Source organism: Ovis aries, chromosome 18, assembly GCF_016772045.2.
Source record: "Ovis aries strain OAR_USU_Benz2616 breed Rambouillet chromosome 18, ARS-UI_Ramb_v3.0, whole genome shotgun sequence".
NCBI classification, from domain to species: domain Eukaryota; kingdom Metazoa; phylum Chordata; class Mammalia; order Artiodactyla; family Bovidae; genus Ovis; species Ovis aries.
The window spans coordinates 23,317,974-23,444,759 of NC_056071.1; the positions used below are offsets into that span (position 1 = coordinate 23,317,974).

The window sequence follows — 126,786 nt, forward strand, 5'->3', positions numbered from 1 at the left end:
GCTGGTCCTCCTTCTCTGAGCCCAACCTCTTCCTTTTCCAGCTGTGATTTTCTGGGCATCATTGGCTGTCCACTTTCATAGCTTTTTTTTTTTTTTTTTTAATGGATTAACTGATGAAATGTTCAAGAAAATGCAGTTTACTTATAAATTTTTAAGTGAGAGTATTTCATTTGAAATGTTTTGGCCCAAGCGAACATCCTTGTTTGAAATTAAATGTCAGAGACATCAGTAAAAGAACAGTCTTCTCATCCAGTGTTTTGTCATTATTGGGTAATCCAGCCCTATTGGAACACTCTGCTGATCAGTGTGCTAACCCGCCAGCATGTGTCTGGTAGGCAAGTACACGGGAAGAGACCACCTCTGGACCCAGAGTCAGTGTGGGTCTGTGTCATGCTTTCCTGCAGGGATGCAGCAATTCAACCGAGGAGAGGAAAAACAGTTTCCTTCAAAGACTTCACAGTGTTCTCCAGCTCCACAAACTCCCCAGCTGAAACAAGACCTGCATTTGTTGAATATAGGGTGGGATTTTTGTCCACTTTCTGTTTTTAAATTTAATTAACTTATTTAAAGTTATTTATTTATCTTGGTTGCACCGGGTCTTTGTTCCTTTTCGCGGGCTTTCTCTAGTTGCAGCGAGTGGGGGCTACTCTCTGGCTGTGATGCTCAGGCGTCTCATTGCCGTGGCGTCCCATGCTGTGGAGCACAGGCTCTAGGACGCAAAGACTTCAGTAGTTGGGGCACATGGGCTTTATAGTTGTGCTTCCCAGGCTCTAGGGAGCGGGTTCAGTAGTTGTGCTACATGGGCTTAGTTGCCCCATGGCATGTGGCATCTTCCCAGACCAGGGAAGGCACAGGGACTGAGTCTGTGTCCCCTGCATTGACAGGCAGATTCTTAACCACTAGGCCACCAGGGAAGTCCGTGTCCATTTTCATTAGTGATGTATTCCCAGTGCTTAGAATAGTGTTGGCATGTAATAGGTGCTCAATATACATTTATGAAGGAATGAAGGGACAAATGAATAAAAGATTATCTAACACCTATTATGTGCTAGACACTCTCTAGGATCTGAGAGCACCACTGAACAGCTGCAGCTGTGGACAGAAAGGCAAAGCCCCTCTGGTCATGAGTTTCCAAAAGGGAAGATGAAAGATAAGCAAATATACACCATCTCAGACAGTGACGAGTGCTGTGGAGGACAAAAAAGCAAAGTGAAGGTGTTCTAGCCAAACGCTCTGGGAAACAAACTCATTCAGAAGGACAGCGCGGATAGTGGAGTGCAGTTCATTACACCGGTGTGTCCGAAGCAGAGTATCCTCTTTAGCCTGGAACCCCGACTGACTTTTGTGAAAGCCTTATAAGCCTTAACTGTACATGCTCAAGCCCACACCCCCAAATTCCTTAAACCTAGCCTGGAAAATGTTAAAGGGAGATACAATCAGGTTACAGCCATGATTCATAATCAGAAGGGTCAGCTGGCTATGCACTGTAACCTATACCAATGAGCGCCATAAAGATTACAAAGGTGATTGACTACATAGAGGATTATTACATTCTTTCTGGTGAAGGGAAATCTTGGTATGGAATCTGGTGTGATCAGTCGGGGAGGCCTGTTTGGCGCTAGGTATGTGATCTCCTTGGCTACCAGGCACATCGTTCAAAATTCACTGGGAATGTAACATGGAGTTTCCTTCTTTTTCGAGATGGAGTCAGCTCGGCCTGGCCCTTTCCTCCTTCAAAGGGATGGAGAAGGCCAACAGATGGTGACAGGGTGGAAAGGAAATCAGGAGAGGCTACTCTAAAAAACACAGCCTACGTGCTCATCCCCCATCTCCTGCACTTCTGCTTTTAGGAATTTATCTCACAGCTTCTCAGCGGTGCACAAAGATCTGTAAGGAGATTCTGACTGCAGCAATTATTTATAACATCCTTAAACTAGGAACAATGCGAAAATCCATCAGTAAGTTAAATAAGTTACAATATAGCCACACTATGAGTTACTACTAGGCAAACATTCAAAAAGAGGGGCATTTGTATGTCTTGACATAGACAAAATGTACTGAATATATTATGTGAAATGGAACCGAAAATCTTAGAACAGAATGCATAATATGAGCTTTCTTTTATGAAAAAAAATATGTATTGTTGACTTAAAAGTAAAACATAACAGTTGCGAGTTAAGTTTTATTTGGGGAAAAATGAGGACTATCGCCCAGGAGACAGCACCTTAGAGAGATTTGAGAAACTGCTTCAAAGAGATGTGGGGAGGGGGAAAGTCAGTTTAGATGTGATTTTGGTGAAGGGGGAATACATGCTCAGTTCAGTTCAGTTCAGTTCAGTCGCTCAGTCGTGTCTGACTCTTTGCAACCCCATGAAGTACAGCACGCCAGGCCTCCCCGTCCACCACCAACTCCCGGAGTTCACTCAGACTCACGTCCATCGAGTCCATGATGCCATCCAGCCATCTCATCCTCGGTCGTCCCGTTCTCCTCCTGCCACCAATCCCTCCCAGCATCACAGTCTTTTCCAATGAGTCAACTCTTCACATAAGGTGGCCAAAGTACTGGAGTTTCAGCTTTAGCATCATTCCTTCCAAAGAAATCCCAGGGCTGATCTCCTTCAGAATGGACTGGTTGGATCTCCTTGCAGTCCAAGGGACTCTCAAGAGTCTTCTCCAACACCACAGTTCAAAAGCATCAATTCTTCAGCACTCAGCCTTCTTCACAGTCCAACTCTGACATCCATACATGACCACAGGAAAAACCATAGCCTTGACTAGATGGACCTTAGTCGGCAAAGTAATGTCTCTGCTTTTGAATATGCTATCTAGGTTGCTCATAACTTTTCTTCCAAGGAGTAAGCGTCTTTTAATTTCATGTCTGCAATCACCATCTGCAGTGATTTTGGAGCCCAAAAAAATAAAGTCTGCCACTGTTTCCACTGTTTCCCCATCTATTTCCCATGAAGTGATGGGACCAGATGCCATGATCTTCGTTTTCTGAATGTTGAGCTTTAAGCCAACCTTTTCACTCTCCTCTTTCACTTTCATCAAGAGGCTTTTTAGCTCCTCTCCACTTTCTGCCATAAGGGTGGTGTCATCTGCATATCTGAGGTTATTGATATTTCTCCCAGCAATCTTGATTCCAGCTTGTGTTTCTTCCAGCCCAGCATTTCTCATGATGTACTCTGCATAGAAGTTAAATAAGCAGGGTGACAATATACAGCCCTGATGCACTGCTTTTCCTATTTGGAACCAGTCTGTGGTTCCATGTCCAGTTCTAAGTGTTGCTTCCTGACCTCCATACAGATTTCTCAAGAGGCAGGTCAGGTGGTCTGGTATTCCCATCTCTTTCAGAATTTTCCACAGTTTCTTGTGATCCACACAGTCAAAGGCTTTGGCATAGTCAATAAAGCAGAAATAGATGTTTTGCTGGAACTCTCTTGCTTTTTCCATGATCCAGTGGATGTTGGCAATTTGATCTCTGGTTCCTCTGCCTTTTCTAAAACCAGCTTGAACGTCAGGAAGTTCACGGTTCACGTATTGCTGAAGCCTGGCTTGGATAATTTTGAGCATTACTTTACTAGCATGTGAGATGAGTGCAATTGTGTGGTAGTTTGAGCATTCTTTGGCATTGCCTTTCTTTGGGATTGGAATGAAAACTGACCTTTTCCAGTCCTGTGGCCACTGCTGAGTTTTCCAAATGTGCTGGCATATTGAGTGCAGCACTTTCACAGCATCATCTTTCAGGATTTGAAATAGCTCAACTGGAATTCCATCACCTCCACTAGCTTTGTTTGTAGTGATGCTTTCTAAGGCCCACTTGACTTCACTTTCCAAGATGTCTGGCTCTAGATTAGTGATCACATCATCATGATTATCTGGGTCCTGAAGATCTTTTTTGTACAGTTCTTCTGTGTATTCTTGCCACCTCTTCTTAATATCTTCTACTTCTGTTAGGTCCAGACCATTTCTGTCCTTTATCGAGCCCATCTTTGCATGAAATGTTCCCTTGGTATCTCTAATTTTCTTGAAGAGATCTCTAGTCTTTCCCATTCTGTTGTTTTAACCCAAGTAAGATTGTAGGTGTTGCAAGAGGGCATCAGAGGGCAGACACACTGAAACCATACCCACAGAAAACTAGTCAATCTAATCACACTAGGACCACAGCCTTTTCTAACTCAATGAAACTAAGCCATGCCTGCGGGGCAACCCAAGACGGGAGGGTCATGGTGGAGAGGTCTGACAGAGTGTGGTCCACTGGAGAAGGGAATGGCAAGCCACTTCAGTGTTCTTGCCTTGAGAACCCCATGAACAGTATGAAAAGGCAAAATGATAGGATACCAAAGAGGAACTCCTCAGGTCGGTAGGTGCCCAATATGCTACTGGAGATCAGTGGAGAAATAACTCCAGAAAGAATGAAGGGATGGAGCCAAAGCAAAAACAATACCCAGCTGTGGATGAGACTGGTGATAGAAGCAAGATCTGATGCTGTAAAGAGCAACATTGCATAGGAACCTGGAATGTCAAGTCCATGAATCAAGGCAAATTGGAAGTGGTCAAACAAGAGATAGCAAGAGTGAACGTCGACATTCTAGGAATCAGCGAACTAAATGGACTGGAATGGGTGAATTTAACTCAGATGACTATTATATCTACTACTGTGGGCAGGAATCCCTCAGAAGAAATGGAGTAGCCATCATGGTCAACAAAGAGTCCGAAATGCAGTACTTGGATGAAATCTCAAAAATGACCGAATGATCTCTGTTCGTCTCCAAGGCAAACCATTCAATATCATGGTAATCCAAGTCTATGCCCCAACCAGTAACACTGAAGAAGCTGAAGTTTAACGGTTCTCTGAAGACCTACAAGACCTTTTAGAACTAACACCCAAAAAAGATGTCGTTTTCATTATAGGGGACTGGAATGCAAAAGTAGGAAGTCAAGAAACACCTGGAGTAACAGGCAATTTGGCCTTGGAATGCAGAATGAAGCAGGGCAAAGACTAATAGAGTTTTGCCAATAAAATGCACTGGTCATAGCAAACACCCTCTTCCAACAACACAAGAGAAGATTGTACACATGGACATCACCAGATGGTCAACACCGAAATCAGACTGATTATATTCTATGCAGCCAAAGATGGAGAAGCTCTATAGAGTCAACAAAAACAAGATCAAGAGCTGACTGTGGCTCAGATCATGAACTCCTTATTGCCAAATTCAGACTCAAATTGAAGAAAGTAGGGAAAACCGCTAGACCATTCAGGTATGACCTAAATCAAATCCCTTATGACTACACAGTGGAAGTGAGAAATAGATTTAAGGGCCTAGATCTGATAGATAGAGTGCCTGATAAACTGTGGAATGAGGTTCATGACGTTGTACAGGAGACAGGGATCAAGACCATCCCCATGGCAAAGAAATGCAAAAAGGCAAAATGGCTGTCTGGGGAGGCCTTACAAATAGCTGTGAAAAGAAGAGAGGCGAAAAGCAAAGGAGAAGAGGAAAGATATAAGCATCTGAATGCAGAGTTCCAAAGAATAGCAAGAAGTGATAAGAAAGCCTTCTTCAGCGATCAATGCAAAGAAATAGAGGAATACATGCTATCAAGCGCATATTCTTCCAGAGGGTTTCTGCTAGTCCCAAGAAACAGTCGTCATGAAGGGTTTTAGTGCTTTTCTAGATATGAGGAGATACAAGAAGTGGGCTCAAAAAATCAGCTCCTGAAAATATCCAAAAAAAAAAAGCATTCATTAATTTTAGAATTTAAAGTTTTTTTTTAAAAAACAAACCAAAAAAAAAATCTTCTTGAACTGATGTTTTACCTACTTCTGCTTAGGCTCTGGCTGTCTGTGGGTGTATTTTCAGTTCTCATCCCCCAGCTCCGGGGCATTCAGAACCCCCTCTGATTTCAGTTGATGTCTGAGGCAGGAAGGGGAGACCAGGTAGATGAGGAGGCTTATGCAGCCAGAAGGGGAAGAAAAAGCAATTGAAAACAAAGGTAGACACTATTTGCATCTGCGTTCTTAGAAGTGGCATAATTTATGTAAAGGAGATGGATCCTTCCCCAGAAAAATCACCTAATGGACCTCTGAGTTGAAAGAGGAGGTTTCCCCCTGGGCGCAAGGGCATAAAAAGGAATAAACAGCCCCCCTAACAAACGATACAGAGTTTGGAGATGTTTCCTGGCAGCTGGAGAGATTGACAGACTTCCCTGGAGGAGGGAATGGGAACCCGCTCCAGTATGCTTGCCTGGGAAATCCTATGGACCTGTCCATAGGACAAAGGAGCCTAGTGGGCTACAGTCCATGGGGTTGCAAATAGTTGGACATCACTGAGCAACTAAACAGCAACAATAAAGCTCACAAAAGGGAGAGGATGGGAGAGGAGAGGAGATGTGAATCAAAAAGGTGACAATCAGATGATCATACCCAGCAAGAGAAATACCTGAGTACATATGTGTAAAAACCTTATTATAATACACAGATTGCCAGGATCCCTCAGGAGTGGCTGTTACACCCTTTAGGTCCACAAAGAGCAGGTCTCTTCCTTATGATTCAGGCACGACCATCAGAGGAATATTTCATACATTTTTAGGACGTTAAAGTCTAGCATTAAATTTAACCTGATGTCTGAACTTTACTGTGCTGTAATCTCCTTCCACTACTCCAAATCTTTAGCAAAATCTGGTCAAGGCAACCAGTGATGGTTGGTGAGAATGGAGTTAAGAGCCAGGATCAATGTAGGGGGCAGCAATGGAGGAGAGAGGAAGGCAGACCCTAAGAACAACTGGAACATTGCAAATGTGTGGAACTGTTGGGTTTTAAATGCATGGACGTTAGGAAGCATCACTATGAACAAAGCTAGGTGATGGAATTCAGGTTGAGCTATTTCAAAACCTAAAAGATGATGCTGTTAAAGTGCTGCACTCAATATACCAGCAAATTTGGAAAGCTCAGCAGTGGCCACAGGACTGGAAAAGGTCAGTTTTCATTCCAATCCCAAAGAAAGGCAATGCTAAAGAATGTTCAAACTACTGCACAATTGCACTCATCTCACATGCTAGCAAAGTAATGCTCAAAATTCTTCAAGCCAGGCTTCAACAGTATGTGAACCATGAACTTCTAGATGTTCAAGCTGTATTTAGAAAAGGCAGAGGAACAAGAGGAAATCAAATTGCCAACATCTGTTGGATTATTGTAAAGCAAGAAAGTTCTAGAAAAACATCTATTTCTGCTTTATTGACTATGCCAAAACCTTTGACTGTGTGGATCACAACAAACTGTGAAAAATTCTTCAAGAGATGAGAATACCAGACCACCTTATCTGTCTCCTGAGAAATCTGTGTGCAAGTCAAGAAGCAGACATGGAACCAGACATGGAACAACAGACTGGTTCCAAATTGGGAAAAGAGTACGTCAAGGCTGTATATTGTCACCCTGCTTATTTAGCTTATATGCAGAGTACATCATGTGAAATGCCAGGCTGGATGAAGCACAAGCTAGAATCAAGATTGCCAGGAGACAGAATATTGGAAATAAAAGCAAAAATAAACAAATGGGACCTGATTAAAATTAAAAGATTTTGCACAACAAAGGAAACTATAAGCAAGGTGAAAAGATAGCCTTCAGAATGGGAGAAAATAATAGCAAACAAAGCAACTGACAAAGAATTAATCTCAAAAATATACAAGCAACTCCTACAGCTCAATTCCATAAAAATAAATGACCCAATCAAAAAATGGGCCAAAGAACTAAACAGACATTTCTCCAAAGAAGACATACAGATGGCTAACAAATACAAGAAAAGATGCTCAACATCACTCATTATCAGAGAAATGCAAATCAAAACCATAATGAGGTACCATTTCACGCCAGTCAGAATGGCTGCTATCCAAAAGTCTACAAGCAATAAATGCTGGAGAGGGTGTGGAGAAAAGGGAACCCTCTTACACTGTTCGTGGGAATGCAAACTAGTACAGCCACTATGGAGAACAGTATGGAGATTCCTTAAAAAACTGGAAATAGAACTGCCATATAACCCAGCAATCCCACTGCTGGGTATACACACCAAGGTTGAAAGAGATACGTGTACCCCAATGTTCATTGCAGCACTATTTATAATAGCCAGGACTTGGAAGCAACCTAGATGTCCATCAGCAGATGAATGGATAAGAAAGCTGTGGTACATATACACAATGGAATATTACTCCACCATTAAAAAGAATACATTTGAATCAGTTCTAATGAGGTGGATGAAACTGGAGCCTATTATACAGAGTGAAGTAAGTCAGAATGAAAAACACTAATACAGTATACTAACGCATATATATGGAATTTAGAAAGATGGTAATGATAACCCTGTATGCGAGACAGCAAAAGAGACACAGATGTATAGAACAGTCTTTTGGACTCTGTGGGAGAGGAAGAGGGTGGGATGGTTTGGGAGAATGGCATTGAAACATGTATACTATCATATGTGAAACAGATCGCCAGTCCAGGTTCGATGCATGATACAGGGTACTTGAGGCTGGTGCACTGGAATGACCCAGAGGGATGGGATGGGGAGGGAGGTGGAAGGGGGTTCAGGATGGGGAACACATGTACACCCGTGGCAGATTCATGTCAATGTATGACAAAACCAATACAATATTGTATAGTAATTAGCCTCCAAAAAATAAATAAAGTGAAAAAAAAGATTGCTGGGAGAAGTATCAATAACCTTAGATACACAGATGACACCACCTTTACGGCAGAAAGCAAAGAAGAACTAAAGAACCTCTTGATGAAAGTGAAAAAGTAGAGTGAAAAATTTGGCTTAAAACTCAATATTCAGAAAACTAAGATCATGGCATCCAACCCCATCACTTCATGGCAAATAGATGGGAAACAAAGGAAACAGTGAGAGACTTTATTTTGGAGGGCTCCAAAATCACTGCAGATGATGACTGCAGCCATAAAATTAAAAGATGCTTGCTTCTTGGAAGAAAAGCTATGACCAAACTAGACAGCACATTAAAAAGCAGAGACTTTACTTTGCCAACAAAGGTCTGTCTAGTCAAAGCTATGGCTTTCCCAGTAGTCACGTATGGATGTGAGGGTTGGACTATAAACAAAGTTGAGCGTCGAAGAATTGATGCTTTTGAACTGTGATGTTGGAGAAGACTCTTGAGAGTCCCTTGGACTACAAGGAGATCAAACCAATCAGTCCTAAATGAAATCAGTTCTGAGAAGAGTATTCATTGGAAGGACTGATGCTGAAGCTGAAGCTCCAACGCTTTGGCCACTGACTCGAAGAACTGACTCATTAGAAAAGACCCTGATGCTCAAAAGATTGAAGGCAAGAGGAGAAGGGGATGACAGAGGATGAAATGGCTGGATGCCATCACCCACTCAGTGGACCTGAGTTTAAGCAAGCTCCAGAAGTTGGTGATGGACAAGGAAGCCTGGCATGCTGCAGTCCATGGGGTTGCAAAGAGTCGGACACGACGGAGCAACTGAACTGAACTGAACTGAACCGTTGGGGTGGGATCCACACATAACATGTGATGGAATTTGAGGCATCTTATACAGATACTGAATTTGAGGGTCCAATATTTAAAGTACTGTTTTTATTATTGTTCTTGAATTGCTCAGTTGAGTCTGACTCTTTGCAATCCTATGGACCATAGCCCACCAGGCTCCTCTGTCCATGGGATTCTCCAGGCAAGAATTTTGGAGTGAGTTGCCATTTTCTCCTCCAGGGCATCTTTTTTAAAGTATAACTGTTTTTATCCTTAGTGATTTTACTTTTAAAATTTTATGCCATCTTTTTTGTTGGAATATAATTGCTTTACAATGTTGTGCTGGTTTCTACTGTGTAACAGTGTGAATCAGCCATGTGTTTACATGTATCCCTTCCCTCTTGATTCTTCCTCCCACCCACCCCATCCCACCACTCTAGGTCACCACAGGGCACTGAGATGAGCTCTCAGTGCTATACTGCTTCCTAATTGTTATCTGTTTTACATGTGGCAATGTATATATGTTAATCTTACTCTCTCAACATGTCCTCACTCTTCACAACCCTAAGGACTGTAGCACATACATTTTCTACCTGTAAGTTAGGAAGAGATTCTTTTGTATTTCCACTAAAAGCTTTGTAAATTTGCATTTTATAGTTGTCTATAACCTAACTTTGCTGCTTTTTATGTATTTTATAAGGGCCCAATATTATTTGATTTCTCCCTACTTGTCCTGGTTCCATTCATTGAAAAGACCACCCTTATCCTGGGTTCTGCTGTACCATCTTTGTAATCAATCAAACCTCCACACGTGTGTGGATCTGTTTCCCCTGGCTCTGGTTGTGTCTCTGGCTAGGAAGGCCCAGGGCTGGATTCACCTTATATTGGCAACTGGAGATTTCCTAGAAAAATACTCAGGGGGAGGGAAATTTGCAAACAGATTTTGCTTCATGAAGCCTGGCTGTGATGGCGCAGCAGCTCTTAGATGCACAGGCTGGCACTCAAGCCTGGCTTCTGCTTCTCATTGTGAGATGCCTGTGGAAGAGGTTCTCCACCATTCACAGTACGTTTGGGGGCCAGCCTCCCTTGGACACGAAGGTGGGGCTACTCATGGAGAAGGGCTTCTTGTACTGCTTGTCCCACTAGATTTATTTGGTGACTCAGTGGTAAAGAATCCACCTGCCAAGCAGGAGACGTGGGTTCCATCCTTGGGCCAGGAAGATCCCCTGGTGGAGGAAATGGCAACCCACTTCAATATTCTTGCCTGGGAAAGCCTATAGACAGAGGAGCTTGGTGGACTACAGTCCATGGGGTTGCGAAGAGTCAGACATGACTGAGCGACTAAACAACAACAATATTTCAAGCACACAGCAAAGCACAGAGAATGATAAGACGTGTGTACTTATTACCACAGTTCCATCCAATTTTAACACAGTGCCCATTTCACTGAACTTTTTTAAATTTTATTTTTATTTTTTCTTCTTTATTACATCAAAGCAGATATTTTAAGTCAAACTCTTCTATGTCTACAAAGAAATAAATGACACATATGATTTCAGATAACTTTCCATATGTAATAAATCTATGATCAATGTTCCAGAATTGGCTGGTATAAGATCTTAATGCAAACCAGCCAAGAATGATATTTTCCTTCTTAGTGGTTCTGGAGTATGCACCACCTGTGTCACCTATCACATAATGCTTGCAGTCATTCTTTATATGGTTATCTATTTTTAAATTAATTTTTACTGGGGTATAGTTGCTTTACAATCTTGTGTTACTTTCTGCTTACAGCAAAGTGAATCAGTTATACGTGTATATATATATCCCTTCTTCTTTGGATTTCCTTCCCACTCAGGTCACCACAATTCATTAAGTAGTCACTGAGCTTTGTTGAAAGAAATAAAGTTGTCCAGAGAAATCGAGGGGCCCTGCTTACAAGCACCAAAGGCCAGTACCCTCTTCTTCCCCAGAAGTAAACACTGGGATGAATCTGAGTATCATTCTCGTGCATGGGCTTGTACACTTTCACTACGCATTTGTGCTCTCATGAATATTATAAAGCACTTATTAGAGGCTTGCTGGGTATATAAATGGAATAATGTTACTGATACAATTGCATTTATTAATTTTTAAAAATTTTTATCGGAGTATGCTGCTGCTGCTGCTAAGTTGCTTCAGTCGTGTCTGACTCTGTGAGACCCCATAGACGGCAGCCCATCAGGCTCCCCCATCCCTGGGATTCTCCAGGCAAGAACACTGGAGCGGGTTGCCATTTCCTTCTCCAATGCATGAAAGTGAAAATTGAAAGTGAAGTCGCTGAGTCGTGTCCAACTCCTAGCGACCCCACAGACTGCAGCCTACCAGGCTTCTCCATCCGTGGGATTTTCCAGGCAAGAGGACTGGAGTGGGGTGCCATTACTGGAGTATAGTTGCTTTACAATGCTGTGTTAGTTTCTACTGTATAGCAAAGTGAATCCGGAGAAGGCAATGGCACCCCACTCCAGCACTCTTGCCTGGAAAATCCCACGGATGGAGGAGCCTGGTAGGCTGCAGTCCATGGGGTCTCGAAGAGTCAGACACAACCGAGCGACTTCACTTTCACTTTTCACTTTCATGCATTGGAGAAGGAAATGGCAACCCACTCCAGTATTCTTGCCTGGAGAATCCCAGGGATGGGGGACCCTGGTGGGCTGCCGTCTGTGGGGTCACACAGAGTCGGACACGACTGAAGTGACTTAGCAGCAGTAGCAGTAGCCGCAGCAAAGTGAATCAGCTATACGTATACATTTATCCCCTCTCTTTTGGATTTCCTTCCCATTTAGGTCACTACAGTAGAGATCCCTGTGCTATATAGTAGGTTCTCATTAGTTATCTGTGTTATGCGCAGTGCTGTGCTTAGTTGCTCAGGAGTGTCCAACTCTTTGCGACCCTTTGGACTGTAGCCCACTAGACTCCTTTGTCCATGGCATTTCCCAGGCCAAAATACTGAAGTGGGTTTCCATTCCTTCTTCAGGGGACCTTCCTGATCCAGGGATCACACTGATGCCTTCTGTGTCTCTTGCATTGCAGGTAGATTCTTTACCACTGAGCCATCGGGGAAGCCCATTGCATGAGTCCAAAAAGGCAAGGAAGAGGAGGAGGGAATAGCAGAGAAGTGGAGATGTGGAGCCTACATAACATATTCAGGAGACCCAGGCATTCAAGATTTGGGAGAGCAGTGGTGTGGCAGATTTGGGAGTGGTGGCAGGTAGGAGCAGGGCCGCATCTCAAAGGGTCTTGAATTTCATGCCAGGCAATGTGTCCTTTACTCAGTATGTAATGAAGGGTTTTAAGCCAGGCAGAGATACAACCTGATTTGCATTTTAGAAAGGTCTCCGACCTGCCTCCCTATGTTGGGCAGAGCACTCCTGGTATTCATTACTCAAATGCCAACCTAAATGGGCTCTGGAAAGGCTAAATAAAAATTGCATCTGTGGGAATTGTCAGACATAATCCCTCTCTTATCTGCAGTGACAGCTGAGATCGGGGAGTGTGGATTCACGCCAGCTGAGCTGGTACATACTTCAGGATGCTTCTGGATGCTTCAGTCCCTGTGGGACAGGGCCTCCTCCACCCCTTGAGCTCTTGTTACAGCCAGTGACCCCCTCTGCCTAGGGCCTCAGGTGATTTATGAGGTACACCAGATTAGGAACCTGCTTTCCCTCCCCTGCCCCACACCAATGCCTTTCCATTTTCCACTGCAGCCAGGATCAAATCGGAATACCTAACCCCATGTCAAAGCCTGGCATGGCTCCTGCCTTTCTCTCTAGCCCGTCTCACTGAACTCCAGTCACAGGAGCCTCAGTTCTCCATCAGACATGCCGTCCTCCAGCCTCAGGACCTCTGCACCTGCTCTTTCTGCTGCGGGAGCATTTTGCTCTGACTCCTCACAGCACTAGTCCCTTCTAATTCTTCAGGTCTCAGCCTGGACATCACTCCCACAAAGAGACCGTTCTTTACCACCTCATCCAAGTAAGTCACTCTGTGATTCTTTTTTTAAAATTCACTCTTTTTAACAAATTATTTTTATTTATTTATTTATTTTTGGCCATGCTGCATGGCATTCAAGATCTTAGTTCCCTGACCAGGGATCGAACCCATGTCCCCTGTAGTGGAAGCATGGAGTACCAACCACTGGACCTCCAGGGAAGCACAGTCACTCTGCCATTCTTTTTCATAGCATCTGCGTTTTCTCCCCCAGCTTCTTTGACAATCTATGGTCATCTCTCCTATTACCATATTTTGTTATTTCTTGTCCATCTCTCCTACTAAATTAAAGGTACCACCAAGGCAGGGATATGAAGTATCTTGTTCACCACCAAGTTTCCAACACTTAGAACATTTCCTGGCACATAAAGGCATTTGGTAAATATATGGTGATTAAATAAGGTATGCACAAATCATGTCCAGGGTCTAGAACTGATGCAAACTACATAATTATCATTACTGCTAGAATGTCCATCACTAGGCGTAATCAAGGCTGGCCAATTACCCCTGTGTGAAAAAGCACCCAGACCATCCCAAAGAGCCCCCAAAGATTCCTTACAGATGCCTTTCAGACCCTATTGTGCAGCAGCAACCCTAGTTCCTAGTGTTAATCAGAGACTATGATCCTTCCCATGTGGTAGCTCTTTTCCTTGTCTGTGGGCTTACTGGCCAAAGAAGCCCCACGAGACCTGCTGGTAGTCACAGCTTCCAGGACATAGAACTTTATTGTTTTCCTGGTGGAAGTCCTCCCTTGCTGGGAATCACAACCCACGATCCAGCAGAATTTAGTGTTATGGGGACAGAAGCATAGGTTTTGTAAGAACGTCACTGGGAAGGATGTTAAGAGAGGCCCCTAGTATTTCTGCCTCTTCGTTGCTTCCTGAACATACTCATTCCATCTACTGGGGACACAGCACCAGAATGGCCCTTGCTTCATTGCATGTATTCCCCTCTGGGGGGAAGAGCACTAATTCTGCAGATGTTGCCCCCAGTTTGGCATTTACTCTAAGCCTTTAATAGGAATTTCATTGTTCTCTTCATCAGGCATTTTCCAGGTGACGCAGTATGTGTTATACATGTGTCCATGCACTTCCTCTGTTATGAAATGTGCCTCTTGGTTTAAAGCAATATGGTTCAACCATTTGCAAAGCAAAAATAGAGACACAGACATAAAGAACAAATGTATGGACACCAAGGGGTGGAAAGGGTGAGGGTGGGATAAACTGAGAGATTGGGATTGACATATATACACTGCTATGTATAAAAGAGATAACTAATGAGGACCTGCTGTAGAGCACCGGGGTAGGGGGCACAGAAGGTACAATCTGTTTGCAGGATATATGTTAAGTTAACCTTAAAAATGCACTTCAATGCACATTGAAAGTGAAAGTGAAGTCGCTCAGTTGTGTCCAACTCTTTGCGACCCCGTGGACTGTAGCCCACCAGGCTCCTCTGGCATGGGAGTCTCCAGGCAAGAATACTAGAGTGGGTTGCCATTTCCTTCTCCAGGAGAATCTTTCCAACCCAGGGATCAAACCCAGGTCTCCTGCATTGCAGGCAGACGCTTTAACCTCTGAGCCACCAGGGAAGCCCCTGGTGCTTCCCTGCACATTAGGTGCAGACAAATAGTGTTGGATTCTACCCATATGGAGTACCTAGAATAGTCAAATTCATAGAGTCAGAAAGTACATTGATGGATAACAGGGGCTGAGGGGAAGGGGAAAGGGGAGTTCATGTTTAATGGGGACAGAGTTTCAGTTCAGGAAGGTGGAAAATTCGGGAGATGGATGCTGATGAGAGTTGTAGAGTAAATGTATTTAGTGCCACCGAGTTCTACAGTTAAATATGGTTACAATAGTGTGTTTTATATTATGTGACTTTTACCATAACGAAACAAAAATAAAGCAATATGGTTCAAGATTCTATGCCAGTCAGAGTGGCATTCTGGCATTCTGGCAGTCCTTGTACGGAGGAGGTAGGAGAGGCACATTGGCGGGTAAGTCAGAGTCCCAGACAGATGAGATGGTGATTCTAGTCAGGTGAGTCAGCTCACCCTGCAAGGGCTCCGTGGCGGGCAGATCTCTGTGGGCTCTACTGCGACAGGCAGGAAGGTCATCACAGCCTTTGAGCGAGGTGTTGAGTGTGTCTTCTCATCCTTTCTATGTAAAGGTGAGCTAGTTTTTATCCCCTTTACTGATAGGGTTTGAACAGAACATATCTGCCGGATCAATAACCACATTCCCAGTGCCCAAGGCCATTCCGGTAAAAATAGCACAGTCAGCACTGAGGCTGCAATTGGGGTGATCATTTGACTTGGTTTATAGTCGTCCACCAGCACCTCCTAAATTCTTCTAGTTTTTGCAGAAGACACGCTAATGAATTGAATAACAGAGACAAGACGACAGCCACCACCCTTGCATCCTTGAAATCGGTGAAGATGGCTCTAGCATTTGCTGATTCGTCCATGAGGTGGTATGGCTTCCAGTTCACTATCTTGGTTGGAGTGATGGCCTGTTGCAGGGCCTTCTGCTTGCTCTTCCTCTTTTCTCTTTTCCTCCACAGGTCAGAGGTGAATGAGAATTCTGCCAACCAGGCAGCATAATTACACACTTTCAACCAGGAAAGTAAACAAGGCTGAGCCCTGAAGAATTGATTTTACATTTTGATGCTGGAGAAGACTCTTGAGAGTCCCTTGGACAGCAAGAAGATCAAATCAATCAATCCTAAAGGATATCAACCCTGAATATTCATTGGAAGGACTGATGCTGAAGCTGAAGCTCCAATACTTTGGTCACCTGATGGGAAGAGCTGACTCATTGGATAAGACTGTGATGCTGGGAAAGATTGAAGACAGGAGGAGAAGGGGATGACAGAATGAGATGGTTGGATGGCATCACTGGCTCTATGGATATGAGTTTGAGCAAGCTCCAGGCGTTGATGATGGACAGGGGAGCCTGGTGTGCTGCAGTTCATAGGATCACAAAGATCCGGACATGAATTAATGACTGAACAACAACAATAATCAGGAAAGTAATTGGAGGGTAGACCTCTGGATACAAGGGATCCCCCTTGAGAGGACTTGGGCTCCAACAAATCTATGTCCCTCACTGGGAAGGTAGGGACCCTTGATGCATTTTTAGTTCCTTGGCATCTTTGTTAGCCCAGACGTCATTGAAGAGTGAGTACACCGAATTGCTCTGGTAAACAAGCACAGGTTCCTTAGAGAAGGACAAGGGGAGACGCTCATCTCACCCCTGACCACATGATCCTTGCTATGTCGCAGTTTTGTCACCTCCATTTACTGTGACCATCACTGGGCTTCCCAGGCAGCTCAGTGGTAAAGAATCCACCTGCTAATGCAGGAGACACAGGTTTGATCCCTAGACTGGGAAGATCCCCTGGAGGAGGGCATGGTAACCCACTCCAGTATTCTTGCCTGGAGAACTCCATGGATAGAGTTACCTGGTGGGCTATCATCCAGGGGGTTGCAAAGAGATGGACACGACTGAGTGACTAAACAGCAGCAATGATGCCCATAGCCTTCGTTGTCTAGTTCTAAGGCAGAATATTTTAAAAAAATTTCTTGGCCACACCTAGTGGCATGTGGGATCTTAGTTCCCTGACCAGGGATCAAACCCTCACCCTCTGCACTGGAAGCAGAAAGTCTTATGGACCACCAGGGAAGTCGCTAGGGCAGAAATTTACACCATCAGTCCCGGCCAACAGATCACAGTGACCGCTGATCGTCGCAAAGATGCTTCTGCCATCAGTGGATTTTTGCTGCCTTCTGCACCTTTTGGGGCTTCCCTGGTGGCTCAAGTGGGAAAGAATCTGCCTGCCAATGCATAAGATGCAGGTTCGATCCCTGGGTTTTGTTGCCCGAGGAGAGGTGTGTCCAGGTGCAAGTATTGTAGCAAAGGGTCCTGGCTGCAGCCTGTGTCAAAGTGTTGATCTCAGCACCATCACCCCCTTTTCCGCTCCCCTGCCACCTTGTTCAGGTTTGGAAAGTGAAAGTGAAGGTCAGAGGCCTTAATCGCAGGGCTGGAGACTTAGGCCTTCCTCCATACTGAGTCTCACCTTCTGCAGGCTCTCACCTGAATGTGAACCCCAGAATTTTCACATAAACCCACAGAATCTATGATAGGGGTGCAGAGGAGGGGTTTGAGCTTCAGATACTGACCTGGGGTGGTGGTAGTGATACGGCCTTTGCAAAGAGGTGCTGTTGGAAATTGTAAGAGGAAAACTGGAAATTGTAAACAAAAACATAGCGAGGAGAGGAAAGAGAAGTGTGCCTAGGAGAAAAACTTCAAGGATGCTTAAATTTCAGTGAGCATAAGGAAGAAAAGATTGAACCAAGGAGCTAGAGAAGGAGTGAAAAGGGGAATTGAAGGAAGGAGTGAAATTGGGGAATTGAAGGTGGAGGTGGTGTTCAGAAAGAATGGCACCTGAAAGCCAGAAACCCTGCGCTTCATCCTGGGATTGTCATTTCTTTGCTGTGTTACTTTGGCTAAGTCACTCGACCTCTCTGGGCTTTGGTTTTTCCCAGCTTTAAAACTGGAGGTTGTGCCAATTCCTGCCTCTCAGGTTTGTTGTGAGATTCAAAGGAAAAAGGATTGTAGAGGACCTTTTTTTTTTTTTTTAAAAAAAAAAAAAAGCACCTAGGAGCATTTTTAAACACTTAGTGTCTTCCCCAAGGCAGGGGAGGAGGGTCTGGCTTCACTGTATTTATGTTTTCATCTTGCTCTCAATCTCTCTTCAGATCTCTATAATTACACTGTCTTAATACAATCTAAATTAAAAAGATAAGAGAAAACTTCTCTCTCCCAAGCTTGATTCTGTGATTGTTTTTTTTTTTTTTCCCCCTCTGAAGCCTATAACTTACATTACCAAGAAGGCAACAAGCTGTCATGAATGCTTAGCAATCCATTTGTGACCACATGGTGCATCTTATAATAAGACTGGGTCAAGGAGTTCCAGTCTGCGGGTGCAGAAAAGGTTTTTCTGAAGGAGCAAAGGTTTATTTGTTCACAATTGGGAGGCAGGGAGTTGGAACTGTTCAAGGTTTTCAGCTATTCAATGCCAAGTCTTCTGGCCAAAAGATGTCCTCACAAGTTTCTATAGATAAAACCATTATAGGAAATCAATGTGCTCCTGGATTTTCCAATAGAACTCAGACATAATGCCACTGAAACAGCCAGGGGAACCCAGAGCTAATGATTTGGGGCTGGGATGAAGGGAACTCAGGCTGCATTTGCAAAATCGAGAGCACTACTCAAAGTTGATGAAAATAGGCCCACTCAACATTTATTTGATGGACAATCATTTCCCTTTCTGAGCCTCAGTTTCTTCCTCTGGCAACTGAAGCCACTAGAATAGAGACATAGGTGTAGAGAACACACATGAGAACATGGGGCAGGTGGGGAAGGGGCAGGTGGGATGAACTGGGAGAATGGAATTGACATATATACGCTACATGTGTAAAACAGATGGCTAGTGGGAAGCTGCTGTATAGCCCAGGGAACTCAGCTTGGAGCTCCGTGGTGACCTAGAGAGGTGGGATGAGAGGTGGGAGGGAAGTCCAAGAGGGAGGGGAGATATATATATCCGCATGTCCATATGGCTGACACTGCTGTACAGCAGAACCTAACACATCATTGTAAAGTGACTATGAAAAGTGAAAGTGTCGGTCGCTCAGTTGTGTCCGACTCTTTGAGACCCCATGAACTGCAGCCTGCCAGGTTCCTCTGTCCATGGGATTGTCCATGTAAGAATACTGGAGTGGGTATGCATTCCCTTCTCCAGGGGATCTTCCCAACCCAGGGATTGAATCCAAGTCTCCTGCATTGCAGGCGGATTCTTTAACATCTGAGCCACCAGGGACACCCCGTAAAGCAACTATATTCCAATTAAAAAAAAAGAATAGACTTCCTACACTTCTCTTTCAGAATGAATATCTTGAGCCTTTATTGAACGTTCAGCCAAATAAAAGCACTTTGAATGATATTAGAAGGTTCTGGTTTGCTTGTTAAGAAAAGAATGGGCACTTCCCTGGTGTACCAGTGATTAAGGATCCACCTTCCCATTCAAGGAACACAGGTTCAACCTCTGATCTGGGAAGATCCCACGTGCCACGGAACAACCAAACCTGTGCACCACAACTACGGAAGCCGAAGCCCTAGAGCCCATGCTCTGCAACAAGAGAAGCCCCTGCAATGAGAAACCTGCTCACCACAGCTAGAGGGCAGCCCCAGGCCCCACTCACTGCAACCGAGACCCAGCAGAACCAAAACTACACAAGTAAATACATGACATTTTTAAAAAAGAAAGGGATGTCTTTGGTTTGCGACGGGCTTGCTGACAGCTACATATGCTGTCACATGTGCTCTAGAGGAGAAAGGCCAGTTCAGGCTGCAGCAAGTAACACCCTGCGTGACTTTAGATAGAGCATTTTCGCTGTTCTGAGCCCTGCTTTCCTCCACTGTAAAATAAGCCATAGAATACGTGGGAAATTGGAAACCTTAGTTGCCTCTAGAGAAGTTAACTGATGAGCTGGGGATTAGTTTTAGGAAACTGTGGGCTGAATTTGGAGAAGAGCCATATCCAAGGCAGTTGGATAGGAACTTATTACCGTACCCTGTGTACCTTTGGTCCCTACTAAACAGCACAGGGAACTCTTGCTCAATGTCATGCGGCAGCCTGTAATGGGAGGGGAGTTGTGGGGGGAGTGGATACACGTGTATGTATGGCTGAGTCCCTTGTTGTTCGCCTGAAACTATTGCAACATTGTTAATCAGCTCTCAGTTCAGTTCAGTTCAGTCGCTCAGTCGTGTCCGACTCTTTGCGACTCCATGAATCGCAGCACACCAGGCCTCCCTGTCCGTCACCAACTCCCGGAGTTCACTCAGACTCACGTCCGAGTCGGTGATGCTATCCAGCCATCTCATCCTCGGTCTTCCCCTTCTCCTCCTGCCCCCAATCCCTCCCAGCATCACAGTCTTTTCCAATGAGTCAACTCTTCGCATGAGGTGGCCAAAGTACTGGAGTTTCAGCTTTAGCATCATTCCTTCCAAAGAAATCCCAGAGCTGATCTCCTTCAGAATGCACTGGTTGCATCTCCTTGCATCTAAGGGACTCTCAAGAGTCTTCTCCAACACCACAGTTCAAAAGCATCAATGCTTCGGCCCTCAGCCTTCTTCACAGTCCAACTCTCACATCCATCTACCCTAATATAAAATAAAAAGTTTTAAAATAAATAGGTCCATAGACCTAGGGAGTTGGTGTATTTCCTCCTGGAAACAGAACATCCTATTGTATTTCTTGCCCTTGATGCTGTCTGCTGAGAATGGTATACAATGTTCTCTTCATTTATCACCTCATGATTTTATAAGCAAGACATTAAACATGATAGCTCTATAGCAAACCAAGTCAAATGACAAAGAACGCATCCTGTTCTAATTCAGGTTATTAATAAGTGTGAAAAAGTCTAGTTCTGTCTGTGAAAATAAGGTCTCTGTTCCCTTTGCTAACAGCAGAGACGAGGACAAAGCTGTCATTACATTGCATCTTTTGTTATTGTTTTGGCTGTTCCACATAGCATGCAGGATCTTAGTTTCCCCACCAGGGATCAAACCCCTGCCCCCTGCAATGGAACTGCTGAATCTTTACCACTGGACCACCAGGGAAGTCCTGAATTGCTTCTTCTTAATTGGCAGGAACCCTTGCAGGGGTGACGGTGATGTGGTCAGACAAGTCCTGCCACCACCCCCAAGACAGAATTTTCACTGTGATTGCAAGAAAACTGGTTTAGTTAACATAATAAATTTCATCACCACTTAATTTAACAGGAAATGCCTGCTGTTTGGGACCCACAGAATAATGCCTGATCCCTCAGGTGTTGAAGCTTCAAATTAGGGGGAAAAATATAAGATAGATGTGTGACATATATATTCTTACAAATGTATATGTATGAATGAGTGAACCTGGGATAAAGAAGAAATACAATTATGAAAGTTGGCAGCAACATCTCGGAAGCAATGATTTGCAAGAGATTCAATCTAAATTATAATTTCCCAAGTCGATCACAATAAATTTCCAGAAACAAGTCTTGCCTTTCGAACGCAGAATGTGTTGACAGGAAGATCATGTCTTTACCATGATGTATTTCATGTAGGTCTTGTTGACCTGTGACCTTGAAGAATCCTCTGTGTATTTGTCTTTCGGATTTGAAACTTGAGTCCTGGAAACACGCTGGTTGTTCACACTTGGTAATAGCAAAGGGATTTGCATGACTTCAGGCCGGAAAACTGTTTAATCGCCTAATGTATGCAGAAAGAAACAGTCTCAGAGAGGTTGCGTAACTCACCTAAAGGTCACATAGCCAGCAAGGACAAAGCAGCCTGCAGCCTGTTCAGATACGCTTGATGGTTCCCAAGAGCGACCGTGAGGGTATGACCTTCCTGGAAAAGATGACTTGCGCCACCAAGAAAGTAAAGCATTCCCCAAAGAGACGGGGTAACCAATACAGCCCACAGTGACGTGCGTGCTCTGTCTTGTCTGATTTTGTGACCCCATGGATTGTAGCCTGACAGACTCCTCTGTCCATGGGACTCAAGGCAAGACTACTGAAGAGGGTCGCCATTTCTTCCTCCAGGGGACCTTCCCGACCCAGGGATCTAACCTGCATCTTGGCAGGCGGGTTCTTTACCACTGTACCACCTGGGAAGCCACAATATGCAAGTAGAAGGTTTTATCCTGGGCATTCATGGCTCTGAATTTGGTCATCTGAATCCTTTTATCCTTTTTAACAATCGTCAGATTCAGAGAAGGGCTGGTGTTGTAGACACAGCTTCCCCAGTGCACTAGAATTTCAATCACTTTGCAGCTGCACTTAGAGCTCCATGATTCATCCCACTGTTGACCCATCAAGGAGCATGACACATGCCAGCTGCTTTGTGGAACCCAGCGGAGGAAACCACTCCTTCATGGAAACAACCAGGAAGCTTTGATTCATTCTTTCAATGAACTTCTTGTTGGGAGTAGTCTTCTCAAAATAGACAGAGGATGAGTTTGGAAGATGGGAAACTGCCATCCTGGTAAGCAACATTCATTTTGTCCCAGTTCAGTTGTGCCAAAGGCATGTTAATTGAGCACAGATTGTGTGCAGGATGCTGGAAGGACTTGGGAATGAACTTTATGCAGTTCCAGTTCTAGAGAAAGAGGGAGATGCCAGCTTTGGGCAGTGCCTGCCCCAGCCCCATGCAGGGGTAAGGATGCCTTGGCATCTGACATTTTCTTTTCTTTCTTTAGTTTGGAAGCATATTCCTTTAAGCAACCTGACAAAAATTAGCATGGTTATATTAGCAGGGTTGTATTCCAGAGTAAGAGTTTGTTTTCTGTGCATCCCTCTCCTTCTATCCTCTCTGATGATTCCCCAGGGCTGGGGGAGAGACAGAAAGCGACTCAGAACCACGGATCTATGGGAGATGGTTAAGACGGATGCGTGCTAGAAAAGTCTGTATTTTTTGCCTATTTGGTGTTTTTTTTTTTTTTTTTTGGTCTCACCATGGGGCTTCCTTGGTGGTTCAGTTGGTAAAGAATCCACCTGCAGTGCTGGAGACTTGGGTTCGATACCTTGGTTAGGAAGATCCCCTGGATGAGGGCATGGCAACCCACACTCCAGTATTCTTACCTGGAGAATCTCCATGGACAGAGGAGTCTGGTGGGCTACAGCCTATAGGGTCACAAAGAGTTGGACACGACTGAGCGACTAAGCACAGCACAAGGCATGTAGGATCTTAGCTCCCTGACCAGGAGAACTGATACCTTCTGTAGTGAAGGCAGAATCTTAACCACTGGATCGCCAGGGAATTCCCAACATTAGCCTCAACATGACTGTCATAAATGGCCAAATTGTTCAGTACCCATGCCATCTTCTGTTGAAAACTCCAGCCAGCTTTTTACTTCTGTGCCACTGGATACAGTCCTGGAGGGTTATTTGCTTAGTGCTTGCCCTGCCCTTGTTGAGAAAGAATTCTTGCAAAGCTATTTATACACTCCCTCCTTGAAGGTGAATTATAAGGGGAGAAACAAAGAACCGAAAAAGTGGGGGTTCCTTCATTGGTGATGCTGGACACTTTTATGGTCCTTGGTGATTGTCCAGTCTGTCTTTCTCTTCTTTAGGCACCCTCACAGACATCTCCCCAAATTCTCTTTTCATTTAATCCAACTAGATTCAGATCCGTGACTGGATGCAAAGAACCCTCACAAATATATTGATTCCATTGTGTTGAGTCTGTGTCTAACAAACAGCTTCTGCTTATACACATGCCTTTGATCTTTCTACCTCCACTCATCTGGCACATGATAGATACTCTGTAATTTTTGTTGGATAAACAATAAGTGTAGAGAAGTGATGGCACATCAAGATATGGGATGCGGTCAGGACCTAAACTGCAAGAGTGGAGTGAAGAGGAGAGAAGGCTGTGAGGGGTGAGAGGTAGACCAGGGGGTGCTAAAGAGAAAGCATTTGAGCTGAGTTTTGATGGGTAGATCCGGGTTGGAAAAGGGTGAACGTGAGACTGGGCTTCCCAAGTGGCACTAGTTGTGAAGAACTTGACTGCCATTGCAAGAGATGTAACAGAGGCAAGTTTGATTCCTGGGTTGGGAAGATCCCCTGCAGAGGGCATGGTAACCCACTCTAGTATTCTTATCTGAAGAATCCAATGGACAGAGGAGCCTGGTGGGCTACAGTCAATCCATGAGGTCTCACTGAAGCAACTTAGCACTCATGCACTTATTCTTCCTGGATAGCTCAGTTGTTAAAGAATCTGCCTGCAATGCAGGGGACCCTGGTTTGATTCCTGGGTTGGGAAGATCTTCTGGAGAAGGGATAGGCTACTCACTCCAGTGTTCTTGGGCTTTTCTTGTGGCTTAGCTGGTAAAGAACCCACCTGCAATGCGGGAGACTTCAGTTTGATCCCTGGGTTGGGAAGATCCCCTGGAGAAGGTAAAGGATACCCACTCCAGGGGTTGCAAAGAGTCAGACCTGACTGAAAGACTTTTACTTCACTTCACCTCGTTATTAGCAATTTCCTGATCACATGTGTCATTATGATTTGGGGGTGGATTTATTGCTGACTGTTTTTCTACCCACGGTGGCTGAATTCTTCTAAAATCACAAATCGAAATCAATGGCCATTGTGGAAACCCAGTGCAGGCATGGTCACACCAGGTCACTTGGGATGGGCCGATCTTTCCTCTGTGTTATTCTAGGGTCTGATGTCTGAGAACCTCAAAGCCATATAAAAAGTAGTGCTCCCAGCAAGGTCAAGAAACACAAAACAAGTTTTAATTACAGGCCTTATGCTGAGAACATAGAGACCAGGAAACAACTCAAGGAATTTAATAAACAAAGGCATCATGGTGTGGTGGGAAAACTTTTCTTTTTCGGTAGTAAGGTAACACTTTTAATGAAAATTTTATAGAAAAATACCAGCAACTCTTATTTTCCTTCCTACTCCATACCTCCCAAACCTTTTCCTTGTACAGAAGTATTTCCTTTGTTGTGACAGTAATATGTATAATTCCTACTGTAGTTTTAATTTTTTTTATTTTTTGGCTGTGCGACATGACATACGGGATCTTAGTTCCCCAACCAGGGATCAAACCTGTGCCCCCTGGATTGGAAGCACAGAGTCTTAAACATTGGACCACCAGGGAAGTCTCCTTTAGCATATCATAAACTTGTTTCTTTTTCAGATACCACATTACTTTGATTTTAGTGATTGAAAGTGAGTGTTAGTCGCTCAGTTGTGTCTGACTCTTTTCAACTCCATGGACTGTACCCACCAAGCTCCTCTGTCCCTGGAATTCTCTGGGCAGGAATATTGGAGTGGGCTGCCATTTCCTTTTCCAGGGGATCTTCCTGGCCCAGGGATCGAACCCACATCTTCTGTATTGCAACCAGATTCTTTACTGTCTGAGGCACTAGGGAAACCCAGTGACTTAAGAACATGCCATCTAAGACAGTGTATCACACTTTTCAGAACCCTTCTCTTAACACTGGGAATGTTTTTGTACCATAGATAGAGCAGCCGCTGACATCATGGTGGACAGCTTTGTCACTCTTGGCTCCCTGCTCTGCCCTTTTATAAATCAGACCAAAAATTTCAGTTTGGCCCATCATTGGGCAGCTGGTACTGAAATTTCAAGCATCTGGCAAGTTTCTGGCCTAGAACATCTGGGAAGGAGGGTCTGATTTGTGATAGAACAGACTTATTGGCCCCAAATCCTGGCCAGTTAAGATCAGCTACCCATGATCAGAAATTCCCAGGTTTTCAGCTCTATGATCTCTTTCCAAGGACTTTAATCTCACGTCACCAGGAAAAACTCACTTCCCTGATGATAGTGGTGTTCTGTGATGAGGTCGTCTCTTTCAGATTCATGGGACAGTAAAGGGATCGCCAGGCAGCTGGCAAAATTTGATCTTTAAGGCAAGTCTGAAGCAGGAAGTGGGGGGGCGGTTGGGGAGGTTAGAGGATGGGGAAGGGAGAGCCACCATGGAAATAACCTGAGGCACTGAAGGAAGATACAATAAAAAATGGGGAAAGTGAGAATAAACCTAACAATATACTCCTGGCTGTTTCAGCAGCGGGACTGACTGGGGACATGGTGGCTGGCTAATTCGGACACTACGGGTCTACCGTCTCAGCTCACAAGTCTGCTCCGTCTCTAAGGATGTTGTCACTGTTGTTCAGTTGCTCAGTCGTGTCCAACTCTTTGTGCCTCCACAGACTGTAGCATGCCAGGCTTCCCCATCCTTCACCATCTCCTGGAGGTTGCTCAAATTCATGTCCATTGAGTGAGTGATGCCATCCAACCATCTCATCCTCTGCTGCCCACTTCTCCTTTTGCCTTCAGTCTTTCCCAGCATCAGGGTCTTTTTCAATGAGTCGCCTCTTCACATCAGGTGGCCAAAGTACTGGAGCTTCAACTTCACCATTAGTCCTTCCAATGAATATTCAGGGTTGATTTTCTTTAGGATTGAGTGGTTTGATTTCCTTACTGTCCAAGGGACTCTCGAGAGTCTTCTCTACCACTACAGTTCAAAAGTATCAGTTCTTTGACGCTCAGTCTTCTTTATGGTCCAACTGTCACATCCGTACATGACTACTGGAAAAACCATAGCTTTGACTATACTTTGGACTTTGTTGGCAAAGTGATTTCTTCGCTTTTTAATATAAGGTCTAGTTTTGTCATGGCTTTTTTTCCACGGAGCAAGAGTTTTTTAAATTTCACAGCAGCAGTTACTGTCCGCAGTGATTTTGGAGCCCAAGAAAATCTAAGGATGTCCTCCCCACAAACTCATACAGGAAGAGATGCCAAATGTCCAATGTGATCTCCCTCTACTTGGCATCCTTATCACCACTATCCCCCATCCCCCGGTTCAGGATGACTTGTGATGCTAACTCACATGAGTTCTTCCTCAAAAGGAATGTGGAAAATTTCCATCTTCCCAGGAAATTGTGCAAAGTTTCCTTTTAGGTGAACAGCTTGCCGGGCACCACATATACAGCACAGGTAAACTGGAATCAGCTCACCTGGCTTTGTCCTCCTGCCAAGAGGGCTGGCATGCTCCAAAAAAAGGCGGAGTCTCCGTCCAAGTTCAGCTCTTGGCAGGAGGCTGCTTTATCTTCCCTGTCCACCCCAGACATAAGGATCTGGGTTGCAAATACTGTTTGAGTCCATACAGCTCAGCTATATCTCATTAACAATAGTCAGAATGTAAATGACACAGTTTAGGGAACTATTAACTTAAGCCTCTGTGTATTAAACTCCAGATAAGTTCCAGGCATCACAGCAGGGTGAGTCTTATTAACCAGCAGTTAATAATACCTTCTTATCAGGGTCATTTTATTTCTCAACTAGAGGTGGGCTTAGACATCACCTCTGGTGCTTTGTAAATTATACAGATCCTGAAGATAAGACTCCCCATCAAAACTTCTGTGGCAGTGACTGGCCAGTGTCTGACGGTGATGGTGAATGCCACCCAGACGGGCTTCTCCCTCATTAATCAGAGATTCCCTCTTTGTCGACTGTACATACACATTCCATTAGACTGCAGCAGCTACAGTTAGAAATTCTCTATCTGCTCCTGCAGAACCAAAGAGTCTCCGTTTGACTATTTCATTCCACTGAGATATGGGTGACTCCCTCTTTTTACGAGGCAAGGAATTTTTTCTATTTTCAAAACTATGAGCACAGCATACAGCCAATGGGAAAGAAGCCAGGCTTAGAGAAGACAAGAACCCTGACCATCAGGCAATTTGGTTTGATGCTCTGGCTTATAAACTGGTGCTGGATAAATAGAAATGCATATGTTGAAAATGCTTGCAGGGGCTTGAAAAATAGCTGTTTCTTAAGGATTTTGAATACCGATTTGGCAGTGCTACTGATACCATGTATCTGCACTTGCCACGAAGTCACGTTTTCCTAAACAGAGATGCAGTTTGGTCCAGTCATAGAATTATCGTAGATTCTAAATTAGCGTCATCCAAGTTAATAAATATCACTGTAATATGCCAAGTGCAAAAGCAGGGACTGAGGAGGGTAGAATGAATCATGTGATTCTCCTTGGAGATAAAGAATGGGAAAGCTATGAATTGTTTATAGGAATCTGGAGGTGGGAAGCCTGAGTTGCATTGGTCACACGCAGCTGCCTTTAAAATATGAATACAGAAATTCTGATAGAGAGAAGCTTAAGGTCATTTTGTCCACACCCTTTATTTTACAGGTGAAAAAATGCAATTAAGTAGGTAAAATGATTTATCCTAAGTCACACAGAAAATCTATTAAGGGGCCTAAACAGATGTTATTTAAATAAGACATTTAGGTTTAAACTGGCTTTCAAAAACACCTCTGTGAAGACTGATTTTAGCACCTTCAACACAGCTTTCCTTTGCCCCAACCCTGTTTCCATCTTGCCCATCGAGAGACTCCATAGAAATTATAGAAAAGATTAAAAAATGAAAGTAGTCACCCTTGTAAACAACATTGGATGTTCTCAGCCTCAAATCTTTGCAGGGCCCCTAAACAGTCAAACATGGTCTGGATATGTACACACTGCTGCTGCTGCTGCTAAGTCACTTCTGTCGTGTTCGACTCTGTGTGACCCCAAGGACTGCAGCCTATCAGGCTCCTCCATCCATGGGATTTTCCAGGCAAGAGTACTGGAGTGGGGTGCCATTGCCTTCTCCGGTATACACACTACTATGTATAAAATAGGAAACCTTTTGTATAGCACAGGGAACTACTCAGTGTTCTGTGATGACCTAAATGGGAAGGAAATCCAAAAGAAGAGAGAATGCATGTGTACCTATGGCTGATTCACTTGTCTGTATAGCAGAAACTAATGTAACATTGTAAAGCAACTATACTCCAATACAAATTAGAAAGCAAAGGCAAAAGCAAAGCCGGTCAGGAAGCCAGCAAGGCAAGCCCGTGATAGCAGAAGAGATGGCTCAGAACACCAGGGGTGAGAGAGTGCCAACCCAGAAAGGTGGGGAGAGTGCTGAGGCTGCTTTTTGTCCAGAGGAGAGAGAAGATGGGGGCGGGGAGGAGGGTAGCTCACAGCCCTGATTGGCTGGGTTGATTCAGGGAGAGCAACCAGAGGGTTGACCCCATACAAACGCTCTCTCCTTTCCCCAAGCAGCAAAAATCGTCTTTCCCTCCAGTGGGAAGAATGATTGCAGGCAGGTTGACTGGAAAGGACAGCAGAGCCCTGGGAGAATTAGGGACACGCACACCTAGATGGCCAAACTGCCCTGGGAGCTGGGCCAGCATGCCCAACTCCACCGAGCACAGTGCAGACTGCAGGAAGGCTTCCCTGTCCCCCACCCCATCTTGGGCCAGCAGCAGATCAACTAACTGGGAGTCTCAGCAAATAAGATGAGAGTCAGCAAACATTTGGGAAGAGTCCTGCAATTCCAGCAAAAGATAAAAAAATTTTTTTTTTTAAAAAGGTAGAATTAATTTCAAAGTGACAAATGCTGCCACGCTGTGACTCTGGTTGTAAAGTGACTGGCATGCATACACTATTGATAGTATATATGAAATAGCTAACTAATGAGAACATACTCTTCAGCACAGGAAACTACCCAGTGCTCTGTGGTGACCTGAATGGGAAGGAAGTCCAAAAGAGAGGGATACATGTATATGCTGGGGTAGGAAATGGCAACCCACTTCAGTATTCTTGTCTGGGAAATCCCGTGGACTGAGGATCTTGGCGGACTACAGTCCATGGGGTCACAAAAGAGTGACCGACTCACAACCGAGTGACTGAGCAGATACGTATATGTATGGCTGATTCATTTTGCTATATGGCAGAAACTACAATGGATAAAGGAGAAAGGGATAGGATAAAGAAAATATTCAAAGACATGAAGGATAAATCCAGAGATTCAAAAATCCTTCTAATAGTTTTAGAAGGAGAGAATAGAGAGAGTAGAGGCGGGGGGAATACAAGATTTGAAAAAGAAAAAAAAGCTAAGAATTTTCTACAACTGTAGAAAGACATTCATCTTCAGACGGACAGGGTCTACTGTTTATTGAGTAGGATGAATTTATAAAACCACAGATAGCACCTGGACAAATAATAGTGAAATTTGAAAACTTCATGGATAAGTAAGGAAAATTCTAGTAACCTCCAGGAAATAGAGATAGAATAGTTATGCAAGAATGAGGATCAAATTTACCTCAACAACACTGGATGAAAAGAAAATGAAGGGAAATCTTTAAGGTGCCAAAGGAGAGGAAGAAAGCCTTTTCATTCTAGAATGGTCTATCCAGTAGATTATTATTCTACAGGGAGAATAAAATATAGGCATTTTTCTAAGGGCTCAGATAAACCTATAACCCACAGACACTCCTGAAAGAATAGCTTTAGGATCTATTCCAGCAGGAATAAAGAAAAGACTAGTAGAAAAAAATCAGTTATGAATGGAGACGACATTCATGCCTTACTTGTGCAACTCAAAATAATTTTTAAAAGATACCTTAAAAATAGAGCTTTAATTAAACTGAAAATGCTAAGTACATTATCATGGAAAAGGAAACAACCATATATTCAATGTTTAAAGTCTAGGCAATATATTTACAACACACAATCATTTCAGAAAATATGTAAACCAATTTTAAGATTTTCAGTTCCCAAGGAACTCAGACAAAGATGGTACATTGACCATAGGAAGCTATCACCAATTTCTTATGAAATCCCCAAAAATGACACTAAGGGAATTAAAAAAGACACAACTCCAAAGAACAGGGTGAGTATGAGAGGGGAAATCAGCTTAAAAACCACTTTTCTTATCGGAAAAAAGGAAATGTAAGTGATCTAACCCAGAGAAGACACTGCTGCTGCTGCTGCTAAGTCGCTTCAGTCGTGTCCGACTCTGCGTGACCCCATGGACGGCAGCCCACCAGACTCCCCCGTCCCTGGGATTCTCCAGGCAAGAACACTGGAGTGGGTTGCCATTTCCTTCTCCAATGCATGAGAGTGAAAAGTGAAAGTGAATTTGACACTACTCTCTTTGAAATATTTATTTTTATTTGTTTAATTTGGCTGCACCAGGTCTTGGTCGTAGCATGTGGGATCTTTTAGATCTTTGATCTTTGTTGTAGCATGTGGGATCTTTCATTTTGGTATGTGGGATCTAGTTCCCCCTGCACTGGGAGTCCGGAGTCTTAGCCACTGGACCACCAGGGAAGTACCTGTTCTGCTCTGTTAAGGTGGGTGCTAAGGTGAGAGCCAGTTTACCCAACAAAACCTGGAAAGTCTGACACGCAGAGACATAAGAGAGGATGAGGGGGGCTGAAAAGATTGAAATGGGGGAAGACTCAGACTGCAGACCAGACGTTCATCCCCACCCTCTTTCCTGTTACTGAGTCCAAATTTGCTCTGCTCTCCACAAGATAATTCAATGAAACTGAGAGAGTCAATTCCTAGGCAGACTGATAAGTCCAGGGTCCCTAAGGAGAAGAAAGGGGTCTGGGGCTCTTGAAGTGGAGATAGGGGTCTGGAATTCTCAAGGAGGAGGAATTTTGTGTACACTCCTTAGTCAATTACACAACTCAGTTTAAAGTCTGTACTAGGAATTATACAACAACAATTATACAACAATGTTGCATACAACAACTGCTTGAGGACAGTTGCTCCTTCCTGAAAACCTTCTGACTAATCCTGATATCTTAGAATGTATATTATGGGAGTGGGTCTGGGAGGATCTTTCTATTGTTAAATTCTAATCTTGTTATCCTAAAATGTAAATTGTGGGAGTGGGTCTGGTAAAATTTTCACAAACTTGAGACATTCTTTTGATTCATTGTAATAACTAATTGGAGAGTATAGAACTCCATTGCTAACACTAGCAAGGGGGGTACCCTTTCTGCCCCCTTCTGATGTCTATCTATGTCAGAAGCTTTCTCTATCCCTTTTATACTTTAATAAAACTCTATTATACAAAAGCTCTGAGCGATCAAGTCTCGTCTCTGGCCCCGGATTGAATTCTTCTCTGGAGGCCAAGAATCCCAGTGTCTTTTGTGGTTCAGCTACAACCTTTCAAATCCAAGATAAGTCAACGAATCTGAGATGAGGTGTTGGGATCAGGAAGGTGTAAGGTGAGTGCGGAGAAAAAGAGAGCCAGGTGGTCAGGCAAGAAAAGGAAATTTATTAGAGGGAAATGAGAGGGTGACTGGCCCTTAAGGAGAACCAGCATCCTCCCTTTCTGATGGGGTCTTTCTTATATCCTACCGGGAGAAATATCAATAATCTCAGATATGCAGATGATACCACCCTTATGGCAGAAAGTGAGGAAGAACTAAAGAGCCTCTTGATGAAAGTGAAAGAGAGTGAAAAAGTTGGCTTAAAGCTCAACATTCAGAAAACTAAGATCATGGTATCCAGTCCCATCACTTCATGGCAAATAGATGTGGAAACAATGGAAACGGTGAGAGACTTTATTTTGGAGGGCTCCAAAATCACTGCAGATGGTGATTGCAGCCATGAAATTAAAAGACACTTACTCTTTGGAAGGAAATTTATGACCAATCTAGACAGCATATTAAAAAGCAGAGACATTACTTTGCCAACAAAGTCCATCTAGTCAAGGCTATGGTTTTTCCAGTGGTCATGTATGGATGTGAGAGTTGGACTATAAAGAAAGCTGAGCACCAAAGAATTGATGCTTTTGAACTGTGATGTTGGAGAAGACTCTTGAGAGTCCCTTGGACTGCAAGGAGATCCAATCAGTCCATCCTAAAGGAGGTCAGTCCTGTGTGTTCATTGGAAGGACTGATGCTGAAGCTGAAATTCCAATACTTTGGGCACCTGATGCGAAGAGCTGACTCATTAGAAAAGACCCTGATGCTGAGAAAGATTGAGGGCAGGAAGAGAAGGGGATGACAGAGGATGAGATAGTTGGATGGCATCACTGACTCAATGGACATGGGTTTGGGTAGACTCCGGGAGTTGGTGATCAACAGGAAGGCCTGGTGTGCTGCGGTTCATGGGGTCGCAAAGAGTCAGACATGACTGAGCAACTGAACTGAACTGAATGAAAAATTATCTGAAGGTGTTAGGGAAAGCACACTGATTGAAACTGTCCACCCTGGCCCGACACCATAGTAACCATTTACATGAGCTGTTTTATGACAGGAGGTACTGCTAAAGAACACGGAACTAATGAGCCTCCACCAGCTGAAAGAGTTCGGGAAAGGTCAAAATGAGACATCACATGTCCGACCACTTCCCACTCTGTCATTCATCTTGGCTGAACAAGGCGTGCACCACCAGGAAGGACTCTTGAGTCAGAATGATTGGCTTAAGACAACCCAGAAACTAATCCCATCACCATAAAACCCGACTGCAAGCCATGTGACAGAGCTGTTCTCCTGGGTTCCCTTACCCTGTTGCTCTACGCCCAGGTGTCCTTTCCCAATAAAATCTCTTGCTTTGTCAGCACATGTGTCTCCTTGGACAATTCATTTCCGAGTGTTAGACAAGAGCCCAGTTTCGGGCCCTGGAAGGGGTCCTCCTTCCTGCAACAAACGGGTGTTTAAATTTTAGCCTGTAGCTGAGTCCTGCAGTCATGTAGGTCATATAGCCAGAGGTCAGGAATCTGGTGGTCTTGTAGCCTTGAGAAGGTAGGCGCCAGTAAGAAAAGAGAATGTTATTTGGGCAATTTGGTCAGTCTCAAGGGTACTTGATTTTAATGTTTGCAAGGTCAACATAATGAGCCATTTTAACAATGAGCCCCCTTGTAGGCTCTAACAGAAGGGACTTTATTTGGGAGCCTGCTGCCCGAGAAGACGGCAGGCTAGGACCTCAAAACAACTATCTTGTCAGGGTCTGGTTGCCAGGTTCTTTTATGCATTAGAGATGGGGTGGGGGGAGGCAAGGAAACAAAGTAAAAACACTATTCAGTCCTTGCAAATGTCCCCTAGAATGGGAATCCTCAGGCAGGGGGATGTGTTAGTCTCAGTTCCTTACAGTCCTTCACGGGTGGGCAGCTCAGATTATCTCCCTGAGACAGGCCGTTATGTATGTTAGAACAAAAAAGGGTTAACACAGGCAGTCAGGTCATCCCCTAGGACAACTCAGGGAACAGTCACTGGAGAAACTCGAGACTTGAGACTCCCAGAAGGCTGCTCACGGAACATCCTTCCACTCATTATCCGTTGAGTCTGATGTGAATTTCCACACCCATCCTGGTGTGGACGTTCATCCCCATTGGCACTCCAGGACAGGCTTAGATTCCCAGACTCTCAAAGATGAGTCTCCTTCACTGCACGACCCAGGGTAAGGCCAGCTATTACACATACTTCTGACCTGTGGGCAGTGTGTCTACCTCTGTTCACAGGTGGAACATCCTCTCTGGGTTCCTGGTTCTCCGCCGGAAGCTCACATACAGACTCCAGCTGGGCTGGGGCCCTCAACAGAGACCATGCCCTTGAGGGTACCGGTATATTGTAAGGCTGGGTCCTGGGATGTTTTTCTGTAAGGGGTTAAATGATAAACATTTTAAGCTTTTTGGACCAGGAAACAAAATTAAGGATAGCCTGCTGCTGCTGCTGCTAAGTCACTTCAGTCGTGTCCAACTCTGTGTGACCCCATAGATGGCAGCCCACCAGGCTCCTCTGTCCCTGGGATTCTCCAGGCAAGAACACTGAAGTGGGTTGCCATTTCCTTCTCCAATGCATGAAAGTGAAAAGTGAAAGTGAAGTCAGTCTGTCGTGTCCAACTCTTCGAGACCTCAAGGACTGCAGCCTACCAGGCTCCTCCGTCCATGGGATTTTCCAGGCAAGAACATTGGAGTGGGGTGTCATCGCCTTCTCCAAAGGATAGCCTGGAGGTACTTATATAGCCATTTAAGTTGTATATTGCTCATTATTAGAGAAATGCAAACTAAACCTACAATGAGATACCTCACACTGGTCAGAATGGCCATTATCAAAAAATCTACAAACACTAAGTGCTGAAGAAGGTGTGAGGAATGGAAACCCTCTTGCACAGATGGTGGGAATGTAAATGGATACAACCACTATGGAGAACAGTACGGAGATTCCTTAAAGAGCTAGGAGTAAAACTACATCACCCAGCAATCCCACTGCTGAGCATATACTCTGAGAAAATCATAATTGAAAAAGACATATGCACCTCAATGTTCACTGCAGAACTATTTACAATAGGTAGGACATGGAAGCAGCCTAAATGGCCATCCACAGATGAATGGATAAAGAAGTTGTTGTTCATATACACAATGGAATATTTGTTGCTGTTGTTCAGTCACTCAGTCATGTCTGACTCTGCAAGCCCATGGACTGCAGCATGCCAGCCTTCCCTGTCCTTCACAATCTCCTGGAGTTTGCTCCAACTCAGGTCCCATTGAGTCTGTGATGCCATGCAAATATCTCATCCTCTGCTGTCCCCTTCTTCTCCTGCCCTCAATCTTTCCCAACATCAGGGCCTCTTCCAATGAGTCATCATAAAAAGAAATGCATTTGACACTGTTCTAATGAGGTGGATGAACCTGGAGTCTGTTATACAGAATGAAGTAAATCAGAAAGAGTAAGACAAGTATCATCTATTAATGCACACATATGGAATCTAGAATGATGGTACTGATGAACCTATTTGCAGGGCAGCAATGGAAATGCAGACATGTGGAGAAAAGAATTGTGCACACAGTGGGGGAAGGAGAGGGTGGGACAAATTGAGAGAGTAGCATGGAAATATATACATTACCATATGTAAAATAGATAGCAAATGGGCACTTCCTGTATGACACAGGGAGCGCAAACCTGTGCTCTGTGACAACCTAGAGGGGTGGGATGGGGTGGAAGATAGGAGGGAGATTCAAGAGGGAGGGGACATATGTATACTTATGGCTGACTCATGTTGATATATTGCAGAATCCAGCACAGTATTGTAAAACAATTATCCTCCAATTAAAAATAAATAAATTTTTAAAATGTAAAATTTCTTACCTCCCAAACTGTACAGGAGCAAGTAGTGGGTTGAATTTGCCCCCCACCCTGGACCATGATTTGCCATCCTATGCTCTAAGGCATATATATTTAACCCAGACTCCTTGGCAGACAATTTGCCTTACTCCAGCACATCATTTCAACTCCCAGGTTCTTTTTCATTTCCGGTTGCTGGTGTTGCTTTTCCTTTTTGATCTTGAACTTGGCTTTATATTTCAAGAAAATTTTATTGTTATATTTTATGCAATATTTGTATGTCTTTGGAGCAAGAGGTGGGTCTTTCCACGTAAGCTTATTTTGCCATTCAGGCAGAAGTCCAGGAACCGTTTCCATAAGGATAGCAAGATGATGAAAGTTTTTAAAGAATGTGTTTGAACACGTAAGCATGAAATGGAACTAAACAATGTTCGAGCTGCTCTCCCATGGACTAGATACTCCCTTACCCCACTCATCTATCCTGTGGGTAAGTCATTGCTTCTTAGCATCCAGAGTAACTGAACAAAGAGAGAAGAGGTGAAGTTCAGGTCAAACTGGTCTCCAAACAACCTGGCTTACTCTGTGGGTTTGCTATGTAGATCAAAGCAGAGAGTAGACAGAAAAGTGCTTTCAAAACAGAAAGTCCTTGATGCAGGGAGGTCATTTCACTATCAAAGGTCAGTTCTGATACTTGAAAGGAGTTTTGGTAAAAATACTCAGTTGAATTTTTTTGCTCTACAAGTTTAAGTAAAGAAAGAATCTGTATCCCAACTAAAATGTGTTTTATTAATTTTCCATGACAGATATTGTCAAATCTGGTTGTATTAGCAGGAAAACTCTGCATTTGTCAAAACTCATAACTTGGGGCTTGCCTGGTGGTTCAGTGGTTGGGAGTCTGCCTTCCAGTGTAGGGGATGTGGGTTAGATTACTGGTTTGGAACTAGATCCCACAGAACAACTAGAGAAGTCTGTGCAGAGCAACAAGAGAAAGCCCACATGCCTCAGAAGACCCACCATGGCCAAGATAAGCAAACAACAAAACTCAAAACTTTACGTCACAGAGAGTGAACCTCAATGTATTAAAATCTAGAAAATCATTTAGCACTTTGGGGAATGCTAGGATGGAATGCTGAATAGGACCAAAGAATCTAACTTGGTAACAAATGCATAAAATAATCTCATTGAAAGGAGGTAGGAGAAAAAAGCATTAACCTAAATAACTTTGGAAATGAGTGAGAAGGTAAGACTGAGGGCCCAGGGAAATGAATATAAACACTGTTCTCTACTTGATGAGGTGTTTCCTAGGGGTATGGGTTAACGGTTCTGAAACCACTGCATAGACATGCTGGAATAGAACAACTAAGGCCATGGATGGTGGGTAGTGGGGTACTCAGTTCTCAATGTTGAAATGAGGAGGGTACAGGCAAACAAAGGGAATGCTGGAATGATCTATGGCTAATGGATGAGAGTTGGAAGTACCAGTATGAACTTATGTTTATCTTACTATAGATACAAATGCTTATATAGAGAAATATTTATAGATACATGCATCTATACTCATTAGTATGCATGGAATATTTCTTTGCTCTGTTATCTTCCCCTACCAATATTCTGTGTGTTTGGCTCTTCAGAGCTGAGGACAATTGTGTGAGCAGCCTGCAACTAACCTTCTGCGGGTCAATTGCCTTACAGGGTCAGGGATGAACAGCCTTAGAAAAGGGAACTTGTGGGGACTTCCCTGGTGTCCAGTGGTTAGAACTCTGCCTTTCAATATGGGGGATGCAGGATCAATCCCTGATCTTGGAACTAAGATCCCGTATGCTGGCAGGGGAGGGAGGTGCCGCCAATTTTTTTTTTTAAAGGAATTTGCTTTTGAGGTTTGGGAATCCCATCACTGAATTGGCAGTCACTGAAGCTCCTCGATTCACTAGGCACTTCTGACATTAAATAATAGATTCATGAGCCCAACAAAATAGTGAAGACAATAATATTAAAACAACACCCTACCTTGTATTGTGTTTTATGGTTTCAATGATATAATTTTCACATTTGACCTTCCTAATCACCCTCTGATGCAGGATGGGTTAGAAGTCACTTTGTTTTAGTAGTTTTCAGGTGTCTCCTGGGAGAGTCGATGGTCGAATTTGGCATGGTACTTGTGTGCGTGCTAAGTCACTCTAGTTGTGTCTAACTCTGTGTGACCCCATGGACCATAGCCCACCAGGCTCCTCCGTCCATGGGATTCTCCAGGCAAGAATACTGGAGTGGGTTGCCATGCCCTCCTCCAGGGAATCTTCCTGATCGAGATAACCCAACCTTTAATAAGTGAGTTTAAGATACTCACAAAGATGAAGATGACATACGTTTTAGTTTTGATTTAGTTGTCATATTTTATGTCATGCTTTCTGTTATTAGAGTTTCTTTCACTGTATGACGTATTTTCTTCTTTGGGGAGAAGCGACACTTGAAAACTCCTAAAACAAGGTGACTCCAAAAGTTGAAAATTAAAGGCTGCACTAACACATGCTGAGAAAATAGACGCAAACCAACAAAAAGAGCAAAGGTTGCCATCTTAATTTCGAACAAGGTGGAATATCTCCACACCAAATAACGTGGAAGAGACGCTTATAGAGCAAAAACTATGGAAACTGAACAGGAAAATAGACAAAAACATATTATTACTAAAAAAGCCTTCTTCAGTCAACAACAGAGCAAGGGAGCAAAAAATGAACAATTACAGAAAATCTCAATACACATCTGAAGGTATAAATCAATATAGGTTGAAGTCTATGTTCAACAAACAGAAAGTCAGAAAATTTGACCATTAATCTGGCCATGAAGAAAATGTCAAATTGCCCCCCAAATTGAAATCATGCAGATAAGTTTTTCTATTCTGTTGGGAGTGTGTATTGCTATAACCTCAATGGAGGGTAAATTTTTAATATCATAAGTTAAATTACATCTACGCTTTGACTTACCAGTTCTACTTTTAAGGATTTATGCCCCAGATGTTTACTCTTAAAGGTGTGAAACGATATGACCGAGCATATTAATTGCATCAATCTTTTAATAATAGAAATATGGAAATTACCTACCTATTCATTCATAGAGGTTCATTAAATAAGTTATGGTAATCTGTGACTGTGTGGATCACAATAAACTGTGGAAAATTCTGAAAGAGATGGGAATACCAGACCACTTGACCTGCCTCTTGAGAAACCTGTACACAGGTCAGGAAGTAACAGAATTGGACATGGAACAACAGACTGGTTCCAAATAGGAAAAGGAGTGTGTCAAGGCTGTATATTGTCACCCTGCTTATTTAACTTATATGCAGAGTACATCAGGAGAAACGCTGGGCTGGATGAAGCACAAGCTGGAATCAAGATTGTCAGGAGAAATATCAATAACCTCAGATATGTAGATGACACCACCCTTATAGCAGAAAATGAAGAACTTAACAGCCTCTTGGTGAAAGTGAAAGAGGAGAGTGAAAAAGTTGGCTTAAAATTCAACGTTCAGAAAACTAAGATCATGGCATCCAGTCCCATCACTTCGTGGCAAATAGATGCAGAAACAATGGAAACAGTGAAAGACTTTATTTTTTGGAGGGCTCCAAAATCACTGCAGATGGTGATTGCAGCCATGAAATTAAAAGATGCTTACTCCTTGTAAGGAAAGGTATGACCAACCTAGATAGCATATTGAAAAGCAGAGACATTACTTTGCCAACAAACGTCTGTCTAGTCAAGGCTATGGTTTTTCCAATAGCCATGTATGAATGTGAGAACAGGACTATAAAGAAAGCTGAGCACTGAAGAATTGATGCTTTTGAACTGTGATGTTGGAGAAGACTCTTGAGAGTCCCTTGGACTGCACGGAGATCCAACCAGTCCATCCTAAAGGAGATCAGACCTGAGTGTTCTTTGGAAGGATTGATGTTGAAGCTGAAACTCCAATATTTTGGCCACCTGATGCAAAGAGCTGACTCATTTGAAAAGACCTTGATGCTTGGAACGATTGAGAGCAGGAGGAGAAGGGGACAACAGAGGATGAGATGGTTGGATGGCATCACCGACTCAATGGACATGAGTTTGAGCAAGCTCCAGGAGTTGGTAATGGACAGGGAGGCTTGGCATGCTGCAGTTCATGGGATCGCAAAGAGTCAGACATGACTGAGCAACTAAACTGAACTGTACTGAAATCTGCACAATGGAATATTATGCAACCATAAAATAGAATAAGATGACTATATGCAAATCAACATGTATCTCAAAATAAAAAGTTTGCTTTTAAGAAAGAAGGCAGGTTTATAGATGGTGATATAGACTGATCCCCCAAATATCTTTTTGATGATGAAAAAAATTAATGTATAAAGTAACTTGTATAGAATATTCAGTTCAGTTCATTTCAGTTACTTGGTCATGTCCGACTCTTTGCCACCCCATGGGCTGCAGCATGCCAGGCTTCCCTGTCCATCACCAACTCCCAGAGCTTGCTCAAATTCATGTCCATCGAGTTGGTGATGCCATCTATGCCTTCATTCTTTCCCAGCATCAGGGTCTTTTCCAATGAGTCAGTTATTCATATCAGGTGGCCAAAGTATTGGAGTTTCAGCTTCAGCATCAGTCCTTCCAATGAATATTCAGGACTGATTTCCTTTAGGATTGGCTGGTTTGATCTCCTTGCAGTCCAAGTGACTCTCCAGAGTGTTCTCAAACACCGCAGTTCAAAAGCATCAATTCTTCGGTGTTCAGCTTTCTTTATAGTCCAACTCTCACATTCATACCTGACTACTGGAAAAACCATAGCTTTGATTAGACAGATCTTTGTTGGCAAAGCAATGTCTCTACTTTTTAATATGCTGTCTAGGTTGGTCATAGTTTTTCTTCCAAGGAGCAAGCATCTTTTAATTTCATGGCTTCAGTCACCATCTGTAGTGATTTTGGAGCCCAAGAAAATAGTCTGTCACTGTTTCCATTGTTTCCCATCTATTTGCCATGAAGTCATGGGACTGGTTGCCATGATTTTCGTTTTTTGAATGTTGAGCTTTGAGCCAGCATTTTCACTCTCCTCTTTCCCTTTCATCAAGAGACTTTTCAGTTCTTCTTCACTTTCTGCTATAAGGGTGGTGCCATCTGCATATCTAAGGTTATTGATATTCCTCCTGACAATCTTGATTCCAGCTTGTGCTTCATCCAGCCTGGCATTTCACGTGATGTCCTCTGCATATAAGTTAAACAAGCAAGGTGACAATATACAGCCTTGACGAACTCTTTTCCTGATTTGGAACCAGTAGGTTGTTCCATGTCCAGTTCTAACTGTTGCTTCTTGACCTGCATACAGATTTCTCTGGAGGTAGGTCAGGTGGTCTGGTATTCCCATCTATTGAAGAATTTTCCAGTTTGTTGTGATCTATACAGTCAAAGGCTTTGGCATAGTCAATAAAGCAGAAGTAGATGTCTTTCTGGAATTCTCTTGCCTTTTTTATGATTCAGTGGATGTTGGCAATTTGATTTTTGGTTCTTCTGGCTTTTCTAAAACCAGCTTGAACATCTGGAAGTTCACGGTTCACGTACTATTGAAGCCTGGCTTGGAGAATTCTGAGTATTACTTTGCTAGCATGTGAGATGAGTGCAATTGTGTGGTAGTTTGAGCATTCTTTGGCATTGCCCTTCTTTGGGATTGAAGTGAAAACTGACCTTTTCCAGTCCTGTGACCGCTGCTGAGCTTTCCAAATTTGCTGGCATATCAAGTGCAGCACTTTAACAGCACCATCTTTTAGGATTTGAAATAGCTCAACTGGAATTCCATCACCATAGATATTGATATAGACTGATCCCCCAAATACCTTGTTGATGATGAAAAGAATTAACATATAAACTAACGTGTATAGAATGTTACTATTGTGTAAAAAACAAAAGAGGGCACTACTTTTATTTTTATAGTCTATCTTTGAAGGGACAAGTAAGAAACTAGTGAGACAGCTATCTCCGGACAGGGTAACCAGTTGGTATACTGTATATTTTGAATACTGCATATTTTCCCCCTGTGGTGTATATTACTTATTTATAACAATAATTAAGCAATTTAGTTACCAATAAACAAAGTACCACACCCATGGCTGCTTGATGGCCTTGCCACCTTGGTGTTCCCATGCCATTCTGCACTCACTGATCACTCTGAGCTATAAGGACTTCTTGGCATCTGCCTCTCCCAGTGGGCAGTGAGACTTCTGAGGGCCAGTGTCACTCGTGTGTGCTTAGTCACTCAGTAGTGTCTGACTCTTTGTGACCGCATGGACTGTAGCCCTCCATATTCCTCTGTCCATGGGATTCTCCAGGCAAGAATACTGGAGTGGGTGGCCGTTTCCTCCTCCAGGAGGTCTTCCTGGCCCAGGGATTGAACCTCATCTCCTTCATCTCTTGCATTGGCAGGCAGATTCTTTATCCGCTGAACCATTAGGGAAGCCCATATACTACTCATCTCAGTATAAATAATCAAAACATAGATTCTAGAGTCAGACTGCCTGGGCTCACATTCCTGGTCTAACTCTGTGACCTTAGGGAAGGAACTGAACCTCAATTTTCCATCTTTAAAATGCAAATAATAGTATTAGCCATCTTATAGGATTCTGGTAAGGATTATGTAAGGTAAGTCTCAGAACTGATCCTTGACATGTAACAAGTTCCAACTGACTGACATGTCTTGGTGACATTTCTGCATTCAGGTGCCACTAACAGAGGGCCTGCACATTGTAGCACTCAGCATTTTCAAGTAATAAATAGATGCATACCCACTCGCCACCCTACCATGACCCAGTGCTAACAAAGCTGTCTTTCTTTTCGCTTAGCTGGTAGATAATTCTGGATGAGTCAAGTCGTCCACCAATCTGACATCCCTGACATGATAAAGGAGATGGTTATTTCAGTAGAACTTGGATGCATGCCCATTTGTGCCAACCCTAAAAATATTTTTGTTTATCTCAGGGATCCAGATAACTCCAGGAAAATAATAGAATCTCAGAATGAGGCTTAGTTACCAGACTTTCAGTTAGAGAGGCCAGGCTTTATCTACTCACAAAATAGCATCTGAAACGCCAGCAACCCAAGTCTAGCATAAATGGATTTTTCTTAAGTACTCTTCTCCATCAAGTTTCCCTTCATTGAACTCCTCTTTGTCAGGAAATATTATTTGGGTTCGCTGAATTGAAATCCAATTTCTTTTTGAAGTTCAGTCTAGTGGAGAAAATGTTAGGTCAGCATTAGAGAATTCCTCCTCTCCAGATGACCTTGGTGAAGTCATTTCATTCATTCATAGTTCTGTGGCTTTGTTCTCCTGTCTGTTAAGTCATGATAAGACGATAAACATATAAATCAAACCCATGTTCCCTGATATCATGAGAATATTGGGAAGTTAACATCAAGCTCGAGCTGGGAGCTGCCTGGATAAAACATGGTGGAAATACAGAGCTGATTCTACAAACAGGCTGAGCACCTACTGTGTGCCTGTCCTTGGGCTTGGATCTGGGGGGTTAAAAATGAAGGAAATTCATGTTAAATAAGTTTTTCAAGAATACCTAAATCATTTGACAAATATTTACTGAGCCCCAAACTATGTTTCAGACTTCTCAGGGGGCTCAGTGGTAAAGAACCCACCTGGCAATGCAGGAGACTCAGGAGACATGGATTTGATCCCTGGTTCAGGAAGATCCCCTGGAAAAGGAAATGGCAACCCATACCAGTATTCTTGTCTTGAGAATCCCAAGGACAGAGGAGCCTGGCAGGCTACAGTCCATGGGGTCCCAAAGAGTCAGATTCAACTGAGTAAGCAACAACAACAACAAAACTATATTTCAGGCACTGTTTTAGTGCCTGGGATACATCCGTGATCAGAATCCACAAAAATGGAAATTAGTCAGTGTTCTCTAGAGAAATAGACCAATAGGATGTGTACAGTATTGGCTGTGGTGTGCGCTCAGTTGTGCCTGACTCTTTGTGACCCCATGGACTGTCACCCACCAGGCTTGGGTGCTGTTGAAATAGAAAAAAGGCCTAGTTCTTTCTCTCTGGGAGGATTCCTGTTTCAATTCTCATCTTCTAACTTAAGCAATAACATCTATGGATTGTCTGAACTTTATTGTGTAACTGCAATCTCAGAAAGGAGTCATGCTTTTCCTGTAACAATGCATGTGGCTATTATGTATCTTGTTCCTGCAAATCAATAGGCAATTAGGAGGCTCTGTGTCCTCTAGACCGCCATGCCCAAAAGTTATTGATTTTCCCACTCACCTTTGTACCAGGGTACCTTGTCTCTCCCCTCTCCCATATCACACATGAACTGGAAAAAAAAAAAAAAAAGGGATAAAGCTCGTTTTCCCTTCCCACCACCTTCCTCCCTTGGTCCTAGAAGCCTCACTCATCAGGAGGTTTACGCTACCAGCTAGGATGGGGCTCAGGGACTCCCCTCAGTGCACCCCAGCATCTTCGCAAGCGAATCATGGACCAGCTGAGGAAACCAAGGCCCAGAGACTGCAGGTGCCTTTGTGTTAAAACTATATCATTGGCTCTTTTGTGTATCCAGCTTCATGACTCATCTCATCCGTCTTGGGACTTGCACATCTATAATCACATGAATCAATTCCTTACAATAAATCTCATTATGGTTCAGTGGTAAATAATCCACCTGCCAATGCAGGAGACTCAGGAGATGCAGGTTCGATCCCTGGGTCAGGAAGATCCCCTGGAGAAGGAAATGGTAACCCACACCAGTATTCTTGCCTGGAAAATTCCATGGATAGAGAAGCCTGGTGGGTGACAGTCCATGGGGTCACAGAGTCAGGCACAACTGAGCGCACACCACAACGAATACTGTATACATTCTATTGGTCTGTTTCTCTAGAGAACACTGACTAATTTCCAACCACACCTGGAAAATTCCCTGAGGAAATCGGGGGTGGGGTGAAACTGGAGTCAGTCAGGGGCTCTGCTATTCCCAGTACTGGACTCAGGCCATTGCACCCTAGATGTCACAACCACAAGGGGTGGCACAATTTAAAGACTGTCACCAGCTTCTTTTCACCACTGCTGGCTTCAGTTTCACAGCTTCGGCCAAGAGCGTTGGGCTGGCCAAGCTTTGGCCCTATCTGCAGGGGGTCCGTGAGGAGAGAGGGTACTGAAGTTTCACAAAGTATCAATTTCCTCCAAGATAGGAAGAGAATTCAGGATCTGAGCAGACAAGAAAATCAACAAATGTCCTTTGTGCCTGGTGGGTTTCCCTGGTGGCTCAGACAGTGGGTAAGAGCCCCTGGAGGAAGAAATGGTAACCCACTCTAGTATTCTTGCCTGGAGATTCCCATGAACAGAGGAGTGTGGCAGGCTACAGCCCATGGGGTTGCAAAGAATGAGGAATGACTGAAGGAATAATACCCACACTTTGTGCCTGGCAAACATCCCACCGCAACAGCTTCTGCTTGGAAAGGCCAAGTGCAAAGCTGAAGAGTGGAACCCGAGGGTTCATGTCTGATTGGAGTGTGTCCAGCCAAGGGCCCAGCCTTCAGAAGATGACCTTGGTGCTGATAGACTCACCTTGGTCTAAACAGGCCCCTGGTCTGCAGGATATTTGAGTAGCAACCCACTGTGAGGATCCGGGGAGAATTCATAAGACCTCAGCCCCTGTTTCAGATGTGTTTCTGATTCACATCTCCTTCCAGGCCTCATTTCACGACTGCCAAGCTGCTGACCCCAGTCTCTACCCATGTAACTCACAGGAAAGGAATTGGGGTTGGGAGTTGCTCTGTACCCCACTCCCACCTCCAATTTGTGTTATAAACCTATCACTGTACCTGAAACCCCTGCCACTGCTGGAAGTCCCCTGGGAACAGATATTGTCAGAAAGAGAAAAACAAATGTCATATATTAACGTATATATGTGGAATCTAGACAAATGGTACAAATGGACCTGTTTTCAGGGCAGAAATTGAGACACAGTCTATGACCATACCTGAACACTCTTGATCTCATCTGATCTCAAATGTTAAACAGGGTTGGGCCTAGTTAATACTTGGATGAGAGAAAGAGAGACACAGATGCAGAGAACAAATTTGTGGATACTAAGGTGAGGAAGAAGGGAAGTGGCATGTATTACTAGATTGGGATTGACATATATATGCTATTGATTCTGTGTATAATAATGAGAACCTACTATACAGCACAGGGAACTCTACTCAATGCTCTGTGGTGACCTGAATGGGAAGAAAGTCCAGAAAAGAGGGGATATATGCATATATATCGCTGATTCACTTTATTGTACAGCAGAAACTAACACAACACTGTAAAGCAACTATGCAAGTGAAAGTGTTAGGTGCTTAGTCATGTCTGACTCTTTGTGATCCCATGGACTGTAGCCCTCCAGGCTCCTCTGTCCAAGGGATTCTCCAGGTAAGAATACTGGACTGGGTTGCCATTTCCTCCTCCAGGGGATCTTGCCCACCCAGGAACTGAACCTGTGTCTCCTGCATTGGCAGGCTGATTCTAAAGAATTCTAATTCTAAAGACACAGAAGCCCACTCCAGTATTTTTGCCTGGGAAATCCCATGGACAGAGGAGCCTGGCAGGCTACAGCCCATGGGGTGACAGTAGTCGGATACAACTTAGCAACTAAATCATATATATATACAACAATGTTGTGTTAGTTTCTGCTGTACAACAAGGTGAATCAGCCATATGTATACATTTATCCCCTCTTTTTTGGACTTTCTTCCCATTCAGGTCACCACAGAGAGTTCCCTGCGCTATACAGTAGGTTCTCATTAGTTATTTATGTATATGTATATATTTTTGCTTAAGTCTCAAATAATTATCCTTTGAACTCTAGGGTCACTGAAGATTCTGGGAGGCTCAGGGTCACTTAAGCTATCACTGAACTTCTTAGTCGACACCCTTTACACTAAGGAACAAGTGGAGCTCTGAGAACACCAAGCTGTCAACAGTTACCACCCCGATCAGGCATTAAAGTATCCGTTTATTAGCAGGTTCACTTTTAGAGCGCTGTCACCAATTGCATCCAGGCAGCGCGTGAAGGAAGGCTAAGTCGGCTCCTCGTTGCCCCCGGGGCCGGCGCTCAGACCACAGGTAGCTGACGCCTGTGGTGGTACCCTGGCTGCACTCCGGGAAAAGCCGCCCGCCGACTGCAGCCCTAGGAGGGGGCTGTGTCCCTCCCTACCGAGGCGCGCTCCGCAGCAGTTCTGTTCCGCGACTCGGTAGGGGGCTTGGCTTTCCTTCTGCAATGGGATCTGTTGATTCTGAAACTACACTCTCTCTGCGCTTTTCTGGCCGAGCGGACCGAAAGTGTGTTCGTGGGCGCTTCCCCACCGCAGGGCCAGGGTCTGTAGAGATGGTGGCGCCAGAGCCAGCTGCAGCGCTTCAGCCCCACCGCAGCGCGCGGGGAGAACTCGCGACAGGCCTCCAGTTCTGAAGGCTGTATCCAATTTGACTTTTGGAAACCCACCCTGGCTAGTTTCACTGGGCTTGGTGTGTGTGTGTGTGTGTGTGTGTGTGTGTGTGTGTGTTGGTATGTTGGTGTGTGTGTGTGTGTTTGGGGAAGGGGTGGTCACGTGATCGCCAGTCGCTCCAATCTGGGTACCAATTAAGCCCAGACCAGCCAAGAGGGAAAATCAATGAGCGGAGCGACCACTCTGCCCTGGTCTTGCAAAGGATTGCGGAACCGGAGGCCAGGGAAGGGGGAGCCGAGTGCACCCGGGGAAGAGGCGAGGCGAGGACGCCGCTCGCTGCCCCGGCTCGGCCGCTGGGGGCCGCAGTCACCTTCAGCATATGGGAGCGGGGAGACGCGAATCCCGGCTGTGGCTCTGACCGCCGGGCTCCCTCCAGCGCGCAGCCTCCGCTCGCTCTTCCCCAGAGCCGCAGCCGCGACCCGGGACCGAGCGGACGTCGCCTTCTCCGAGCTCTGCCGGGGCCCCCATCCTGCCCTCCCCGGTCGCAGCTTCCAGCCAGGCAGCCCCTCTGCGCGTCCGCCGCGCCCCTCCCGGACCCGCCCCCTCCGTCCCCCGGGTGCGCGCAGTCGCCGCCAGTGCGCCCTGCCTGCCAGCGCGCCCGGGGCGGGCGACGATGGGGAAGCCGAGCCCAGCTCTTTGCCGCCTAGGGCTTCACGGCCCGCGCAGCTCACCGCCCGCCAGCCCGTGACGCGGCGCCGCCGGCCGAGACACAAAGACCGCGGCTGGGGCCGCCCGGGGGGCGAGGCCGCGTCCCGGAGCCGCAGCCAGCCCGAGCGCCATGAGAGCCGGTGCCGGCCGCTGGCTGCCCGGGAGAAGCCCGAGCGGCCGCCTCCCCCGCGGTGCGCCGGCCCGGGCTGCAGCCCTGTGGGCGCAGCGCAGGTGAGGGCAGAGCCCGACCCGGGGCGCCGAGGCCACGGCCGCCCCAGACCCCGGGGTGCCGCCGCGAGTGCGGACCCCGGGGTGCCCGAGAGGAGGCGGGGACTGGCGGGTTCCGGAGCCTTCCCCAGGCGCAGCGATTGAGATCGGGCGGACCACGGCGGGAAAGAAGTGGGAGCCTGTAGGGCCGCGTGGGCCCGGCGCCGGGGGAGCCTCGGAGGTAACTTCGGAGAGCCGGCGACGGGCGGGGGGCGGGAGCGCACGCGTGCTCGTGTGTGCCGGTGCGAGGTGTGTGCGCCGTGTGCTCGCGGCTCGCCGCACACGCGCGCGGGATGTAAAGTCCCGAGCCGCCGGCTCCCCTCCGCGCCTCCGCTCGGCTGCCTGCGGGGTGCCGCGCTGGGGGCTGTGATGGGAAAGGTGCGTGTGTGTGGTGCTGGGTTTGACCACACCTGGTGGAGAGATCAGGGATTCAGGAAGAGAGTCGACGCGAGAGGACCATGCGGTTTGGGGCAAGTTTTCATGGCTGAAAATTCCCTTGTAGAATCTGGTATCTTGAGGGTTAAATAGGCCAGCACTAATGTACAAAAAGCCCGACACATCAGAGGCGCCAGGTACCCACCCGAGCCGGACCGACCAGTACATTCAATTCTTAAATTGAGATTTCCGGTCACGTTGACGTGGGATGGGATCGTTGGTTTTCCCGAGGAGAGAAGATTGTTCAACTTCACCGGCCAGACGACACAGAAGCCGGGCCTGGCGGGCGGGGAGCGCGCTCACACGCGGCCGCCGCCGCCGTCTAACTCGTACGCCTGCAGCATTCCTTGACTGTTGGTCCTCTGAATGCGAGCGTTCCTCCGGGCTGACACATCCAGCCAGAGCGATCGTTAGTCCACTCTCCCGAGGGTGTCGGGAGCTCCCTGTATTTGAGCAGCTTCACTGTAGCAGTGCCCACTCCACCACCGTTGTGCTGGAAGACTGTGGCAATGTTCGACTGTTGTGTGCACGCTAGGGAAGATGGTTGGTTCAGGAGCGCTTTTCAGGGGAAATTAAGGATCCTGTGGGGAAGACCTGAGCTGGGGGATAGAGAGTCTCTGCGATAAACAATAATGATTTATCTCAGAGGCTTCCAACCCATTTCTCTTGAGGGAGGGGTGGTTTCCAGAGAGAGAAGAGTCCATGCTTCTGCCCTCATGGCTGTGATGGGGGAGCTTTGCTGCTCGGCTGGCTGAGGTCTTATGCATGGCATCAAGAGTTGCCAGTTGTTTGAGAGCAGCTAATGGAGACAGGTTATGCACTCCTTTCTCCACCAAACAAGCTGTCACTACCACCTCGCCCAGATGGAGATGTTTGGTTAATGACCCTTCTTTCCCAGTCCTGTGACCACCAGCATCCCTGGTCCGGATGCTCTGCAGGTAGAAACTGGCAGGCTGCTGTGACCACAGTATATCTGTAGGAATGCCACCCTCACAGCAGTATTTTGAGGACAGTTGAGATAAGAGAAGGACGTTAAAGAGAGTGGGGTGCCTGATGCTCTGATGCTGTAGGGAGACTTGGACACCCTCCTTTTAGGGGCGACAGAGGAAGGAGGTGCAGGAGAGAGAAGGAGGGACCTTGGAGAACAAACAAATTGAGAGATTTTCTTACCTGGAAGGAAAACCTTGACTGTCTGGTAAAAAGAGTCTGATTTTTACTGTACTTGTCTGAGAGGCTTGTATAAATCTGAGACTATGTGCAAATAAATTGCCAGGCAAATAATAGCTCAAACAGTGTATTTGCATTTCTGATGAGCTTGGTGAGGAAGTGTTGTATAGCACTTAATACTTGGAAGACAGACAGAGGTTTCTTTGTCAGTGATGTGTTCTTTTTGAATTTTACAAATATAATATTCTACACCACCACCCCCCACCCGCCACTCCAGCCAATGCTAGAGGCGAAATTGATGTGGTTTTCCAGCTTCCAAAAGCCTTTGCAGCTTATTAACTCTCTAATACTCTCTCTGGAACATTCAGTCGCTCCTGTGAGGTTAAGATGTCTGTCCTGTCTCTGTCCACTGCACACAGAACTGGTCTCAGGCCGGCGGTTCTCATTCAGGAGCCCCCAGATAAGTCCTTTCTTGGATCCTGAAAAATGTGAAGCAGAAAGCAGTGTTGCAGCTATGGCTTGGCGCCTGCTGAGCTGGGACTTGATGACCAGGAGAAGAAAGGGGAAGGCCCTGCTGTCTGCTTCTGCCAAGTGGTGATGTGTATTCTCAAAGTAGCCGGGAAAGATTCCAGGTTCCCCTGTGGCTGTGCCGCTAAAGCCCACTGATTAGCTTTCCCCATTGACATCAGGAACTTAGCTGCAGACTTGGTATAAATTGAAAAATAAGGGGATGGGGGGTGGGTATGGAGTTTAGAGACAGGCAAAGGCAGTTGGCAGGCAGCCTCTGGCATGCATCTAACTCATGATATGACCTCAGTAAGTTACTTAAGTTTTCTGTGTGTTTCTATAAAATGAGAGAGCATCAGCCTGGACCATCAGTTTTTCTTCTGGACTGTGCTGGGTCTTCACTGCTGCGCGGGCTTTCTTTAGTTGTGGTGAGCAATGGCTGCTCTTCGGTGCAGTACACAGGCTTCTCATTGCAGTGGCTTCTCTTATTGTGGAGCAAGGGCTCTAGGGCGAGTGGGCTTCAATATTTGCTGCACATGATCTCAGTAGTTGCGGCTCCTGTGCACTAGAGCACAGGCTCAGTAGTTGTGACGCATGGCCTTAGTTGCTCTGCAGCATATGGGATCTTCCCAGACCAGGGATCAAACTCGCTTCTCCTGCATTGGCAGGTGGATTCTTTACCACTGAGCCACCAGGGAAGCCCCAGAATGCAGGTTCTTAACCACTGGACCACCAGTGGTTAATGGTCCCATAGATCATTAGTTTTTTTCCCCTCTTCTCTCTAAGAATAGAACTCTTTAACTTGAATCTTATATGAAAGTTAAGTACATGAAACAGATTAGAGATGAGGGAGGGACATGGCAGCCTGTTCACTTCCCAGGGTAATTTCCAAAGCACTCTCTTGGAACCAGTTTGAGAACCCCTAGAAGGCTTCTTTCTAGAATGTGCATATCCCCCCTCTGAGTGTCGGAAATGAAATATTGTGGTTCCTTGTTGTTGTTGTTGTTCAGTTGCTCAGTCATGTCCAACTCTTTGTGACCCTATGAACTGCAGCATGCCAGGTTTCCTTGTCCTTCACCATCGGAGTTTGCTCAAGTTCATGTCCACTGAGTCAGTGATGCTATCTAACCATCTCATCCTCTGTTGCCCCCTTCTCCTTTTGATTTCAATCTTTCCCAGCATCAGGGTCTTTTCCAGTGAGTTGGCTCTTCTCATCAGGTGACCAAATATTGGAGCTTCAGCTTTACCATCAGTCCTTTCAATGAATATTCAAGGTTGATTTCCTTTAAGATTGACTGGTTTGATTTCCTTGCTGTCCAAGGGACCCTAAAGAGTCTTCTACAGTGCCCCAGTTTGAAAGCATCAATTCTTTGGTGCTCAGCCTTCTTTATAGTCCAACTCTCACATCTGTACCTGACTACTAGAAAACCATAGCTTTGACCGTACAGACCTTTGTCAGTAAGGTGATGTCTTTGCTTTTTAATATGCTGTCTAGGTTTGTCATAGTTTTCCTTTCAAGGAGCAAGCATCTTTTAATTTCACAGCTGCAGTCACTGTCCAGAGTGATTTTGAAGACCAAGAAAATAAAATCTGTCACTGTTTCCACTTTTTCCCCATCTATTTGCCATGTAGTGATGGGACTGGATGCCATTTTAGTTTTTTCAATGTTGAATTTTAAGCTAGATTTTTCACTTTTCTCTTTTACCCTCATCTAGGAGAAGGAAATGGCAACCCACTCCAGTGTTCTTGCCTGGAGAATCCCAGGGATGGTGGAGCTTGGTGGGCTGCCATCTATGGGGTCGCATAGAGTCAGACACAACTGAAGCAACTTAGCAGCAGCAGCAGCAGCAGCAGCAGCAGCAGCAGCAGCAGCAGCAGAGGCTCTTGAGTTGCTCTTTGTTTTTTGCCATAAGAGTGGTATCATCTCCATATCTGAGGTTCATATTTCTCCCATCAGTCTTGATTCCAGCTTGTGACTCATCCAGCCTAGTATTTTATATGAGGTAGTTGCATAGAAGTTAAGTAAACAGGGAGACAATATACATCCTTGACATACTCCTTTCCCAATTTGGAGCCAGTCTGTTGTTCCATGACCGGTTCTACCTGTTGCTTCTTGACCTGCATACAGATTTCTCAGAAAACAAGTAAGCTGGTGTGGTATTCCCATCTTTTTGAGAATTTTCCACAGTTTGTTGTGATCCACACAGTCAAAGGCTTTCTTGTAGTCAATGAAACAGAAGTAGATGTTTGTCTGGAATTCCTTTGCTTTCTCCATGATCCAGTGAATGTTGGCAATTTGATCTCTGGTTCCTCTGCCTTTTCTAAGCCCAGCTTGTAGCCTTCTAATTCTGTGTCATTGGCATGTCACCCACCTTTCCTGATCCTAGTAGCTGATCCTCCTTGATGTCTAGTTAACCCCCTACAATGTGGACTCCTGAAAGACGGTGTCCTCTTCAGCCTGAAAGCTCCTGAAATCTAGTACTGTACCTGGCAGGGAATTAGGTACTCAGTAAATGCTTACTGAATGGATGAGACAACAAAGGAGTAAAGTCATTTTGACTCAGTGGGAACTAATGGATGGAACCACTGCAGTATAAGTTGTAGGAGGACGGGGACTTTGGAATATTTGTTGTTGTTGTTTAATCACTAAATCCTTTTCCAACTCTTTTGTGACTCCATGGTTTGTAGCCCACCAGGCTCCTCTGTCCATGGGATTTTCCAGGCAAGAGCACTAGAGTGGGTTGCCAGTTCCTTCTCCAGGGAAATGTTGTTGTATATCAGTGCCTAGAACATGGCCTGGCACAGGCAGATTTTGGCTCATTGCAAGAAAAACCTTTAAATTAGTTAAAGTTGGGAACTGATTGCTCCAAGAGGTCATCAGCACCATGTGTGTGATGGTTATTCTTCTGCTAATAAAGATTCTCACTCTCTGTCCTTCTGGGAACGTGGTGGATTGCAGCTCCCTGAAATTATTATTTTATTTTTTTAATTAATTTTTTATTGGGGTGTAGTTGCTTTACAATGTCATGTTAGTTTCTGCTGTACAGCAAAATGAATCAGCTATACCCACACATATATATAAGGAAGTCCCTTTTGGACTTTTTCCCATTCATGTTCCTTCTATTTGTGTGTGCTCAGTTGTGTCTGACTCTTTGCGACCCCATGGACTGTAGCCTGCCAGGCTCCTCTGTCCATGGAATTCTCCAGGCGAGAATATTGGAGTGGGTTACCATTTCCTCCTCCCCTGTCCCCTGAAATTAGATGTGGTCTTGTGCCTTGTTTGGCTGGGAGCTGTCAGAGTTTTGGCAGGTGCCTCACTTGTTGTTCTTCCTTTTCTTCTGCTCCAGGGACAAAGCTCCATGGGAGTTCCCTGGAAGTCCAGTGGTTAGGACTTGGAGTTCTCACTGCTGTGGCCCTGGATTCTACCCCGGCCAGGAACTAGGATCCTGCAAACGTTGCGGGGCCTGCCTCTCGGCCTGGATTCTAGGCTGAAGGTGGAGAGGAGCAGAACCCCTGGCTGACTCATGCAGGTCACATCCATGGATAAGAGATAAACCACTGGGGTTTCAAGCTCTTGGAATCCAGGGACAGTCTTGCTACAGTATAACCTAGTCTGTTCTGATGGATGCAGCACGTAAAAGAGCTTAAGACAACACTGGTGTGTGATCAGAGCACATTGGGATCGAGTGTTATCCTCAAAGGCCAGAGGTTGCTGAGACAGAGTTTCATGAAGATTTGAACCTTGGTGTGGTTCCCACATTGAGGTGTGTAGCTGTCATTTTTGCTAGTTAAAGTGTTCCTTTGCTGATATACCCAGGCCAGTCTTTTACAGAAGGACCCATGGTTAACCAAGGCTTCCCAGGTGGCTCAGTGGTAAAGAACCCACCTGCCAATGCAGGAGACCTGAGTTTGATCCCTGGGTCAGGAAGATCCCCTGCAGGAGGCAATGGAAACCCACTTCAGTATTCTGGCATGCTCAGTCCCTGGGGTCCCAAAGAGCTGGACGCAACTGAGCACACATGCAAAAGCATGATAGCCGGAGGCCTAATGCATAAGACACAAACTGCTGGCTTAATAGATGCGTGCGAATAAAGTGAATCTGATAAATGTGCTCACTGATCAGGGAGAAATGCCCATTAGAAGCCAGATAATAAGCTCTTTTGTGAGCTTGGAGTGAAATGTAGGGGAGTCAGTGGAATGGCTGGTGTCCTATGGCTGGGACAGGCAGGGGTCCTCCCAGATGAGGGATTGAAACCGTGTCTCCTGCATTGGCAGGTGGATTCCTCACCACTGAGCCACCAGGGAAGCCCTGATGTTTCCTTCTTTATCCAAGTTCGAAAACCACTTGCTGAATGCACTCCATACGCAAAGACGCACAGACACCCCCACCCCCCTGCCATTTAGTACCATCCTTAGCACGTGACTTGTCCAGCACGAATACCGTGTGACTTTTCTGGGGCTCTGTTGCCCGTGTTCTCAGCAGTGGGAACTTTCCTGGCAGCCTCTTTGATTGGCTTGGCCTGTGAGAACAGAGCACTACGGAAGCTCCCAGCCTGCAGCCCTCCACCTCCCCTCTGCCATGCGTGTCTTCCTTGGGGTTCCTCTGTCTGCTGTGATCTTTCTTCCTGCCTCTCCCCTCGGGTCCTGGAGGGCACTTCTGACTCCCAGAGGCTGATGTGCTGTGATGACCGCGCTGGGGCCTCTGCAGTATCACTGGGATTTTGAGAAAGAAAAATTTTAAGCAGGATGCTAAGCATGCCTGTTTTATGGTTACTTAAGGAGACTTCAAGCAAACAGCTGAGAAAACAAACCAAAAGTCAGTAGGGATTCATGGGAATGTGAAGGGCTTTGGACCCTCCTGGAAGCCTGGAGGGTTGACAGCAGCCGTGAGAGGCCAGCTGAGACTCAGCAATGCGGCCTGTTTCTGGAGCTGGGGTTGAAGGGAATGCAGAGTCGTTTTTCATTGTGGGTGCAGAATGGAGAGCAGGTATTGAGTGGGTGGGAGTGAATGGGGAGGGTAGTGAGGGGGTGGGGGTGGGGGTGTGGGTGGGGGTGTGGGTGGGTAGTGAGTGGGGATGGACAGTGAGTGCCCTGGGTGGTGGGCTCTCTCCTGCTCTGTCTGACAGCCGTGGGCACACTCCCTGCGCTGTGCTGTGATAGACCAGTGCTAGTCTGTGCTTCCCTCTGATCCCTGAGCCCAGAAGGGGCGGGACAGTATCTTGTTCCCATCTTGGCCATGGCCGGCAAGGAGCTGGCACAGAGCTGGGCAGTGCAGTAGCACTGTTGTGTGAAGCAGGGACTGGCTGTCACTTCAGATGATTCAGAAGGCTCTCTGTGGGGCTGGGAAAGCCTGGCTCCAGAGCTGCTGCGTGATGGAAAAGTGGAATGATTCAGTGTCCCATCACCTCCGTGTGAGTCAACATTACGGTGTGGCCACTGGAAAGAGGCTCAGCTTAAGGACAGCATAGGGAAGGAGGAGGGGACTTCCGCTGTTTTCTGTACTTCAGTGTAAGGAGGCTTAGCTGGAGGAGCTCATGAGCAGATTGAAGATGATTAAAAGTATCAGGGTCATCACTGCTAGGATACATCTAGTCCAGCATTCCCAAGCCACTGTCACGGTGTCGAGGGTACCAGAGCCTCTTGGGGATCTTTATACAAGCAGATATCAGGTTTTGCCCCACTCTGCCCGGTCAGAATGTCTGGGCTTGAGGCCTGGGCTCCAGTTTATTCTCCGCTTTTACAAGTGCTGTTTGGAGTTGCTAGAGGAAGGGGAAGATCCGAGTCAGAGACCACATCCCCATCCACAGGAAGAATTCCGGGAGTCACAGCCAGGTCCCGGATGGCTGAAGGACCTGGGCTGGACCAGTTCTTTGTCTCAGGTGCCCAGGCAGGCATGGGTCAGGGTTGCTGTGAGCTTGAAAAATGTGGGGGAGGGATGTGACAATGTGGCCTTCCATGTGTCCAGGATTTTAGGATAAATTCCAGGATTATAGTACAAGGGAGTCCTTATCAACATCACCAGTTATCTTTATCTTCAGCTGCCAGTCAACACAGGGTTCTAGCTGATAGGCTGGGCAAACCAGATCTTGTTTTATCAACTAGAGCAAAGCATTTGTCTTCCGAGAAGGACTGCAAACCTTCCAGCTGTGTCTACTCTAAATATAAGAAAGTGAAGAGGACAGACCATCCTTCTTTCTGCATGTGCACTGGTTGTTAGGGGTTCAGGCCCTCCGGTAAAGAGGTTAGCCCTCACCACACCCCCTGGATAGCCATGTCCTAATACCCAGGAACCTGTGAATATGTGACCTGTCCTTTGCAGATGTGATTAAGTTCAGATCTTGAGACGGGGAGATTATGCTGGATGATCGAGGGGTTCAGAGCAAACACAAGAGCCTACAGATGGGAAAGAGGATTCAGAAGAGCTAGTGAAGGAGGTGTGGCCACTGGAGTAGAGCTCAAAATGATGTAATTTCTGGCTTTGAAGATGGACACAGGGGCCATGAGTCAGGGACTGTGGGCAGCTTCCCGGAGCTGAAAAATGCAAGGAAACAGATTGTCCCCTAGAGGAGCCTCTGGAAGGAATTCAGCCCTTGCTAATACCTGGATTAAAAAGTCCATTTGGACTTTGAGACTATAAGTTTGTATGGTTTTAAGCCACTATATTTATGGTATTTGTTATAGCAGCAATAAGAAGATCCCATATACGGGACTTCCCAGGTGATGCTAGTGGTAAAGAACCCACCTGCCATTGCAGGAGACATAGAAGACATGGGTTTGATCCCTGGGTTGGGAAGATCCACTGGAGAAGACAATGGCCCCCCACTCTAGTCTTCTTGCCTGGAGAATCCCATGGACAGAGGAGCCTGATGGGCTACAGTCTATAGGGTCGCAAAGAGTCAGATATGACTGAAGCGATTTAGCACATAGGACAGCAATAAGCAACTATTAATAATACAGCACAACCTCTGAGATGATGAGTATTTGCCACCTAAGTGTCAAGAGCCAACAGAATTTTGCAGACCCAGAGGCATAACTTTGACTTCTTCTGGTGGCAGTGGACTTTCTGGGCAATCTGATCAGCTCTACACCTTGGTCAGTGTTTCTTGAATCCTAAAACTCTTCCCTCTCGGGATTTCCCTGGTGGTCCAGTGGCTAAGACTCTGTGCTCCCAAAGCAAGAGGCCTGGGTTCAATCCTTGGTCAGGGACCTAGATCCCATGTGTTCCAACTAAGACCTGGTACAGCCAAATAAACAAATAAATATTAAAAAAAAAACAAAACACCTCTATCCTCTCTAAAACAAATCCATGAAGCCCAAAGTTTCCTCTTAGACTGCAGTTTTGGAAACACAGCAATAAAATTTCAACATTGTCCCCACAGTGCGTATAGTCCCTGAGACCACATAGCCATACCCAGTTATGAGGTGACCACATGCAGCATCTAGATATGCATTTACATTTATCACTGAAATAAAACCAAACAGTTAAATTAAAACAAAGCAGAAAAATGACATACCATTTCCCCCCCTCAAATGTCATATATAGGAAAATACATGCAAAGAGGTTAGGAGAAACTTTCCTAAATGAGAAATGAACCAGAGAGTTGTTTGTTTTCAATTTTTGGCTACACTGGATCTTCATTGCTGTGCTCTGGCTTTCTCTAATTGCCCCGAGTAGGTGTTACTCTCTAGTTGTGGTGTTCGGGCTTCTCACTGTGGTGGCTCATGGGCTTTAGAGCATGAGGGCTTTAGTAGCTGCGCATGCCTCTAGTCACCCTGAGCCGTGTGGAATCTTCCCAAACCAGGGATTGAACCCATGTCCCCTGCATTGGCAGGCAGGTTCTTCACCAGTGGACCACAGGGAAGCCCAAACCAGAGGGTTCTTATCCTGTTTTCTGTTATGAAACATTCTGACTTCCCCTCAGGGGTACTTGTCTGTCCCTCTCCATCCCAACAGTCATCATCTGGTCCAGGGCCTCATCTCTTCCTAGGAAGTAAAGGTTAGGAGGGAGGCTAACCTTAGAAGGATAGCTTTAGGTGGAGAGAGGAGAAGTTGAGGGAACTCCCAGGTCTCATTATTGTTTCACTCTAAAATGGAATGTGAGAGGTGTCTGTGCTATTTTGGGGGGACATTTTGATAAAGACCATAGTCACCTTAGAGATAAATATTGTATCATTGACAGTAAAGTAGTAAATAGTGTTTATTTGCACATCATGATGTATAAAATGCCTTCCTGGCCAACCAAACACACCAGTCATGCTTCAACCTCAGGACCTTTGCACTCGCTATTTGCTCTGCCCAAACGCTTGACTTCCTCTTCATGAAAGGCAGCTAGGCATGTGGTTGGCTCTGTTGCCTATTTGGGGGCTCCACTTAGATGTAATCTTTACCCTGAGGACTTCTCTGAACATCTTTTTAACAATTGCAGTCCCTACCCCTGGTCCCCTACTTTCTAAATCCTCCTCTATTTTCCTCCATAGTATTTTCCACCATCTAATATACTATTCATTTTATTTGTCTCTTTTGCTTATTATATGTCTCCTCACTAGCATATAAGTTCATGAGGGTAGTTGTTGTTTTTTAATCTGCTTGAATAGCCTGTTATATTTCCAGTAGTTATAGAAATTATGCCTGACACATGCCATTTACAAGATTTTTGAATGAAATCATGAATGTCTCCTTTGACCATGTTAGAAATCCCAGGAAGAGGAATTGCTATCTTCCTTTTCTAGGTGAGAACACCAAAGATCGGAGGTAATAATTTACTTCCCCGGGTTCCCCTTACTGGGATTTCCTGAAAATCCTTGTTTCATTATTTTTTTATTAGAAAATCACACATTCCAAGCATTTAAGTAATACAGACCTAAAACAAAGGGAAGGAAAAAGCACCAAGGGATAATTTTTAATAACATTTTGGTCTATAAAGTGTGCATATAGACAATTTTATATCATATTACAGTATGCCATTTACTGGCACACTGTTTAGCTTAAGAATACATCATTAAAAATTAAACATATCAATACGTTTATTTCTTCAGCATGGCTTATAGTGGCTGTGTGATATTTCATCACATTGAAGCACTACAGTTTTATATAACCAATCGTTAGCTACAAAGGTTATTGCTGATATTTCTCTTATTATAAGCAATAGTAAAGAGAATGTATTTGTAGCACTTTCTTTTTTACACGTATTTGACTGTTGCCTTGAGATAAGTACTTAGAAGTGTGGATTTGTTTTATTTAAAGGATATGCGTGCTTTAGGTTTTATGCAGATTACTTCCTGTAATGATCACACAAATTTCCTATCTCTCTTTCTCTCTCATAATGCCTAAGAGTGCTCACTTTTCCACATTCTCCCCTACAGTGGTATGAGTCTTCTTAACCCATACCAGTTCAGCAAGCAAAATAAAACAAAAAAATCCATAGTGTTTTGGTGCTTCTCCACCTTAGAAAGAAAATATCATTTTCATTTTCTTTACATGTATACATCCTAAGGCAGTCAAACCCACTGTGGTTTTAGTTTGCTTTCTTTGATTAGCATGAAAGTGAAAGTCTCTCAGTGTCCACCTCTTTGTGACCCCGTAGACTGGAATTCTCTAGGCCAGAATACTGGAGTGGGTAGCCTTTCCTTTCTCCAGGGGATCTTTCCAACCCAGGGATTGAACTCAGGTCTCCCACATTGCAGGAGGATTCTTTACCAGCTGAGCCACAAAGAATTTATTATAAGTCTTTATATATTTATATAAATTATATATTATAATTTATATTTACATAAATTATATATATTACATAATAAATTATATAACTGTTTCTTATAATGTTGCCCATTTTTTCCTTTGCCTTTCTCTCTTTGAATATTGTCTCTGGGACTGTTCATTCTTTCTTACTGATATTTAGAGTTTTCTATGATATGCAAAAAATTACTGCACTCTATTTTTTTTTCAATTTCTGTGATGTTTATTGACATGGTAAGTCATTTTCATCTATCCACATTGATCAATCTTTTTCATCATGGTTTCAACTTTAGAATGTTGTGTGGAAATATCTTTTCACAACCTCACCTAAGTCCTGACTCAGATTTTATTCTTTTCATTTAATCTGTTATTTATTTTTGTATATGGCAAGGAATAAGTGCTAACTTAATTTTTTACAGTTGGTTAACCAGTGTTTCAGAGAAGGCAATGGCAGCCCACTCCAGTACTCTTGCCTGGAAAATCCCATGGATAGAGGAGCCTAGTAGGCTGCAGTCCATGGGGTCACTAAAGAGTCAGACACAACTGAGTGACTTCACTTTCACTTTTCACTTTCATGCATTGGAGAAGGAAATGGCAACCCACTCAAGTGTTCTTGCCTGGAGAATCCCAGGGGTGGGGGAGCCTGGTGGGCTGCCGTCTATGGGGTCGCACAGAGTCGGACACGACTGAAGCGACTTAGCAGTAGCAATGGACGTATTTTACTGAATAAACCATTATTTTCTCATTGACTTGAAATGCCACCTTCATCATGGAATGACTCCTTAGCTACATTTGTGTATGCCTCTTGTCGGGAAGATCCCCTGGAGAAGGAAATGGCAACCCACTCCAGTACCCTTGCCTGGAGAATCCCATGGACTGAGGAGCCTAGTGGGCTACAGTCCATGGGGTTGCAGAGAGTTGGACATGACTGAGCAACTTCCCTTTGTTTCTTTCTTGTCTTTTTATCTTGCTCCATTGATTTATCTGTCAAATTATGGTTACAGGAGCTTTATAGGAAACTTCAGAATTTGTCTATCCAAATAGATTCAGAATTCCTAATTAATTAAAATAAAGCAAGTAACTATTCAATGTTCCTTCTAAGACACAGACTTCTCACTGTAAAAATGCAAGAACAGCAAAACATAGTAACAAAAACTGGTTAATTAGTAGTTACCTTTTACAGCCTTATTTATGAAATTTTCTGCTCCATTTTGACAGGAGGTCCAAGTGGGAACTTATTTTTTTAGTTTTTAAAATTGACTTTCTTTTTAAATTAGTACCTATTTTTAAAAATGCAGAAATGTACAGACAATAACCCAAAAGACATCCACGTACCATTGAGATTAAATAGGCATTAACATTTTGTCACGTTTGCTTGTGTGCTAGTTTTTTTAAAGAACAAGTGGTAGTTCAAGATCTACCTGTTCATCCTTTTGCTTGATCGCCAGCTGTTCACCCCACTGGAGAGGGCGGATTCCCTCCCTAGGGTTATGGATACGGTCACCTGACATCTGACTCTGGACAGAGAAGACTGACAGCAGCTTATTCTTTTATTTTTTGTATTTATTAATTTTGGCCGCACTTCACACATGTGGGCTCTTAGTTCCCCTAGGAGGGATTGAATCCATGCCTTCTGCATTAGAAGCACAGTCTTAATCCTGTGCTTTCATGATCCCATGAAAGTCCTGACAGCAGCTTAATTTTTTCTTTAAAGTTATTTATGTTTAATTGAAGGATAATTGCTTTACAATATTGTTTTGGTTTCTGCCATACAATACTGTGTTGGTTTCTGAATCAGCCATAGGTATACATATGTCCCCTCCCTCTTGAACCTCCCTACCACCTCCCACCCCTTCCCACCCCTCTGTGCTTAGTTACTCAGTTGTGTCCAACTCTTTGAGACCCTGTGGACTGTAGCCCACCAGGCTCCTCTGTCCTTGGGATTCTCTAGGCAAGAATACTGGAGTGGGTAGCCATTCCCTTCTCCAGGGGATCTTCCTGATCCAGGGATCAAACCCGGGTCTCCTGCATTGTAGGCGGATTCTTTACCATCTGAGCCACCAGGGAAGCCCTTTACATATTGTAGTGTATATATTTCCATGCTACTCTCTCCATTCAGCCTACCTTCTCCTTCCTTACCCAACCCATGTCCATAAGTCTGTTCTCTACCAACAGCAGCTCATTAACCACATAATTCATAGTCTAGGGGGAGGACACACATCATTCAGGACCACACAGGGATTGACTCAGGAGCTGAGTGAACACGCATGGTCTGTTGAGGGCAGGCTTCATAGTAACAAAGGGGTGAGGGGACCCCTGGTTTCCATGGGAGGCTGTGATTGTCTTATTTGAATATCCCTGGGCTTGCAGGGTACCAACACTTGCTGCTTGGGGATAAGTAGAGACTGCCAGATTCCCTTGACGAGGAGAGTTGTCTTGCTCCAGGATCCTATCTGGGAGCAGAGTGGGGAGAGGAACTTGTGACTAGATCCTTACAGGACAGCTCTTAACGTTGAGATTTAATTTTAGACCTTAAACTGCATTTTTCCTTCCCCTTCTTTCTCTCCAAAGGAAACCCTCTGCTAAACATGGTATGAATCATTTCCATATACGTTTGTGTACCTTCCTTTTTATATAAAATGTTAGTTGCTCTGTCATGTCCTTCTTGTTAGGGACCCCACTGACTGTAGCCCACCAGGCTTCTCTGTCCACGGGTTTCTCCAGGCAAGAATACTGGAGTGGGTTGCCATGCCCTCCTCCAGGGGATCTTCCTGGACCAGGAATTGAACCCAGGTTTCCTGCATTGCTACAGATTCTTTACCATCTGAGCCACTAGGGAATCCCTTGTTTAACTTGAGCCTTACCACTATTGCCAAATTACTTAATGTTCACCAGACACTAATACATATAAAAAGAGGTAGATACTATTATCATTCCCATTTTACAGCCAAGGAAACTGAGGCAAAGAGAATTTGTTCAAGTCACACAGCTTGTAAGTGGAAGAGCTTTAATTTGAACTTAAGCAATTGAGCTCCAGAGTCTATGACCTTTAACTATTATACCAATCTGCCTGTAAAAGCTACCAACTATATTCTGATTTGGTTTTGACTCATATTTTCTTATCCCATTGGCATGCTTGCATCCTTCCTGTGACAGCATTTAGGTATACCTATTATAGGTAGCATTTGACTGCAGTTGTTTTTTTTTTTTTTTTTTAATCCACTTTGAGAGTCACAGTCTTTTAACCAGTAAATTTTCATACTGTTCATACTGTTCACAGGGTTCTCAAGGCAAGAATACTGAAGTGATTTGCCATCCCCTTATCCAGTAGACCACTTTTTTATCAGGAAAAGGACTACGTTTTGCTGGGAAAGATTGAGGGCAGGAGGAGAAGGGGACAACAGAGGATGAGATAGTTACGTGGCATTACTGACTTAATGAAAATGAGTTTGAGCAAATTCTGGGAGATGGTGAAGGACAGGAAAAGATTGGCATTTTGCAGTCCGTAGGGTCACAAAGCAACCTAGTGATTTAGCAACTGAACAACAACAACAAAACCAGTAAATTTAGCGTGTTTACATTTATTCTGTATGATGTATTTGGAAACATTTCTGTCATCTTATTTGTAATTTTTACTTGCCCTCTTTAGCAGTTTTGTGGAGGAAAACTGCCGTGAAGGGAGAAAGGGGCGTCCTTTCAGTTAGAAATTTATTGCAGGTGACACAAGGGAGGTAGAAATTCCCATCCATAAATTTTAGATTCCTAGATGAATGCCTTCTTTTAATAGTTTCATTGAATCCAGAGTTTCACTGAATCACAGTAGCATCCATCATCCTGGGGAAAAAACACCAAAATCCAAAACAACAAGCCAGGCCAATACCCAGATGCTGCAGAGACATTCTCTTTGTTGTGCTTTTCATGAGTGTAAAGTGAGGACACTGTGCCCACACTGCATCTTGGCACATTGTTTCAGGGTTGGAAAGATCAATATGTCATTGCATCTGGGAAAACATTAATAAGAACACCTTATAACCAAGTTTCACTCCTCCAGCTCAAGGTTTGTATCATTTGTCCTCATCAGATTTTTGGATTGGTTGGCAAAGGAAAGAGGAAAGCTTTAAGGGAGTTGGTGGAGATGAAATTCAGAGAGCTTGTCTTCTGTCTGAAGATTCATGTGGCAGTTCTGCAAGTTATAGTCCTAAATCATGTCCTTTTCTTCTTCTCCGTTTTGATCATCTGATGTCAACACTTTGAGCAGTTACAAATGCATAAGGTTATGAAAAGGTGGACATTCATTTGAGCCTCGTAGACTGGACAGCTGCATTAGTCAAGCTGGAGCACAACGTGAGAGTCACACATGGCATCACGAGGGAGTGGGGAAAAGTCCAGAATCTGGTTCCGGCCCTTCCCAAAGCTGTAGATGTGTGGTGGAAATAGCCATGTGTCCGGAGGTGGAAAAGCCTGGAGTTCTCCTGGCTGTGTGTATGCAGGAGGAGTTGCAGACTAGAGAATGTGGGCCCCAGTCTGTGCGTCCTGTGGGCAGACGCTCATCTGCGCTGCAGGGCCAGCCCTTCTGGCACCTGCTCTGTCGCTGCTCCCAGCTTCCGCTGCCTGCAGAATCGAGTCCAGACACCTGGCCCAGATTGAGCACCCTGCCTTCTCTGGATGCCCCCTTGCTTATCCTGACCATACAGACAGACTCTACCACGTCACCCCTTCATGCCTCTGCCCTCTGCTTTGGAGTCTTCCGTCTCCTTCCTCCAGACCATCATACACCCTCCCTCTCCAGTCTTCGAGGCCGTTGCCGATGGTGCGTCCTTGGCAAAACTGGCCTTTCCCAGTGGCTGGGACTCATCTCACTCTCCCGAGGTCCCCAGCCTCTGGTTTCTGCTTCTCTGAGGCCTGACAGTTTCTACACAGACACTTGTGAAAATGGCAAGGTGTCAGGAGCCCTGCAACCTGGAGCTGATTATACCACTAGCTCTCCATGTAGTTTTGGAAAACGATGGTGCTCTGCCCTATTTTCCAGTCTGTAAGGGGGAGGGGCTTGGCCTGGGGGCTCACAGTGGTCCCTTGCTCAGTGTACATACTATTGCTCAGATGACTTGTATGTATGAATGTGTGTGAATGTTTGAGTGTGTCTGGGTGTGTGTCTCTGGGTGTGAACATGTGTGAGTATGTGAGTGTGTCTGTGAGTTATGTCTGTATGTGAATGTGAGTGTATAAGTGTGTCTGTGTGTCTCTGTGAACATGTATGATTGTATGAGTGTATCTGTATGAATGTGTGTTGAGTGTCTTGAGTGTGTGTCTCTGAATGTGTGTGAGTGTATGGGTGTGTCTGTGAATGTGTGTCTATGTGTATATGTCTCTGTGTGTGAACATGTATGAGTGTGTGTGTGAGAGTATGAGTGTGTCTGTGTGTGTCTCTATGTGTGACTGCGTGTATGTCTCCGTGTGCACACACCTGTGCACCTTCCACGGCAGATTCGCTTAGCCCCTGGAGATCTCGGGCTGATATTTCCTCTTTGCTCTGCCATCACTCAGAGCAGCGTCCAAGATCCAGCATTCAGCAAGTTTGGCTTCAGACCCAGCATTCCCTTCTCCCTCTGGCCCCATTTCCCTCGTCCTTCTGCACAGGTGTCCGAGTGGTGATGCTGCACCCTCCAGGCTGCTGTGGATGTTCTGTGTGAAGCCCCGGCACATAGTAGGTGCTCTGGCTGCAGTACCCATCCCGCTCAGCATCCCCCCCACACCAGCTCACTTCTGTCCCTTGGCAGTGATGCTTTCCCTCCTCCTGGCACAAGACAGAGCCTGCTACTCTGCCCATAGCATCCTCAACCCAGGCTGTGGTCCATCTGGGCCCCAGGCAGCTCACATTCCCTCCCCTTTCTTCAGTTTCCTCATCTGCTAAATGGGAGCACTCTTCCCACACTGCAGAGCTGTTTTGTGACCTGAGGAGGTAGCTGCCAGGGACTGTGTGCTGCAGGCCGGATCCTATTGCACTGTCACTGAGCCCAGAAATTGTTTTTCCATTGGCCTCTCTTTTGCTCCTTATTCCTCTCTGGCATTCATTGGCACATTGTAGAAAATCTACATGGGTTTCTCTGCAGTGATTAATCATCTTAAACACACAGCAGGCATGTGTCCATTGGCACAGGGTCACCTGCCTACCCTGCCAGCCGTTCATAATCCCCTAAATTTCAGTCTTAATAGAAAACAACTCTGGTTTAGACAGATCCCACTTGTGTTGCCTTTATTCACTTCAGGAGATGCTGGGGCTTGATTTTCCAAGTTCTTATTTGACCTGGGATTAGTAGAATTTTCACCACATAAAGTAGAATAGAAAGTTGAGACAATCTCGCAGGAAAGTGGGATCTTGGGTTTGGGCGAGGTCCATGGGGTTGGACTGCAAGTCCAGCTCTGAGGATCCTTGTTACTCCCGCTTGCTACTTGCAGGGCTCCGAACTTGTTTGCTGGTCTGTTAGAAACTTATAGTGAAAGAAGCCTCCTAAGATTGTTACAAAAATTCTAGAAATCTCTGAAATAATTCTAGAATTTCTGAAAGTGCTTTGTGTCCCCTGTATATAAAATCTGATGTGCCTGAGTTGTAATTGCTCTTCCCTCAGTATTTATATTCATTTGTCCCCTGCTCAGGTTTCTGTGCCTGTTTCCTTGAAGACTGAGCTTGGCATGTTGTCCTCACCTGGAACAAACCAGAACATCCTGACACGCAGCACTCCCATCAGACGAAGTGGGCAGATGGGGCAGGGAAGGAGAGCTGTGTGGGGAAATGGGGGTTTCCCTGTGACTTGCTCTGGGCAGGAGCAGAGCCTCTCAGGGCTCAACTGCCTTTTCCATACAAGAAAATCCAGGCCGCTCATCTCTGCATGTCCCTGCAGACGTTCATGGAGAGAGGGTATAGGTTCTCATTGGGAGCACTGCCTTCAGGATGGAGAGAGAACCCGTGGTCCAGAGCAGCTGAAAGTTAACCCCTAAAAAAGACACTGTTCTCCTAGAAAACAGGCTCTGTGTGTGTGTGCTCTCAGTTGTGTCCCATTCTTTGTGACCCCATGGACTGTAACCCATCAGGCTCCTCTGTCCATGGGATTTCCCAGGCAAGAATACTGGAGTGGGTTGCCGTTTCCTTCTCCAGGGAATCTTCCTGACCCAGGGACTGAATCCACGTCTCTTGCCCCTCCTGCACTGGCAGGCGGGTTCTTTATCACTAGCACCACTTGGGAAGCTCCATGGCTGTGTATGGGCCAGGTCAACTTGACAATCTATAAGTCAGTCATCAAAATGCCTTTGCTAAGTAGTGACTGGCAAGGTTCTCATGTGTAATTTGATATTTCCTTATAAATCTCAGAAATTGGGTCCATATTTATCCATGAGAAGTTTACTTTCTCTTGTAATGCTTTGTTAAGCTTTTGGCTTGATGTTTTTCATTTTTCCATCCAAGTTTCATTAATGTAGATTTTTCTTTCCACTTCAAAATAAGATTAATTATTGTTTGTATGTGTGTCCTAAATCGCTTCAGCCATGTCCGACTCTTTGCGACCCTATGGACTGTAGCTCTCCAGGCTCCTCTGTCCATGGGATTTTCCAGGCAAGAATACTGGGGTGGGTTGCCGTGCCCTCCTACAGGGAACCTTCCCAACCCAGGGATCAAACCCGCATCTCTTAACATCTCCTGTGTTGATTTGGTGATGGCAAAAGATAATGTGTGGTCATGGTAGGAATTTTGGAAAAGAAGGAAAATTATGAAGAAAATATTAACATTACCTATAAAAAATAAGAACTGTCATTGAGTGGGAAGGGATATGAGGGACTTTGGGGGCAATGGGAACATTCTAGATCTTATAGGGGTTTTGCTTTTAACACAGGCACACACATTTGTTACAACTTCAGCAAATACAAATTTTGTACACTTCATTGTATGTAAATCTTATTAATAAAAGAGAAACTGTAAACAATTATTGGACTTAGGTTAATTATAGGCACAGTGAAATCTTTAGGAGGAGGTGCACAGATGTTTGCAATTTGTTTTGAAGTGCATTTAAAAAAATAAGATGGCTTTATGAAGGGTAGATGGATAGATACGTGATAAAGCAAATATAGTAAAATGTTAATGGTGGAATGCAGATGGTGGTTATATGAGTGTTCACTGTAAAATTCTTTCAACTTCGCTGTATGTTTGAAAATTTGCATAATAAAATATTGAGAAACAAGGATGACTAATTCAGAATGAAAATCTATATTTGCAATCCAAAGGTAACAGCCATTAACATTTTAGTGTATATTATTTTCTTTCAGTTTCATTTCCAAAAAGATATAATTTTATATAATTAAGATCTTACTACAGATACAGATTCATTTTTACATTTTCACTCAGAATGTCATTCCTCAGTTTTCCTTTGTCATCAAAAGTCTCCAATGTGTAATTTTATAATTAAGATATAATTTACATAAGTAAAATTCACACGTTTTAGCCCACAGTTCTATGAGTTTTGACAAATGCAGAGAGACAGGTAACCACCACTCCAATCATCCAGTTTTGCCTGGAGTTTTGCCTACACCTTGCTTCACATCCAGTGTCTGGCAACCACGGATCTGTTTTTCAGAATATAATAAAAATGGAACCGTATAATAAGAGGGGCTTCCCTGGTGACTCAATTGATAAAGAATCTGCCTGTAGTGAAGGAGATTCGATCTCCTTCAGGGTTCGATCCCTGAGTCAGGAAGATCCCCTGGAGAAGGAAATGGCAACCCACTCCAGTATCGTTGCCTGGGAAATCCCATGGACAGAGGAGCCTGGCAGGCTACAGTCCATGGATTCACAAGAGTGGACATGACTTAGCGACAAAATCACCACATGATAGGTAGCCTTTTGAGTCTGGCTTCTTTCATTCAAGCACCATACATTTCAGATTCATTCATGTCATTTACTACATGTACTGGTAATTTGTACCTTTTTATTAATGAGTAGTATTCCATCGTAAGGATATACATTAATGTAATTTATTTATTTTGTGGTTGCCCTGGGTCGTTGTTGCTGTGCACAGGCTTTCTCTAGTTGCAATGAGCACAGTCTATTCTGCATTGTGGTGCACCGGCTTCTCATGGCAGTAACTTCTCTTGTTGCAGAGCACAGTCTCTAGGGCATGGGGGCTCACTAGTTGTGGTGTGGGGGCTTAGTTGCTCCACAGCATGTGAAATCTTTCCAGACCAGGGATCTAACCCATATCCTCTGCATTGATAGGAGGATTCTTATCCACTATACCACCAGGGAAGTCCTACATTAATGTAGTTTTAATGCTTGTAAGAAATCACTGTATATCATAGCGTGCTTTAAGATGCTTACTCCTTGGAAGAAAAGCAGAGACGTTACTTTGCCAACAAAGGTCCATCTAGTCAAGGCTATGGTTTTTCCAGTGGTCACATATGTATGTGAGAGTTGGACTGCAAAGAAAGCTGAGTGCCGAAGAATTGATGCTTTTGAACTGTGGTGTTGGAGAAGACTCCTGAGAGTCCCTTGGACTGCAAGGAGATCCAACCAGTCCATTCTGAAGGAGATCAGCCCTGGGATTTCTTTGGAAGGAATGATGCTAAAGCTGAAACTCCAGTACTTTGGCCACCTCATGCGAAGAGTTGACTCATTGGAAAAGACTCTGATGCTGGGAGGGATTGGGAGCAGGAGGAGAAGGGGACGACAGAGGATGAAATGGCTGGATAGCATCACCAACTCGATGGATGTGAGTTTGAGTGAACTCTGGGAGTTGGTGATGGACAAGGAGGCCTGGCGTGCTGTGATTCATGGGGTCGCAAAGTGTTGGACACGACTGAGCGACTGAACTGAATTGAACTGAATATTCAGATATTTAAGATGTTTTATTTTTCATTATTATAATTACCATTGTAATGAGCATCTTTTTTATGATTGTAACTGTTTAACAGAATATTTTATTAGAGCATAGCTGATTTGCATTGTTGTGTTTCAGGTGTACAGCAAAGTGAGTCAGTTGCACATGTACACAGTGAACATTTTTATGCAAAACCAAAGTCATCCTTAATTTCTTTAGGTAGATTTCCTTTAGTCATTCATAATGTATTTAGGTAGTTCCCCAGAAAGTTGAAAGCCCTTGCCCAGCATCTAAGTGCTAATCAATAGGTTAAGACAAAAATCTAGATTTCCCAGTTTCCAGGACCAGTGTTCCTTGGAAGGGAATTACAATGTGGTATTTTATAAATATTTTTAAAGCATTTACAACATTTCTAAGCATTAAAAAATCTTTCCTTGCATTTCTTTACGTGGTTCAGGACCAGCTTGACTTACAACTCCACTGATGTTTCTAATCCTCTTTTCCCCTCCGTACTATTTTTCCATATTATCAGTCCCGCAGAACTGACTCGAAGTTTCCAGTGTCGCCAGCTAGCCTGTGAAATTCTAAGCCATGGAGACCAACCAGGAAACGTCCCTCTTCTTGGTGAAGATCTTGGAGGAATTAGACAGCAAGCAAAATACCGTCTCCTACCAGGACCTCTGCAAATCCCTATGCGCCCGCTTCGATCTGTCCCAGCTCGCGAAACTGAGAAGCGTGCTCTTCTATACGGCCTGTCTTGACCCCAACTTCCCAGCCACGTTATTCAAAGACAAGATGAAATGTGCTGTAAACAACCAGCAGTCCAAGAAAATCATGGTGGCTGCAGACATCGTGACCATATTCAACCTGATCCAGATGAATGGGGGTGCCGCCAAGGAGAAGCTGCCTGGAGGCCGGCAGAAGATGCACAAGAAAGATGCCTCTTTTGACTCGTGCCGCTCGGACACGGAGATCTGCAGCGCGGCAGAGTGCGAGCCCCTCAACTGTGAGCTGAGTGACCGGCCTTTCAGCCGGGGCTACCCCACCCGCCAGTCATCCAAGTGCAGAAAGGTGGACTGCAAGGACTGTCCACAGTTCATTCCTGCCTCTGAACCTGACTTCCTCCTGGGGGTCAGCAAAGACGTGAAAAACCGGGCAGCTTCCCTGGACAGGCTGCAGGCTCTGGCCCCATACTCAGTGGCCAGCCCTCAGCCCTGCGAGATGCAGAGAACCTACTTCCCCATGAACCTCGAGAGTGAGTCCATGTCTGATCAGGACTCCCTGCCTCTCCCCCAGGGCATCAAGCAGACCTTCATCTCCAACGACGAGCCCTTCGTGGTCCAGTCCTGTGTCCAGAAAAGGAACATCTTCAAAGAGGACTTTCACAACCTGATGGCTGTGTCCCCCGGGTTGGCCAGCCCGGCCAACAAGGCCGAGAGCGAGCACAGGAAATCCCAGGGCCGCAAGGAGTCCCACAAGACGCCCTTCCCCCATCACAGCTTTGAGATGCCCTACAGCAGCCAGTACCTGAACCCCGAGTACTCCCCGGTTCCTGACAAGAGGCGGGCAAAGCACGAGAGCTTAGATGACCTTCAAGCCTCCACGTATTTTGGACCCACTCCAGTGATGGGGACCCAGGAGGCCCGGCGCTGTCCTGGCAAATCAGGCAAGCAGACCCCCTGGCCAGCTAAAAGCTGGAGCCTCAACACTGAAGAAGTTCCTGACTTTGAACGGTCCTTTTTCAACAGAAACCCCTCTGAGGAGAAGCTCCGTTATCCAAATTCCAGCAGTCAGACACCCAACTTCCCAACCCCGGACAGATGCCCCGCTTACCTGACACCACAGGATCAACAGCCCATCCTCCCAGTCGGCTACTCAGCAAAGCCCAATGGGCTCAAATCTAAAGAGATCGCATCTCCTGTAGACCTGGAGAAGCATGAACCAGTCAAAAAGTTTAAAGACAAGAGCATCAGCTGCACCAGTGGGCAGCTGAGCTCAGACACCAGCAGCGTGGGCACCCAGACTGACCTGCATGTGCTGGAGCCCAAAAAAGGCAAGGACCTGTGCACTCCCGGGCAGGGCAAGTACAGTGACCGGCATGCCGTGAAGCATTCCGACGATGACTCGGAGGTGGTCAGTGATGACATCAGTGACATCTTCCGGTTTCTTGATGACATGAGCATCAGCGGCTCGACGGGGGTCATGCAGTCATCCTGCTACAACAGCACGGGGTCCCTATCTCAGCTTCACAAGTCGGACTGTGACAGTTCGCCAGAGCACCACCTCACCAGAATCGCCAATGGGCTCCCCAGCGGCCAAGGGGAGAAGGGCAGCCGGCCAGAAAACAGCCACCACTCAGAAGAGGAGCTGAAGACCAGCGTGTGCAAGCTGGTGCTCAGGATCGGGGAGATTGAACGGAAGCTCGAGTCACTGTCAGGTGTGCGTGAGGAGATCTCCCAGGTCCTGGGCAAGCTCAATAAACTGGACCAGAAGATACAACAGCCCGAGAAGGTGAGCGTGCAGATTGACCTCAACTCTCTGACCAGTGAGGCTCCATCTGATGAGAGCGCCTCGCCCCGGATGTTCCGTGCCCACAAGGGTGCCCACGGGCCCAAGCTGGAGAACACGGCTGACTGGTGCTGCTCAGATGCCAGTGGGAGCAACAGTGAAAGCCTTCGTGTCCAGGCCTTAAAAAAAAGCCTCTTCACCAGGCCATCTTCCCGGTCCCTGACCGAGGAGAACAGTGCCACAGAATCCAAGATTGCCAGCATCTCCAATTCACCCAGGGACTGGCGCACCATCACTTACTCCAACCGCATGGGCATCAGCGAGGAGGAGATCAAAGAGCGAGGTCCTGGTGACAGTAAAGACTGGCATCGGAAGTCTAAAGAGGTAATGCCCACTTAAGGTCATGTAACTGGGTGACAGCTTTGTTGTTTTTGTCATTGTTTAGTTGCTCAGTCGTGTCTGATTCTGTTTGGCTCCATGGACTGTAGCCTGCCAGGCTCTTCTGTCCATAGGATTCTCCAGACAAGAATACTGGAGTGGGTTGCCATCCCTTTCTCCAGGGAATCTTCCCAGCTCAGGGACTGAACCTGGGTCTCCGGCATTGCAGGTAGATTCTTTACCTCTGTGCCACCAGGGAAGCCCCAACACTGGAAAAGATTGAAGACAAAAAGAGAATGGGGTGGCAGAGGATGAGATGGCTGGCTAGCCCCCAGAATTAAGGCCTCTTAATTCAAAAGCCTCTGAAAGCTTCCCAGGGGCTTCTTGCTGGTCTCTGATTTCCCTCCTTTAGTCATCTTTGTGCAGAGTAGATACCAGCTTTTATTTTTAAACTCTCTTAGGTATACGTATGAACTGTTGGATTAGAACACAAGCAGCTCCTTGGTAGAAGCAGTGGGGGCAAGTGTGGGCAGTGGGTAACTTTCTAGGTCAGAAAAGCTTGCTTGTGTGATGTGCTCAGTTGTGTCCAACTCTTTGCAACCTTCTGGACTGTAGCCCACCAGGCTCCTCTGTCATGGGATTCTCCAGGCAAGAATATTGGACTGGGTACCTATTCCCTTCTCCAGGGAATCTTCCCAACCCAGGGATTGAACCCATATCTCTTACATCTCCTGCATTGGCAGGCAGGTTCTTTGCCACTGGCACCACCTGGAAAACCCCATAGTGTTTCTATCCATCCCTTTTATAAAGCTTGGAGTGCCTTCTCCTTAGTGGTGTGACTTTGCCAAATGTGGCTTTGAAAAGTGATCAGGATAGTCCTCTGCCCTTGAGGAACTCACAGTCCAGTGGAGGAGACAGACAGACAGATGGACAGGCCATCATAGTTCAGTGGGACAGTGCTGGCTATGAGCTCCATACACAGTCTGAAGGGGTCTCATAGGTGGGCACTGACCTGGTCTTGGTGGGTCAGGGAGTGCTTCCTGGAGGAAGTGACATGTGTGCAGAGATCTGAGGGCCTGAAGTTAGAAGGTATCAGAAGACCTGTGTTATAGCAGGGTTCATGGAGAGCAGAGCCCCAGGTTCATAACTAGGGACTGAGAGCATCAGTGATGCCAGCGGTGTCAGGCAGGTTCCTGCCTCCACAGTGTGGTCCAGACTGTTCCCTGTCTTGAAGGCTGAGCAGATGTTCCTGAAAACCAGTGGAGGCTCTCACCATGTCCTTTCCGACTTGGCTTCTTCCATCCAAAGAAGCAGGGTGTCATCCGTGGTTTCGGCCAGTTCCTTGGAGAAAATACCCATATCTCTTACTCCTCAGGACCAGGTGAAAATTGGTAATAGAAAGAGGGGGCAGGGACTTCCCTGGTGATCCACTGGTTAAGACTGTGCTTCCAATGCAAGTGGCATGGGTTTGATCCCTGGTTGGGGAGCTAAGATTTTGTCATACCACATAGTGTGGCAGAAATAAGAAAGAAGGAAGGAGAGAGAGAGGGGGCGGTACTATGCAGTGTTAACCAAGGCTTTTCTGAAGCCAGATGCTAAATTTAAATTCCAGCTCCCTGCCATTAGCAGCTGTGCTCCCTGGAGTAAATTACTGTGGCTTTCTGGTCTCCTTTTCCTTACCAGAATAATGTGTGTTAATAGTAGTAGCCATGGCATGAAGATTAGATAAAATTGTCTCTTTCTGGCACAGAAATGTTGGGTCATATGAGTAGTATTAATGTCGTAAGCTTTTCCTAGTAAATATCCCCCAATACAGGCAATCCTTCTATTTGCTCATGAATAACTGCATGTTGCTACCTGGGCTGCACTTAGTGATGAAAAGCTGGGGTCTGCCGAGTGTGATATCTGACCACATCTGTGTGGCCTCCTGGACTTCTCTGTGCCCCTCTGCAGGCAGACAGGCAGTACGACATCCCCCCGCAGCACCGCCTGCCCAAGCAGCCCAAGGACGGCTTCCTGGTGGAACAGGTGTTCAGCCCTCACCCCTACCCCGCCTCTCTCAAGGCCCACATGAAGAGCAACCCTCTGTACACGGACATGCGGCTCACGGAGCTGGCAGAGGTGAAGCGGGGCCAGCCTTCCTGGACCATCGAGGAGTATGCACGCAATTCGGGTGACAAGGGCAAGCTGACAGCCCTGGACCTGCAGGTGAGCCTCTCTGCCCAGGGTGGGGTGAGGTAGGGGAAGCCTGGCCACACCCCAGTGGATGCAGAAATGGATGAAGGATGCCCTAGCCACTCACTCCCTCCCCTTCAGCTCCCTTTGTCCCCACCATGGGACACTGAACCTGAATACATTATAAGGCAGAGATGTGTAACCAGGGGATTGCTATGTTGCTTGTTGGCTTGTAAACATTTAGCAATAGGAATGCTTCATTCGTGGATTGACCTTGGCCATCAATTTGCTAACGTTGCATTTAAGACTCCGTACCAAGAGCAGATTCTCATGCTTGCTCCTAAGACTTGAGCCCAACTGGTTAATGGAACACAAGCCTGATTTCTCCTTCCACATGTAGCCCGTGGGATAAGCATGTTGGTGGGAGCCAAGCTATGGATTATGTTTCCGTACGGAGCAGCCCCAGGTAAGCACCACCCCTGGAAACTCTGTGAATGCAGTTGTGGCTAGAGAGTGTGTTTGCTGTTCAACCACAGGCAGGCCTGGGTTTTGGCCACACTTGCATCTTGGTGGTTCCATCCACGCTGCGTCTATCTGTGTGTCTGCATCATCTTGGGAGCAGGGAAGCACCTTGCCTTCACCTGCCGGTTAGATCTGTGGGCGGCGAGGTCATTGTCTTATTGCTGCCAGTCACGTACTTCCAGGTCCCTGAATGCCCCCACCACTTAAAGGGCAGCTGGGGAGATGCTGGCGGAGGCTGGTATGGCAAGGTATCCCTTGACATTGCCTCGCTGTGAAGCCAAGAGTCTGCAGGAAGGGCAGGAAGGTGGTGAGAAAAGGAATGTGTTTTCCCACAGTGCAGGTTCTCATCCAAGGTTCCTTTGCTGTGCAGCCTGGAACATTCACCTGTTTGAGCTGTGGTCCCCTCACCTGTTAACTGTCCATGATAATCTGTAACTTGTGGTGTTGTTGTGAGACGTGAGAAGAATGTATTTAAAGTACCTGGCATTAATCAGGGACTGAAAAGGTATTTAGGCTGATGAAAGGATGCTGAAATCAATCAACTCTGTATGGTGTTTTTTAAAACAGTTTATTTATTTATTTTGGGCTGTGCTGGGTCCTTGTTGCTGCACAAGCTTTTCTTCAGTTGTGGTGAGCGGGGGCTACTCTCTAGCTGCGGTGTGCAGGCTTCTCATTGTGGTGGCTTTTCTTGTGGAGCCTGAAGTCTAGGATATGCGGGCTTTAGTAGTTGAGATGCGTGGGCTTTAGAGCACAGGCTCAGTAGTTGGGGCACACGGGCTCAGTTGCTCTGCACATATGGGATCTTCCCAAACCAGGGATTGAACCCGCATCTCTTGCATTATCAGGTGGATTCTTTGCCACTGAGACACCAGGGAAGCCCCTGTGTGGTGCTTTTTTACCACAGTCTCTCATGCAACGTGCAGTGGCTTGCAGGCAGGAGTGATGACATTCATCTCAAGCAGGTAAATGAGGAAATTGAGGCCCAAGAAACTCAAGAATTTGCTGCAGGTCCAACAAGTCTGAATTCCTGTCAGACTCTCTAGTAATAAGACTTCTGTTCTTTCAGCGTATGTTGCCTCATCACCATTTCATTTTTCTGGTGGTGAGAGTATCGAGGGGCTTCGTGTCGCTAAAGTGACCACAGTGACATTTGTTTATGTTGGTTCCTAACTGATAGCAGTTATGGGGAGGAGCGTCTCTGGCCAAATCCTAAGAGTCAGGTGGGTGGTGCTAGCAGGATGACCCTGGAGATATCGTGGCCCCTGTCCCCTCCTGCACCTTGTGTCCAGATGCCTGCTGCTTATCACTTGACCCTTCAGGCCACGTCCTCTCCTGTCACCACCCTGCTGGCAAGCAGGCTGTATAGGATTCTTTTCTCCTGGAGGTGGTCCTAACACTTTGCCTTGGGTACCACATTGTGCTCTTTGAGTATCAGGATGCCACGAATCAGGGAAGACCTGGAGGTATGAATGACTCACCTGGAGGAATAATCAGTGTCTCACCAGCATCATGGGGTGACCTTGATATGGTCAGTTAACTGAATGAATCATAGATTGAGAAACATCTTTTTAACGTCTGGAAGGCTGAGTCTGAGAGAAGTGCTCTTACCAATATATGTGATTTTGAAGTGCCAATATTTATAAGCACTAATGGTGAAATTATAAAAAGTTGAAGATCTTTAGAGAGCTTCAGGTGACATCACTTTCAAAAGTAGAGGATAATACATCTAGTCTCACAAAATGTAAGATAGCAAGGAGTTTCATAGCCTTTTGAGGGTGTTTGCAGCAAAGTAGAATAGGTATCGGAAACTTGGTAAAGGCAGAAAGGCACCACCCTCCTTGTTTCCATCACTTTGCAGAGACCCAGGTACTGTCTTAGGGCAGCCTCAGCATCTGGACCATCTTCTTTCTGTCTCTTGGTTTCAAGATATAAATTCACCAGCAATGGCACCTTGAGGATACAGCAAAGATACTGTTTCCATTTCCAGTGTTCAGCAGGTGTAATTGTCAATCAAAGATGCTCCCTGGGTCCCGTGAAACCTTGGCATCACCTCTCTGCTACTGGGTGTCATGAGAGCTTGCAGTTATTGAAAAAAACTAATTACAAATAGTTAATTTCACTGACTGAATCGCAGTACATAAAGCAAATCTACCCAGGAAAGGGCTTCCCAGTTGGTTCAATGATAAAGAATCTGCCTGCCAATGCAGGAGACATGGGTTCGATCCCTGGGTTGGGAAGATCCTGTGAAAGAGGAAATGGCAACCCACTCCAGTATTCTTGCCTGGGAAATCCCATGGGTAGGGGAGCCTGGCGGGCTACAGTCCGTGGGGTCACAAAAGAATGGGACATGACTTAGTGACTAAACAACAGCTGAATAGACTAGAACAAAGGTTGGCAAACTCTCCTCTAAAGGGCCAGAGAGAAACTACCTTAAGACCCAGCAGTCCTTACAATCTCCGTCATCACAACTGCTCAGTTCAGTTCAGTCTCTCAGTCGTGTCCGACTCTTTGCAACCCCATGGACTACAGCACCCTAGGCTTCAACTGGTCAGCTCTGCCCATAATAGTCTTGAGCAGCCATGGACAATTTGTGTTAAATAAATGACTGGACATGGTTGTGTTTTGATAAAACATTCTTTTTTGATGCTGAGATTTGAATTTCCTATGATTTTCACATATCCCTGACTTTCATTTTTCTTTTCTTTTTTTTTTCAGTGATTAAAAAAATGTGAGGACCATTCTTAATTTGTACGCTGTACAGAGGCAGGTGTTGGGCTGAATTTAGCTCCTGGGCTGGCGTCTGCTGGCCCCAGGACTAGAAGGCCATTAGTAGCAGGAGAGCAATAGAGATGCCAGAGGGGTTCACGGTGTGTGGACTGTCAGCATCCCATCAGGAAGCAGCTGGCGGACTCATGGAAGGATGGGAATGGGAGGAGGGGACTGTTGGCATCAGTGTAGGTGGAGTTTAAAGCCCAGCAAGCACCCAGGGACCAGCATGAGTGAGAGGCTGATGCTGCCCTTGGATCTGAAGGCCCAAAGATGGGAGCTATTTCTGAAACCCACCAGGACCCACAGCTGTGAAAGCAGGTGCCAGATAGAAATGTAGTCCATCAGAGAGGGATCCTGAGGACTGGTGGTCCACCAACTGAACTCACCAGTGTGTGTGTTATTCACTCAGTCGTGTCCGACTCTTTGTGGCCCCATGGACTGTAGCCTGCCAGGCTCCTCTGTCCATGGGATTCTCCAGGCAAGAATACTGGAGTGCGTAGCCATTCCCTTCTCTGGGGATCTTCCCGGCCTAGGGATTGAACCCATGTCTCCTGCATTGCAGGCAGATTCTTTACCATCTGAGCCACCAGGGAACCCACCAGGGATGCATCCATATGGACCAAGATCTGGGCGGGGTGGGGGGGGGGCTGCAGAGCAAGGTGGAGAAGAACAGAGAACTGCTCTGGAAGGACAGGTGGAGAATGACTAACGTGGGTGAGAAAATCATCAATATTCCAGTAACCTGGAACCACTGAGTTTTTTTTTTTTAAGTTTTGGAGGCATTTGTTTTGTAATTCTCTCTCTCTGTGTGTACATAATTTGTAATACACCCCTCTTTATCAGCATTGACCAATCTGAGAACATCTTCAAAATGGATATTTTACTTGTGTTTCAGAGATTTAGGAGACCTCAACTTGGAATCGCAATGTGTTGCCGCTTTTATGTGCCACTCACATTATTAAATGCTTGCTGTAAAATGAGAACACTGCTTTTCTTTATGAAAATAGATTATAGCCATCCACGGAGAACAGGATTCATGGGCAACACAGGTTAAATACAATATTTCTCTCGCAGACAATCGTTAATCTCAGGGAGACCAGGAGACAGAATGTCAGGGAGGGGCCTCCCACTGGGGATGCCACACCTGGCCTGGGGGTGGTCTGCCGCCAGTCTGTAGACCTGACCTTTGAGCAGTGGCCTGACCTGCTTAGACAGATGTTTGAGATGGAAGTATTTTATGTTTTGTTTGAGCTGCTTCTGTGGGAGGTGCCTTTGATTTTTCAGTAGAGGCTTTTTCTGAAGAACTGGAAAGTGAATCAGAGTAATAGAACAGCCTTTCTTCAAACAGCTCTGTTCTTAAGGACTGTAAGTGGAGAATATCTGTCAGTGACCCTCCCTGCTTCCCCGACAGTGAGGCCAGCCTGTTCTTGGCTGTGCACCCTTGAAGTGTAGACTCTCACTTGTCTCGGCCCTGTTTTGCTTGTCCCCAGAAAACCTCTGGGTTTTCCTGTGTCGAGACCATCATGACCTTTGTAGTAAGAGGGGGCAGGTGCAATCTGGGGTGTGCAGGACCCCGAGTCCTTGGTGGTCCATCTCAGGAGGGGCTGGTGGGCAGCTTGGACACCGCTGCCAATTGCAGACACCTTCAAGGTGCTTCAAGCACCAGTTGAGATGCTTCAAGGATGATGAACCTGTTTACAAATATTCACCATCTTTCTAACATCTTCTCTTCACTTTTAGACTCAAGAATCTTTAAATCCAAACAACTTAGAGTATTGGATGGAAGACATTTATACCCCGGGCTACGACTCATTGCTAAAACGGAAAGAAGCCGAATTCAGACGAGCCAAGGTCTGCAAGATAGCGGCTCTGATTGCTGCGGCTGCGTGCACAGTCATTCTGGTGATCGTGGTGCCCATCTGCACGATGAAATCATGAGCTGCTGGAGGCGATGTTGCCAATGGCTCGTGACCTCTGACATCTTTCTCTGTAGTCTAAAATCACGTGGCAGGTCAGGCACCACTTGTTGAAAAACAGAAATCATGGAGGCTTTTCTGCAAATGGTGATGATGGTCTTCAGAAAATATTCATTCTAGAAAGATGTCTACCTACCTACTAGCTTTGACTTAATGACGCAGATGAATTTTAAGAAGTGCAATATCTTTTCCTACCGAAAGAATGTAATGAATGACCAGTAGATACAAACTGAATTCCAGGCCAAAAAAAAAAAAAAAGAGGAAGATTAATTGGTTGGATTCTTTCCATTCATGGTGGAGAATATGCTATAGAGGAGATGGTTAATACATACTTCTTCAAAGGAAAGCTAAGAGAGAGCAAGGTGAGAAAGAAAAGCCTGGGTTCTCTCTTCCTTCATGTTCCTAGACCATTGCAGGTGAAGTAACAGGGTATGTTTCCATAGGGGGTTACTGTTTACTTCTCTGCTGACTGTAATCAAGGGCTACTGACTTTTCATACTTGCCCTTCAGTCATCATGATGCTCTTTGTTGCAGATCTTCATGGAAACATTCCGGACCTTCTTCCTGGTGCCCAGGGTAGGAAGGTACTGGACTGCCAAGTCAGCCATGGCATGAAGCGACCTCTTTGCTTAATAGGCCAAGGTCTTCAGGCTAGGAGACCTTTCAGTGGCCACCCCAAGCCATGGGAGGGCTGCTCGCTAGTGATGTATGCTCAACATCTGAAAGTCAAGGTATCCCAAAGGACCTCCCATTCTTGCCTTGGTGTGTGGGTCATCTCTTCCATCTCCTATCTCCTGGTAGTACGGATCCTCCACCTTTTACCATGAGTTGATTTTGGAACTTGTCCTTGTGCCTTGAGTAGAGACAATGGCAGAACTTTGACCTTCTAACTATAAACCGTGGTTGCTGTGCACCAATAATACCAGCCATTTCCAATGGCTTTAAAAAGATTTTGAAAGCTTGTTGATAATATGATAAAGGCTCTGAGGTGTTCTCAACTACTCCAGCACCTACTCCATAGTTTCAAATATTTGTCAGCAGTGCAAAAAAATGATGATCTATTTAACCATTTATCTATCTATCTATCTATCTATATGTCTATCTAAATACCTGATTTTGGTTTATTGTCTTCTCTGTTAATTAACTTGAGAGCAAGATTTCTCCCGTGTAAGGAAGCCGTTGTCATTCATGAGAATTTGATCTCAGTTTCCACCTGTTGAATGGTGCTTTGACATAAGTGGACAGAAAGAATCCTTTTCAGCATCAGATCCTAATGTCTTGTTATAGGTTAAAGAAAAACAATGGACAAAAACTAGCTACCTTAATTCTTCCAAGAACAAAGTGGAATATAAATAAATGTTGGTAGTAAGAATCCTGTCACTCCAGTGAAAAAAAGGTGAAATTGTTAGTCACTCAGCTACATCCAACTCTGGGATCCCATGGACTCTAGCCTGCCAGGCTCCTCTGTCCATGGAATTCTCCAGGCAAGAATACTGGAGTGGGTGGCCATTCCTTCTCCAGGGGATCTTCCTGACCCAGGGATTGAACCCAGGTCTCCCGCGTTGCAGGCAGATTCTTTACTGTCTGAGCCTCCAGGGAAGCCCAATGATAGAATAAATTCCTAAAAGAGAATTTGGGAAGCATCTCAGATTTTAAAGCAATAGGAATTCAGCATCCATCCTAAAATCTTCCAAATACTGCTTAGCTTGCTGTGTCCAATTCTCTTGTTCCCCCAAAGGGGAGTCAGAACATTTTGTGTTGTTAATAAATATAGGATGGATGCTCTCATCTATAGTAAACCTTCGTTTTTAGAGGTCTTCATGTTCTCTATTTATAGTCTCATGTTTATGTATAGATTTTCAGCTAGGTGACTGAAATTTAAGCCTTAGTACGGAAACCTGAGGATTTATAATTGAAAATGAAAAATATATTAATATATATTACTGTCTATTGTCAGAATTTAGTCTTTTGGTGCTCTGTTTTGGGTTGGGCACATTAAATAAGGTTGTTTCTTTCAGCCCCAAGGGGATTCTAGATTAATACCCTCTGGAGTTGTGGGTTCCCAAGTCTCCTCCCAACCTATACCACTCTAGAAATCACCCTAGCCCTGACGCTCTCCCCTTTATCACAGGTTAAGCCACGAGAGCAGCAGAGGTAGGTAGGTTGCCAACCTCTTGCCCTGTGATTTGCAGAGAAGTCGAGATGCAGTCACCCAGGCTAAGAAAAATTTGTCAAATCCCATTTGGACTCCTTCATTTGCCAGGTAGGATAATGCCGGATCTACCAAACCACTATGGCCGTTGCCCTTGGGTGAGTTTCTTCTTAAAGGGCCCTCTTTGGGCCACGTGCCTAGCTCCCTGGGGAGGGTGTGAGTATAAGCACCCTCCCAACGCATAAAAGTGAAGAATTTTCTCCTACACTTTTCATATCTGGGGAGGTAGTCAAAGAAATTGAGTCTTGCTCTAAGTCCAGCATAGCTTTAAAATTCGGCTGCACTCATTGCTGCATCACGGAAACATCCAGACCTGGTCACCCCCCTGGGAGACCACACAGCAGTGACCCCCAGGCAAGGGGGTTTCCTCTGGAAAGCGATTGTCCTTAGCTTGGTAGCCCTGAGTCTGGTGTCAAGTTATGTACTTTTGCCATGGCGTGAAGCCTGATGGATGCTTGGAGTCTTGGGGTCTAGAGAATGTGAAGTTCATAGTTGGCTTCTTTCTCTCCATTGATCCCAAGCTTGTTACACTTTCTTTCCCTGGACCTCTAGACTCACTCCAGCTCCTCCATCCTTCTGTTTGCAGAAAGGGTCAAGACCAGAGTCTGGATGGGAATGAAGCATCTACCCATTCCTCTAAAATTTGCCTCTCATCTCCTGCTGCTATGAGCTCCCTGTGGGCAACCTAGAGTCAGGCCTGACTTCTGTAGTAGGCAACAGCCTCTACCACCGTATCTGGCATATTTTGATGAAGTACCATTTCTTGTGCCTAAACTGAAGATCATTATATTATAAAAATTCACTTCGGTTCTCTTGCAGTTAAAAAAAATGAACCATGGGACATTATCAAGGAATTATTTTAAAATTAGATCTCTTTATCCAAATAAAGTCATAATCATCACATCCTCTTTTTCAGTCTGCATTTGCTCTGAACACAGCCTTGCAGAGAAGCAAAGTGTATTTCCCAGCTCACAATTTTCATATATTTTATGCCAATACCTTCTTTAAATGGAAAATACAGTAAAGCAAATCATACTTGTATCACCCATTACTAGCTGATCATAAATTGTTAGTATTTTAGGGCATGCAGCTATGTGGTTTGTATCTGCAAGGCTGGCTTAATAGATGTGCTGAAAGTCACTGTTTGGAACCTACATAAGCTCTGATACCCTTATTGGATTCATGGCAGTGCTGTCTTTGTTTATAGTTTATCAGTTTAAGAGCACGGCACCTCCTTTTTCTTAACAAAAAAAGCTCTGCTGAGAATACACAATTCTGTTAAGTGGTATAAAAATGTGTGAACGTTGAAATCCAACCTGTTTCATATTATAACCAGCCTGCAAGAAGATTGTGCTCAATTGTGTGAATACCAAATCAGAGTATACTGTATGTTGTACCTTGGAAATTTGTATTTAAAGGCAACAATGTTAATAATAGTTGGTATAACAGGGGAAAAGGGTATTCGATATTTATTAACAAGGAGAAATGCAACAAACTTCCTTATTTATGCCTTATGAATAAAGGGGTGTGAAATATTAGGTGAAGTTTTATGTGCATGACTCTGAACTTTAGAGTCTAAAGGAGTGGGGATCCTCGAAGGCAGGGACTGTCTTTTCTATGTTTGTTCTGTAAAGCTCTCAGCGCACTCTTGGTGCTTGATCAATGTTATATAATACCAATAACTAAGCACATTTTTAGATCTTTTTTCAAATGGCTTGTGTAAAATTTGGTTAACGTATAATGGTTGGTTTGAAGCTATCATGTAAAATCTGCCTCTCCAAATATAATCGAGAATAAACTGGAAATGATGAAGTAGCATGCTGTGAGGTTTTGTTATATGCATGAATTATAAGCAGTTAGTTTCATGCACAAATCATACGTGACTGGCTGAATGCTTTTTCACAAATGGAACACATGCATGTAATTAGCATCCTGATTGAAAAAAAAAAACAAAACAGGACATACAAGCACCCCAGAAACCTCCCTCAAGCCCCCTTCCAGTAAAAATCTCACAAAGAAGAATGACTATCCTGACTTTTCAAAATTAATTTTTATTGGCAATATAGTTGCTTTACAATGTTGTGTTAGTTTCTGCTGTACAGCGAAGTGACTCAGCTATCCATATGTGCATGCATGCTAAGTTGATTCAGTCGTGTCAGACTCCTTGTGACACGAAGAATACTGGAGTGGGTTGCATGCCCTCCTCCCAGGGCATCTTCCCAACCCAGGGATTGAACCCATGTCTCTTATATATCCTGCATTGGCAGGTGGTTCTTTACCACTACTGCCACCTGGGAAGCCCATATGTATGCATATATCCCCTCTTATTTGCATTTCTTTTCCATTTAGGTCATCACAGAGCATTGAGAAGAGTTCCCTGTGCTATACATTAGATTCTCATTGGTTATTTTATACATAACATCAGTAGTATATGTATGTCAATCCCAGTCTCCTAATTCCTCCCACTACCCCTGTTCCCCTTAATACTCATATATTTGTCCTCTATGTCTGTGTCTCTATTTCTGCTTTGCAAATAAGATCATCTATACTATTTACTCGATGGACGTGAGTCTGAGTGAACTCCAGGAGTTGGTGATGGACAGGGAGGCCTGGCGTGCTGCAATTCATGGGGTCGCAAAGAGTCGGACACGACTGAGCGACTGAACTGAACTGAACTGATACTATTTACCAGGTATCTCAGTGGTAAAGAGTATGCCTGCCAGTGCAAGAGATATGGGTTCAATCCCTGAGTGGGGAGATCCTTGGAGGTGGAAATGGCCATCCACTCCAGTATTCTTGCCTGGGAAATCCAGTGGACAGAGAAAGCAGGTAGGCTACAGTCCATGGGGTTGAGAAGAGTTGGATATGACTGAGCACTCATGTGTGCGCGCGTGCGCACGCACACAGAGACACACACCCTTTTTCCCGGGCATATATTAGTTTGTCCTGTTTTCAAGCTTTGTGTGAATGCATTCATGCAGTATGTAGTCTTGTGTCACTCAGCATAATATTGTAAAAAACATCCACGCTGTGGTGTGTGTTTGTAGTTTTCTCCTGCTCATTGCACTAACTGATTGCAAACATAGCACAACTTATTTATTCATTCTGGACTTCCCAGGTGGTGCTAATAATAACACATCTGTCATTGCAGAACACATAAGAGATGCAGGTTCAGTCCCTGGGGTCGAGAAGACCCACTAGAGGTGGGCATGGCAACCCACTGAAGTATTCTTGTCTAGAGAATCCCATAGATGGAGAAGCTTTGCAGGCTGTAGTCCGTTGAGTCACAAAGAGTTGGACACAACTGAAGCGACTTAGTTCTCATGATGTTCATTTATTCATTCTACTGTTGATGGACATTTGGGTAGCTTCCAGTTTGCGGCTATGAATATGCTTGTATGTGTCTTTTGGTGAGTGCTCTTGTTCAGTCGCCAAGTCATGTCCAACTCTTCAAGACCCCATGAACCGCAGCACGCCAGGCTTCCCTGTCCATCACCAACTCCTGGAGTTTACTCAAACACATGTTCATTGAGTCGGTGATGCCATCCAACCAACTCATCCTCTGTCACCCGCTTCTCCTCCTGCCCCCAATCCCTCCCAGCATCAGGGTCTTTTCAAATGAGTCAGTTCTTCACATCAGGTGGCCAAAATATTGGAGTTTCAGCTTCAGCACCAGTCCTTCCAATGAACATTCAGGACTGATTTCCTTTAGGATGAACTGGTTGGATCTCCTTGTAGTCCAAAGGACTCTCAAGAATCTTCTCCAACACCACAGTTCAAAAGCATGAATTCTTCATCGCTCAGTTTTCTTTGTAGTCCAACTTGCACATCCATACATGACTACTGGAAAAACCATAGCCTTGACTAGATGGACCTTTGTTGACAAAGTAATGTCTCTGCTTTTTAATATGCTATCTAGCTTGGTCATAACTTTCCTTCCAAGGAGTAAGCATCTTTTAATTTCATGCCTGCAATCACCATCTGCAGTGATTTTGGAGCCCACAAAAATAAAGTCAGCCACTGTTTCCACTGTTTGCCCATCTATTTGCCATGAAGTGATGGGACCAGATGCCATGATCTTTATTTTCTGAATGTTGAGCTTTAAGCCAACTTCCTCGCTCTCCTCTTTCACTTTCGTCAAGAGGCTCTTTAGTTCTTCTTCACTTTCTGCCATAAGTGTGGTATCATCTGCATACCTAAGGTTATTGATATTTCTCCCAGCAATCTTGATTCCAGCTTGTGCTTCATCCAGCCCAGCATTTCTCATGATGTACTCTGCATATAAGTTAAATAAGCAAGAGTGACAATATACAGCCTTGATGTACTCCTTTCCCGATTTGGAACCAGTCTGTTGTTCCATGTCCATTTCTAGCTGTTGCTTCCTGATCTGCATACAGATGTCTCAAGAAGCAGGTCAGGTGGTCTGGTATACCAAGGAGTAAAATTGCTGAATCATGAGATGTTCTTATGCTCTGCCAAACACTGCCAGACACTGCCAAAGTTTTCCAACACAGTTCTACTAACCTACAACCCCATCACCAGTATATGTATGGGAGTTCCAGTTGCTCTACATCCTTAAAAATGGATATTTTCCATCTCTCATTTGAGCCGTTCTGTTCAGTGTGTAGTGGTGTCACATTGTGTATTTAGTTTGTGTTTTTATGGTCACTAATAAGACTTGCTGTCTTTTTGTGTGTTTATTGACCATTTGGATTTCATATTTTGGAGTGCCTGTCCATATTTTTTCCAGTTTTTGCTCTACTTTTGTCTTTTTTCTTACTAATTTGTAGACCTTCTCTGCAAATTCTGGAAATGAGTCATTTGTCATATATACATCACAAATATGATTTTCCATTCTGTGAGCTGCATTTTCTACTGTCTTAATGGTGTCTTTTTGATCAATAGAAGTTCCATATTTTAATACAGAAATGAATCATTTTCTTCTGTTATGACTGGCAATTTGAGTCCTATTTGAGAAATCTTTACAGACTCCAGTGTCATGAACATGATGTATGCTTTCTTTAAGAAACTTTATTGTTTTATATTTCATGATCATATCTGTACTCCTTTTTTAAAATTTTTTATTTTATATTGGAGTATAATTGTTTAACAATAATTTGATAGTTTCTGGTATAGAGCAAAGTGATTCAGTTATACATATACGTGTATCTATTGTGTTTCAAATTCTTTTCCCATTTAGGTTGTTACAGAATATTGAGCAGAATTCCCTGTGCTATGCAATAGGTGTTTGTTGGTTATTTATTTTAAATATAGCAGTGTGTACATGTTCATCCCAAACTCCCTAACTATCCCTTCCTTGTGATAACCATGAGTTTGTTCTCTAAGCCTATGAGTCTGTTTCTGTTTTGTAAAATAAGTTCATTGCAATATCATACAATATTTCTCTTTCTCTGTCTCACTTAATTCACTCAGTATGACAATCTCTAGGTCCATCCATGGTGCTGCAAATGGTATTATTAATAATGTATTCCCTTTGGAATTGATATTCATACCTGATATGAGGTTGAGAGTTAAGTTTTTTCCTCCCCGTTTGTATATCCATTGATTGATGCCACATATTAGAAAGATCGTCTTTCCCCTTTGACATTAGTCCATTGAAAGCATATATGGTTTTCTGGACCTTCTATTCTGCTTCACTCATCTAGTCATCTGTTCTTGTGTAACAACATCAACATCATTTTTTTCATCCTGGAGACATTAGGCATTCCTGGCCATGAAGTAAATGAATAATAGCTTACTTGGGCAGAAGTCTGAGCTTGCAAAATCATATAATATCATTGAGAATGGTGAAGAGATAATTCACCTAGCTTCTTTCACCTCCTTCTGCCACTCACAGAGTCACTGAGTTCCCTGCTTGAGTCATTAAAGAAAACTGATTAAACATGGGTCACAGCACATTGGAAAAAGCAATTAATATCTTGACACCTAAACACCAAAAGAAGTCTCTGATGACATCTTGGAGAATATTAGAGTAATTATACCATACTGGGTATAAGAATGCTTTTTCTAGTTTTACAATAAAATATGAATTCAGATCTACAAATCCAAAGTTTGCATATAGACAGACTGGACCTGGATTGAATTTTGCTAAGTGTTCTAAAAAAGTGAATTAAGAAAATAATAGAGGTAATCTTGTAGGGGGAAATGTTTACCCTCCCTAAGAGGACAAATCAATTGTAATATGCTGTTGTAAGTCTTTTTAATCTGACATTCATTTAGAGTCCTCCCTGGAAAGTACTAGCAAAAGTCAATACTTAGTTAACTTACTTTACACTATCAAATGTATCTTTTTAAAAAGTAGGCACTGCTCTTTTTTTTTTGTCTTTTTAAAATGTTTTAAATCAATTTATTTTAATCGGAGGCTAATTAAAATATTGTGGTGGCTTTTGCCATACATCAACATGAATCAGCCACAGGTGTACACGTGTGCCCCCATCCTGAACCCCCCCTCGTACCTCCCTCTCTGCTCCATCCCTTTGGGTTGTCCCAGAGCACCGGCTTTGAGAGCCCTGTAAAAAGCAGACACTACTTTTGGTGACTGCTGTTGTTCAGTCGCCAAGTCACCAGTATCTGAAAGCCTTAGAACTCAGGTTTTGCAGCAGGGTCCCACTGGCTTTCTCCATCATGAGCCTGAATTACTGAGATCTTGCTCTACCTGGAATTAGTTTTATGTCTTCACTAGTTTTTGTAATGAAAAGAAGGGAGAGAAGGTATACATAACTTCACATAGAAGTGATAATAAAGGGAGCCTTCCCTGGTGGTCCAGTGGTTAAGGATCTACATTCCAGTGCAGGGGGACATGGGTTGAATCCCTGGTCTGGGAACAAAGATACCACATGCCACAGGGCAACTAATCCTGCCTGCCTCAACTACTGAGCCTGCACAGCCCCACAAAGATCCAGTGCAGCCAAAATAAAATTAAGAAAAGAAGTGATAGTATGTTATGTGAAAAATTACCAGTATCTGAAAGCAGAAAAACATTGGAGTTTCTGGCTGGAACCAACTACTGTGTTTCAACCCATGCAAACACAGTTGCTTTGCTGTCTCAAAACTGACTTCAGCTTGTCAGAGTCTTTGAAATTCCTGAAAGATTCATTAAATCCTGGACACAAAATTATTGTTAGAAATCAGCAGTGCAAGTGTGGTTAATTACAATACAGTTTCCTTTCACTTGTCAAGGAAAGCACTTAATAAATTATTCCTAATAAGTTACTGAGTGGTTATCCTGCTAATAGAAGAACTGTGGATGATATTTTCATGCTGGTTACTCACAGTCGTGTTCTACATTTTAATGATTTTTGTATAATTTCAGAAGTCCCAAAGAGGGAGCCTTTCCCAGTTCACTTTCTCTGGGACCAATGCTGTTTGATCTGGGATGTCTCAGCCAGTCTAAATTAGCATTTTGTTGCTTTATTATTAAAGTTCAGTTTTCTCATTAGCAATGTATATGTGACCTATATACCTCTTTCTTATTCAATCTTTTTTCTACCCTTCGGTTTATTCATTTATTTCTTTAGTCAACTGATATGTATTAAGAAACTTGCATGTGCAAGATAGTGGCTTTCCTGGTGGCTCAGCAGTAGAGAATCTGCCTGCAATTCAGGAGATGTAGGAGACACAGGTTTGATCCTTGGGTTGGGAAGATCCCCTGGAGGAGGGCATGGCAAACTACTCTAGTATTCTTGCCTGGGAAATCCCACGGACAGAGAAACCTGGCAGGCTACCGTCTGTGGGGTCAAAAAGAGTTGGACAGAACTGAAGCAGCTTAGCACACATAGCACAGCACATGGTTCCAAGAAGCAACAGTATTTTGTGCGTATTATTTTCATGCTTAATAAGTAATTGTTGAGTCAATGAGTGAACACATGAGTGCATGAAAGTTTTAGATCTGATGTCTTGGAACTTCCATTCTAATGAATATGTAGATAGCAATCAAGTGAGCAAATACAATAATTTCCAACAGCTATAGGCGTAATGAAGAAGGCTTTTTCAACTCAGAGAGGAACAGAGGTGCTGCTTGAGTTAGAGTAGCCAGGGAAGGGTTCCTGAGGATGTGGTGAGTGGAGAACTGAGGATGAACGTTTCTGATAGAGGGAACATGCAGTGCAGAGGAAAGCCAGGGTGGCTTGAACTTGGTGAAATAGGCTAGGGAATTCTGTCCAAGTGGAGATCAGTGAAATAGGCAGAGGCTAGATTGTGGAGGGATTATTGGCCACAGTAAGGACTTTTGGTTTTATTGTCGGTATAATGGAGAGCGTGGAAAGGTTGCAAGCAGAGAGATGACCTAATCCATAATCTGACTGATATAATTTTATTTTGTTTAATTAGAGGATAATTAGTTTACAATATTGTGATGGTTTCTGCCATATATCAGCATGAATCAGCCACTGGTATACATAGGTCCCCCCCTTCTTGGACCTCCCTCCCTCCTCCCACCCCATCCCACCCCTCTAGGTTGTCACAGAGCACTGGCTTCGGGTTCCCTGCATCATACATCAAATTCCCATTGGCTATCTACTTCACAAATAGCAATGTGTATTCTAAAGGAAGCCAACCCCAAATATTCACTGGAAGGACTGATACTGAAGCTCCGATACTTCGGCCACCTGATGCAAACAGCTGACACATTGGGAAAGACCCTGAAGATGGGAAAGGTTGAAGGCAGAAAGAGAAGAAGGCAATATAAGAAGAGACGGTTGGATGGCATCAATGATTCAATGGACATGAGTTTGAACAAACTCCAGGAGACAGTGAAGGACAGGGAGGCCTGGCGTGCTGCTGTTCATAGGGTCTCAAAGAGTCAGACACGGTTTAGCGACTGAACAACAACAGCAATGTATATTCTGATTGATATTTTTTAAGAGCTCACTTTGGCTGCAAGGTGAAGACTGGACCACAGAGAAGCAAGGCTGGAAACAAGGAGACTGGTCAGGAGATGCTGTTGCTCTAGGGTGAGGAAGTGGAGGTGGAAAGGACTGAGCTTGTGTCTGTAGATGCAGCTGACCAGACTTGCTGATAAGGGGGTGAGAGAATGACATGAGTGGGTCCTGGACGACAGCTGAATTTTCAGCTCCTGGAGCAGGGTAAGTGATAGTGCTGTTGAACTGATTGGAGAAGACTTTAGGAAGAACAGTTTGGGGGTAGGGGATGGTACCTAAGGCTCTGTGTGGGGCATATTCCATTTGAGATTTTTCTCCATCTGGTTCCTACAGGGTGAAATTTGACACTTGAGATTCAATGGCTTGATACCTGCTTACCTCTTCCTCCATTTTCTTTGTTTTTTTTAAGATTTTTTGATGTGGACCATTGTTAAAGTCTTTATTGAATTTGTTACAATAGTGCTTCTGTTTTTTTCTTTCTTTATGTTTTGGTTTTTGTGCCACGAGTTATGTGGGATCTTAGCTCCTCAACCAGGGATCAAGTTGACAGTCCCTGCATTGGGTGGCAAAGTCTTAACCACTGGTCCACTGGGGAATTTCCGTGAGAACTGCGTTTTATATAAGATCAAGGGCTTCAAGATCTAAACTCTTGGAAGTCACTGTCTACACCCATCACTTATCTCAGTCCATTAGTAGAACTTGTCATTGTTGTTGTTTAGTCACTAAGTCGCGTCTGACTCTGTGGACCCCATGGATTGTAGCCCACCAGGCTCCTCTATCCATGGGATTTCCCAGGCAAGAATACTGGAGTGGGTTGCCATTTCCTCCTCCAGGGATCTTTCAGGCCCAGGGATCGAATTTGTCTCCCGTCTCTGCATTAATCGGCAGGTGGATTCACTAAATGACCTGGAAAGCTAGAGCTTGCCATTATGCAGACATAATTATTTAATACCAGAATGAAATCTCCAAAACACTGTAGTTTCAGCACCCAGAACAGTCAGTGCTAAGCCCAGAGGACTTCAGTGAATATTTCTGGAAAGAATGAATGGATGATTTCTTCACATTTGCATTAAAAATGAAAAATCATACAAATTGCCTTTTTTTTAAAAAAGAAAGGAACCTACTATGAAAAGGATGTTAATAATGTGGGGTTGGAATGCTCAGTGAACTTACAAAATCCTGAGGCTAGACTTCCGTAAATTAGCTGGAACATCCTCTATTTGTAAAAGAAATGAGCATAAGATAAGATTTTAAAAAATGATACATGTAGTAATTATAATGGTCCTTTCCATAAACACAGCATGACGAAATCTACAGTTTCACTCTGTTGTTAACATAGTTTTCTCTGTATTCCAAGGCTGAGATTTTAGTTTCAAGAAAGTGTCTTGTGTTAGGCTCTCAGGAAACAGAGGAAGGGACAGAGATTTGTTTGCAGGGTTGACTGGGAAGTGCCTGTAGGGTCAGCAGCCTGGAGGAAGGGGAACTGATCAGGAGGAGGTGGTGGGCCATGGATCAGCTGCAGCAGAGGCCAGTCAAGGGGGACTCTGAAGGTGGTGTCCTACCTTGACACAAGGGGCTGGTCTTCAGCAATGGGCTACCTCTGCTGGAATGGAGTTCAGAGACATTGCCTTTGGGAGGCTTCCTGGGTGACTCAGTGGTAAAGAATACTCCTGCCAGTGCAGGAGATTCAGGAGGCATGGGTTTGATCCCTGGGTCAGGAAGATCCCCTGGAGGAGGGTGTGGCTACCCACTCCAGTATTCTTGCCTGGAGAATCCCATGGAGAGAGTAGCCTGGTGGGCTGCAGTCCACAGGGTCTCACTGAGCACGCATGCACGCCTCTGGGGAAATAGTTTGTCTTTGGAAGAGAAGCCTTTCATCACTTGAAAGTGACTCCCAGAGAGCAGCTCACCTGGGAGCCTCAGTCACTGATGCTCTAGCACCCAGAGGGGGGGCTGCGATTTCCCTGCTGGAGCCAGGATCTAGGGCACCCGCCGCTGACTGTTTCAGCCTCACCTGCAAATCTGTGAGATACACACAACCTGAGATGCCACCTCAGGCCGACTCTGGATTATGACAAGCCTGTTCAAATGATGCTGGTACACGTGTCATCTGGAAAACCACTCAGCTGGAGAGGCAGCCAAGGGCTTTGGTCCCTTTAGAGGACACGAAGTTCCACCCGCTTCTCATTCTGTATGATGCCACTTGAAAGCTGATGACTTTCCTTTCAGGGGACCTGAATGTGACACTAGCTTGGCTCTCAAGGGCCTAAACCACTTGGGGTCAGTTTGTAATGGAAATTAAAACAGAAAAAAGGAATTGATTTTCCTGGTGTTGCACAGTTTTCAAAGACAGAAAGAAAGCAAGAAAATCAAAGGAGGAGATATGAATGTGTGTATGTGTAGGAAATGGATTTCCTGAGGTGTAGATGAGCAAAGAATAAATCATTGGGGAAGAAATAAGAAGCAGAGACATCACTTTGCTGACAAAGTTCTGTATAATCAAAGCTATGGTTTTTCCAGTAGTCGTGTACGGATGTGAGAGTTAGACCATAAAGAAGACTGAGCCCCAGAGAATTGATGCTTTTGAACTGTGGCGCTGGAGAAGACTCATGAGAGTCCCTTGGATAGCAAGGAGATAGAACCAGTCAATCCTAAAGGAAATCAAGCCTGAAAATTCACTGGAAGGACTGATGCTGCAGCGGAAGCTCCAAAACTTTGGACACCTGATGGCAAAGAGCTGAGTTATTGGAAAAGACCCTGATGCTGGGAAAGATTGAAGGCAGGAGGAGAAAAGGACAACAAAGGATGAGATGGTTGGATGGCATCACCGACTTGGTGGACATGAGTCTGAGCAAACTCTGGGAGTTTGTGATGGACAGGGAAGCCTGGCATGCTGCAGTCCATAGGGTTGCAAAGAGTTGGACATGACTTAGCAACTGAACAATAATAGATAGAATGCTGTCTTGATTTTTGGTGCAATGCACCTTCTCTTTCAGTTCAGTTCAGTTGCTCAGTCATGTCCAACTCTTTGCGACCCCATGGACTGCAGCACGCCAGGCCTCCCTGTCCATCACCAACTACCAGAGCTTACTCAAACTCATGTCCCTCAAGTTGGTGATGCCAGCTAACCATCTCATCGCAACTCCTTGCTTTCGTGCACCACTTGCAAGTTTTAACACTCATATTAAGTGAAGAAAGCTGAGAGCAAAAATAGTGTCTAGCATGCTACTTTTTATATAAAACCAAAGGTGCAAAAATGAATATGTCAGCGTATTGTTGTTATATGTATACATAACACATCTTTAGGAGAGTAACTAATCACAGTGATTACCCTTTGTAGAGGGATGGGATTTGGAGATGGGAAATAGAGTGGAAGGAAGAGTTTTCATTACATATCCTTTGTACTTTTTGAAGTTCTAACCATGTGAATATATTGTTCTTGTTCAGTCAATAAGTCATGTCTGGGTCTTTGCAACCCCATGGACTGCAGCATGCCAGGCTTCCCTGTCCTTCACCATCCCTGGAATTTGTTCAGATTTATGTCCTTTGAGTCAGTGATGTTATCTAACCATCTCATTCTTGACCATCCCCTTCTTTTGCCTTCATTCAAAAAAAATTTTTTTTTTAAATTTTGAGTGTTTTCCTGTAGCCTCAGGAACCATGAGAAATAGATATTACAGTTTCTCATTTTACAAAGAGTTGCATACCTAGGAGAGATGGAACTTTAACTGTGGGTTTCTCATTTCTGTAATGGTGTTCTTTCTACAAACTATTTTGTCCCCAATTTCACCTAAATCTGAAATTGCTGGGTGCACTGTCATGTCTTGGCAGCCACTTGTACTGGGTTTCCTCAGATGTAAACCCAGGCTCACTGAATCAGCAGATGCATTTTTACACTATTTTTATGGAACTGGAAGTCTATTTCTTCAAAGAAAGTCCAAGAAAATATCTGTTTCATGAGCAAAGGAAATTTTCCTTGAAATGATCTCATACTATCTGTGGAAGATTGCAGTAAAGCATGGAATTCACTAGGTTATGAAATATAATTCTGCTTTCTTGGTTTGAAGCATTCTTGTAATTGACCTAAAAGAAATACAGTCTAGGAGTCTAGGTTTCTCCTTAAGGATGGGTTTATTCCCAAATAAGGAATACTGGAGGAGGGAATAGCAACCCACTCCAGTATTCTTGCCTGGAGAATCCCATGGACAGAGGAGTCTGGTGGGCTATAGTCCATGGGGTTGCAAAGAGTCAGACATGACTGAAGTGACATAGTGCTAGCACATTCCCAAAATAAAAGTTGAAAGGATTAAAAAAAAAAAAGACATGATGGGATGGAATAGGAGAGGCTGGAGATTCAAGGTTTTGGAGTGAAGATTTGAAGGATCAGAATAAGAACGACTGAGAGAAGAGAGGCTCAAGAGTAAGGGGAGATATATGTGTATTGCTCAGTCATTAAGCCATGTATGACTCTTTGCGACCCCATGGACTATAGCCTGCCAGCTTCCTCTGTCCATGGGATTTCCCAGGCAAGAATACTGGAGTGGGTTACCATTTCCTTCTCCAGGGGATCTTCCCAACCTAGGGATCAAACTGCACAAATAAATATAAATAAAAAGAGATAATGATTGAGAACTTGCTACCTAGAAACACCTAGCACACATCACCTTGTATAGCTCTCACAGCCACTGTCCAGTACAGCAGGTGTTCCTTGAGGCCCTATTTCACAGATAGTGAAACTGAGGCTTGGAGAGTGAGTGTGCTTGACCCAAGGCAGAATGGCTGGAGAGGGGCTGAGCCGGGCTTGGAAGTCAGGCCTCTGCTCTGGCCACCCCCAGCTCCACCCACCCTCAACTGAGGGGAGCATGCTGGAACCAGAACCAGGAGGCTGAAAGGGGGTGCAAGTGACTTGGGTATGAAAGACCCCACAGGAGCCATGAGCAAGTGTCATTTAAAGAGGCTGGAGGATTTTCCTGGTGGTCCATTGGCTAAGACTGTGCTCCCAATGCAGGGGGCCCAGGTTCCATCCCTGGTGGGGGAACTAAATCCCACATACAGTAACTAAGACTGGTGTGACTAAATAAATATTAAAAAACAGAGACTGGGGAAGGAGTAGGTGCAAGTTCACCGTGATGTATGGGAGAGGAGGAAGCAGATGAAGGGCAGTATTGTAAGTATCGTATTAATAATGTAAATGAAGAGAAGGGATGGGCGATGGAGGGGCGTGGTCAAGAGGGGTTTCTTTAGAAAATAGGAGATTCTTGCGTGGTTACAGATCCAGGGAGCAGAATCCCAAGGAGAGAGAAGTGTTCATGGTTTTTTCCTTTCCTGCTTTTTTCTTTTTTTTTTTAATTTTTATTTTTACTTTATTTTACTTTACAATACTGTATTGGTTTTGCCATACATTGACATGAATCCACCACAGGTGTACATGCGATCCCAAACATTAACCCCCCTCCCACCTCCCTCCCCGCATCTTCCCTCTGGGTCATCCCCGTGCACCAGCCCCAAGCATACTGTATCCTGCATCGGACATAAACTGGCGATTCGATTCTTACATGATAGTATACATGTTTCAATGCCATTCTCCCAAATCATCCCACCCTTTCCCTCTCCCTCTCCCTCTGAGTCCAAAAGTCTGCTATACACATCTGTGTCTTTTTTGCTGTCTTGCATACAGGGTCATCATTGCCATCTTTCTAAATTCCATATCTCAGAAGTTTATTTTTTCCAAATTTTAAAATTCCTGCCCATATCCACATATACTTTATATATAGTCTTAGCCAGGGTTCATAAAATTTCAATTTTTCAAAGTTATTTACTGATAGTATTCCAAAATCTTTTTAATTATCATAGTTATTGGTGGCACCTGTGTGTGTTCTACTTTACTCAGTCATGTCCAACTCTTTGCGACCCTATGGACGGTAGCCCACCAGGCTCCTCTGTCCATGGAATTCTCCAGGCAAGAATACTGAGGTGGGTTGCCATGCCCTTCTCCAGAGGCTCTTACCAACCCAAGTATTGAACCGGGTCTCCTGCATTGCAGGCAGATCCTTTACTGCTGAGCCATTGGGGAAGCCCATCGGTGGCATGCTGCTGCTAAGTCACTTCAGTCGTGTCCAACTCTATGTGACCCCATAGATGGCAGCCCACTAGGCTCCCCCGTCCCTGGGATTCTCCAGGCAAAAACACTGGAGTGGGTTGCCATTTCCTTCTCCAATGCATGAGAGGGAAAAGTGAAAAGTGAAAGTGAAAGTGAAGTCATGTCCGACTTTTAGTGATCCCATGGACTGCAGCCCACCAGGTTCCTCCGTTCATGGGATTTTCCAGGCAAGAGTACGGGAGTGGGGTGCCATTGCCTTCTCCGATTGGTGGCATGACATGTCTTCAAATTTGTATATGTAGTGTACCTTGCAGGAGAGAAACCCGGGCCAGGTGGAGGCTTACCTGGGGAAGAGAGAGCAGAGTGTGGACAGGTCTGGAGTACCATCCCCTGCCCTCCGGCTCTCCTGCTCCTGAACTCAGTCACTTACTGATTCCAGATCCCAGGGATCTTGCACTGCATTCAGCATCAGGACAGGCTGAGGGACCCACCCCAATCTGTACAGACAGGAAGTGAGCAGGCGGGAGCCAGACTTGTGGCGGTGGACGACTCTGAAGCCTGTGTGTGCGCCTCCTTCCTTTGGGTACTGCTCTGCTTATTCACATTCTGCCAAGGCCAGGGAGGTGGAAGAGCCGGGGTCGGGTGGTACGGGAAGTCTCTCATCTGCTGGGAAAGAGGGAAGGGGTGAGGAGGAAGGTCGGAAGGGGTGCCATGGGGACTTCTGCTGGCAGGGACTGGGAAGGCCTGTCCATGATGCTCAAGGCCGGACTGACCTGGTCAACACTGGAGATGGCCTAATCGGAAAGGCCCAGAGACCAGGCAGGACCTGAGGGCCACACACACAAGGGTGGGGTGAAAATTAGGACACCGCTGTGTGTTTTCTCTTCTCTCTCTTTGGTCAGGACAATCATATGCAACTGTGAGTATATGTGTGGTTGTGTAAAGTGTACACAAGGTGTGGGTAGGTTTCCGAGTGTGGTTATATGTGTGTCTGGGTGGGTGTAAGCACATGTGCGTGGAGGTGTGCATGTATGTGCAGGCCAGTGGAGAGGAGCCATCTTCCTGGTTGTGCGGCTGGAATGCAAACACAGCCTCTGAAATTAATCACTGTCTGCAGCCCCGGCTGTGTGACTCGGGCTGGCTGCGTGCTACGTGCCAGGCTTCCCGAGCTCGGGCTCTGGCTGCTCACAGCTGACTCTCCATCTTCCCCCAGGATGACCTCTGGGCACCAGGACGTTCTGTGCAGGTCTGGGGGGCACCTTCAGATGGGCCCCAACTGCGGGTAGAGTCTCTAGATGCCTCTGTTCCCAGCTGGGCTCTTCAGTGGGCATCCTGGCCTAAGTGCACCCACCTCCTGCGGATCTGGGTCTACGTGGGAAACCCCAGGGGCGTGGGTTACACCTTCAGCTTTTATTGCTAAGATGCAAGTGGCAAGGACTGAATTAGAGACAGAGGCTGAGAAAGACAAAGAAGCACATTTGTGGCACAGCCATGTTGTGTGTTCAACCAAACATATTGCGTGTTCATAGATTTACCTTGTTTGCCTGTGAAACTGATGCACTTCATTCCTTCTTTCTTCCCTCCCTCTCCTTTTTCCTTTCTCTCTTCCCTCCTCCCTCCCTTCCTTCTACAGATTGTTTCTTGAAGCTATTTGATGCACCTAGGATGATGCCAATGGCTGGGCCTAGAGCAGGGAAGAGTCAGAGTTCAGCCTGAGCCTCTTGACCTGTCAGGAGACACACATGGAGCAAGTCACCACCCCCATGGCATAAGCATGTGGGGGAGCATGTCCTAGGATCTGGTAATAAAAGGCTCTGACTTAGCCCTGGGGATGGGGTGGTGATCTAAGTGACAAAAGCTTTTAAAGAAGCACTCCCTGGGAGTGAGAGTCCCTTTGGTGCCCACCGTGGTGCTCACTTTGGCCTGATACCTTATGCCTTCAAAGGGGCTTTGTCCACAGGGAAGTTTCCTCCCCCAGGCCCACCATGGCAGTGGACCTGCAGTGGGCCTCCGTCCCAGGTGTGACATGCAGGCCTGACACCCCCCAGGCCAGGTCTCAGATCTCGTCACTCTGGTTGGCAGTGACGTTTAGACCTCTAGCTGGCAAGACCCCTGGGACCTGATGATTCCAGTTGTGTATTAGCCCTTCCTTGTGCCAGCTGACTCCATCCCTGGGCAGCTAAGAACAGTGGACTCCTACACTGAGCCAAGCATCACACCCAGGTTTACCACCACTCTTTGAAGGGGGTACTATTGTAATTGCCAGACCAATTTATACTTGAGACAGAGGCACAGAGCGGTCAAGTAACTTGCCCAAGGTTGGATGAGGGACATGGAATTTCAACTTAGGTGTTCCGGAATCAGGGTTCACTTTCTTATTGACTCTGCTATGCTGCCTTTCAAAGTCAAATCTAAATTGGCCTCTCAGATCTCAAGACAGATTCCTTCATCCATTCACCGAATTTTTGAAGGCCACTGTACCTTGAGATCTCACTATATAATGACACTGTGCTAAATGCTTTGTTCATCCAATCAGTTTTAATAAAGTGTGATCTCTCTGCTGGACAGAGTCCTTGGTACTGAGAATACAGGGGTGAACAAAACATACCATATCCCTACGTAATTATAATCGACCGGGGATACACAAAAGAGGCCAAAGAGTATATAATATTGGATGGCAATTAATGACATTTGTCTCACTTAATATTTACCTCATCTTTAGAAGCAGGTATTGGGACTTCCCTGGTGGTCCAGTGGCTAAGACTCCATGCTCCCAATGCAGGGGGCCTGGGGTTCCATCCCTGGTTGGGGAACTAGATCCCATATGCCACAACTAATATCCAGCACAGCCAAATAGATTACATATTTTTTTCTAAAAGAAGCAGATACTATTGTGCCCATTTTATTGATGTAGAAATAAATCTAAGGCTCAGAGCTATTCGTCAGTAGATCTAAAGTCACACAGTTATCAATTTTGAACTTGAAATTGATTTTGGATTCAAACCTAGATTTCTTCAACTTTGCAGATAAAGTTCTCAGCCATCACACACTCAAAGCATTGTCAAAGGATAAAACATAATACTACTTTTGCTTATCTTTGCCTCTCTCTTTCCATCATCTCTGCTGAAATAAAGGAAGAGGGGACAGAATCTGAGGGCTGGAGCGACAAACTCAGAAGTCACCTCCAGAGGTCACCTGGCTATTGTGTCCTAGGGAAGGGGTCTCCTCAGAGTCTATCTTGTCTTGTTCTAAACGAGAAAGTCAGGCAGAACCGAATCCATAAGAGATCTCTTTGACATTAGAAGTTCTTGTTTATTTTTCTCTCCTCCTCTTGTGCTGACAAATGTGTTCATGAAAGACAGGGGGAAAAAGCCAAGCCATTTGTCACAGTGATATCTTCCCTCCGGGCCTTCATAATGAATTGTAGCGGTTCTAGTTAATCAGTCATTCCCATAACTGCGCCTATGGATGCTTCTCTTTTAAAGGGCCCCCAGACTGCATGCTTGAATGGACTGTTCCCAAAGACTTTAGATGCGCACATGTAAACCCAAGTGTTCCTTGAGGGAACTAGGCATTCATGTCAGGCACCAAGCTGACTGCTGTGGACACATTGCCCCATCTTCTCCCAGCAAAACTCCCACATCCTGGGAGGTTGGATTTTACTCCTTTTTACAGGTGGTCTTATAGGGAAGCAATCAGGTGTGTTCTGTAGGTTCAGGGTCACAGACTGTGGGAAGCAGAGCTGCAGTATGAACCTAAGTTTATGTCTAATTCACAGGTTAACCTTGCCTACTAAAGATGCATTCCATGTCCTTACCAGATGTTCACAAGTTCATTCTCAAAGGTATAAGCACGTTTTGCTGTTCTCTGAATCCCCCCAATCCTAATTTCTCATCTAGCTTTGCCCGTATGCATGGGAATCCAACAACTCATCTTATCATGAAGGCATTAGAATCATAGGTTCCACAGGCTCAGAGCCTGCCCCAAGCTCCCCTGTGTCCTCATACTGCAAAGCTTCACGTGTTCCCCCAAGTAGGAGATAGTGAGAAAATGTAAAGACTTGAAAAAATTCTGCCGTGTGACATACATTCATTGATTGTGATGCTGCTGCTGTGGGGGAAGATATTGAGAAGGTGCACTATGAAACCAGCCAGTGTTTGAAAGAATTGATGGAAGTATTTGTGTTGAGCCTGTTCATTACTTGTTCTCAATCACAGTTGCCAGAGTGGTTTGAAGAGGACTTGGCCATTGTTCTCGTGTATTTATTCATGTTCAGCAAGGTTAAATATTGCCGTCATGTCCACTCCTGATTTGTACAGGAAGCCAGAACAAAGGAACCCAAATGAATTGTCACACCTCACTTAATGTGGTTTTAATTCCGAGACAAATAGGATCACAGTGAACTTCAATGAACTATCCAAATTCTTTTATGTGAGTTCGCACTGATGATGAGTGTGTAAAATTAGAGGGCTGTGGGCCTACGTTCAGCAATTGTTTCATTAGGCGAAATTCTGGTTGTCATAGTGCTTATAGCAGAGTCTGAATTGCATGTCACATACTCTACCCTAACGAAGAACAGAGCAGCACCCATCAATGTCAGCTAGAGACGGGTTGCAGGTTTCCTTGGAGCCTGTGGTTTTTAAATCTCCATCTCTATACCACATCTAACATTTAGCAGAAGTAACATCATCTTATTTTCTCATGATACCCCCATGCCTAGGGACTCTTACTTGACTTCATGAAATCAGTTGTAAGAATATCATAGATTATAGCTAAGGGACTGGACGCCTTAATCTTTGAGGTTCTTTAGGTTCCACAAAATCTAGGTTCATTTAAGATCTCAGTGATTCAGTTAGATAGGAAGACATGGCCCAATTATCGGCATAAGTCCAGAACTACCTAAACTTATTATTCAACCATTAGATACTATTTTCTCACCCTGGGTTAGAGACTGAAGATACAGAGAAGAAACTTAGGTGGTCCCTGCCCTCCATCCTTCTGTCTAGTCAAAGAGATGATCATGGTGACTCCAGTAGGCTAGCTTATCATCACCTTGACTTTTCTGTATTGTCTGCTAGAATATAAACCTCCTTAAAGGCAAGATTACCTCCTGTTAACAGATCTGTCCTCCAAATCCAGAATAGGGCTCACCACTTAGAAGACATTCAAACAAAAACAACCAGATAAATAAATGGATGAATAGCATTAAGGAAATATGATTAAAGTACATTAGAGAGAGTAGATTTTCTTTTTTATTGGACTATAGTGGCTTTACAATGTTGCATTGGTTTATGTTGTACAGCTAAGTGAATCAGCCTTATGTATACATATATCCTCTCCCTCTTGAGCCTCGTCCCCACCCCCCCATCCCACTCCTCTAGCTCATCACGAGCACCAGGCTGAGCTCCCTGTGCTATGCAGCAGCTTCCCACCAGCTAGCTGTTTTACACATGGTAGTGTATGGCAGTGTATACAGTCCACATGGTAGTGTATATGCAATCCCAATCTCCCAATTCTTCCCAACCTCCCTTTCCCCTGCTGTGTTCACATGCCCACTCTCTAAGTTTGCATTTCTATTCCCACCCTGCAAACAGGTTCATCTGTACCATTTTTTCTAAATTCTGCATATATGCATTAATACCTGATGATTGTTTTTCTCTTTCTGACTTCACTTAGTATGACACTCTCTAGGTTCATCCATGTAGCTACAAATGACCCGATTTCATTCCCTTTTCATAGCCGAGTAATATTTCATTGTAGATACATACCATAACTTGTTTGGTTAGGACTTGGGTTGGAGATGACTTCCTTTCTTCTTTTGAACTGTGTCTCTTTTAAACACAGCTGCAATGGGACCTCATACAGTCATGTAAAATTGGTCTTTAATCCTCATTTTCCCATGAAGAAACTCATAAAGGGGCAGGAATTTGCTGAAGGTCACACAACTAAGTAAATGACCCAGATGAAAAGCTAAATATTTAATACTTAAATGGAACTTGATTTCAAGCTTATTTGCTTTTACAGGACCCTTCACCATAACTTGCTTTTACCACTCAATGAAAATCTGAAACACTAGGTCCTTTAAATAAGTCACCATACTTGATTCCTAAAGGAACCTGCATGGTGGCTTTTGATCCTCTTCTTGTCCTCATTGCTTTTCTTCAACTTACCAAGGATTGACAGTGACCTTGTAATTACTGACATTCTATAGATGAGAAAACCAAAGGTGATCAATGAGTAAATGTCAGATTATGTCAGTAAATGTCAGAACATTGGTCTTTCTCTTTTCGCACACACTCCACTGCACTTCCGCACCATGAGGGTGCCTTCAGAATCCAGTCACTTGTTTACCTGTTAAATGTCCCAATAGCACCTACCTCAGTTGTGTTGCCCCAGTCCTGTACCTGAACAGCTCCCCTTTTGGTTTTTGTTTTTTTTTAACTTCTGTCAAACTGCTTTATTTATTTTGTAACTTTTTATTTTATATTGGAATATAGTTATTTAACAATGTTGTGTTATTTTCAACTGTACAAAAAAGTGATATATATATATATATATATATATATATATATTCTTTTTTCAAATTCTTTTTCCAGTTAGGTTCTTATAAAATACTGAGCAGAGCTCCCTGTAGTACACAATAGGATCTTGTGTGTTATCCACTTTAAATACAGTAGTGTGTACATGTAAATCCCAAACTCCCTAATTATCCTTTCCCCTGGATCACCATAAATTCTTTCTCTAAATCTGTGAGTCTGTTTCTGTTTTATAAATAAGCTCATTTGTATTTTTTTTTCAGATTCCACATATAAGCCATATCATAAGGTATTTCTTTCTCTATCTGACTTACTTCACTCAGTAGGACAGTCTAGGTCCATCCGCGGTGCTACGAATGGCATTATTTCATTCTTAATGGCTGAGGAACATTCCATTGTCTGTATGTATCACATCTTCTTTATCCATTCTTCTATCGATGGACACTTAGGTTGCTTCCATATCTTGGCTGTTGTAAACAGTGCTGCAGTGAACACTGGAGTGCATGTATCTTTGCAGATCATGTTTTTGTTCTACGAGGAGTGGGATTGCAGAACCATATGATAGTGTATGGGCTTCCTGGTGGCTCATACAGTAAAGAATCTGCCAGCAATGTGGGAGACCTGAGTTCTATCCCTGGGTTGAGAAGATCCCCTGGAGGAGGGCATGGCATGGCATGGCAACCCACTCCAGTATTCTTGCCTTGAGAATCACCATGGACCGAGGAGCCTGGCGGGCTACAGTCCACGGAGTCGCAAAGAGTCGGATACGGCTGTGCGACTAAGCACAGCACATGAGAATGTATACTTACCTTTGTGGACCTGGCTATAGGGCTTCATTGTTTTTTATGGTGAAGTGGAACATATCAGACTTGAACCAGCTCCTACAGCTTGGTCATCAGCATACTTTGGCCTGCAGAATGAGGAGTACAGCAGCCAAGATCAAGCACATGAGAACTGAAGAACATCAGTTCCTCACTCCGAGTCTCCCCAGCTCCTTGGTGAGGTGGAGGAGCAAGTTTCTGAATGCCTGGGGAAAATTGTAGAAATGATTGATGACCAGAAAAATACAACTTGTATTTTTATCATTGACAATGAAGATAATGCCTTATCTTGGCGGTTTTCCTGGGTTCTCCTGTCCTCAGCCCTTCCTGATGCAGGTCACCAATATTGGCAACCTAGACTCTCCCCTCAGCCCCCATTCGCCTAAGCAGGCAATGTCCATGGGAGAAATGCCAACTGTAACTGGACTATGTCACAGCATATGGCCCATGAGGCAGATACAACAAAGAAAACGGGAAGCTTCCTCTCCTCCATCACTCACTCATCTAATTTACAAAATGGAGCATGTATGTAACGCCACACACTTGCCATGGTCACGCTATAAGAGATGATCAGGGATAGGACCTGCCCTCAACTGTGCCCAGATGTTTTGGGACCTTGAGATATCACCTCCTTCCTCTGGGCCTCAGCTTCTCCATTAAAAAAACCCAAACATACAAAGAAGCACCAACAAAATCCTCAAGATGACTTAACTTGATCTCCCACTTTGTGCCCCGCTCCCCTTCCCTCTCTGTGTCCACATGTCTGTATATTCTCTACATCTGGGAACCTGCTATATAGCACAGGAAGTTCAGCTGGGTGCTGTGTGATGACCTAGAGGGATGGGATGGGACGGGATGAAGGAGGGAGGTGCAAGAGCCAGGGGGTGTATGTACACATATGGCTGATTCACTTGGTTATAAGCAGAAAGTAACACCGCATTGTTAATTAACTTGAGAATCATGAAGTTCTTTCTAAATTTTTATATTCCATGAGAATATGGAATATGTCTATGTTAGAATTTTCCGGGATATTTGAAGTCCATCATAAATTATACAGGGCATCACATGCATTCTTGGGGAGATGGTGGTCCCATGGGAGATTCACGCTTTCTAGTCAACAGACTTGGGAAGAGAAATATCATTATTGCATAGTGTCCCCAAAGAACAGAGCAGCTGAAATGTGCAACTGTGCAGACTGCCCCCAATGACACCGTCATGCAATTTCTCACCCATTTCCTCACAGGGTTAAGACAAGAGGTTCCTGTGCACACATTTGAATAAGGAAAAGGCAAACACCCGAGCTGCTTAAATTCAGAAGCACTTTTCTTTTGTCCTCACTTGAATTTAATTTCCAAATCACAATATTACAGATTGAAAGAGAAGGTCCAGAGGTGCCAGGGCAGAGTAAAAATAGAAGCCAGAATGACAGAGGGGACAGTCCTCCAGGAAGTGGTAGCTGATTTATTAACAGAAAAGAAAATTGATGTATAAATGATCTTGGCAAGGTAGACTGCTGCCTACATTTTTAAATTAATATGTGATTATATATGAAATTCTTAATTACATTTGTAATCCTTAATTACACAAGCAGTATAGGAATACATTTCTTCTTTGCAAAAATTAAAACATTCCAGATGAAACTGACATCCCCTCTGAGCAAACCTCATTCTCTCTCCATCCTGAGTTTCTGTTTGATGCAGATCCTTTCAGCTCATTTTCCTTGATTTTACATAATTTTAATATGTATTGATAGATCCATAAAAGCATATTATATCATTTAGTAGTATGATCATTGGGCTTCCCCAGTGGCTCAGTGATAAAGAAATCTGTTTGCCAATGCAGGAGACTCGAGTTTGATCCCTGGTCCAGGAAGATCCCCTGGAGAAGGAGATGGAAACCCACTCCAGTATTTTTGCCTGGAGAATTCTATGGACAGAGAAGCCTGGTGAGCTACAGTCCGTAGGGCTGGAAAGAATCAGGTTCGACTGAGCTCAAACACACATGCATGCGCACACACACATTCAGCAAAGTTTCTTGTGGTCAAAAATTTGACGCTAAAATCATAACAGCCTTGTCTAGTGGAATCCGCTTCAAGCTTCTTCCTTTGTCCTTTTGACATACCCCCATCATTAAATTAATTTATTTTTTGAGCCTTTCATGACATTCTGGCACAAGATATTTCAGGCTCATATTGGACCTTCTGTTCTCCAGCTCAGAAGCAGTCATTTCTCCAAGAAACCTAGCTCCTTTAAGTGAAGAATAATATTGAGGGAAGTGAGTGGGAAATTCAAGAGGGAGGGGACGTATGTATCCATATAGCTCATTCACTTTGCTGTCCAGCAGAAACTAAGGCAACATTGTAAAGCAATTACACTTCGATTTTAAAATAAAAATAAACATAAAATAAAGGCTAATAGTTTCACTAATACGTGTCTTTGGAGTTCATCATTTCAGGTGAATTTTCCAAAGTATACAGTCATCCTTCTCAATATGTAGATTTGAGTTCTCTCTCAGATCCACAAAATTTTCTTAGAGTATAGTTTTGAATTTTAATTCTGTTTCATTGTTTTGCTTTGTTTCTTCCAGGACAGAAATCATAGGTATATTGTATTAACTTCCATTTTAATCACTTTCTCTTTGACCCTTTTGTACATATTTCTATAACTCAATTTTATTCTCCTGGCTATTTTTCTGCCTGTCTTCAATGTCCCCTATTAAAATTTCATTGGACTTTATTACTTTTTGACTTTGTTCTCCCCTAGGCATTTTATGATTTATTTTTTATTTTTGAGATGATCTTGTCTTTTTATTCTATTTTCCCCCGAGTTCTCACTGCCTGTCTTTCTCTCGCTCTTACATTTCTGCTGTTAGTCTTTGAGTTTCTATGTGTTTTTCATTACCTCCAAATGCTAGTTTGAGGATATTTGATTTAGTCTAACCTGAACTCTGTTGCATTGTAGTTTTACTTGGCTTCATGGTTTTTTTGAGGAGAATGATCATCAGCTAGAATGTTATGACTTATTTTTTTGTCTTCTTGTAGCTTTGTATACGGTTGGTTTGATTTTTAAAAAAATAACTAGATATTTCAAGGAGAAGTGGCATAGTTCAAAAGAGCTTTCTTCTGTCGATAAAGGAAAATGTGACTTTAACCAACTATATTAATGTGGGGAAAGGGACAGATGGGGCTGATTGGAATTATTCCTTCTTCATTCCTTTAGAATCTTTGATGTGGACCATTTTTAAAGTTTTTATTGAATTTGTTGCAATATTGCTTCCATCTTGTGTTTTGGTTTTTGGGGCTGCAAGGCATCTGAAATCTTAGTTCCTGGACCAGGGATCAAACCTACACCCTCTGCATCAGAAGGTGCAGTCTTACCCACTGGACCACCAGGGAAATTCCCCCTTTAGAATCTTTGCCTCTTCTTCATTAGTTCCTTCTTCCCTTGCCCTGCCACATCTCCTCCCTGGGCCTCATCCCTTCTCTGTGTAGTTTATACCCATCCAGAATCAATGCTTCTGCAAGTCTGCCCCTTATGGTCCTGCACACTTTAAGCTCTGTCCCTGTAGCCTGTGTATGAGCCAATAAGTCCCATTACTGTGCTCACTGCTTCAGCATTTAGGGCTGGGCTTTCTCTTTCTCAAGTGGGTGATCTTTTTTTTTTTCTTCTTTTTTCTTTTTTTTTAGTTTTTTATTTTTTTAATTTTAAAATCTTTGATTCTTAAGTGGGTGATCTTTATACTTTATCTCTGTCCTTCATTCACTTCTCCTTCTTTCACAGTCTCTTCAGTTCAGTTCAGTTCAGTTGCTCAGTCATGTCTGACTCTTTGCGACCCCATGCATTGCAGCATGCCAGGCCTCCCTGTCCACCACCAACTCCCAGAGTTTACTCAAACTCATGTCCATCAAGTCAGTGATGCCATCCAGCCATCTCATCCGTTGTTGTCCCCTTCTCCTCCTGCCCCTGATCCCTCCCAGCATCGGGGTCTTTTCCAATGAGTCAACTCTTTGCATGAGGTGGCCAAAGTATTGGAGTTTTAGCCTCAACATCAGTCCTTCCAATGAACTCCCAGGACTGATCTCCTTTAAAATGGACTGGTTGGATCTCCTTGCAGTTCAAGGGACTCTCAAGAGTCTTCTCCAAAATCACAGTTCAAAAGCATCAATTCTTCGACACTAACTTTCTTTGCAGTCCAACTCTCACATCCATACATGACCACTGGAAAAACCATAGCCTTGACTAGATGGACCTTTGTTGGCAAAGTAATGTCTCTGCTTTTTAATATGCTGTCTAGGCTGGTCATAACTTTCCTTCCAAGGAGTAAGCATCGTTTAATTTTATGGCTGCAATCACCATCTGCAGTGATTTTGGAGCCCCCAAAATTAAAGTCTGACACTGTTGCCACTGTTTCCACATCTATTTCCCATGAAGTAATGACAGCAGATGCATGATCTTAGTTTTCTGAATGTTGAGCTTTAGGCCGACTTTGTCACTCTCCTCTTTCACTTTCATCAAGAGGCTCTTTAGTTCTTCTTCAGTTTCTGCCATAAGGGTGATGTCATCTGCATATCTGAGGTTATTGATATTTCTCCCAGCAATCTTGATTCCAGCTTGTGCTTCTTCCAGCCCAGTGTTTCTCATGATGTACTCTTAAGTCTCCCCAAACCTGCTGGCCACATTCTCAGCTTTTCAGGGGTGATGGAGGGCTCCATTGGAATGGTTCAGATGTTAAAGAATCTGACTGCAGTGCAGGAGACCTGGGCTCAATCCCTGGATTGGGAAGATCCTCTGGAGAAAGAAATGGCAATCCACTCCAGTTTTCTTGCCTTAGAAATCCCATAAACAGAGAAGCCTGGCAGGCTACAGTCATGCGGTCACAAGAGTTGGACACGACTTAGCCCCTAAACCTATCGACCTAATTCATTATTAGCTATTCTCAATAATGTTTTATGTTAATCTAATGTACCATTACTTTCCTAAGGAAACTGGGACATTAAAGGAAAAGTGACACTTGAGAGATGAGGTAGTAAATGTTTTGGATGCCAAGTCCTGCTTCACAGCCTAATCCCCTCTTTCAGGCTCTGATAGATTCTGCTGTGTCCAGGCCTCCTGATCAGGGGAGGAAATTGAGTAGCAGCCTTGACAAGAAACAGTGCTGTGATTGATTAGAAATGTCTGGTTTGGGTGCAAGATGATGTGAGAGGTGGTATATAGAACACAGATTCTACCTACTCTGATGTAGCCTTGTATTTCCACTCTGACCTTACACCTCATTTCCTTTTTTTAAAAAAAAATGTTTCATTGGAGTATAGCTACTTTACAATGTTGTGTTAGTTTCTGCTGTACAGCAAAGTAAATCACTTATATGTATACATACATCCCCTCTCTTTTTTAGATTTCCTCCTCGTTTAGGTCACCACACAGCACCGAGTAGAGCTCCCTGTGCTCGTCTCATTCGGTATATGAGTCAGTGACTCAGTTGGTTTTCATTAGTTTTCTATTTACACCTAATTTCTTATCAGAATTCATACCAATATTAAATTGGAGCTCCCAACGCCTATCCCTTTAAAAAAAATCAGCTTCTAGATTCTATGTCTTCTTACCTACTGCCCAAGCTCCTTGACAAACATTCTTATTTGAGTTTACCAGATTGTTGTAGTCTTCCACACTTTCTAGTTTCTTTCATTTTTCTGTTTCTAAAATATTCTGTCACCATGAAGTAGACATTTCTAGGAATGCAGGAAAAGAAAATACCATTTTCCTTGACTGTATAGCCATCACATTCATCTACCCTGGAGGGTGTTTCAACCAGAGAAGCAGAATCATATTGTTAGTCGCTCAGTCATGTCCAACTCTCTGCAACTCATGGACTGTAGCCCTCCAGGCTCCTCCGTTCATGGGATTCTCCAGGCAAGAATATGGAGTCGGCTGCCATTTCCCTCTCCAGGGGAATCTTCCTGACCCAGGGATGCAAACTGGGTTTCCTACATTACAAGCAGATTCTTTACCGTCTGAGGCAGCAGGGAAGCAGAGTAACAGGATACATGTAAAAAGAGAGTCCATCACTGACTCAATGGACATGAACTTGGGCAAACCATGGGAGATGGTGAGGGACAAGGAAGCCTGGCATGCTGCAGTCCATGGGGTCTCGAAGAATCGGACACAACTTGGTGACTGAGCAAGGACAACAAAAGGGAGAGAAACAGAGAGAAGGAGAGCCTGGGATTTCATGCAGAGAATTTGCTTTCAGAAATCAGGGAGTTAGTTAAGTAGCCTCTCAAACAGTATTTTCTGCATATCCCATGCTCAAGCTGCACACCCACAGGGTACGCAATCCGGAAGTGTGATGTTGTGATACAATGAGAAAGAAACATTTGGTCTTCATCCCAGTGGTTGGCACAGAGCTTTTCTAAGACCCTTGGAATTGCTGGAGCTTTGTTTTCTATGCTAATGAAGGGAATCTCAGGGTGCAGGCTGCCTGCCAGAGGAGTGAAAACACAGGAGTTGGAGCCATTGGAGGGCTGGAATTTTTAGTCTCTCTACCTCCATCTTCCCAACCTCCAGGGAGGGAGTGAGATTGGGGTTAATTCCCAACTGTCACTGATATCATCAAGTATGCCTGTGTGATGGAACTACCATGAAAACACTGAATAATGGGGTTCAGAGAGCTTTCAAGCTGTGACTGCTTGGAAGCGCTGGAGAGCTGGTGCTCAGAGGGAGCATGGAAGCTCCACCCTCCCCACATATCTTATTTGTGCATCTCTTCCATTATCTGTTTCTGAGTTGTTTCCTTTATTGTCATTGTTGTTCAGTTGCTAAGTCGTGTCCTACTCTTTGTGACCCTGTGGATGGTAGACTGTCAGACTCCTCTGTCCATGGGATTTTCCCAGGCAAGAATACTTCAGTGGGCTGCCATTTCCTCCTCCAGGGGATCTTCCCAACCCAGGGACCCAACTCACATCTCCTGCCCTAGCAGGCAGATTATTTACCACTGTGCTACCTGGGAAGCCTTTGTACCCTTTATAATAAACTGCTGAAAGCAAGTTAGGGCTTGCAAAGTTCTGTAAGCCATTTTAGAAAATTATCAAACCTGAGGAAGGGGTCCTGGGAACCCCTGGTTTGTAGCCAGTTGGTCAAAAGTATTGGAGGCCCAGGCTTAGGACTGGCATTTTAAGTGAAAGGCAGTCTTCTGGGACTGAGCTCTGAATCTGTGGACTCTATGCTAACTCTAGGAAGTCAGTGTCAGAATTGTTTGGTGCAGAAAACCCACACGCTTGGTGTTAGGAGTGCTGAGAGGAGAGAGAGGAAGTTTTTCCTTTAGGGAAGGGAAAGTCTTGAAGAGGCTGGAACCCAAGAGCATGAGTTGAAAGTCATGAGGACAGACTAGAACCACTTCTAATTTTCAGGATGTAGGTGCCCTGCAGAAGTTGGGGCCCTTAGTCACAGAGCTCAACACACATACCTGACCCAGGAATCAGAGGAGCTGAAGGGAGAACCTAAGAGACATTAGAGCAACTCTACATCACTATGGCAACACCTAGAACAAGCAAGACAATGTGGAGGTGAAGGATCTGTCTTATGGGAGTGCCCCAAATCCCTGGTTGGCAAATACTCCATGAGATGATGTTCAATAGGTCACCTACCACACCATCATTCATTACTCTACTTAATTTACAATGTGTTTTCCTTCCTAGTAGGGGGAGGGAGCACCATTGCCAGGGCAACTTGAAGTAATATAAGCTAATCTCAGTCTTTACCAAAATCTTAACTCTACTTGGTCAAACATCCATTGTCCCTTCCTCCTGAGGTCCAGAGAGCAAAAACTTTCTTTAGTCCTGCGTGTGTTCTCTCCAGGGATCCCATCAATTTCTATATGATTTTCTAAAGTTAATATCTTAATGCAAGGATATATTGTACAACATAAGGAATATACCAAATATTTTAAAATATTAATAACTATAAATGTACATAATTTTAAACTGTGAATCACTGTTTTGTATGATGTAACATGTAATATTGTACATCAACTATACTTCAATAAGCGATAAAAGCAGGGGCTTCCCTGATGGTGCAGTGGATAGGAATCCACTTGCCAATGCAAGGCACATGGGTTTGATCCTTGTCCAGGAAGTTTCCACACGCCACAGAACAACTAAGACCGTGTGCCACAACTACTGAGCCCAAACTCTATGGCTGGGGAGATGCAACTACTGAAGCCTGTGTGCCTAGAGCCCATGCTTCCAAACAAGAAAAGCCACTTCCATGAGAAGCTTGTGAATGCGACTAGAGAGTAGATGCCACTCACCACAACCAGAAAAAGCCTGAGTGCAGCAATGAAGACCCAGTGCAGCCAAATAAATAAACATAATAGTGAAAACAAACAAAAGTAATATGTTAATTCATTTCATTAGCATTAAGTAATCTTGATACTTTCCTTGCCTCCAGTACAACAGATTCACCCTCTGATCAATACTGTTACTCAAGAGCAAACGTTCAATAATTACTTGCTGAATGAATAAACCTCAGTCTATTATCAGTTCATCATTTGTACCTACCTTGGCTTTGGCCATCTGGAAAACAAGGTCCATTTCCTGTTTCCCATTATGACACAGATAAATTAGCCCAGACAAGTGGCAGATTGTGAAATTATGAGAATGAAAAAATCATCTGGGCAACAATAAATGACATTAAGGTATAGAATCGCAAAGCTTTATTTCAATCAGCCCTAAGGCCCTCCACTCTCCCGGAATCAGCCTGGTCTAATAATTACCACTGCTTGCAAAACAAAGCAAGCAATCAAACCCATAGGATTAGTTGTCTTGGATGGTTAATCTACATTCATATGCTGGATGTCCCCAGCTAAAAGTGAAGTCTTCCTTTCCTAAACGCCTGTATTTCTAATTTCTAATTGATTTGAGTCAGAATTTCTTCTTTTCTTCTTTTAAGCTGAAAAATGTCTCTACTAGACACAGGGAAGCAGAGTACCGGGGGCAGTTATTGATTGGTAGCCAGGGATGGCTCTCTGAGGAGAGATGGGAGAAGGTAGCCACAAGTCCCCTGGGAAGAGCATTTTGGGAAGGGAGAAGGACAAATTTCAAGGACCCTGTCATGGCTGACACAGGGAAAGGCAGACAGATTGGAAAACTGAATAAAAGAAATAGAAACCAATAAAGTCTCCCTCCTCAAACATAACCAATTATCTTTCTTTTCTACATAGTTTTTCCAATCAAAACTCTGGCTAGGCTTTTTCTTAGCCCTGGCCAGCATTTACCATTGGCCACAGGTATATGCACCATCCGTCTTCCCCGGTGGGCCAATGCAGGAGACACAGGTTTGATCCCTGGGTCAGGAAGATCCCCTGGAGGAGGAAATGGCAAGTATTCTTGCCTGGGAGATCCCATGGCCAGAGGAGCCTGGAGGGATACAGTCCATAGGGTCACAAAGAGTCGGACCCAAGTGAGTACACACATATACACAGATACACTATCGCCACTTAAACATTCTCTTACTGTTAGACACACCCACACCATAAGAAGTGGTGGGATCTCCCCAAGCCCTTCTTCTCTGCATCCTCCAAAACAAGTCCTCAGCCCCTCTCTTTGCAGAATTCCATTGAGAAATAAGACAGTGTCCAAGAGACCTCATGGGGAAGACTAAGATCCCAGCTTTACATGAAGTCCTCAAGATCTTTGCTCCTGAGATCCCTGGGTCCTCAGGCCCACACACTCCCTGTGATTCTCATGCTAACCTCCTCCCCCAGTGAGTCTGACTTGATATAAAGTCAAGATAGAGACATACAAGCCAGGCAGTCTTCTGTTTGAGATCTGGTCAACTTCACCTACCATACCTCCCCTGCCCCTGCCCCAAGGCCTCTCCAGCAATCTGACCCTCCGAATCCAGGCAGGGAGCCAGGAATGATCACTGGGCACAAGTGTTTCTGCTTTCCAAGAGTATTCTGGTCTCCTCGCTCACTTGCTCTAGGAGGAAACCTCACCCCAGGGTGCTGACTCACCCATACCACCTCTCCAGGAGGAGGATGGCCAAAGGAGGTGAAGAGTGGGGTGAGGGCTAGCATTCTGGCTGTAACTATGAAAAGAAGCTACCAGAGTGGGCACAGCCCTTACCTCCTATTGCCTGGGAGGAAGCAAGAAGCTCTTCCAGTCTAGCAGGTGCTATTTGCACTTCCTGTAACGTGTGAGGTAGGAGTGTAGAAACAGTAGTAGATGACTTCTGAGAATAGGCAACCGAGGCCTGTGACAAACATGTATACTATTTATGTGAAACCTGATGCCTCTGCTAAAAATAGAGCTCCCCACCAAATGCTCCATCTTGATACAGCACGGGGTGTGCTCAGTCGCTCAGTCATAGCCGACTCTTTGCGAACCCATGGACTGTGGGCTGCCAGACTTCTCTGTCTATGGGATTCTCCAGGCAGAAATGCTGGAGTGGGTTGCCATTTCCTACTCCAGGGGTTCTTCCCAACGCAGGAAATAAACCTGCATCTCCTGCATTGGCAGGTGGATTCTTTACCACTGAGCCACCAGGGAAGCCCAATACTAACACTACAAAGATAATAAAGTTATTGTACATCTAACTTTTGTCCAGGCTGCTGGCCTACGATTTTGTCATCTAACAGCATCTGCTTTGTTTCCTGGGGCCAATTTCAGTGTAATATCACAGAAGCAGCTCTCAGTCCAAGCCCTAGCTCCTCTGCTGGCTAATTGTTCCAGATTGACATTATTGGCAAAATGAAAGTGGAGGTCTTCCCCGATGGCTCAGTGGGTAAAGAATCTGCCTTCAATGCAGGAGATATGGGTTTGATTTTGGGATTGGAAAGATCCCCTGGAGAAGGGCATAGCAACTCACTCCAGTATTCTTGCCTGGAGAATCTCATGGACAGAGGAACCGGGTGGGCTACAGCCCATAGGGTTGCAGAATCAGACACAACTGAGCGACTACACACAACGGGATAAGATAGAATTTAAGACTAGCTTCCAGTTCCATACTTTATGAATCTAAGAAATCATTTGAGTAGTTGAAGTCTTGATGGGAACGTGGCATTTTCACTTTCAGGAATTGCTTGGAATTTCTTGTAAGAAGACATGTAATCCATGTCAAATGAATGGCTTTATGCAACCAGCCATTTAACTTGAATTTCTGAAATTATGAAATTTTACCCACATAGTCTCAGTTCAACAAACCCAACCAGATGCAGGGGAAAATCCTCATTTTTTAAAATTATACCCACTTTTGGTAAGGTTCCAGTGAAACAGGTACAATTAATTGCTCATTGCTAGAGGACTATGAATTGGAAAGTGACTTGAAAATATACTGAATAAACATCAACACTTACCTGCAAGTAAAGAAACCTAACCAGAGTGAGCAAATAAGAGAAAACAAGGGTTTTTAAAAAATCGTATGATTAAAATGTACAAAGTGCTTTTCCCCACTCTTCCACCAGGTTGTTTCTCTCTCAAGGTGACTGGTGAGACTCAGAGCAGGGAACAGGGGGAAGAACTTGGCAGCTGGAAGTTCCATATTCACATCTTTATAGACCCAGGTCTTTAAAAGAAAAGAGGCTACTCTTCTGTCAGCTCCAATTTGAAAAATCTCAGGGAAGGACTGTGATTGGCTTGCTTTGGACCACAGGCCTTCCGATTGGTCCAACTATTTGTCCAAGGAGTGAGGGATATGATTGGCTGAGCTTGGGTCATGTGCCTGCCCCTGAGGGGAATGGACTGCGATTCTGTTACTATAGCAAGTGGACAAGTGGAGTACCACTCACATGGCCATTGAGGGGATTTGTAACTGAACAGGGAGGAACTGAAACACACATGGCTCTTATGTGGCCTCTATTTAGAGTCAGAGTAGGAACATGTCACAAAGTGGATCTGAGAGTTGTAATAATCTAAGTGTCTGAAGATGTTTTAAAAAGTGGAATCTCTTCAGAACAATCCTGCCCACTTCTTGGCAGGGACAAGAAGGAACTGATATTTTGGGAGAGATGTAATTTTTAAGGGAGCAAAAAGGATTTCTCTTTAATAAAATGATTTTACCTGTTGTAAAAATTCACTAAATCCCACAATATTTACTAAAAAAAGGTGTAATGAGACTTGTCTTTTAACTTCATCCAGAGGGAAAAAAAGGAGCTCTGTGTAGATAAGGTGAAGTGTCAGGACTAAAATAAGCAGTTACCAAGACTTGAGAATAGGGCTTTAAAAGAACCACAGGCAAATTAAGACAATTCTTTACCCTTTAACACCTATTAAATTCTGGGAATTTTTTTAAATTATACCCACTTTTGGTAAGGTTCCAGTGAAACAGGTACAATTATTGCTCATTGCTAGAGGACTATGAATTGGAAAGTGACTTGAAAATATACACTTATAGCCATTAAAGTGCCCGATGTTTTGATCCAGTAACCTCTCTTCAAGGAATTTCTCCTTAGGAATTAAACTAAATGAAGGTAAAATAAAGAAGCTCCCTGAGTTTTAGCTTTTACTGAAGCATAGTGAAGAGCAAAGGAGAAGGCACTGGTGACCCACTCCAGTACTCTTGCCTGGAAAATCCCATGGACAGAGAAGCCTGGTGGGCTGCAGTCCATGGGATCGCTAAGAGTTGGACATGACTAAGCGACTTCACTTTCACTTTTCTTTTTTATGCATTGGAGAAGGAAATGGCAACCCACTCCAGTGTTCTTGCCTGGAGAATCCCGCCGATGGAGGAGCCTGGTGGGCTGCCGTCTATAGGGTCGCAGAGTCGGACATGACTGATGTGACTTAGCAGCAGCAGCAGCACTGAAGACCAAGATCATATTTTATTTATTCCTTGTGTCTCCAATACAATCTCCAACAGGTATGACACTGAGTTGGCACTTTCAAGTTTGTTAAAATAAGGAAATACAACGTTCATAGAAGGATATTTCCAAAGTGAATGCTATAAGATCATTTCAATGTGAGAGGATGCTGACACTAAAATTAAGTATGAAAACAACATTGTAGTTGGGGAGAGAGCTTATCTTACAGGTCTGGGAGGTGTGGTGGAGAAACTAGAGTGTATATAGCATTCCTGTGTGTGCCCAGTCATGTCCAACTCTTTGCAACCCCATGGACTGCCCGTTCTGATTACCAGTGTGTAAATTTTTATCGATGAATCTGGACATGGAGTCGACAGGAAGCAGAAGAAACCAAACAATAGCTAGTTAGGGTGAATTCTTTATTATATGACCTCTCAATTTAGATTAACTGATAATGTTTGTGAAGTGTAACTCTGGTGGCAGAATGGCCAGCAAGACCTATCCGGATGCAACAAAGCCCTCAGAAGCCTGCCAAGAAGGAATTCTCTGCTCTGGTCCTCACCCTGTGTCTTGGTGGACCTTAGAAATGGAATCTCCCAAAGCAATCATGGGAATCCCTGTTGGCTCAGAAAGACCCTTGGAGAGCAAGGAGATCAAAAAAGTCAATCCCATAGGAAATCAATCCTGAATATTCATTGGAAGGACTGATGCTGAAGCTCCAATACTTTGGCCACCTGATGCAAAGAGCTGACTAATTGGAGAAGACCTGAATGCTGGGAAGATTGAGGGTAGGAGAAGGGGGTGACAGAGGATGAGAGGTTGTATAGCATTACTGATTCAATGGACAGGAGTTTGAGCAAAGTTTGGGAGATGGTGAAGGACAGAAGAGCCTGGTCTGGGGTCAAAAAGAATTGGATACAACTTAGTGACTGAATAACAACAACAAAAGCATTCACAAATATATTCACAAATATATAGACTTGATGCTTGACAGGTATGTAGAAGTATTCCATAGAATATCAATCAAAGGTAGACATTTTCTTATTGTGATATCACGGTTTATGTTAAGAAATATGTAATTGCAACCAAGCAGGACCCCATGGGGCCTTATCCCATATCCTCTGCTTTAGCCCCTCTCTGAAGTACTTAGATAATAGTATTTGATTCATATTTCCCGAGTTGCTTTCTTTCTTTCTCCAACAAATAGAACATGTTAACTACTTGATAACCAAGAGCCCATAGCCCCAGGCCTTTTGCAGCCTAAGGACGGATAATGTTAACTTCTGTGACACCACCTATTAACTCATCATCAGCCAATCAGAGAGCTGTGCACAGGCTGATCAAAGACCCTGTGTCCCCACTGCCGCTGGCCACTCACCACCATTGGCTTTTAAAAGTGTTTTGCAAAACCCCTTCAGGGACAGTGGGGTTTTTTAGTGCAGGACTCTGCCATGAATAAGTCAATAGCCGTGAAATCAGCCCTGGTTTCATGTATTTGTGAATTTGGGCTCTAGTGTCAATTTTCTCTCTCACTAGAGGTGCTGCGTGTGTGCTCAGTCATGTCTGACTTTTTGGGACTCCATGGGCTGTAGCCCCTTAGGCTCCCTGGCCCATGGAATTTTCCAGGCAAAAATACTGGAGTGAGGAGTCATTCCCTTCTCCAGGGGATCTTCCCGACCCAGGGATCAAACTCAGGTCTCTTATGTCTTCTGCATTGGCAGGCAGGTTCCTTACAGGTAGGGCAACCTGGGAGTCCCTGTCAGAGCTGCAGCCTTGAGCAAATGCGCCATTCACTCTCTCTGTGCACCCCCACCATCTCTGCTGCCCTGGGCGGGATTTGATCCTACGGTCAGTCTTCTCCTCCGTCTCTGACTCAGCACCCCTCCTACCAGCGGCAGCACCTGCTGTTTCAGTGGGTTTCGTGAGACCGTGAAAGGCTCTGCTCTTTCAAACAAGACGTCCCACCTCAGGGAAACATTTCTTAGGATTAGCCACCTTCAGATTCAGCTTGATGCACCTTCACCCTAACTTCTCAGGAAAACACTCATAAAAAATGAAAAGAAGAAAATTCATAACAGCAGGGACATGATGGATAACCACTGACCATATGGCAGCATCCAGAGGAGCGAAGAGGGTGCCACGTCTACTGGGCCACAGGGAGAACAGCAGCCCTGGCTGCCGCTAAACCCCTCCAGTGAGGCCCGGGGCTATACATCCACCCAGAGCTTTGGGCATTCAGACTGCAGAGTTCACCAGGAATGTGTGTACTGTCTGCCTCCCCTCAAAAGCCACAAGTTCATTTCTTTTACCTCCTTCCCAGGTCCTCCACGTCTGCCCCCTTGACACTGGAGAGTGATTAGGACTGATCCTTTTGGAAATTTTGTAGTTCAGTTTATTCTTCTGTGTGTGTGTGTGTGTGTGTGTGTGTGTGTGTGTGTGCGCTTAGTCATGTCTGACTCTTTGCCACCCCATGGACTTTGGCCCATCAGGCCCCTCTGTCCATGTGATTTCCCAGGCAATAAAACTGGAGTAGGCTGCCATTACCTTCTCCAGGGGATCCTCCCCTCCCAGGGATCGAACCTGTGTCTCCTGCATTGGCTGACAGATTCTTCACCACTAAGCCCTAGTTTTTCTATCCTATTCCATATCCCTCATATCCTTAATCACTGTCTTAATGTTGTCATCCTCACTCTGTCCCCTCCTGTGCTCTCATCCTCAGGCTGCTCTGGACTCCCTCTCCCTGACTCAGTTTGCCAATGTTTTCCTTTGCCTTTTAGAATTCAGTTCCCTTAATTGCAAAGAAATATAGAGACACAGATGTAGACAACAAACTTAAGGACACCAAGGAGGGAAGGAGGGTAGGATGAATTGGGAGACTGGGATTGACATATACAAACTCTGTTCAGTCCAGTTCAGTCACTCAGTCATGTCCGACTCTTTGCGACCCCATGGACTGCAGCATACCAGGCTTCCTTGTCTGTCACCAACCCCCAGAGCTTGCTCAAACTCATGTCCATTGACTCAGGGATGCCATCCAAACATCTCAATCTCTGTCATCCCCTTTTCCTTTTGCTTTCAATCTTCTCCAGCCTCACGGTCTTTTCCAATGACTAGGCTCTTCGCATCAGGTGGCCAATGTATTGGAGCTTCAGTTTCAACATCAGTCCTTCCAATGAATATTCAGGACTGATTTCCTTTAGGATTGACTGGTTGGATCTCCTTGCTGTCCAATTCAATTCAGTTCACTTCCGTCGCTCAGTCGTGTCCAACTATTTGCAACCCCATGAACTGCAGCACGCCAGGCCTCCCTGTCCATCACCAACTCCCAGAGTCCACCCAAACCCATGTCCACTGCATCGGTGATGCCATCCAACCATCTCATCCTGGGTCATCCCCTTCTCCTCCTGCCCTCAATCTTTCCCAGCATCAGGGTCTTTTCCAGTGAGTCAGCTCTTCACATCAGGTGGCCAAAGTATTGGAGATTCAGCTTCAACATCAGTCCTTCCAATGAACACCCAGGACTGATCTAATTTATAATGGACTGGTTGGATCTCCTTACAGTCCAAGGGACTCTCAAGAGTCTTCTCCAGCACCACAGTTCAAAAGCATCAATTCTTCAGCGTTCAGCTTTCTTTGCAGTCCAACTTGCACATCCATTCATGACTACTGGAAAAACCATTGCTTTGACTAGATGGACCTTTGTCAGCAAAGGAATGTCTCTGCTTTTTAATATGCTGTCTAGGTTGGTCATAGCTTTTCTTCCAAGGAGCAAGCATCTTAGTACTATATATAAAATAGATAACTAATGAGAACCTACTGTATAGCACAGGGAACTCTACTCAGTGCTCTGTGATGACCTGAATGGGGAGGAAATCCAAAAAAAGAAGGGATATATGTATACATGTAGCTGATTCACTTTAAATATACAGAGGAAACTAACAGCATGTACAGCAAAAACACTCCTGTAAAGATTAATTTAAAAAGAATTCCACACTCTTTTTTTTCTGTAAAAATTTTTTTTATTGAAGTTGAGTTGATTTTGGAGAAGGAAATAGCAACCCACTCCAGTATTCTTGCCTGGAGAATCCCATGGACAGAGGAGTCTGGTAGGCTATAGTCCATGGGGTCAAAAAGAGTCAAACATGACTTATCAACTCAGCACAGAGTGACCCTTAAAATAAGTAGCATCTGGAAGAGGCCAGGGGAGTCTAGGTATCCTGGCATTTCCCACTGCCCCCTTCATTCCTTCAAAAGAAAATGTGAGGATGAAGGGGTAATACCCAAAGACTGAACTTGGAGAAGAAAGGTCCAACAGCATGTTAGAACTCATTGCCAGATGGACTTCCTTATCTCCCATAGGGGAAAACAATTTGGAGGACTGCAGGAGGTAGAGGCCTCTTTGGGTGTGTGGGGGGAGAAGAATGTGTGCATGTGTGTTCACACATGCATGTATCTGTGTATGTTGGGCAGTCAAGGGGAAGAAGGTAGTAAACACTATTGCTTGATTCACTCACCTCTTATTTTCCTGGAAAAGAATTTTGTGCTTTTCCAGTTATATGGAGAAGAAGAAGCCATGTTTATATAATGTTGTCCTGGCTTTCTAACTCTATCGGATTCAAGCTGAATTAAAGTCCTTTCTCACAAATTTCAGATTAAGATATTGGATTAAGGCCTTCTCTGATGGCTCATTGGTGAAGAATCTGCCTGCCAGTGCAGGAGACACAGCTTCAGTCCCTGGTCCAGGAAGATCCCACATGCTGGGAACAACGAAGCCCATGTGCCACAGCTGCTGAGCCTATGCTCTAGAGCCTGCGAGCAACAACCGCTGAGCCCATGTGCTGCAGCTACTGAAGCCCAGGAGCCATAGAGCCCGTGCTCTGAACCTGTACACGACAACTAGAGAGTAGTCCCCCCTCTCGGCAACTAGAGGAGAAAGCCTGTGCAGCAACGAAGACCCAGCACAGCCAAAAATAAAATAAAGTTTTTGAATTAAGATATTGAAACATTGGCCTGTCCACTCTCTGAGTCTGGATGGCACATTCTGGAGCCATCACCAATGACCGAATTCTTTCTTGTGAACTGGAGAAAGCAAGATGAATGGCAGTGGTGGAACACTGTCAAAACGTGTGCAAAGCAGAAGCACAAGACAGATGTGCCGGAGTCTCTAATGTCGCCCCAGCCTGTCTGCATCCTCACCTGGATATAGGACTTCCTCCATTTGCATGATTCCCCTAAATTCTTAGTATAACACCCTTAGTCCTCACCCTTTGGCTTAAGCTGGCTTAAGGTTTCTATTTCTAGCAACCGAGAGAATCCTAATATCCATTACTATCTATAGAATTTATATTTTTAACGTTATCTTACATATATCACTCTTTTTTCAAGTTTCATCAACTTTTTTCTGAATTTTTAATTTTTAAATTAGTTTTTATTGGAGTATAGTTGTTTCATAATGTTGTGTTAGTTTCTTCTGTACAGTGAATGAATCAGCCGTGCATACACATATATCCCCTCTATTTTGGATTTCCTTCCCATTTAGGGCTTTCCTTTTGGCTCAGCAGTAAAGAATCCACTTCCAATGCAGGAGATGTGAGTTTGATCCCTGGGTTGGGAAGATCCTCTGGAAAAGGAAATGGCAACCCACACCAGCACTCTTGCCTGGAAATCCCATGGACAGAGGAGCCAGGGAGGCTACAGTCCTTGGGGTCGCAAAGAGTTGGACATGACAGCGGCTAAACCACCACATTAGGTCACCATAGAGCATTATCAACAACTTTAAGAAACTTTCATCACAGTTCTTATGACAGTGAACAGTAATTATTTTGCACACAGCCCACCACTACACTATGAATTCACATTAAGAGTCAGGGTGGTGACTTGCTTATTCATCTCTTGATCCCCAGACCCATCAATTAAGGGCTAAGCTGTCTCATTGGTCAGATAATAGCAGCCATGGGCACAGGGTCTGCAGTGGGAAATGGTACCTCCTGCCTTGGCTGCTGTTTCAGAAAGTAGCTCCTGACTTATCCGCTGCCTTTACACCTGAGACTCATGATGCATCCTTGTCATCCCAGCACAAGAAGCCTAGAAGGTTGTGTTAATGCTGACAAGTGGGCAGGCTCTAGGAGAATCACAAGCTCCAGCACTTTTAGGGCTGTGCAATCCAGCATCCCAGCACTAGCCTCAAGTGGCTCATGGAGCACTTGATATGTGGCCAGTTCCAACGTGAGATACACTGTTGATATAACGTGCACACTGGCTTGTGAAGACACAGAAGGAGAAATACAATGTAAAGTGTCTTGTTAATAATATTTACTTTGGGGACTTTTCTGGTGGCTCAGTGATGAAGAATCTGCCTGCTAATGCAGGAGACACAGGTTCGATCCCTGGTCTGAGAATATCCCACATTACTCATAGCAACTAAACCCATGTGCCACAACAATTGAGTCTGTGCTCTGGAGCCCAAGAGCCTCAACTACTGAAGCCCAAGTATACTAGAGCCTGTGCTCCACAACAAGAGAAGACACCACAAGAAGAAACCTGAGCATCAAAAACTAGAGAGTAGCCTCTGCTCACCGCAATTAGAGAAAAGCCCCAGCAGGAATGAAGATGCAGGGGACTTCCCTGGTGGTCCAGTGGCTGAGTTTTCGCTACCAGTGCAGGGCACCCAGGTTCGATCCCTAGTCAGGGAACTAGATCCTACAGGCTGCAACTAGAAGTGTGTTGCAACCAAATAAATAAAAATAAACATTTAAAACAAGGAATGGAAACCAGAATGGAAAGAGACACATGTACCCCAATGTTCATCGCAGCACTGTTTATAATAGCCAGGACATGGAAACAACCTAGATGTCCATTAGCAGATGAATGGATAAGAAAGCTGTGGTACATATACACAATGGAGTATTACTCGGCCGTTAAAAAGAATTCATTTGAATCAATTCTGATGAGATGGATGAAACTGGAGCCGATTATACAGAGTGAAGTAAGCCAGAAAGAAAAACACCAATACAGTATACTAACACATATATATGGAATTTAGGAAGATGGCAATGACGACCCTGTATGCAAGACAGGAAAAAAGACACAGATGTGTATAACGGACTTTTGGGCTCAGAGGGAGAGGGAGAGGGTGGGATGATTTGGGAGAATGGCATTCTAACATGTATACTATCATGTAAGAATTGAATCGCCAGTCTATGTCTGACGCAGGATACAGCATGCTTGGGGCTGGTGCATGGGGATGACCCAGAGAGATGTTATGGGGAGGGAGGTGGGAGGGGGGGTTCATGTTTGGGAATGCATGTAAGAATTAAAGATTTTAAAATTTAAAAAAAAAAGGAAAAAAAAATAAAGAGGAAGGAAATTTGAAAAAAAAATAAATAAAAAGTCAAAAAAAATAAAACAAGGAATGAAGACTCAGCATAGTCAAAAATAAATAAATAAATAATTTTAAGTGTTTATATTGATTACATAATCTACATTATATTGCTTTATGTAAAATATGTTATTAAAATTAATTTGACCTATTTCTTTATACCATATTTTCCCAAATTCTTTTTTCTAATTAAGGCATAATTGAAATATGGCATTATGTTCATTTTAGGTGTATTACTTGATGATTTACTATTTCCAAGTATTACAAAATGATCATCACAGTAAGTCAAGTTAGCATCCATAGCCATACATAGTTATAATTTTTTTCTTGTGATAAGAATTGTTGACATCTAGTCTCTGAAACAACTTTCAAATATGCAATACAGCATCATTAACTATCGTCACCACATCATTTCTTTTTTTTTTTTAAAGAGTATAGTTGCTTTACAATGTTGTGCTGATGTAGTGACCCAGCCATATGAATACATGTATCCCCTCCCTCTTAAACCTCCTTCCCACCCCCATCCCACCCACCTAGGCCATCACCGAGCACCGAGCTGAGCTCCCTGTGCTACGCAGCAGCTTCCCACGAGCCATCTATTTTGCACGCGGTAGTGTGTATATGCCAGTCCTACTCTCCCAGTCCATCCCACCCTCCGCTATCTTCCTGTGTCCACACGCCCAGTCTCTACATCTGCGTCTCTATTTCTGCATTGCAGGTAGTCTTACCTGTACCATTTTCCTAGACCCCACATATATGCATTAATATATATTTGGTTTTGTGCTTTTTAAACATAGCTACCAGAAAACAAAATGACGCATGTGTCTCTCCCTGTCTTTCTCCTGGATAGTGCTGCAGACTCTCTCTGACTGAGGACGAAGAACAGGGAAGAAGGAGATGGAGAAAGAGGCAGATGAAGGAAAAGAAATTGTCTTTTTTTTCTGAGGAATTTGGCTGCAAAATTAGCATTCTTTGGACATGTAATATGTAACATTTCACATGTAATATTTCATTTAATCTTCAAAACAATCCTATAATCCTATAGGATTCTCATGTTAATGATGAGGAAACTTGGGAAAGTGTGAGTAAGTGGCCCAAGGTCCTATAGACAGTTAAATGGTTCTGCTGGTGTGTGCACAGAAACCACATCCACCCTCTCATTCTTTATTCTCCATCCCTTAGCCACTGGGTAGCACAGGCTAGAAGCTCTGTGTACATTCTCACTGACTTCTCCCAGAATCTCTCGACCAAATCTGCCAAATCTGACCAAACCCAGCCTCCCCAGGACCATCCCCACCCCACACCCCTTTGGATAGAGCTTGAAGAAGCCCAGTGCTTTGCAACCCTTGCTTAAGAAAATTGGATGGGACCTAATCAGCTGAAAAAAACAAGGCTGCAAATTGATCTTGACATGGGAAGTCATCAAGAATCTGCAATGAAATTTCCAAGCTGTCAAAACAGTTCAATATGCATTCACTTAGAGCATGGGGGATTAAGAATTCCAATTCTCTGCCAGACACCAATGACGAGTGGAGAAAATGAA

General features: G+C 44.5%; 1 protein-coding gene across 2 annotated transcripts; it reads left to right on the forward strand.

Moving 5' to 3' along the window:
- The first annotated feature begins 48,419 nt into the window (after positions 1–48,419).
- MINAR1 (membrane integral NOTCH2 associated receptor 1) lies at positions 48,420–84,528 on the forward strand. 2 transcript variants are annotated; one of them, XM_015101933.4, is made up of 4 exons: positions 48,420–48,652; positions 70,706–73,065; positions 75,013–75,267; positions 80,266–84,528. In XM_015101933.4, exons 2-4 carry the CDS (start codon positions 70,765–70,767, stop codon positions 80,461–80,463), a joined length of 2,754 nt encoding a protein of 917 aa, XP_014957419.2. In that variant the 5' UTR covers positions 48,420–48,652; positions 70,706–70,764; the 3' UTR covers positions 80,464–84,528. The 2 variants fall into 2 exon arrangements, with proteins under 2 accessions (XP_014957419.2, XP_060257653.1); XM_060401670.1 differs by lacking the exon at positions 48,420–48,652 and adding an exon at positions 55,195–55,567.
- The last annotated feature ends 42,258 nt before the right edge of the window (positions 84,529–126,786 follow it).

Bases quoted from the DNA above. Each gene is read 5' to 3' on its own strand.
- MINAR1 (XM_015101933.4), top strand. From the start codon at position 70,765: ATGGAGACCAACCAGGAAACGTCCCTCTTCTTGGTGAAGATCTTGGAG. The intron at 73,066-75,012 runs GTAATGCCCACT...GCCCCTCTGCAG, and splicing joins GGCATCGGAAGTCTAAAGAG to GCAGACAGGCAGTACGACAT. The intron at 75,268-80,265 runs GTGAGCCTCTCT...CTTCACTTTTAG, and splicing joins TGACAGCCCTGGACCTGCAG to ACTCAAGAATCTTTAAATCC.